Raw genomic sequence first — 121,896 nt, forward strand, 5'->3', positions numbered from 1 at the left:
CTGAAGTACTCCTGAGCCCATGTGGCTATATTTAACACCGCCGCATAACGGTTTCTAATGCAATGACGTCTGAGAGTTCAAAAGTCAAGCACATTCAACTGAGGTTTCCTGCTTTGCCCTATATGTACTGTAATTTCTCTGGATTCCCTGAATCTTTTCACAATATTATGTATGGTACTTGGTGAAAGACCTAAATTCTTTGCAATTTTGCATTGCGAAATGTGATTTTTGATTTGTTTGACACTTCTCTCGTGAAATTTGCCACAAAGTGATGAGCCATGATACAGCTTTGTTTGCAAAGACTGAAATACTCCTTTTATACCCAAACATGATACCTTGACCTATTACCATTTCACCTGCTTACTGTGAACTGTTTCAAAACAGTTTAACGTGGATATTCTATAACCTTTTCACTTTTATTTTGCCTCTGTCCCAAGTTTTTTTGGAATGTGTTGCAGCCATCAAAAACAAAATGTGTTCATATTTACAAAATACATTTACGTTGGTCAGTGAAAACTTTGGAAATCTTTTCTTTGTACATTTGTCAATTAAATAGACAACATATTCTTTATTTTATTTTATTTTTTATTTTTTGCATTTTACTAAATGTCCCAACTTCCCTGGAATTGGTGTTGTAATTTAACATCCCAGTTTGGTCGTTTTTTATTTGGCAGACACTTGTTATGGGTTCCTATGATTAAGGCTAGTCATGGGTTTAATTAATAAAAAGCATGCATCCTCAAAACATGCACACTGAATGTGCTGTATAGTAAGTTACTCTAAGTGAGTATGCCAAGTTACTTAACTGAATGTATATGCATTTGTCCACAGTCAAAAAATACATTTTTATATAGTATGTGTTTGCTCATTAATTTCATTACCCACCATGCTTACTTAAGATTAATGTATGTATAACAGAATATAGGTGACAATTTCTATTGACACCACTTTACAGGATTTACTCATGTACTAGTTTCAATCCATGCAATTGTGAGTTTCTCATGCACATAACAGTTTTGTGAGATCTGTTGCACCAAGGCAGTGCAGACCAGCTGACACACTGTTCAATCAGATGCAAATAACAAGATGAGGCAGGGAGCAGGTGGCATACCGGCTGATGTCAAAGCTGTGCGTATTTATGGTTGAGTTAGCAGAATATGATCCTTTAAATCATGCTGTCATAATAAAATCGACACTCTCTGTTGCATTACGGCTTCAGGACTATTCATGCTGATTCCACACAAGTTTGGCATTCATCCACAGCAGATCATTCACAGCTGAGTGAGGATTTTGGGACACTGCTGGTTTTAAGTGGTTTTAAAAATGCATTGTTTTTTTATATTTTTAATATTCAATCTAGTTTAATGTGAAAGGATTCAGAAGGGAAAAAAGTGTGACTAATGATGACAAATAATGGTGGTTGTCACTTCATCTGGACTCCAAGGTGGCCACAAAAAATCTGTTTGGAAATTCTGCAAATAGACTGACTTTATCATAAATGTTTTGTCAATCATAAAAAAAGCTCATGAATTATTTAGCACACTATACTAGAATGGCTCTCATTTGGCATTCTATATTTCTCAGACTCTGATGTGTCTTTTAGAGAGTTGTTAGTTTGAAAAGACAAAAGAGACAGATAAGGATGAGATTGGATTCCGTTATTTGTGATTTCTTGCATTGTAGTCACAACAATAAAGAACATTGACCTCGTTCTCTATTCACACCCCACTTCAGCTTAAAAACACAGAAAGTCAGTGCATTACACTCTTTCAGCATGACAGATAATATACATAAGCATAATATACATATATTTTGCATGCTCAAAATAAGTCTGTAAAGCAGACTGACATTTCTAACTATACAAATGATTACAGAAGACATTTGTGGTTCTGTTTGGATTGCATTAATAAATGCTTAATAAACTTCATTAGGTATTCATCAGTCACCAGGGGCGAATCAGTGTTGAGGCTATACTGTAGTGAGGGGCAAAGGTGAATGAAAGTAGTCATCATCAATCACAAGCATCAAATAAAGCATGCAGGAAAACAAATACAAAGCACATAAAACCACAAAGAGACTCTACAAGCTATTGTGAATTATCTTCAATCAGTGGAATAACCTCACAGTTTCCCAACATGCTTTCTTTTCTAGAACTGTTGAGGATTTCTCCTTTTTTTCCATTATTGGAGCATCAAGCCTAAATATCCAAGAATCGATAACAAGTGGGGGAGGTGCAAGAGTCTGCCAAGCGAAATCCGGCCCGGTTCACATTAATGGCCCCAGAGAGCAGAGCATGTGACGTATAAATCAAGGTCCAGCACAGCCCTGTTTCTCCTCCAGTAGCTGCCTTTATACACAGTTAAATGTGCACACATCAGCACATGCACATCTTAACTTTTACACCACAACTTTTGCAACACAAAATTCGGCACCACCATTAAGGAACCAATCATATATTTCACCTCTAATGATCTTGATGATGGTCAAATGCATCAACAGAAACTCAGTATCTCTACTAAATAAATATTTAGGCCTAAATTTAAGATTTATGCATTGAATTTCATATAAAATTTCAGTAACACTTTATTTTGAGGACTAGTTCTCACTATTATCTAGTTGCTTATTAGCATGTGTATTACTAGCATATTGGCTGTTTATTAGTACTTATAAAGCACATATTACTGCCTTATTCTGCATGACCATATTCTAGATCCCTTAATCCACCCCATACCTAAACATAACTACCTAAACTATTAACAAGCAGCAAATTAAAAGTTTATTGAGGCAATAATAGTTAGTTAATAGTGAGAATTGGACCTTAAAATAAATGTCCATCCATTTGGATAACGCAGTTTTACTATAAATAAACTAATAATCCTAATATTTGTCAGTCACACATAAATGAAACAGGTGAGATTTGTTTTTATGTATATTTATGTATATTTACATTTTATTTAAATAATCATATTTTCAAAATGTACATTGCATAGAATCAGCATAAATCTGTTCATTGTGAAATATTTGTTTTTTTAGATTTAATAAAAAAAAAGTGCATGTTATTGGTAATCTGCCATCGTTACCTTACCTTGATTCATATTAAAATATAATTTTGACTTGAAAAAAAAACACACACACAAAAAACAGTTAACTTAGACGTTACCACTTCAGGTTGTCATTTCTTTGCTGCATTCAACAGAAGAAAAAAAAATCATACAGGTTTGGAACAGCATAAGGGTGAATAAGAGATTTATTTATTATTTATTTATTTTTTTGCGGGGGTGGTTACTGTCCCTATAAATTTAGGCCTAAATATTTATTTAAAGTGTTGCTGGATGTTTGGGTCACACTTTATATTAGGTGGCCTTAACTACTATGTACTTACATAAAAAAAAAAAAAATACTTAGTGTTCATATTGTATTGCTAAACACTTGCTGCTATTGAGGTGGGATATGGGTAAGGTTGGGGACAGGTTTGGTGGTATGGGTAAGTTTAAGGGTGGGTTAAGGTGTAAGTGATGGGTCAACAGTGTAATTATAAATGTAATTACAGAAATTACAGATGTAATTACATATAGGTATTTAAAAAATATGTATGTACACAATAAGTGCATTGTACTAAATTATTAATTTAAATGTAAGTACATATTAGTTAAGGCCACCTAATATAAAGTGGGACCGATGTTTGATGCAATGTTTTCATCACAATGCTCACTAGTTTTCAACCTTGACATCCATCGTTCTGTATGGACAGAGGACTAATTGATTAAAGTGACACAGAACGTTAGATACACTGTCAGGACAGACAGCATGTAGACATCTTTGAATAAGTTTGGAGAATTGTGCTTGTTCAACATCAGTGACGGACAGAGCTAGAATGTCTATGGATGACATCCTGCAGATCAATGAGCACAATGCACTCAGGGGCATTACAATTATTCACAACCCCCAACATGAGGGTGTCATTTGTTATCTTTAAATAGATTCAAAAATACTAATGGTTCTCCTCTGGTCAGGCGAACCAGCAGTTTGAGCAGAGGACTCTGGTTCCTGAGGTCTTGTCCCAATGGCCATCTAGGAGACAAGGTCTTCACTGGGGATCTGTCTCTGGGGCTCATCTAGTGTCCTGATCTCCGCTGACGTTCAGGGCTGTAGAGGTCATCTCTAGGTGCTGATCCACCATCTGGGCTGGATACGGACAGGATCCGGGTGACTGCAGTGACCATCTGATCTGGATACAGACTGGATCTGGTGGCTACGGTGACCTCGGAAGAATAAAGAAACAGACTAATATTAGTGTAGATACCATTCTTCTTACGATGTAACAAGTACATTGTGTGTTATGGGAAGTGTTCCCGGTTCCGGTTGACCTAGTTAATGCAGCCTAACAATCCTTTAATGGATTTGAATAATATAAATGTGTTAGTGTGTTATTGTCACACCCATGGACGTTCTGTCTTTGTGTTTTCATTTACCATATGCCCTGTGTGACCTAGTTTTCCGTCATTGTCGGATTGTGTCATTGACTTCAGCTGTGTTCCTCATTAGTTTATCCTCCTCACCTGTCTGTCCCTCATTAGCACCCCTACTTAGTTCTAGGCTGTATCCGAAATCGCCCCCTATACCCTCAAATAGAGCACTATTTGAGGGGACAGCCATTTTAAGTGGTGTTCAAAACCATAGTGGATGTTCTCGAGTGCACTCATTCAATCCCACAATGCACCGCGTAAACGAGTGTACAACCGATGTACACTCCACCTCTAGCGATAACCCAGAATGCACTGTGAGAGTCGCGCGCCGAGTGAATTCCCGCGTCTCGCCAGAAGATGGCTTCCGCAGCTGAATCCTCCATTCATTCATTTTTGAAGCGCTCGTCCACGGCGTAATACAGCGTAATACAACACAGGTACAAATTAATTGTAAATTGACTATTAGGGTTTATAAATAATTTCCATGACAGAGTTCAGGATAAATCCTTCAATCTTACTACTGGAGCTGCTCGTTTCAAATGATTATTAAACAGCAAGCAAACTATGCAAAAGCGGCAGTCCTTCCGGTGAATTCAGTGTCCGAATTCACTCACTCGTTTTCATTCACTCCTTCAAATGAACTGTATGAGTGGACTAATGTAGGGAATAGTGAATGAGGGTATAGGGGGCGATTTCGGATACAGCCCTAGTCTGTTCAGGTTGTCTTTGTCCGATATTGTTGATGTTATGTCTTCTGCCTGCCTGCTGTGTATTACCCCTGTTTGGATTAATTAAAGACTGTTTGACCTAATCTTCCTCTTCGTGCATGTTTGATAGACCATGATCCTGTGACAGTTATGTGTAAATCAGGTTAAAGAGATGGGTTTTAATCTACATTTAAACTGACAGAGTGTGTCTGCCTCCCGGACAGTGTTAGGTAGATTATTTCTGAATTTGGGCGCTAAATAGAAAAAGGATCTGTCGCCCACAGTTGATATTCTAGGTATAATCAAATTGCCAGAGTTTTAAGCAGCGAAGCGAACGTGGAGGACTATTATGCGATAACAGCTCTCTCAAGTACTGAGGTGCTAAACCATTCAAGGCTTTATAAGTAATTGTTTTTTGAAATTTTAAAATCTATACAAAGTTTAATAGGGAGCCAGTGCAGTGTTGACAGAACTGGGCTAATGTGGTCATACTTCCTGGTTCTAGTAAGAACTCTAGCTGCTGCATTTTGAACCAGCGGGAGTTTGTTTATTAAGCGTGCAGAACAACCACCCAATAAAACATTGAAATAAACTAGTCTCAATGTCATGAATGCATGAATTAACGTTTCTGCATTTGCCATTGATAGCATAGGTCGCAATTTAGATATAGTTTTGAGATGGAAAAATGCAGTACTACAAATGCTAGAAACGTGGCTTTCGAAGGAGAGATTGCTATCAAATAGCACTCATAGGTTCCTAACTGATGACGAAGAATTGACATAGCAGCCATCAAGTATTAGACAGTGTTCTAGATTATTACATGCAGAGGTTTTAGGTCCGATGATTAACACCTCTGTTGTTTCAGAATTTAGCAGTAAGAAGTTACTCGTCATCCAGTTTTTTATATCGACCATGCATTCCGTTTTTCAAATTGGTATGTTTTGTCGGGCGTGAAGAAATATAGAGCTAAGTATCATCAGCATAACAGTGAAAGCTAACACCATGATCCTTGATGATATCTCCCAAGAGTAACATGTAAAGCGTGAAAAGTAACGGCTCTAGCACTGAGCCTTTAGGTACTCCATACTGCACTTGTGATCGATATGATACCTCTTCATTCACTGCTACGAATTGATGGCGGTCAGATAAGTACGATTTGAACCATGCTAATGCACTTCCACTAATGCCAACATAATTTTCTAGTCTATTCAAAAGAATGTTGTGGTCGATAGTGTCGAACGCAGCGCTAAGATCCAGTAGCACTAATAGAGAGATACAACCACGATCAGATGATAAGAGCAGGTCATTTGTAACTCTAATGAGAGCAGCCTCAGTACTATGATATGGTCTAAATTTTTTAATGAGAGGGTTAACAACAGCCAGTCTGAAGGTTTTGGGGACATATCCTAATGACAATGACAAATTACTAATAGTCAGAAGAGGATCTATGACTTCTGGAATCACCTCTTTTAGGAGCTTCGATGGAATAGGATCTAACATACATGTTGTTTGTTTAGATGATTTAACAAGTTTATACAATTCTTCCTTTCCTATAGTAGAGAATGAATGGAATTGTTCCTCAGGGGATCTACAGGGCACTATCTGATGTGATACTGTAGCTGACGGCTGCATGGTTACAATTTTATCTCTAATAGTATCGATCTTGGAATTAAAGTAGTTCATAAAGTTATTACTGTTGTGCTGTTGTGAAATATAAATGTTGATACTTTATTTTATGTCTCTCTGAACCAAAGAAATAAAAGCAAACTATATGTAACATACTGAATTGTATTGCATAATTTTTTATGTTTTTTCACCATTGCATCGTATTGCATTGAATCACATTGTGCTGAATCAAATCAGAATCGGACCACACTGCATCGTAAAAATTGTATCGCATTGCATCGGTAGCTGCTTCACTTGTAGCCTGCATTTAAGTGAAGTGAAGTGACATACTGCCAAGTATGGTGACCCATACTCAGAATTCGTGCTCTGCATTTAACCCATCCAACGTGCACACACACAGCAGTGAACACACACACACCGTGAACACACACCCGGACCAGTGGGCAGCCATTTATGCTGCGGCGCCCGGGGAGCAGTCAGGGGTTCGGTGCCTTGCTCAAGGGCACCTCAGTCGTGGTTTTGAGGGTGGAGAGAGCGCTGGACATTCACCACCCCCCACCTACAATCCCTGCCGGCCCAAGACTCGAACCCGCAACCTTTGGATTACGAGTCCGACTCTCTAACCATTAGGCCACGACTTGGGTATTGTATTGTTGACTATGCATTGAGATGAGCATCGTATTGGCCTCAGTTATGGAGACGCACATCCCTAGTTCTAGACAAAATACAATGTTTGTTTGTTTTTGCTTGTTTTTTACTTTTTTTTTACTGTTTTCAAAGCTCCCCATGTGTCTTGGTTCCTCTCATTATCTTCTGTCTTCCATTTCTTGGTCTTATTTACAGGCTATTTCTGGGGTAACACTTTATTTCGACAGTCATTATACTAACAGTAAGTAACTTTGTAACTACATGTCGACTAGTATAGTCATTAGAATATTAGTAGACTGTCTGCTTAACGTGTTATTGTGACAAACTTGAACACGTTTAGTTGGGTTTTCCCCAAACGACAACATGATGAATGCTACGCATCTAAGAATGTTTAGAAGAATGTTTAATATTCACAAATATATTTAATAGCGTGCTACACAATAATAATTAATTTCTCAGATATAAAATATCCTTTTTTTATAGTACAAAGTACATCCTTTTGTGGAACAAAGCATGCGTGAGTCTAGCTACAGAATCATAACAGCTACTATAAAATCATACATACTAGGCTATATGACTACAAAATCATAGTTGTTTTTTTCTAAACAATAATAATTAGTTTCTCAGATATAAAATATATATTTTTTGTTTACGATAGAACAAAGCGTGCGTGAGTCTATAAAACATATATACTGTATATATATATATGTATATATATATATATATATATATATATATATATATATATATATATATATATATATATATACTCCTGATATTAACATGCTCACAAATGTTTTTGGTTGTTTGTATTTTATTGAATCAGGTACCTGCACCACAGATGAATCCTGATGACTTTCTTCAAACTGTTTTCCTCTGAGAGCGCTGTACCAACATGAGATGTTCAACTACACTGATATTCTATGGTAAAACAAGATCCTTGACTACTGATTATGTTTTTTTCTTCTTGAATCCATGGAAATAAGCAGAAGGAATTAAATAACACACGCATATATCAGGTATGATTTGCTTGTTTCACTTGTTGAACAGAATCTTTTGCAGGAATGACTCAAAGTCTGTTCACATCTCTGTGGTTAGATCAGTGTTCACAATAATGTGTCTTTGACCTTCATTATGTATGTTTTGATTATACTGTGTTGTAAATAAAATACAAATAATAATAAAAAATAACATTTCAATCTCCTCACATTCTCTCTTACCTGCCTCAAAGTCACAGTCACAATGATGGGCCATTATGGACCATTAGGGGAGAGCCCTTTGTCTCTAGGGTGAGAATCAATTAATATTCAAGGCATATAATATAAAGGAAATATATATACACTCCTAAAAAATAAAGGTTCTTTATTAGCATTGATGGTTCCATGAAGAATCTTGAACATCCATGGAACCTTTCAAATACAGAAAAGTTTTTTTAGATTTTTTAAATGTTCTTCAAAATGGTTCATTTGAGAACTGTTCACTGAAAGGTTCTTCAGGGAACCAAAAATGGCTCTTCTATATGGCATCACTGCAAAAACACCCTTTTGGAGCACTTATTTCTGAGAGTGTGTATATTCATACATACATACATACACAAACATATATATATATATATATATATATATATATATATATATATATATATATATATATTTCCCTCAATAAACTCCTAATTTGTGGCTTATAGAAAGCAAGTAAGGTAGTTGTTGTAGTAGTTATTTTTAGGTCCTCAAACTCCTCGCACTGATGCGTATTTACATGTAATTTCATTATTTTCAGACTGCATATTCATACGTCCTGCAGAGAGCACCAGACCTCACTGAGCTATTCATCTCCATGGTAACCTGCCCTAAGCTTCAAACCCCGTGGTTAAATTCCGCCAGGTTACCCAAACATGCTGACAATGTGTGGAGCGGGACAAATTAGAAAGTACACAGCTAGTTAATGTTTGTTCACCCCAGTTACTGCGGTTGAGGAAATCTAGCAGGGTCAAGAAATCTGGTGTTTGCACAGGATGCTGTTTTGCTCTGTTTACAGCTCACATAGACACAACTAACTGCTAGTGTTGACTCTGAGCAGAGAGTAAGTTTGATTACGAGTGTAAGGGGAACTGCTATTGTTGATTGTGAAGAGGAATACAGCATTTTAGTTTAAGTTTTATAATGTTAGATTTAGATTATTCTAATAAAGCATTATTTCAGTTGAACTGCTTTTTATCTTTGTTGTGTTAATACAGTAAAACATGACTGTCATGAAAAACAGAAGGGCAACAAGAAACTAAAGCACCAGTTATGAATTCTGAATATCTGAAATATGTGTGAATATTATATTATATTATATTTATAATAATATAAAAGGATTTACAGGACAAACACCTATTATAATTTGATTTGTGTTCATGTCAGTTGATGTTAAATGACAAAACCTGCATTTTTATAATAGATAATTACATATGTACAGTAATGTGTACACTTCCAATATACCTACAGTACCACAAAGGTACTACAGATTCTATTGCTTTTTAATTGTTAGTATGTCTTATAAATATTTGTTCATTTATACCTTGTTTGTATATAATGCATGGTTATGCATTACAAATGTCCCTGAAATGTTTGATCGTTATCCAAAGTAAACCTTCAAATTCGTCTTTATTTTCGGTTGCAGGACGTGTCACCTGTGGCATTATGTTGGTTACAAAACAACATTTCTTGTGCCTTTCACATGCCTTATTTTGCCTCAATAAACAACTTCAACATGATTAGCACAAATAGTGCAAGAAAATAACTTGGGGTTACATTGGTGAAGAATAATTAGAAATTCAGTACCATAGTGAAAAGTAAATTTACTAAAATGTATTTGAAATTCATTTATTTCATGCTAAGTATACTACAAACACATCTACATATTTATGTACCTAATAAAAATACCCTGCAATTGAACTTTTAGTATACTAAGTTGGTATACTTTAAGTCTTCTAAATTGGAACCACTACTTTTGTGCTTAATGCACTTTAATTGGGAAGAAGTCCAACTAAAGATATACTAAATTATATTTGATTGTGCTAAAGTGGAACTATTGCAGTATACTTCAGGTACACTTTAAATATCTTCCAATTAAAGACTGATAATATTCAAAGATCATACTATCCTCATCAACAGTGACATTAAAACACATTTTAGGGTTAATATTAAGAAATGTGCATTGTGCACAAGTAGTACTCCAAATAAAGTTTAATCATATTTTTTTAAAAGTCACGGGTGATATGTCAGTAAATATGTTAATAGATTTGAACTATATTTACTTAGTATGAAATAAATGTACGTATTTGAAAAATACTACATTTTTACTAGGGTGTAAAAAAACAACAACTTGTAAATAAATAAAAATATATGAACCTTTTTTAAGAATTTATGCACATAATTGAAAGCTTCATGTTTCTGATTTTAAACCCACAAGACTGTAAAAAAGTGGGACGTGTCCAAATTATTTTATGTGGTAATCGACAGTATGTCACACATGTATTCGATAGAGCTTAACCTATATTAAACTCTGAACATTCCATTAACACATGCTCTTCCATCAGTATGCATGGAATCTTGGGAACAGAGGCAGATATGAAGGCCATGGTCACATGAGAAATCTATTCTGACAGTGTTCAGTGCATGGTAGAGAGTGTCTGCACACATTTATCCAGCAGATATTGCTGCTTTCCTTTCAGCTCCTTTCCTTTTGACCTCAAGAGTGACTGCATTTTACCACCCTGCAACCACAACAAAGGGGGATCCCCCACAATTCCCTGCGTCACTGGTAGGAGCGGCCTGAGAAGGAATGTAGTGATGTCCCAATGTTCTGACATCCTCATTGTTCTGCACCCCCACCCCCATCACTTGTAAACCAGAGCTGAGCTTTTGTGCTGCAGGAGTTGTAGATTTACAGCGATCCACGCTTCACAAAAGAGCCTGCACTCTGTCACAACACTGGGTGATCAGGAAGCTCTCACTGAGATTAAACTCAGCACTTTACCAAGCCACTGATGCAAGGAAAACGTCTTTTCCCTGGGATTAAATCATAGGCCGCATGCTTTACAGATGTGTCTGCCTACACCAGCAGTAAACATGCAAGTGCTAGTCATTATATTGCTGTCATTTTCTACTGTATGTGGTTAATTCCATCTGGATGTTATGCAGATTCTGTCTTTGCTGATTTCAAGCTTTTGTCGGAACTGTGAACTGGTTTGGATGTTTCTGCATCAGCATGGATGTATTTTGTCATTTTTTTGGCTGTGTCTGGTTTGTGACTGTACTGATTGTAAGGAAAGTGTTTTGTTACCAAGATGCATTCAGGCTTCAGACAAGGCTTTTTAACTAACTATAGGCTTGTTCTTTTAAAATTCAATCAAAGCAATTGTAGCCAAAAAAGCATAGCAAAAAACAAACCCCAAAAAAACTCTCATGCCTCTCATAATTTTGTCTCACATTCAGTTGTGTAATTTCTCCATAACATAAATATGGCAGCTATACAGTTCTGAATAGAAATAACCATTTTTACAGGAATTATTTAGGGAATTATTGGGTTACACTTTATATTATAAAGTGCCCTTGTTACAGTGTAAATATAAATTTAGGTACTGAGTAACATTAATTAACTACATGTACTTACTATATAGTTAGGGTTAGGATTAGGGTTACTTGCATGTAATTATGCATAATTTATTGTTATTATAGTAAGTACATGTAACGTGTAACAATGCCACCTTAAAATAAAGTGTTACCTTACACTGATTTAATTTCTCTATGCTTTGTGAATTACAGTAATGTAGTTCGTTTGATAAACTGATATACACTTGTGTTGAGAGTCAAAAGATCACTTTAAAGTTATAATAATATCAAATATAAAAGTCTGTTATTATTTTCTCACCTTCATGTTGCTCCAAAACTGTATGACTTTCTTTATTCTGTGGAACACATCGCACACGGTTTGGACCCCAATGACTTTCATTGTATGAATAAAAACAAATTCCTCCAAAAAAATAAAAAAAAATTAGTCTGAGTAAATGATGACAGGATTTTTATTTCTGGGGGAACTGTGCCTTTAAGTCTGAGGTTAGGTGTCACTCTTCAGGTTCAGAGGCCCAGTTAAAAGTATTTTTCATGGCTCATATTTCCCACAAACTGTTGTTACACAGTTGGTACACAGACATAATTCAAGTGTTTTTAGTGATGTTAATAAATCTTTATTTGTTCGGTTGAACTGGTTAAGTGGTGAACACACAGATACAGTGAAAATATAGCCTGCATGATCCATAGAAGAAGAATGCAGCTGTTGAATGATGCTGTTGCTGACTTTCCTTTTGTCTCCTCACAGTCACTTCAACAAATATTTCCCAAAATAAACTGTCAGCACAATTCAGACATGACGTAAAGCAGACATCATCACAAAAATAAGTAGATTAATGAGCAACTGATAAAGGGTTTTCATTGGCTGAAATTGATATGAATAACAAGATAGAGAGCAGTGTGACTGGTTTATATGATATATTTCCCCATAGATGAGATGCACAAAAATACTGAAATTAGATTTAATTTTTTAGATTATATTTACAGAAGAATTTCATTTTTAACTTCTTTTTTATTTCTTTATTTATTTACAAAATATTTATTGTGTTTAATATTGAAATATTTGAAAACAGAAAATGTGCATTACTTTTTAGTAAACCTAAAAGACACAATGAAGAATTAACACTTCTTTTAATCAGCGACAGTTACTGACTAATACCAAGAGTTTCTAAACATCAGCTAATAAACTGCCTGGTTGGTGTGAATTTATCAATCTATTACCAGGAGGAGCTTTTCTGGTATGGAAATGTTTGCTTACTTCTCTAAAACGAAGTATAAAACGTTAAATAATTGTTAGATTTCTAATATTTGAGAATACATGGGAATGCAAAACTAGTTTTAGTTTTAATTAAATTACCCACGAGCACCTATAGTTTTACATATACTTTTAAAACCAGCAGGTGAATTCAAGTCAAGTCAAGTCAATATTATTTGTATAGCGCTTTTAACAATGCAAATTGTGTCAAAGCAGCTTTACATCGGCTTGATATAAAGCTGGGTGGCTTTATATCAGCTTTACAGTATTTAGACGGGGAAATAGTTTGTCGAAATAGTGTCATTCTCCTCTGGCCAGACAAACTCAGCAGTTTAAATCTAGGCTAAAGCAGAATCAGATTGTGCAAAGGACTCATCTGGTTCTTGTGGTCTTGTCCCGATGGCCGTCTTGGAGACAGGGTCTTCACTGGGGATCAGTCTCTGGGGCTCGTCTAGGTGTCCTGGCTGTAGAGGTCATCTCTAGGTGCTGATCCACCATCTGATCTGGACACAGTCTGGATCTGGGTGGCTACGGTGACCTCGGAATAAGAAAGAAACAGACTAATATTAGCGTAGATGCCATTCTTCTAACAATGTAACAAGTACATCAGGTGTTTTGGGAAGTGTTCCCGGTTCCGGTTGACCTAATTAATGCAGCCTAACAATCCTTTGAATTTGAATTGTAGAAATGCGATAGTGTATTATGTGTAAGCCAGGTTAAAGAGATGGGTCTTTAATCTAGATTTAAACTGACAGAGTGTGTCTGCGTCCCGAACAGTGTTAGGTAGATTGTTCCAGAGTTTGAGTGCTAAATAGGAAAATGATCTCCCGCCTGATTTTGATATTCTAGGTATTATCAAATGGCCAGAGTTTTGAGATCGCTGCGGACGTGAAGGACTATAATGCGATAAGAGCTCACTCAAATACTGAGGTGCCAAACCATTCAGGGCTTTATAGGTAATTAGCAAGATCTTAAAATGTATACGATGTTTACTAGGGAGCCAGTGCAGTGTTGACAGAACTGGGCTAATGTGGTCATACTTCCTGGTTCTAGTAAGAACTATAGCTGCTACATTTTGAACAAGCTAGAGTTTGTTTATTAAACGTGCAGAGCAACCACCCAATACAATAATCTAGCCTCTAGGTCATGAATGCATGAATTAATGTTTCTGCATTTGACATTGAGAGCATAGGTCATAATTTAGATATATTTTTAAGATGGAAAAATGCAGTTTTACAAATGCTAGAAACATGTTTTTCGAAGGAAAGATTGCTGTCAAAAAGTCATCTAGGTTCCTAACTGATGACGAAGAATTTACAGAGCAGCCATCAAGTATTAGACAGTGATCTAGGTTATTACATGCAAAAGTTTTTGGTCCAATAATCCTCTGTTTTTTCAGAATATAGCAGTAAGAAATTGTTAGTCATTCAGTTTTTGATATCAACTATACATTCGGTTAGTTTTGAAAATTGGTAAGTTTCATCAGGTCGTGAAGAAATATAGAGCTGGGTATCATCAGCATAACAGTGAAAGCTAACACCATGTTTCCTAATGATATCTCCCAAGGGTAACATGTAAAGCGTGAAAAGTAAGGGGCCAAGTACTGAGCCTTGAGGTACTCCATACTGCACTTGTGATTGGTATGATACCTCTTCATTTACTGCACAAATTGATGGCGGTCAGATAAGTACGATTTGAACCATGCCAGTGCACTTCCTCTAATGCCAACATAATTTTCTAGTCTATTTAAAAGAATGTTGTGGTCGATAGTGTCAAACGCGGCGCTAAGATCCAGTAGCACTAATAGAGAGATACAACCACGATCAGATGATCAAAGTAGGTCGTTTGTAATTCTAATGAGAGCAGTCTCATTACTATAATATGGTCTAAAACCTGACTGGAAATCCTCACATATATAATTTTTCTCTAAGAAGGAACATAGTTGTGATGGTACTACCTTTTCTAATATCTTTGACAGAAAGGGAGATTCGAGATCGGCCATTAATTAATTATTTGGGGTCAAATTGTGTTTTTTTAATGAGAGGCTTATTAATTCTTAATAACAATTCTTCATTTCCAATAGAAGAGAATGAGTGGAATTTTTCCTCAGGGGATCTATAGTGCACTCTGATGCGATACTGTGGCTGACTAATAGTTTCGATCTTGGAAGTAAAGTAGTTCATAAAGTCATTACAACTGTGTTGCTGGGTAATGTTAACACCTGTTGATGTTATATTTTTTGTTAATTTAGCCACTGTATTAAATAAATACTTGGGGTTGTGTTTGTTTTCTTATAAAAGAGACGTAAAGTAATCAGATCTAGCAGCTTTTAATGCTTTTCTGTAGGATAGGGTACTTTCACGCCAAGCAATAAGAAATACCTCTAATTTAGTTTTTCTCCAGCTGCGCTCCATTTTCCAGGCTGCTCTCTTTAGGGCCCGAATGTGCTCATTATACCACGGTGTTGGACTCTTTTCCATAATCTTCCTTAAGCGTAAAGGAGCAAACCGTATCTAAAGCGCAAGCAAAGTGAGAATCAATAGTTTCTGTTACATCATCAAGTTGTTCTAAGCTATTGGATATGCTGAGGAAATAAATCAGGAAGATTATTTATAAAGCAGTCTTTTGTGATGGTTCTACCATATTTGTAACAAGGAGTTGGCTTTACAGCTTTAGCTATATGGAATATACATGAAACTAGATAATGATCTGAGATATCATCGCTCTGCTGCAATATTTCAACGCGACTGACATAAATTTCATATGACAGTATTAAATCTAGAGTATGATTTCGACAGTGAGTAGGTCCTAAAATGTGTTGTTTAACACAAATGGAGTTTAGAATGTCTAAAAATGCTGATCCCAACGAATCTCTTTCATTATCAACATGGTTTCCTCATCCTGATCTGATACATATGGACATGACTCAAGACTGTGTGCATCACAATGATGAAATCAATATGGTGACCGCATACCACATGGTCCTTATGGAGATGAAACCCTAATTTCCTCATCCTCATTTCTTATTACCCTAAAAGACTAGTCAAAGTGAATGAGGGAAAGAGCAAGAGAGTGAAACTATAGACCTCTAAAAGCTCGTTAGTCATGCAACTCATAACATCTAAAAGCATTTAAAGAGGAATATGTTAGTTTTTGTTTCTGATGGACGGATTGGCATTACAGAAACATTATTAAATCTATTGGCTATTTGATTACTATTTGATTACTTCAGATGTTCCTCAGTGTGACAGTGTGTTATTTCTATATACATTATAGATTCACAGTTTTGACACAGAAACCCCCAAAGTGAGTGTTTAACTGTCAACAGCTGACACCTGCTAGATGACAGGTGTATCGATGGGGGTTTTAAAGACAGCAGTGACTGATGTACACACTGATGTACCATTCATCAGTTGTACTGAGATAGATATACCTGACTATACCAAATACATTTACATAATTATATACTTAATAAAAATACCCTGCAATTGTACTTTTAGTATACTATACAGATTAAATTCAGCTAAATGGAACAACTAATTTTGTGCTTAATGCACTTTAATCGTGTGGAAGTAGTGTTGAAGTCCAACTAAAGATAAGCTGAAGTATATTTGATTTTGCTAAAGTGGAACTATTGCAACTATACTTCAGATACACTTTAAATATCTTGCATTTAAAGACTGATATTATTCAAAGATCATACAATCCTCATCAATAGTGACATTAAAACACATTTTAAGTTTAATATTAAATGTGCATCGTGCACAAGTAGTACTCCAAATAAAGTTTAATTATAATTTTTATATCAGTAAGTCTCTAGTGATATGTCAGTAAATATGTATTATAAAATATATGCTATAATTACAATTTTTTTCAACTGCTTACACACATTTTGAAAACTTTGCCTCTTTTTTTCAAAGCTTTACACACAAATCCAAGAATTGCACACACAAAATGCAAAATGTCTCACATCTCTTGCAAAATGAAGCACTGCATTCAAAATATCACAGACAAGCAAACACCTTTGCCATAATATTAATTCCTGTTAGATTTTGTGTGTTACATAGAGAATTGTGTGTTGTGTTTTGCAAATATTATATTGAAATTGAAAAATCTGAGAATTAGTGAATGGTTTTGCAGATTTGGTTCTGGTGTTTGAGTGTCAGCTTTCAGAAATTGAGTGACTAGTAAAGATTTTGTGTGTAAGCAGTTGAAAAAAACTGTTGTATGAAATAAATGTCTTTTAAATATATAGCTTTTTTACTAGGGTGTTTATCATGAAAAATGTTTATCTTAAACTTCATATTTCAATTTATAAATAAATCACACAAGATTTATAACTGTGTCCCCAATGGCCTCACACAGCATGGGTTAACAAACCAACTATAATGTTTTTAATAATTATCTCCAAGTTAAAGTTCAAGGTTTAGTTAATGTAGATAATCATAAATAATGTCTAATCTTCTTTAGAAAGAGGATTCGTAATTAATGATTATGGACATTTTGTGTTAACATGTACCAACAGTTCTTGTACAGCAAGCATTATTTGATGCTATATCAAGACAGATATATAGAAAACAAACCTTATGATTATCAGTCAGTTCATGACTGAATATTTCTTCTTGTATTGAGCAGTTTCCCTGTGATCTGTTGTGAGTGCACTGTGTTTGCTGAACCAAGTTCACAATGCACAATACATTGATGATCGTGTCACATCCACTGGCAGGGTCAAATTCTCTGCATAGGTCACACTGGTGGTCTCCAGTCTTTTGTCATGGTGAGAGACTGTAAGTGGCCATGCAGTTAATCAGCAGTGCTCACACAACAGTGTCATTCACATTCTTCCTGCTTCCTGAGCTTTCAGACCAGAGTGTGAGCTGATGAGTCTCCATGCCGCTCAAGACTTAGATAACTCTGCTATGACTTTCATCTGCATGACTTTCCCTTTTTCTGCTGTGAGATTCACGATGCATCAGATCATTTGGCATTCCGTAAAGCAGTGTGTTTCAGACAGATACGGGCTGGCAGTGAATTGTTTTTCCACTTTAAGGTCGTGCCAAGGCACAAAAATGTCACGATCTGAGAACAGGAAGGATGCAAAATCCTTCCACCCTTAACAGAACAGATCATAATTCACACCCTTTCTTTACTGACAGTTTTGACTTTGATCATTATTTTACAAATGGCTAATAAATGATTCCGATATTTACATTCGACATTCCTGTACCTCAGAGATTGCCAGTATATTTTAGCAAAGGGGTTAATGCAAAGAGGATCACACAGGCCACACTTCAACTCTTCCATCATCCAGCATGTAATTAACCGCAGGAGGATCCTAACATATTGATTAGCAGAGGTGAATCCATTGTTTTTCTGTCTTGGATGATGGTTATTAATTTTCTGAAAGAGACCATTTACGGTAATACTCTTTGTGGTACAATGATGATGATGATGCACTTTATGCATCAGCCCAGATGAGAACTGATGACTGCATACAGTGTGTGTGTGTGTGTGTGTGTGTGTGCATGATCTCATGTTGTTTCATTTCCAGGAAGAGTTTTTCCAAAAAAAAAAATATTCTAATCTGCACAGGTTAAGTGCAGCATCACAGACTAATGGGATTTTAGTGGTGGACAAGCAAATTCACTGAAACAATAATTAAGTTAGTATGTACCTCCCTGGGTTTATAGATTTAAAGCAAATTTGGGGGTTTAAACAGCATTTACATACTGCATCCATAATGGTCTGCCTATATGTGATTAATTATTTTAGATAAAATGTTCTGAGTGCATAAATCATAAATCAGTGAGATTTATTAATATTTATTTATATATATTTGAAGGAAGTTTCTTGTACTGACCAAGGCTGCATTTATTTGATCAAAAATACCATAAAAACAGTAATATTATTAAATATTAATACAATTAAAACAACTGTTTTCTATGTGAATATGTTAAAATGTAATTTATTGCTGTGATCAAAGCTGAATTATCAGCATCATTACTCCAGTATTCAATGTCACATGATCCTTCAGAAATCAATCTAATATGCTGATTTGCTGTTCAAGAAACATTTCTGATTATTATCAATGTTGAAAACAGTTGTGGTGCTTAATATTTTTGTGGGAATCATGTATATTAGTTTTTCAGGATCCTTTAAAGTGAATAAAAAAGCATTTATTTGAAATATAATGTTTTATTTTAAAATCTTTACTGTCATTTTGATCAATTTAATGTATCCCTGCTCAATAAAAATATCAATTACTTTCACAAAATAAAAAGAAAAAAGAAAAAGACCTGTTGTGTAGCCTATATGCAAATGTTTTAAGTATTAGGTAAATTATAATATGTTAATTATTTATCCACTATTTTATTGCAAGTGGATATATCATTAAAGTTGCATTTTGTCCAGTGTATGTCACTAATGTCACAGTTCTTGACCATCAGCTGTGTGCTGGTTTATCAGGATCACACTTCATCGACTGACCGTCCATATGGACAGCACGGGATCAATGCTTCTCTCGGCCTGACACAAGCGCATCTTACATTTCAGCCATATCAGTGTTTCCTTAAATCTAAACATCATTCGGATGTGGTAAACTAACAGCCTGCTGCAGTGAACAACTCAGCGTAACAAACCGAGAATGTTCTCATTAGCCTATCGACACATGCACACCATGCAGTCGCGTAGTAAAAAGATTAATCGGTTTTAATTGATTACATTTTAAGGTTGTTGCATCGCTGTCAGAGAGTACTCCTTTTTCTCCAGCAACTTTATTTCCATCAGAGAAATGACTTAAACAGATCTTATTTAACAGATTAAAGAAAGATGGTTGTGTAACGTAGCCTATGCACAGTAAGGCCTACTTACAAATCTTTTTGTTGAAGTTTTTCATTATTTTATAATTCAATTATAATCTTTTTTACTTACTTTTTTAAGACCAATCAAAATCTTAAACTTTGTAGCATTCAGAATTGCACATTTTACAGATTCAAGTCATGAAAAACTAGAACGATACTGATGATTTTGCTGTATGCCACTATAATAAACTGGCCCTGTCCCAAATGGTAGCTTTAGGCCTTGTAGTCCTCTTCCAAGTCCAGACTTTCATGGCATAATGGCAAATAGGCCCCGTCCTAAATGGCACACTAAGCCTTTTCGGTCTTCCTCCAACTTTGAGCTTTAGTGATGTTATGCCGCTTTGACTATCAATTAGAGATGCTGCTTCAGTTTGGGCTTGAGAGAACTGCACATTGAGGGCACAAAATGGATGTTCAAAAGCACTCTTCTAAAAACTAAAATGACAAATGGGACACTCTACAGCCTAGAGGACTTCTTGACACACAAGTGACCACTGCAAGTCTGCAAGGCCACAAGTGGAAATTGGAAAAGGGTCACTCAAGATCTATAGGGGATTTGTTGCATATAAGGTTTAGACTAGTCCTACAAGTTAATCATCTCTTTTTTAAAAGACTGGTCATATATTTTAATTTGATTATATAAAGACATAGATAAGTTGAATCCCTTGCCTTAATAACTGTTAGTTGGTCAGACTAGTTTTTAAGACACTGTCTTCTTAACATAGAGGTTTATGCAACTGGCTTCAGGTATTCCAGAGACCATATCATAGGGTAGACTGAGTACAGTAGAGACACTTTCTGCTTTTCACTACACAAAAACTAGATGCTGAAATGAAGTGATTTTTCACATATTTCTTTTGCTTGTGTACTAAAATATCATAAATTGATAATAGCCATAAGTAGTTCATATTTTCCACAATTAGCACATAAACATGAGGTGCATTTTTGTGCATTAGTTGAGACACCCATTCTTAATGCTCTAAAGCTGGCTAACCATTTATAGCAAATGTAATAAATTACAAAATGACAGTTTTAAATAAATACAGTTTAAAAATAAATTTATTTATTTGCTTTATTTAATTCAGATTCAGTTAAACAAAACAGGAACACATATTTAACACTACAAAAATATATGGCAAACAGTACAAATGTAAACATAACAGTAAAAAATAACTAAATACATACCCGTATAATTCTATAACCCTACCCCTAAACCTAAGCATCACTCGAATCTTTCTGCATTTTTACATTTTCAATCATTCTGTATGATTTATAAGCTTGTTTCATCATGGGGACCTAAACAATATTCATACATTTACTGTTATTACTATATGTGTGGGGACATTTGGTCCCCATAATGTAGGTAAGAACAGTACACAAACACACACAGCCCTCTGTATGCATTTTATTTTCTATGATTGGACTGTTACTGTATACAGTACAGCAACCTAAAGGGTGTCTCAACTGTACCCACTTCACCACCTTGTATATTTCTTAAAATGCTATGTAATCCTTTTAACATTCATGTTAGAAAATGTCCATTAATAGTAGACAGTTGAAATATCACAAATATATATTTTTTAGCAGAGTTTGCGTAGCATGTGTGTAAATGTGACTTTTACCCTATTATCATAATACTTTACAACTAAACAGCATGTGAAGCAATAGGACACCAATCCAGGTACAGTTGATACACTGTGTCTCAACCGTACCCCACTGACATGCTCGCCCATTTCTCTAGATTATGAAAAGACCTTGCATGGCACAATATTATAAAATATGTCTATTTTTAGAGCACAGAGTAATGTTTGCAATGATATATGTTAAGTTTAACAATCATAAAAGAATAATAAGCTATATTGTGGAAGGGATATAGTGAAATGTAAATCTCACCTTGGAAAAAAAAAAACTTTTGCCAATATCTTTGGAGTGGAAAGATGCACACATTTCAAATTTCCCATGATCATAAAGAACACTAATACACACGTGGAGCAAAAATCATGGCTTGGGGTTCTTGTGTACGCAAGTTATTTAAGGCGTTTCAACTGTACACATGTCTCAAATGTACTCAGTCTACTCTACACATTTTTAAATGATAATTATATGCATGCATTATTATATTTTTAATTTCATAATGTAATTTTGTAATTAAGTTATCTTAAGATGTAATTAGTCTAAGTTTTCGAGATCATGAATACCTGTGTAAGTGCACACATTTCACTTATGAATATCATATTGGAAATAAATTCAAGCACCTTGAGGACTGTGTGTTCATAAATCGTGTGGATGGGGTGAGACCGGGTGAGACTCATCCATCCCTCAGTAGTGACGTAGAGCGCTGAGGGGACATGAGAGAGAGAGAGGAGGGGCGACGGGTGTCTCTCTCTCTCTCTCTTACTGAGCGCAGTGCAGTGCGGATTACTGTCCTCTCAGTGCAGCTGGAGCTACCGCAAAACAAGGGCTATATTCAACCACATTAATTACAGGCAATGGGGCTCTTTGAGGAGGGGCTTTCTCTGAACCTGTGCATTTTTTCTTTGCTCTTATGGACTTCTACAAGTGCATTTAACCTGGACGCGCAAAACGTCCTTAGGAAGAATGGTCAACCAGGCAGCCTCTTTGGATTCTCTCTCGCCTTGCACCGGCAGCTCCAGCCTTATGATAAAAGAATGTGAGTAGAATCAGATGTTGTATATCGTTGCTGTTAATCGATATCATTGACTGATCTGGAGTCTGAGCAGATGCGCGCTTTTAGACGCTCCAGACCCCCTTCATCTTCCGTTCATCCTGCACCTGTGCACCGTTCATTTTTAAACAGTTGTGTTACTTCTATCTCTTCTAGGCACAAGAAACGATGCGTTTAATAGTCTAATAGTTCGTAAATAAATAAACTCTTTATGAATGGTGAAATGTTAGTGATTGTGTGTCGGAATGGTGATTTGTGCATCAGTCGTCCAGCGCTCATCGGCAATGAGCTGCGGCATGTGGGGGAAGGCAAGCTGCTGCTTACAGACAACTTAACAATGCCCAACGTGATGCGACAAGTCACCAGTGGACAATGGCTTTCCATACTGAAGGAATTCAAAGTGCAATATCACAAAGTCTGATCTTAAAAGTAAATGTTCTTCAGTGGTTATTTCCAGCATTTAAGATTAAGCAACGAATCACTACTTTTTTTGGCTGAATATGGCTTTTGAGTTGATTATATGGTTATTTGGAGATTTAAAAAGTTGTAAAAAGTTACAAACACCTATTTTGAAAATTGCAGTTGGTGCTGTTTTGTCTAAACCACATCCAGTGGTTCCATAGAAGAACCATTTTGGGTTCCTCAAAGAACGTGTCCGAGATCAGTTCTTAAAAGAACCAGTTTTTTTATTTTCCTTAGTATGAAGACATTTTAGTAATTTGAAGAACATTTTTCCATTCTAAAGAACCTTATGTGGAATGGAAAGATTCCATGGATGTTAAAGGTTCCTCATGGAACCATTGATGCCAATAAAGAATCATTATTTTAAAGAGTGTATCTGCCAGAAGTAGTTTATAATATTGATTTATTATGCATATACAAGCTTGTCTTTTAACTTTGTTTTGTTTTTAATAGTCAGGTTGATCATTTGGTTTTAAACTCAGTTCTTTAAACCTTTCTCTCAGATCTCTTCTCTTGGTTCAGTTAAGGTTTGGATGCTATGGTCTAAGGCTGTAAAACATCTGTCATGATGGGGCACTAAAATAATAACTCAGGCCTCCTTTTTGGACAAGTTTGAAATGTAAAGACAAGTCAACACTCAGTTTGTAGCTCTTTTACTGGCAACTTGGTGGCTATGTCATATGATTTTGTATCATCTCCTTACGCCCCACTGATGGTTCTGGAGTGGACTTTCATTCCCATTTTATTTTTTTTTATTTTTTTTTGTGCATTTCTGTACAAACCACATTGTACAAATTCATACACAATGGCCACCTTGTAAAATAGTTGTTTTCTTTGATCTATTCAACATCAAATAGCAACCTCCTTATCTGTGACCAAGTCCGGTAATACATTATAAAACTTAAGATGGAGGAAATCACATACTTGCAGAAACCATTTCTCTGTACGGCTGAAAAGATGTGAGATTTGTAGTTAACAAAAAGGCTGAATGATTTACTTAGAGTCTGAGTGTGAGGGGGGTCACTCAGGCATTTCTGTATGTGTCTGTTTGTTCATTTGTGAGTGTGTTTAAACAGTTGTGTGAAATGAACAAGTGTGAGTTTTCTTGTGTGTGTGGTGAAAGACACCTGTTTACAGCATCTATGGTGCCATGAAAATGTGTAGCACCTGTGACCAGGCTTGTCTTTCTGTCTGTTTGCCTCCCTATTGATGTGTATGTCTAGGCCTTTTCATATTTATTTCCCATCTCATGTGGATTTCGTTTATTCTTGTGGGGTTTGTTGATTGTGTGAATAATGCATGTGAATCATTATATGCTGGGGCTCAATCTTTGGGTGTTTGCCAGGCTGCTGCTACCAGCACAATGGTTCACACAGGTCGTTTACAGGGTGAAAGCAGTATCTGATACACTTCATATACTGTTCTTCTCAAATCCCTACACATTAACACTCATGTGAGACTGAGAGTGTAATGAGACTGTTAGAAGTAAAATTGAAGTTGGTGCTGTTTTGTATATATCATATCCAGTGAGAAGAATTTTGGGTTCCTCATAGAACGTTTCAGTGATCAGTTCTTAAAATAACCATTGTTTCCTTAGTATGAAGACATTTTATAATCTGAAAATCCTTTTGCCACTATAAAGAACCTTTTGCGGAATGGAAAGTTTCTATGGAACCATCAAAGTTCTACACATTAATACCCATGTGAAACTGAGCGTGTCGTTAGACTGTAAGAAGTAGTCAGCTGTAGCAATATGTTGCATTTCTGTTTGTGTATTCACACATGTACATCTCTTAAGTGCGGAAACCTAATGTTTCACCTAAATGGTTGTAGATGGATAAATTGTGGGTTACTTTTGACATGAGCTGAGAGTTTCCATACTTCTTTTAGCTTTTGTAGTTTAGTGTTTTGATCAACACATCGGCTGCTTGGGACTCTTCAGCAGTTTGCTGATATTTTCTCTGTTTACACCGAAAGAGGATCAGTACTGTGGGGTTAAGGTTAGGTACATAGAAGAGTCTACCGAGGAAAGGAAATGAGGAGATATGTTTCAGACAGTCTCATTGATTCAGTTTCGAGAATCCCACTATTACTATGACAATTTTTTTTGCAATGTACAACATTTTGAGCTGTGCCTCATTCTCATAAGTGTGTGAACAGAGCTCAACTCTGGTGGTACGAGCGCAGTGGGCTCTGGGTGTTGAAAGCCCATTTGTGCTGCATGACTGCATTTCTCTTAGTCAGTGCTGAAGCAGTTTTCACATTGAGATCTGCCTTAAAAGTTACACTTCTTTAATAGCAAAATGATTTCGACACAACGATGACTGTGAATATCGAGCTTTGCATAGTTGCTATCCTAAGTATGTTCCTGTGTGAAAAAAAATGCAGACTACAAGTAAACTTGTTAAAGCACTTGTTTAAGTACTTGTGTCTCTTCAACTCCTAGAAGATGCTGTTAGTAGCTTCTCTTTAGTGCCACACAAAAGGTCTTCCTTCCTGCCATTCATGCAGTTTCCTGTGGTGTGAAAATGACCACTGCTCATCTACTCTTATAATCTATTAGAAGGAAGCCAATTTCCAAAACAAAACTAATGAAAGAAAAAAAAAACATCTTTGATGCTGTGAGTATCCAGAGCAGTGGATGAACAGGTTGGCATTTGTTTACACTGGAACAGGAGAAATCAGGGAACATGTACACCAGGCCATCTGTGCTCATGTAACTTGAGAGATAGATCGCTAGAGGCCCCTTTTCTTTCTTTTCTTTTTGTAAGAATCATGGTTGTGTGAATGTGTTGGTCTCCTCAGGTGTGTGTAGATTTGCAGTCCAAGATATTTTAGTGATTTTTATTTTTGCAACAGTACACAACTGTTTCATGGTTTACACTACTCTACAGATTAATAAACAAGCTTTTGCTTTTTATTTGTGGTTGCAACAAAATTAAAATGTTGGGCTAAAACTGAAGCTAGTTCAGCGAGGCTATGAACTTAAAATAGGTGATTTTTTTTCATAATGCAAACACATATGTAGTTTAAAATGACGGGATGCTAATTAGTCTCTCAATGAAAGACAAGTGCATCTATGCAAGAATGGGAAAATATACTGAACATATAAAATTAGGAAAACCAAATGTAGCCTGAACTTGTAAACATGATTGAATTTTGGCTTACAAAAAAAGAGAAGTGATTTCTCCACTTGTCTTAGATCACACATCAGAGCTGCATGTGTCTCATCAATGACAAACATGTGCAAGATTGGTCTGAAAGATCAGGCTAGTTACCACAGTTTTGATATTGCATTAAATATCATTCAATCAAAAATAGCATATATATGAAACGATTTTAAGGTAAATTTCTCCAAGTGTCTTGAGAGATGTTAACATTTGAGAAATGTTTTATCTGTCTCCTTCATTTTTCTGCGTCTTCGTGTAATCCCAGATGGACTTGATGATCATGAGATCATATCTCTGTGGACCATACCATCTGGTGTCGACTGCATATAAAAATGACAGTAGATTATTACAATTAAAACGTTTACATTTATATTTAGTCATTTAGCAGACACTTTTATCCAAAGCTACTTACAAATGAGGAACATGGAATCAATCAAAATCAATAAAAGAGCAATATGCAAGTACTACTACATGTCTCAGTTAGCCTAATATAGCCTAATAATAATAGCCTAAATGTATAAACTGAGGTTTCCTACTGGCAGACTAAAGCAAAGGATAAATGTCTTAATTCTTTGGTGAACAAATTTGGTTCTAGGTTATATATAGTATAATGTATTGTAGACAAATTATTTCACTATTCAATTAAGGGCTGCACGATTAAAGAAAAAATCTAATTGCGATTAAAATTGTGATTGTTACTTAAATGCGATTAAAAAAAATCCAGGTGTGCTGTGATTGTTTCTAGGGCTGTACAATGAAAGAACACAGTACTTCACTCTGAAACACCCAGTGCATATATTTATTTAATTAAATCACAGCCTTTGTGATGTTGTATTTGCACTGATTTAATTTATTTTTTTATTTTTTATTTGTTGCACAGCCCTAAGTCAACTAGTTAGTTGTTGCCTAGTCAATTAACTGAGTATAGTTGTCAAGATCTCCAACTGGAGTGCCCATGAGCTCCTCTAGAGGGCACTCCATCACATACCTTTGCCACTCATTCTGGACTCAATTTCCCATAACCCCTGCCTAGGAACTGATTACCCACACCTGTTTCCAATCAGGGGGACTATTTAAGTTGGACACTTTCTCACACTCATTGCTGAGTATTGTTTGTATGTCTATTGTTAGCCTGTAATGTTTTCTGGTCTTCCCTTCCCTTCCCTTCCCTTCCCTTCCCTTCCCTTCCCTTCCCTTCCCTTCCCTTCCCTTCCCTTGCCTTGCCTTGCCTTGCCTTGCCTTGTCTTGCCTTGCCTTGCCTTGCCTGCACTGCCTTTAAGGTTTATTTTTTTTTATCTTGGACTGTTTACCTGGTTTTTGTGATTGTTTTGCTGCCTGTCCTGACCCTTGCCTGTTTATGGATTACTCTTTTGTCTTTGCCTAGATATTACTGCTTGCTGATACTGGACCCTGCCTGTCTGACCACGTTTACCAATAAAGCCCATATTTGGATCCACAATTGCGTTGTCCCGCTTGACATTCTTCGACATTACAATAGTGACCCATCCCTACCAAAAATAAGAAGCCTGGCTCAGTCAAGCTTTGTCAGTGTAGATCATCTCAGACAACTGCAGCGATTGCACTGCTAGATCATTTTGAAAAAGACAAATTTGTAAAACAGTTGCGCAGCTCCTGATTGTGAACTGTCTATGAGCAGTGTTTGGGACACACAGCAGCTGCTGCAGCTTTGGCACGGATGCTTTTGGACTGTGTAACACTTTGAGAATTAGTGAAAGGTTATGGCTGTGGTATATTTTCTAACAGAAAGATGGAACGGTCTGCATGACTAAAGTGATGAGCAGAAACAGCTGAGTCTGGGCATTTCTCCCCTTCAGTGATGAAGCAGCAATCTGAAACAGGTATTAGCTGAATCACTGGATAAGTGTGGGAGGGATAAATATATTTACAGTGAGACTGTAGAAATGTGACAGCTGGTAGAGGTTCTACAGCAGTATATCCATGACACGGTTCTAAAAAATTAATTTAATTTTTTTCAGTTGATTAATTTCAATCTGTTTTTACACTGATGTCAAAACATACTCATTTGTTATGCATAATCTTTTGTACATGCATCCATGAAGTTAAAAAAACAAATGAGATCGGTTATATAAACCAAACATTATTCAGACACCAGATATCATTTTTGATATTTTTTTACTAGGTGCAGGACAGTATAGTTCATTTATGTAAGTGAGGATAGCAAACTGTGTGATAAGTAAACTGTGACATATTTTACCAAAACAATTCTTCATACAGAGGACTACCAGTAAAACTGATAAAAGATTGGGGCCAAAAATTATTCAGACACTTTGACCTGACCATGTTTTGCTTAAGTGTTTTTTCTTTAATTGCTAATGCGAACTTTTTACACCACAGACTGAACAAAATTTAGCATTGCTTGGTAATTGGTTGACCTAAATTGGTATTATCTAATTGTGTACTTAAATCTAACAGCTGACAGCTATTCAACCGAATTCATAACCTACCTTTCTATCAAAGTTTTCTGACATTATCAAGATGAATTTGTTCTGACACAGTTTAACTCTTGAGTTCTTGTCATATATTATTACCATGTTGAAGGTGTCTAAATAAATTTAGTTTTGACTGTATATACATATTTGGAAAATTGTCCATTTTATATAATATTACTGTGGTATATAGTTGTTCATGCTGTGCTTGCTATAAATAACTTTGGTCAAACACTCCATCCTTACACTAGAGTGTGAGCAAGTTTAGTGCAAAAAACATTTCCTGCAGAGGTGAAGCAACTGTACAGTGTGTAAGCGACAGATTGCAGCCAGCTGCAACCAGCTGTGGGTATAAATAATAAAACAGGCACACTGGCCACTGTCAGTTTACTCTTGATAATTATAACTGCTGCAGTTTGTATATGTTAACTCAAACACAAAGACAGAGGTTAAGTCAAATTACATCTACTGAAAAAAAAAAAAAAAAAAAAAAACAACAAAGAACTTTATAAAACAATAAAGTAAAATAAAATAAGAAAGAAGAATGCTTATGTTTAATTATATTATTGCCTAGTTTAACAACTGCATGAATTTAAAATGCAGATTTGGAATTAGTATTTATGTTTTCTATACAAATAAACCTGTTTAGATGATGGAATAAAGATAATCATAGATGTGCATTTTGGACATTCAAAGAAAGCTATCGAGAAGTCATTGTTTGTAATGGAATTTTGCTCAATCAGACTATAAACTTGGTGACCCTAATTAAATGAACCCTCTTACTGTCAACAATGACATGCTTAGACTAATCAAACTCTATTTTTTCTCAGAACAATGAAGACAGGGCAACATTATGTGGCTTTTTAAGTTAAATTCTGTTCTCCCATCTGTCCTTCCTTATGTTGGTTGGAAACAGGGAGTGTCAGCTTGACTGGCCACATTCTCCACATTCATCTTTAATGATTTGTCTCAGTCAGTAGTCGTTCAGTCCAATGATCACCCCAAGGCCAGTCTCCTCAACCCTTTCTGTGATTTTGAAGACTAAGTGACAGATACCTAATGACAATAGCAAAACAATAGCATGCTGACTTCATTAACTCCCTCAGCCATGCATAAACACAACAAAGGAACGATCCTACAAAATCCCAAGAAATAACCTTTTACCATGGTTACCACAGTTTCTGTAAATAAATTTCCAGTATAATTAGTTATTTTATTTATTTTTTTACTCCTGTAAAACCGTAATTGACAAACACGCATGTTAAAGCTAAAATATTGTAAAGGACAACATGCATCATCTTCATGGATGCACATGAATGAAGGCCACAAGTCTCAAGTCCACATTAAGTGTGCAACTTGTGCCATTTTTTATTTTTTGTCATTTCTTTTTTACGTGATGGTGGGCAGTGTTGGGGAAAGTTACTTTTAAAAGTAATGCATTACAATATTGCACTCCCTAAAAAGAAACTAATCATGTACAAATTACAAAATAATGTGTTACATTACTTTCATGTTACTTTTGCATTTTGGCTAATGTAAAAGCCTATACCAAAACTGAAATGAAGAAGCCACAGGATAAAGGAAATGTAAATTCAAATGTTTATTGTAGAGGGGACAAGGGTTACTTTTATTTGAAAAGTTAAGATGTTTTCTTGTAAATTAAAAAGTAATGCGTTACTTTACTAGTTACTTGAAAAAGTAATCTGATCATGTAACTCGCGTAATTTGTAATGCGTTACTCCCAACACTGATGGTGGATAAAACCATAGTTTTATTGTGGTAAATTTTAAACAATGTTAAGTTTTCATGTCAAGTTTTTCATCTTAATTCTCATCGGTGGTTGTGGATATTCATAATAGAAAAATATGAGTGACAATGCCTATTATCCTGTGATTACAATGAAACATTTCATTCGTCTGTATGGTCGAGTGTCCCAGTATATAAGCCACTGGTGGTCTCCTGTGTTCCCACAGCCGGCCTACACGCTGATCTGAATAGACTCACCATGGAAAGTAGATTAAGGGGCACTGGGTGCACAGATGAAATGCTGATGAAACCTCTCAACACCATAATAGCTGGCCTGTTTCCCATCGAGAGAGCATAGTGTTGAGAACTAAAACTCCAGCGTGTCATTCCTAGTGTTGTCCATCAGATATGTGTTGAATTTCCCAACCATGATTGAGGGATGCTCTGGTCCTGGAGCTTTCCAAACATTACTCTCCACCTGCCACATCTTCGTGGGAATGGACTCCAACTATATGCTGTAATGTTTTATCATTGTAAGGCTTACAAGTAAGCTTTATGGGCCTAAACTAACAAAATAATTTATTTATTCAATATTTTATGTTCATTTATGCAACATAGCCCCTTTGGAAAATGTGCCTCTACCTAATTGTTTTTTTACAAAACTCCAAAAAATGTACCTGTACATTTAAATCACTGCAGTTTCCAGTTGAAATTAACACTAGTGGCAGTAAAACACATAAAAACTTTTATTCCTTTTCACATAAATAATAATAATAATAATAATATGTAGCAGTTTATAGCACAACAAAATGTTATTATCTCAAAACACTTTTTTAGAGCAAGATTTGTAAACTAATGCATTAAGTGCATTAAATAAATACATAAAGTGACCAGATTTCTGAAACGGAAAAGGGGGATATTTCCTAGTTCAGTGGTCAAAATATCATTGAAATCTCACAGATTATCAAAAAAAAAAAGGGACAATATGTTTTTTTACAATATATGTTTGTTTTAACTCTATGTATATATATAGAGTATATACTATATATAGTATATACTCTCTCTCTCTCTCTCTCTCTATATATATATATATATATATATATATATATACTATATATGAAAAAAACAAAAACAAGATGACGCCGCTGTGTTCGGACGCCGTCCAGGTGGCTCCGCTTAGATTTTGCTTTTATTTACTTTTTTACTTACCTTTACTATCTCTTTTTACACATTTCACATCGGCACTCATCACCTATAACAAAGAAACACTTTTGGATATTGGAAACCGCTACACTAACATGTTCCAGGACAGTTTATCCACGAATCCATCGTGGCCATTCTTCGGAAAGTGGAAAGTGGAGATAAACAATAACCCCCTGAGGCGACGGATGAAGAAACACCGCGGGAAACGCGCTGGGATTCGAGACAGACTTAGGAAAAGGGCTCACAGTCCTCCTCTTCCGAGCATTCTGCTCGCAAATGTCCAATCCTTGGTGAATAAGATGGACGATCTTAGAGCCAGGATTAGTTTCCAATGGGACATAAGGGACTGTAACATCCTTTGTTTGTCTGAAACATGGCTTTCGTCCTCGGTCCCGGACACTGCTGTAATGCCAAGTGATAACTTCTCTGTTTTTCGGATGGACAGAACAGCAGATGCTGGTAAATCCAGGGGTGGAGGAGTGTGTTTCATGATTAACAAGAAATGGTGTGATCCCAGGAATATCTCCATTCTGTCGCGTTCCTGCTCGCCTCATCTGGAACATCTTTCCATTACTTGCCGCTCGTTTTATCTGCCCCGGGAGTTTTCATCGATCATTGTTACTGCTGTGTACATTCCACCACAGGCAGAATGGGCTGGGCTTTGTCTAAGCTTCACGATGTGCTCAGCGGCTACATTAACAAACATCCTGGCGCTGCCTTTATCATCGCGGGAGACTTTAACAAAGCTAGCCTCAGGCAGGTCATGCCGAACTTTCATCAACATGTATCCTGTCCAACTAGAGGACCAAATACACTGGATCACTGCTACTCTCAAGTTTAAGAATGCCTACAAAGCCCGCTCACTACCGGCTTTTGGCAAATCGGACCATGCCGCCATTTTCCTCACACCGGAATATAAACAAAGGCTCGTTCAGGATCCCCCGGTGCAGAGAGTAGTGACGTGCTGGTCTTCCCACTCAGAAGCTATGCTACAGTCGGCTCTTGATGACGTCGACTGCGACATGTTCCGGGCGAGTTCTTCTGACGTCAGCAAGTTCACGGATGTAGCATTAAGCTTTGTAAACACGCTAACCGAGCAAGCTACTGAAACAATAACTATAAGGACATTCTCCAATCAGAAACCGTGGGTGGAGAGAACAATCCGTGCTGCGGTTAACACATGCACTGCCGCTTACAATGAGGCTCTTCTGACCGGGAATATGAGCGAGTACAAAGCATCGTGCTATGCTCTCCGACGCGCAGTAAGAGCCGCCAAACACCAATACAGAGAGAGAATTGAGTCTCATTTCCAGCTCAATGACGCTCGACGGATGTGGCAGGGACTGAGGACCATCTGTGCCTTCGGAAACAAATCCTCCGCAGAGGTGAGAGCAGATCCGTTGCTGGCCGACGAGTTAAACATCTTCTATGGCTGCTTCAATTGCAACGGCGGCGCCGCGACTCTGCCGTCCAGCGCGTCAGGAAGCAGCAGGCAGAGCAGCGACAATCCTGTAATCACCATGTCGGAGGATGAGGTTCGGAGGGCGCTAAAGAAAGTGAACGTCAGGAAAGCAGCCAGACCTGATGGGATAACCGGCCGTGTTCTGAGGTTCTGCGCCGATCAGCTCGTTGGTTTGTTCACTTGTATCTTTAATGAGTCCCTTGCTACCGCCGTGGTTCCCACCTCATTTAAAAAATCTGTCGTTATTCCTGTGCCTAAGAACAATAAACCCTCTTGCCTGAATGACTATCGCCCAGTTGCCCTCACATCTATAGTCATGAAGGTTTTTGAGAGACTTGTAAAGAGCCACATTTGCTCCTCCATCCGTTACTTTGGACCCTCTTCATCGCCCAAACAGATCTACTGACGATGCCATCTCTCACGTCCTCCACTCTTCTCTCACACACATGGACAGTAACAATGGGAATTATGTAAGGCTGCTATTCATTAACTATAGCTCAGCTTTCGATACTATAGTCCCCATCAAACTGGCTTCTAAACTCACAGACCTCGGCCTAAACTCCTCACTCTGTGACTGGATTCAAGACTTCCTCACCGGCAGACCTCAAGTGGTGAAAATTGGCCAGTTCACCTCAAACTCCATCAGTCTGAACGTGGGAGCCCCACAGGGCTGTGTCCTGAGTCCCCTGCTTTACTCTCTCTACACGAATGACTGCGTGTCCTCTCACAGCTCCACATCTATTATCAAATTTGCTGATGATACTGTGGTTCTGGGCCTCATCTCCAACAATGATGAGACCGCATACTTGGATGAGGTAAAGAGACTCACATCATTGTGCCAGGACAACTGTCTCTCTCTGAATGTGAGCAAAACTAAAGAGCTGATCATGGACTTTAGGAAGAGACAGCAGCGGCCCTACACTCCTCTTATGATCAGTGGGACCCCTGTGGAGAGGGTGAGTAGCTTCAAGTACCTCGGTGTAAACATCTCCGAGAACCTGACTTGGACTACACACATCCAAACACAGGTTAAGAAAGCCAGGCAAAGACTGTACCACCTGTGACAGCTGAGGAAATTTAGGGTATCACCAGCAATCCTGAGAACTTTCTATTCAGGGACCATAGAAAGTGTATTGACTCAGTGCATCTCAGTGTGGTATGGAAACAGCTCCAATCAGGACTGCAAAGCACTACAGAGAGTTGTGCGCTTAGCTGAGCACATCTCAGGGTCTGCTCTCCCCTCTATGCAGAACATCTACCTCAAACGCTGCAAAAGTAGAGCTGTCAAAATCATGAAGGACTCAAATCACCCTGGTAACCGTCTATTCACTTTGCTGCCATCTGGTAAGCGCTTCCGTAGCCTGATGGCAAAAACTGAGAGACTTAGGAGGAGCTTCTTCCCCCAGGCCATCAGGCTCCTAAACTCTAACTCTGTGTCATAACATCACTTGACTCCATGTAAATATCACTATATCAATAAGCTAGTCATAATTTTTTCTACCTCATATTGCTCCTATTTAAATACCCTACACAACTTTTTTGCGCATTCTTTTGCACATTCCTCTTATATTACTATTTAAGTCAACAGCATACTGACCTGCACATTTATATTTATATTTTTTATCTTTTATTTTATTTTATTCTTTTATTTTTTCTACTTTTCTTTTTCTAAATATTTGTATACTATACAATTGCACTGTCCTTGGAGCGGACCTGACTTATATCTGTATAATTGTGTATGTGACGAATAAAAATCTTGAATCTTGAAGTACTAATATTGTAATGAATAATTATGTTTTAGGATTAAACTGGCCCTAGTTTTTCAATACAATTCACCAAAATTCACACTATGAAAAATAAATAAGCATTGCAAATAGCAAACAGATCAAAACAGTATAACAACAAAAGTATGACTTTACAAAAACAGGACAAAAATAAAACAAGAAATATGAGAACATATGATAAATAAAACTATTTAACAAATATTTTTAACATTTAAACTGTATTTAACATTTTAACAAACTGTGAGAACAGTAATTACCTTTCAGATGATAATTTACATTTATGCTTTTGGAAACGGATCGTTAAGGTACACACAAACAGTATTTAACAGTATTTTAATATGAATAGCTAGTATGACTACCTAGAAACTGATAACAGTGTCCCTTTTGATAATGATAATAGTGCTCTGCTCTAGTCCCGGTTTGGTTCTTTGTGGCTAAAGAAGCAGTGCGAGACCAAATTATCTGTGTAGCTTGCAGCTCTCTCTGCTGGTGAAAATAATCACCAACTCTATAGGTTGTGCTTTTTAAAGTGTAGTTGCAGGTTGTTTTGAACGTGCTGTAAAAACATTTCCGGGGACAGCTCCAGTCAGGGACAGAACACCAAAAACCAGGACTCTCCACAGAAAACAGGGATGTCTGGTCACCCTATTTTGACATGAACATCAATTAAAGGTGGGGTAAGCAATTTCTGGTAGCCAATGTTGATATTTGAAATCACCAAAACAAACACGCCCCTATCCCAAAAGGGTTTCGCCCCTATTTTGATAGCTCCGCCCCACACACACGTATGCAACCCAGGCAACCATTAGTTATGTGAAACAAAACAAAACCAATATTACACCGTGTCTACACTGGATGCTGTGTGGTGCGACAAATCTCCGACAGAAAACTGTTGCCACGTTCGATTTATGACGTGCTGACACAAATTTCAAATGATTTTCAACGGTCGCTTTATCGCGTCCAGTGTAGGCAGACCTTAGCTGTTGCGGCGCAGTGCATCCGGTGTAGACACGGTGATACTCAGATACTCACCTATCCAGAAAAAAACAAAGCAACCTCAGTGTCCGATCGCAGGCCTTCTGCTCCTTGAGTTCTCTCCAGCGCTGGAAAGCTGATCCGATATTTACACGGGTCCTACTTCTTGCCTTATCATTCCGCAGACGTTTTCCACTTTTGTTTTTTTATCCACCATCTCTATCTTTCACTCGCTCAGCTAATGTCCGTCCTGTGCACTGAAAGCTCTCTCCTCCACATCATGAGTAGACACGCCCCTTACTGCTGATTGGCTACAAGTTTGTTTTGGTACTCGGCCCCGACTCAGTTTTCTAAAGGGTTTCGGTAGCTCACCTGGTACAACACTGCACTTGTAGTGCAGAGCACTTCATCAAGTCAGAATAAAAGAGCTCATAGACTTATGTAAGCAATCTAAAATGGCATGGTTGTTAAGAATGTGTGTTTATTGTACGTTTGTTTTGTTAATACTATCAGTAAGGTACCAAGATACAAACAGCAGCCAAAGTAATAAAATGTTGTTCACTGGCCATTTAACTTTGAATGTGTCACCAAACAGGCAAGAGGCAGCAATATCATTTTGCAGAAAGTTTATATAATGAACCACTGATTCCTGCGTGAAAAAAAAAATTGATGTCCACATTTTTTTTTTTTTTCTTACAATATGTTACCTGTGTTGACTGCGAGTCTGACAGAGTCAGAAGTTTTTCATGTATTTTTTTCTATTCACTGAAGTGCCCAGAATAGTTGATTCATAAGAGCTGTCAAATAAGGTGAATGTTCTGGAAACGTTTCATCAGAATAACAGTTGCCGAGTCAGCTGTTCTGCACCGCTGTGTGTGAAGTGAAGTTAAGCAAACGGCCACTGTGTGCCTCAGTGCTGATTTATGTCTAGTAAATAAAAAATAAAAAAACAAGAAAATTCTATGAAAAACTCAAACCACTATAGTTGTGGTAGTAGCAGTGAAATAATTTTCCTTCTCTTAGGAAAGGTGTGTCTGGAATGAATTGTGGAAAAAGGGATTGGTTACGCAGCAGATGGCTATATGGTCATAAATCTGAGGTTTACTTATGTAGTGTGAAACAATGCAGTTCCCCTTCAAGAACTCGAGCTGCCTTCGAAAACGCTAGGGGAATTCCTCCAGCGTGACCGCGCTCTGAATCACATGTGTAATCTGTCCAATGGAAGGGCGAGACGTCACGGGTGGGTGATGTAATCGACCAGGAACCATAAAAGCACGTGCCGCGGAGCCGGCATCAGCTTTTTGTCATTCAGCAACCGCTACTCTGTGTGTGTCTGTCGATCTGTGTTGTGAGTCTTATTTAGTGTTGTTTGTCCCTAAGCACAATCACTTGAAATAAGCTCTACAATGTGTGCATGCACTTGGGCGAGAGCAGACCGCATTACAGGCTGTATGTTCCTCCCTGCAAAGGTTATATCACTGCTGGCTATACACACAGTCCGTGTGTGGTCTGCTTGAGAGCAGAGCACGCATAGTCAGCTCTCGAGGGAGCTGTCAGCTCTAAAGATAAAGGGCTGATTGTGCTTCTCCCCGCCGTAAGGTTCCAGTCCGGCACTGCTGAGGCATGGCGGCGAGTGAGATCACGGGGATCGCAACATGGATCTGGCGGACGGGTTGGAGACGGGTTCGCCCTATCTCCACCTGCATTCCCCAGATCTAGCACTCTCGCTCGGGGCTGGAAGCCCGCGGTGCGGTTCTTCCCCTTTTGAGTGAGAGCTCGCTGTTGCAGCGCGCGTTGCCGAGGCGTGCATTATGTTATTCTCATTCTTATTATGAATCCTTTTCATATCAGACCGTGTTCACTCGTCTGGTTGTCTTTCTGCATTTAATTTTGAGGAATTAAATTATGTATGTCATCTAACTAGGAGAAGTTAGATGTGTATATATGTATACATATACATATATCGAGTTCTTCCCTTTGGCCTAACACTCTCACCCTGTACTTGTGTGGATGCGGCACTGGCCCCGCTGCGGCATCAGGGCATTTGCATACTGAATTATATCGACGATTGGTTGATCCTAGCTCAATCAGAGCAAACGGCGGCTCGACATTGAGATGTCGTTCTCGCCCACATGAAAGACCTGGAGTTAAGACTAAACGCCAAGAAAAGTGTGCTTTCTCCATTACAGAGGACCACTTATCTGGGCGTGGTGTGGGATTCGACCACGATGCAGGCACGTCTGTCCCCTGCTCGTATCGAGTCGATCCTCAAAGTCAAGAGAGTGAAAGAAGGCCAGTCACTCACTGTCAAGCAATTTCAGAGACTGCTGGGTCTGAGGGCAGCTGCGTCCAACGTGATACCTTCTGGCCTGCTGAACATGAGACCCCTACAGTGGTGGCTCAAGACCAAGGGGTTCTCCCCGAGGGGAAAACCACTCCGCACTTTCAAGGTCACGAGACGATGCATACGTTCCTTAGACATGTGGAGGAAACCTTGGTTCTTGTCCCAGGGCCCAGTGTTGGGAGCTCTTTGTCGCCGTGTAACACTAGCGACGGACGCGTCCCTCACCGGTTGGGGAGCGGTCATGAGTGTCCACTAGGGGTGTAACGATTCATCAACTACATCGATGTATCAATTTATATTCATATGATCCAACTACATCGATCTGTGCTCGTCAAGTTGGCCTTCCGGACGACATATATCGATCTAACATCGTTTTAAATGGTAATCAATCGATTGTATCGATACTAGGAAATAACGCATTGGATTTAAGCACGTCAGACTTTATATGGATGTTTTTTCTTAGCACTTTTAATGATAAAGGCGTTAAACGTTACTCGATTCAGTCTGCCTATCTGTGACGTCATCGCCACCCGCCAGCAGCAGTGCAAAGACAACAAAACATAGCATGGCGGATAGCAGAGGAGAAATCGACGAGCACAAAATTATCAAGCCGCAATTGCGGTCCAGTGTGTGGAAACACTTTGGCTTTTGCAAAGACGGATTAAGACAGGTTAATTCAACCTAAAGTGTTTGTTGCACTTTATTCAAATAAAATATGAATGAATTTGCCATTAATTGTTGATTACTTGTTTGTTTATATCCATAATTAATTGATACCTGATTCCCTTACAAGAAACAACAGGAATCTAGGAAACTTCACCTGCACTGTCCAGTATCCAGGTATTTATTTCAGTCACACTGGTTGAATTTTTGGCTAAAAAGTTACTTTGAAAGTAATCGATTTCAAGTTACTGAATCGTTTCGGTTCGTATCGTTCTAAATGAACCAATATCGTCCTTGTATCGCATCGACAACCACGAATCGTGATACGAATCGAATCGTTGTTAAAACGAATCGTTACACCCCTAGTGTTCACCCTGCCGAGGAATTAAATGACTGCCATCTGACATGGCATATCAATTGGCTGGAGATACTGGCCGTGTTTCGAGCACTCAAACACTTCCTCCCAGACCTAAGAGACCACCACGTGTTGGTGCGCACCGACAGCATGTCGGTGGTCTCGTACATAAACCACCAGGGAGGTCTGCAGTCGTGACCCTTGTACAAGCTGGCGCACCAGATCCTTGTGTGGTCCCAGGGCAAACTCCTCTCATTAAGAGCAGTGCACATTCGTGGGCATCTCAATGTGGGAGCAGACGTTCTGTCGAGACAGGGGCCGAGGCCCGGGGAATAGATGCTTCACCCCGAGGTGGTGAAGCAGATATGGAGAGTGTTTGGCCAGGCACAGGTGGACCTGTTTGCGACTATAGAGTCAGCTCAATGTCCCCTCTGGTTCTCTCTGACTCCTCCAGCTCCTCTGGGACTGGATGCTATGGTGCAGACTTGGCTGAAGCTTCGTCTGTACACTTTTCCCCCTATCGCTCTGCTCCTGGGAGTTCTGGCGAGAGTGTGCCGGGACGAGGTCAGTCTACTACTGGTAGCACCGTTCTGGCCGGGCCAAGTATGGTTCTCGGACCTGAGTTCTCCCCTCGATGGCACTACAAGGGAGATTCCCGTCAGGAGAGATCTCCTCTCACAGGCGTGGGGCACTATCGTTCACCCTCGCCCGGAGTTGTGGAAGCTGTGGGTGTGGCCTCTGAGGAGACACAGCTCCTAGCTTCCGGTCTCTCAACCGAGGTTGCTGAGACCATCCTCCAATCCAGAGCTCCCTTTACGAGGAAACTGTACGCCCTGAAGTGGAAGCTCTTCACTTCATGGTGCGGAGGTTGCCAGCTCGACCCAGCTAACTGCCCGATTGGTACAATTCTGGGGTTCGTACAGGCCTCTTCCTCCGCAGGGTTAACCCACTCCACCCTGAGGGTCTACGTGGCGGCTATATCGGCCTACCACGCCCTTCTCTGTGGCCTTTCAGTGGGTAGACACCCCCAAGTACATGTTTCTTCTAGAGGCTGAGGCCTCCGGCCAGAGAGCTTATGCTATGTGGTGGATCAGGATGCTATTCCATAGCCTCGAGTCCTCTGCTCTCCCCTTTCCTGGGGATCAAGACTCACTTCTTAGAAGTTGGCCTTTGGGATGCAGGCCCCGCCGACTTTAGCCACTCGTGGCCCTTTTTCTCTCGCCCTCGTTGTGCTCCCGAGGGATACACACAGGGCAGGGACTTGGAAGTCTGGCGGAGTGGGCATCTTGTTCCCCTAGCGTTTTCAACGCAGCTTGAGTTCCTGAAGGGGAACGTCTCAGGTTACGTATGTAACCATGGTTCCCCGAAGGGAACGAGACGCTGCGTCTCGAGGCCACAGTTCCGGCATCCCTGCCAGTGCTTGCTTCATTCCTAGAAGCTGATGCCGGCTCCGCTGCACGTGCTTTTATGCTTCCTGGTCGATTACATCACCCGCCCGTGACGTCTCGCCCTTCCATTGGACAGATTACACATGTGATTCAGAGCACGGTCACGTTCGAGTCGTTCCCCTAGCATTTTCGACGCAGCGTTTCGTTCCCTTCGGGGAACCATGGTTACATGCATAACCTGAGACGATTTTTGGGTAAGTCGGTTATTGATTTCATGTATATTCAGGTTTTCCTTCTCTTCAGACTGCACAAGCACTAGTTATGCTTTGATAAGCAGTCATTAAAAATGCAACATCACTTGTGCGACTCATGAGATCTCAGAAACCCTGTGGTAGTCATTGCTTAATTTATTAGCATCTCCTATTAAATTATTTTCAACATTTATTAAAAAAAGACACATGATTGGGGTTTCCCATCTACACCTATGTGTCTTTTGTTCTGGTGTGATGACAGCAGTGTGTATGTAAATAATTGATTTGGTGCAGCTGGCTGATGGGTGTTGGAAATAGGAAGACACCCGCTGATGAAATAATCTGTCAGATCCTCTTCATCAGAAAGCACCAATCTCATTTATGAAGGACTGATAATTACAGTATGTCATAATTACAAGGTTTTTCCTGTGTTGTGTCCTCCTAAAATATGGCTCTGTTCCAAATAGTGCAGTAGCAAATAGTGCTTGTCATCAGGGACGGATCATGACTCAGAGGTGCCCTGGGCACGGACTGATTATAGGCCCCCCTCAGTTGAAATCGCAGTAATTTTCAAAGTTCAAATAGCAATGGATTCTATCTACACTAAGTGAAAACAGCAGTATTTTTAGCGATATGTTATTTACACTAAGTGCAAATAACTAGGGATGAGCGAGTACAGCATTATCTGTATCTGTATCTGTATCTGTTAACCATATGAATTATCTGTATCTGTATCTGTACTCGGACTGGGCGGGGCCTAACCCGGAAATGGGCGGGATTTAACCTGGAAGTGGGTCGGGTTGTCTTGAAATAGGCGGGGCTTTAACCGGTATGTTATTGGGTTGCTTAATTTGTAATATTATACCACAACTACCTTTATTTTTTTTTTATAAAATACAGCAAGAAAGTGTCACTCAGTGCGTGAAGTCAAAAAACTGGTTAGAGCCAGCAGACAGTTAAAAAAAAAAAAAAAACTGATGACCGGCAGAGAGAGGGAGAGAGTGCGTGTGTGTGTGTGTGTAGCTAATAAATTTGTAATATAGTTTTTTTTATACCACTACTTCGAACCAGCAGACGGTTTAAAAAAAAAAAAAAACTCAGATGACCGGCAGAGAGAGGGAGAGAGTGCGTGTGTGTGTGTAGCTAATTAATTTGTAATATAGTTTTATACCACTACTTCCTTTATTTTTTTTTATGAAATGCAGCAAGAAAGTGTCAGACACTCAGAACGTGAAGTAAAAAAAAACTGGTTAGAGCCAGCTGACGGTTTAAAAAAGAAAAAAAAATCTCCGACAGGCAGAGACGCGAGTCGCATTCTACCAAGCACCACGTCTGAACAAACCCCACGTTTACCAAAACTCTACTGGTTAATAAGTAAGTACTACAAACCAAAGTAAAAAACAAACCTGAAGAAACCCTAAACGTTAACGGAAAAAACCCGCGAACCTGAGTGACTGAGGGAGAGACAGAGAGAGAGAGCGCGCTGTTCTCTTCTCAGTGTCAGGGGCGCTGTGACTAGCCTATCACAGAACGCAGACACAGTCAGCTACCCAATGATAATTTTTATTCAATCCGAGCACAGATATTGACTCGTATTACTCGTATGATACTTGTACTCGGCAAAAGTGCTTTATCCGTACCGGATACTCGTTTCAGCCGAGTATCCGGCTCAACTCTACAAATAACTATAGATTATATTTACACTATGTTAAAATAGCAGGATTTTCTGCTATTTATACTATTTGTTGCAAAATAGTGGCAATTGTCTGCACTTCAGTATTGTATTACTTTATAAAACAGTATGCTATAATAATGTATTGCGTGTAAATTATAATTTTAATTCAGATTATTAAATGCATGCCACCTTATTGATATAAAGCCCTCCCTACACCTACCCTAACCCTACCCGATACTTTATTTTCAACTTTTTGGTTATTTCTTTCATTTTCATTAAAAATAAATGCCTTTACGATGTGATATGAGATTTGAAAAGACCAATCAATTTTCATGTCATAGTTCAGACGGGGGCCGGTCCACGGGCCTGTTTTAGGTTTCTCCTTATTTTTATATTTTAGACATCCATCAATTAGTGATGAAAAACATCGCTGCGCTGGTGGAAACAACACGAGACCGAGCCGCGACTGAGAGCGACTCGACGGTGTTTAGTGTCCTGCAGCAGCAGCAGGTGTGCAAGTGACTTCAGCGCAGCTGAATAGTTCTGTGTTCAAATGCACGCAATAGGCTAAAGCTTGCTGCAAAGCCCCAGCAAACATAACCATGGATGTGTCCGCGCGAAATATTAAGGGGATATTTGAATTATTTACTAATATACTAGGTTTTCTGAGTCCATGTCGCAAGGATGAAGTTGCTGATCCTGACTCGCCGTCTCCTCATTAGAAGCGCCTTTAGAGAGAAATGCATCTTTATTGATTATGATCAAGATTATAATAAAAGAGTTTTTGTTTTCAATTATTTTTTATTTCGTTAAGTGATAATTTAAAGGTTTCTATAGATATATTTATCATGTCTGTGAGGCATGTATTCGCTCAGCTTCGGTTAATTATTGTGAAGCGCTCTAGTTCAAGACGCCAGAAAGCACATCATGTTTGTTTTATTTGTTTTATAAAAGCACGTTTTGTTGATATTGTGAGTTCCCACAAATAAAAGTAGACCCTTTACAGTTCCGAATGATGTATTACTCTTACCTTTATGTCGTAGGCTATTTTAATGTGTTTCCACTGAAAACAATGCAAGTGTTTGCGCTGGTGCCTCCATGTCCTGCAGAGCGCGCTTTAGCTTCTTCCACTCTCCGCACAAACTTAGATAATAGGCTAGCGCACATTATTATTATAGCGCAGGTTTAACATTTAAAAATTGTTATAAGCTTGAACTGTTTTAGTATATCTATAGATTTTATTTTAGGCAAGTCATGATGATTTGAGAAGGCCAAATTGATTAAACGTAGGCTATGATCAGCTGTATGCTGCTGGCCGCTTGGTCGTTTACAACTTTAAAAAACATAAACTTAGGACTTATTACTATATTTAACGAACAAAAATGTTCCAAACGTTTCTCTAAATTAACTGAATTTAAAAATGAAACGAAATATAATCATTTTGCCATTACACACAAAACTTAACTATTTTAATAGCCGAAACAGTAGTATAAACTGTTTTGGGAGAAGGGGGGAAAAAAAGACGGACTCGGGTCGGTAATTCTGATAAACTGTCGGACGAGGGCCGGGCTAGAGCCTGAGCGTCTCGGGCCAGGGCCGGGCTAGGGCCTAAATTTGAGGCCCGTGCAGGGCTCTAGTCTCTGGCTGCCATCATTTAGCAGCTGATGATGTGCCGCACTGAATGATCTAATCACACTGGTGTGATCGTTTATTAAATATAAAAAATATTATTCGGCTATTTATTATTATTTTTTTGTCTTTTGGAAGCTGCATTCAAAATCCACTTGCCTCAAAAATCTGAGGGGGCACGGTTGAAATCGCATTCTGGGAGTAACTGTATTTTGGGCTGGCCCCCCCTCTGGTTCAGTGCCCTGGGCAGGTGCCCATTAGGCCCGTGCGTTAATCCGTCCCTGCTTGTCATGTGCGGGAGACTCAACTAAAGCAGGTGGTCATACCACATTTTTCCATTGACTTCCATTCATGCAAATGCTGGAGACTGGAAGCACAAGCTCATGCGAATTTCACTGCATTCCAAAGTTAAAGTTTGGTGAACTCTGTCCTGTGAATTTGTATCACGTGAAGACGTCTGACCGAAAGAAGAAAAACGACTTATGACTTCTTAGCTAAATTAAAAGAACGCAAACTTTAAATCTGCAGGATTGCAGCTATGCAATAACATGGAGTAGATTGCATATTTTTACAAAAAGGTGCCAGAAAGAACCAAAATGGGGGTTTTCGCAGCGATGCCATAGAGCAGAGGTCCCCAACCACTGGGTCGCGACCCACTATCGGGCCGTGGAAGAATTGTGTGACTTTAAATGCAGACCTTGAGCCGAAAACTCATCACCAAACACCAATGATTTGTACATAGACTATATGGACAAAAGTATCGGGACACCCCCTTCTTTGGAACAGAAGAAGGCACTTCCAAAACTGTGGCAACAAAGATGGAATTCAGCATAATTCACGTATTTAAAAACTGTTGCAACAGTTTTGAAAGTGTCTAAAATGACTGTACCCATATACAAGTCATTGGTGTTTGGTGATGAGTTTTCGGCTCAAGGTCTGCATTTAAAGTCACACCAGAGGTGTTCAGCTAAGATTAGGACTTTGCTTTATGCAGACCAGTCAAGTTCTTCCACACTGACTGAATCAATCATTTCTATTTGAACCTTGCCTTATACACAGAGGCACTGGCCCTGTCCAAACTGTTGCAATAAAATTAGAAGCACACAATTCCCTAGAATATCATTATATGCTTAAACATTAAGATTTGTACTCACGGAAAGTACTAAAGTAGTCAAACCTGTTCATTAGAAGGGGGTGACCCAATACTTTTGGCAATATAGTGTATGGTCCAGATCAGTCATTAGTCAGGTGGCGACAGCATTTGACCACTGGATTTACTAAAATCATTTCAGGTTTAAGAAGGGTTTCTACATTGCATCAACTACTATTTTTTTATTTATTATTATTAATTGTCAGCTTTTCATTTAACTCACAACCCCCCTGCAGTTCCTTTACGAACCCTAGTTTGGGAAACCTTGATGTAATATAATGTTTAATGCACTTCATGTTGTAAATTACGATGAATGGAACAAGCTTTCTTACTCTTTGCATTTTTTGCATCATTATGGTACAAGATAATGCTATCAATGTGATAAACGAGTTAAATCAAAAGTAATAAAAGTAATCTAAAAGTAATACAAAAGTAACGGATTACGTTACTGACTACAATTTTTGTCATGTAGCCTAATCTGGGATCAGTAACGGATTACAATTATCTACCCAACTAGTTTGTTAGTTTTGTTTTATGATGACTGGCAATAACCGGCAAAGTGCAATGCCGCCATCATGTTGGAGGGTCAACCAGATAACTGGCACTGGATTAGTGAAGTGACATACTGCCAAGTATAGTGACCCATACTCGGAATTCGTGCTCTGCATTTAACCCATCCAAAGTGCACACACACAGCAGTGAACACACACACACCGTGAACACACACCCGGAGCAGTGGGCAGCCATTTATGCTGCGGCGCCCGGGGAGCAGTTGGGGGTTCGGTGCCTTGCTCGAGGGCACCTAAGTCGTGGTATTGGAGAGATATATGGAGAGAGCGCTGTACATTCACTCCCCCCACCTACAATCCCTGCCGGCCCGAGACTTGAACCCGCAACCTTTGGATTACGAGTCCGACTCTCTAACCATTAGGCCACAACTTCCCTATATCGATTATATATAATAATTGTATATATATATAATTATATATATAATTATATTAAATAATATTTATTATTTGTGATATTAGAATATGTGTAGTATCAACATGAAATATCAACATGATAGTCTCATTTAGTAGGCTAATACAGAGCAGACATGGGCACTCGAGTTATTGACTCGGATTCGAGTCGCACTCGAGTCACATTTTTATAGACTTGACTTCAGACTCGACCTGAAATGACTCCAGACTTGACTCGCACCGAGGAAAAGGACTCGTGAATATTTTAAAAGCAACTCGAGTCTTTTATCCTTAAATATAACTGATATTCAAAAGGCGGACCGCATCCGCACCCCGGCATCCATCCGGACCGCGAGCCATTTTGTAATATCTGTGTCACATATTTCCCTATGTGTCATGGTAGATCCGACTCTTATTAGGCTATAGAATTTGATTACAGAAAAACTGTTTTGAACATGGTAATGGATTAAAACATAACAGGCTGGATGTATATTAACTTTTATTTAGATTTTTTTTACAAAGCAGATCATAGATCATTTTGTCTATAGCCTATAAAACAGCTTCACAATAGGAATATTTCAAGACATGAGGATTCTGAATGGGATTTTTTTAGCGAGCTACTAAATGACTTGAGTCTCGACTCAGACTCGTGACCAAAGACTCGAGACTTGACTCGACTCCAGCGACAAAGACTTGTGAACATCTCTGATACAGAGTGTTTTTATGGGTGTTGTCAATATTTTTTATTTTTTACTGCAACACAGGATGCATGCATTGCTGGTTGAAAATTGGCCATTGTTGGAAGTTACTGAAAAAAAAGGATTCATTTATTTTTTATTAATTTCTTCGCACAGATTGTTGATCGGTGCTCCCAAAGCCAGTGCTTTATCCAATCAGGGAGCAAACATCACAGGTGGGCTGTACAGCTGTGACATCACCACCCATCCTGATGACTGCACTCGAGTGGACTTTGACAATGATGGTACGCAGAAAAACTGACAAAATACATACATACATCAATGGAATACATATATTATTAAATTATATTAAATACATACATCAATGGAAAGCTTATTTATTCAGCTTTCAGATGATGTATAAATTTAAAAAAATTGACCCGTATGACTGGTTTTGTGGTCCGGGGTCACATATATAAATGCAAGCATGTACAGTAGATGTCTACCGACTGCTGTTTTGTTGTTTCATTAGTTTGAATGCTCAGCAGTGTCAGCATACCTTGAATTGTAATCATGACTTGGTTTCTGTTCATGGTGACTCTCACAGTTGATGCTCGTGTGGAGAATAAGGAGAACCAGTGGATGGGTGTAACTGTTCAGAGTCAAGGACCTGGAGGCAAGATTGTGGTATGTGTTACCATTAACTGACATCCAGTTACAGTGTCATTACTTTGCCATTTTATATTTATTATTTATCACACAATGTCAATATCAGGCAGAACTAGCTTCTTTCTTTGTGTCTCAGACATGTGCCCATCGCTACCAGCGCCTGTTGTTCCCCAACACCCCCCAAGAGGCGCGTGACATCACTGGACGCTGCTACATGCTCAGCCAGGACCTGAGCATCGACAGCCAGTCAGACGAGGATGGAGGGAACTGGAAATTCTGCGATGGTCGCCCCAGGGGTCATGAGAGATTTGGGGCATGTCAGCAAGGCTTGGCTGCCACCTTCACTAAAGACTACCATTATGTCATCTTTGGAGCACCAGGGGCATACAACTGGAAAGGTAGAAAGACTTTTGATGTGAAAAATAACACACACACACACACTTATTGGATACGATTCTGTGGTAAATAGGTGTAGAAGATCACAAGTTATGGCATGTGTTTATTTAACTTTTATGTCAAAGTTTTATGTCAATGTGTTTAGACTTCATAACCACAATTTCTGTCCATCACAAAGTTAAAAGGTATAGGTTATTAACAGAAAACTCATCAGATCAGAAAATGCATCAGATGGACTGTGTGTGGTCTGGGTGTGTCCTCTGAGGCTGAGAGCAGAGCAGAAGTGACTCACAGGCCACTGTTTTGACCTTTGGCAAGGACGTACCTCATAGACACCTTGTGCTGCTATCATTTATTTATTATGATGGATTAATCCATAAAAATAGCTAGTGTTTTTACTTACGTGTTTTATATGCATGGTGGCCCCCACTGGTAAGGAGGAGCACTGCAACATCTCTTATTCATTATATTATTAATTCACACAATTGCATTCCCTTGTGGAAAAAAAGTACATAGTTTTTAAAGCATACTTTAAAAAAAATACTTATTACAGAAATTATTAACTTAATATAAATATACTATTTTTGATGTAAATTTGATGTAACATTTTCAGACACTTAATTGTGTGTTAATTTCAATTAAATTAAAAAGTATTATAGTTTAAATTTATATTAAATTTAGAGTGCTCACTTAGACACACTTAAGTAGGACTTATGTTCATCTTTATATGTAATTTCATAATTACTTCTATTGTCTTTGAAATATGTTTAAAGTGTACTGCTGAATGCACTGACAAGCATTTATGGTAAACAAAAATTTACTTAACGTAATTTCTATTGAAATGTCTATGTCATGTATTTAAATATATTCATAATTAAATATTTCTCATGATAAAGCTGCAATTAAGCACAATTAAAAATATAATATAGATTCATGTAATTAAAATTACATTCAAGAACGCAACATGCATTTTAGCATAACACATCAAAATAAGTGTACTTCTTTAAAGCATGACAAAATATTGTTAAATATGATTTAAAATGTACTTTAAAGTAAAACTTTTTATTCAACACTTTTCAAAAGTGTACTTAAGTGTGTTAAGAAGCAGTCATGAAAGTGTGCTCTCTTTAGTGGCCTTTTATTTAATTAATATTATATAATCCGAAAATGCAATTTTAAAAATATACTGTATACTTTAAAGGTTTGAAGAACAAGTGCACATTCAAAACAATTAAATACACTTCTTTTTTGCACAAATAACCATTACTCGATCATATGTTTTCCTGTACCACCATAATCTAGTTGGGTAACACTTTATAATAACGTCCAGTTATAAGTCATTTATAAGTGATTAGTTAATGATTAACTAATCATTTACAAAACATTTATAAGCAATTAATAAGTGATATGCTAACAATTTGTGTATGTTTTGTTAATTCATTTAAAAGTCATTTACAAGTAATTAGCTAATGATGAACTAATCATTTACAAAACATAACTATACATTCACAAATGATTAAGTAATATGCTAACGATTTATAAATCTGTCATAAGTTATCTTTAAATATAGCATCATGAAATAATTAAACACATCCTTAATGGTTAATAGTTACTAGTTAATATATTATTAATCACTTATAAATCATTGAAATGTCAACATTGTACTATTATCTCAATAAACATTATAAATCATTTACAAAGCTTTCTGCATCCCCTAATCTAAAGTGTAAACTACTCATCAGTTGTAAATGTTTTACAAACCTTCCAGGTTACAGGTTGTTTGTGAATATATATATATATATATATATATATATATATATATATATATTTACGCACACACGACTGGAAACCATAAGGTTTGTAAAACATTTACAATTGATGAGTAGTTTACACTTTAGATTAGGGGATGCAGAAAGCTTTGTAAATGATTTATAATGTTTATTGAGATAATAGTACAATGTTGACATTTCAATGATTTATAAGTGATTAATAATATATTAACTAGTAACTATTAACCATTAAGGATGTGTTTAATTATTTCATGATGCTATATTTAAAGATAACTTATGACAGATTTATAAATCGTTAGCATATTACTTAATCATTTGTGAATGTATAGTTATGTTTTGTAAATGATTAGTTCATCATTAGCTAATTACTTGTAAATGACTTTTAAATGAATTAACAAAACATACACAAATTGTTAGCATATCACTTATTAATCGCTTATGAATGTTTTGTAAACGATTAGTTAATCATTAACTAATCGCTTATAAATTACTTATAACTGGACGTTATTATAAAGTGTTACCTCTAGTTGTTTAGCACTCACCCCATCACTTCTGTTGTCTAGGTATAGTGCGTGTGGAGCAGAAGAACAACACTCTTCTGGAAATGGGCCTGTTTGATGACGGCCCTTATGAGGTCGGGGATGAAAACCGCCTGGATCCAAATCTAGTGCCAGTCCCAGCCAACAGTTACTTAGGTGAGCGTGAGAACCATGTACGTCTGTGTTTGTGTGTGCTCTGGTCATCAATTGCATTGTGCCGTTCATGTGTTTGTGATGCTGAATCTCGCGCATGTACAGGATTCTCTCTAGATTCTGGCCACAGCATCACAGAGAAAGGCAGACTCATCATAGTGTCAGGAGCGCCGCGAGCCAATCACAGCGGTGCAGTGGTGTTTCTGCGGACGGAGGGCGAGGTGTCCACCACACTCACACCTGAACACATTCTGGAAGGACCAGGACTAGCATCCTCCTTTGGATATGATGTCACTGTAGTGGACCTGAATGGAGATGGGTGGGTGACACAGTGTTGGGAAGTAACTAGTTACATGTAACTAAATTACGTAATTTAATTACAAAAAAAGGTAACACCTTATTTTAAGGTGTTCTTGTTACACATTACATGCACTTGCTATTATAATAACAATTAATTATGCATAATTACATGCAAGTAACCGTAAAAAAGTATGAGACATAAAAATTTCAGGAGTTTAGGACACAGAATAGGACACATGCTTATTCGATAATTGTTTTATTTCCTATTTGGGTTTATGTATATGCTTTTTTTTTTAAGATTAACTGTTTTTTTTTTCAAGCCATTGTTAGATGCCAGTGTTTCCTGTCATGGCTATGCAAAGATTTGATTTCAAAAACAGTATCATAGCTACTAAACTATTACTTGTTATGGTTTTAAATCAGCATTTAACCTCTGAATGTTTTGAAAGTAAGTCTGATTTTGTGGTGGCTGTGCTTTAAAATTAAATTAGTATAATCTTAATTCAAGGGATAAAGGATTATGAAAGTGATAGTAATCAGTGCTGAGTTCTACTGTAAGGCTTACCCTACCTGGTTTACATGTTTGAAAATGTTTAATAGTTGAAAACATTATAAATGTAGAAAAGTAATCAAGTAGAAACGTAATCAAATGTAATCAGTTACATTAATAAAGTAATTGAAATAGTTACACTTCTTATTACATTGGAAATGTAAAAGGTTACAGATTACAAGTTACCCTATCTAAAGTAACCTTCCCAACACTGGTGACACATGGTCTGTAGAAAATAAAGGAACTCTTGAAAATGAGTAGGTGGATTGTGAATGGGCAGCTGAATTGTGCTGATTGTCCCTCCAGCTGGCAGGACGTTGTGGTTGGTGCACCTCAGTTCTTCCAGAGAGATGAGGAAGTAGGTGGAGCTGTGTATGTTTACATCAATAAGGCTGGAAGGTGGAAGGACGTCACTCCTACTCGCCTTAATGGAACGAAAGACTCCATGTTTGGACTGGCTGTGGAGAACATTGGAGACATCAATCTGGATTCTTTTGAAGGTTGAATGCAGAAGTTGGTTTTTAATTTTGGATGCAAAATAATTCTTTCAGATTGTTTAATTTTCTTCCTGCTTGTTTCTCAGATATTGCAGTAGGTGCTCCATATGCAGACTCAGGTTTTGGTAGCGTGTACATCTACCATGGATCTGCTGACGGCATCAATACCACACCAGCTCAGGTTAGACACTATCCACTGTCTGTCTGTCTGTTCTGTCTGCAGTTTTAATGGAACGTAACAGTGAAAAATTACATAAATCAAATATTGGTGGAACTAAAATGAATAAATGGCACTATGAGACTCATTTTCCAATGTTATCCAGTTTAAAAGGTTTTCCATTTTCAGCATGAAACACTGGCGAAAAAATAGATACTTGGTTTTATGCATTAGATATTTCATTGTATATCTAAATCTAAATTGGTTTTGATTCTACTTTGCTTTCGTCTGATTTAACTTTGTACTCTTTCTGTTGTGAATATATACATATACATATACATATATATATATATATACACACACACACACACACATATACATACAGAGTTCTGATCTGATCATCATCCAGTCTGTCTGGAATGACATGAAGAAACAGAACAAACTGAGACAGACTAAATTCAGAAGAACTGTGGCAACGTCTCCAAGACACCTCAAGAAACCTACCTGCAAAGCTACAATACTGTTAAAAGTTTTATTTAAAAAGCTGTAAAATGAGAATGCTGTCAAAATAATGTAATAAATAGATTTTCTTTATCAATTAACTTATATTAACTAAATTAAATCAACATTTTGTGTGACCATCCTTTGCGTTTAAAGCAGCGTTTGCCCTCGGTGCAGGTAGGTTTCTTGAAGCAACATGGAGACGTTGCCACAGTTCTTCTGGATTTAGTCTATATATATTATATATATATATTAATATATATATATATTATATATATGTATATTAATATATATATATATATATATATATATATATATATATATATATATATATACACACACACATATACATACATATACACACATACATATATGACCCTGGCCCACAAACTAGTCAAAAGGGTAAATTTTGAGATTTATACATCATCTGAAATCTGAATAAATAAGCTTTCCATTGATGTAGGTTTGTTAGGATAGGGCAATATTTGGCTTAGATACAACTATTTGAAAATCTGCAAAAAAATAAAAATTTTGAGAAAATCACCTTTAAAGTTGTCCAAATGAAGTTCATAGCAATGCATATTACTAATCAAAAATTAAGTTTTGGCATATTTCCAGTAGGACATTTACTAAATATCTTCATGGAACATGGTGTTTACTTAATATCCTAATGATTTTTGGCATAAAAGAAAAATCGATCATTTTGACCCATACGGTGTATTGCTGGCTATTGCTACAAATATACCCACAGGTACTTATGACTGGTTTTGTGCTCCAGGGTCACATATACATACATCCATACATACATACACATACATACATATATATATATATATGGGGAAGTTGTGGCCTAATGGTTAGAGAGTCGGACTCGTAATCCAAAGGTTGCGGGTTCGAGTCTCGGGCCAGCAGGGATTGTAGGTGGGGGGAGTGAATGTCCAGCGCTCTCTCCACCCTCATTACCACGACTGAGGTGCCCTTGAGCAAGGCACCGAACCCCCAACTGCAGTTTGCATATGTGCCTCCCACTTGTTAAGGGACCAAAAGTAATGGGACAATTGGCTTCTCAGCTGTTCCATGACCAGGTGTGTGTTATTCCCTCATTATCCCAATTACAATGAGCAGATAAAAGGTCCAGAGTTCAGTTCAAGTGTGCTATTTGCATTTGGAATCTGTTGCTGTCAACTGTCAAGATGAGATCCAAAGAGCTGTCACTATCAGTGAAGCAAGCCATCATTAGGCTGACCCATCAAACAAACCCATCAGAGAGATAGCAAAAACATTAGGCGTGGCCAAAACAACTGTTTGGAACATTCTTAAAAAGAAGGAAAGCACCGGTGAGCTCAGCAACACCAAAAGACCCGGAAGACCACGGAAAACAACTGTGGTGGATGACCGAAGAATTCTTTCCCTGGTGAAGAAAACACCCTTCACAACAGTTGGCCAGATCAAGAACACTCTCCAGGAGGTAGGTGTATGTGTGTCAAAGTCAACAATCAAGAGAAGACTTCACCAGAGTGAATACAGAGGGTTCACCACAAGATGTAAACCATTGGTGAGCCTCAAAAACAGGAAAGCCAGATTAGAGTTTGCCAAACGACATCTAAAAAAGCCTTCACAGTTCTGGAACAACATCCTATGGACAGATGAGACCAAGCTCAACTTGTACCAGAGTGATGGGAAGAGAAGAGTATGGAGAAGGAAAGGAACTGCTCATGATCCTAAGCATACCACCTCATCAGTGAAGCATGGTGGTGGTAGTGTCATGGCGTGGGCATGTATGGCTGCCAGTGGAACTGGTTCTCTTGTATTTATTGATGATGTGACTGCTGACAAAAGCAGCAGGATGAATTCTGAAGTGTTTCGGGCAATATTATCTGCTCATATTCAGCCAAATGCTTCAGAACTCACTGGACGGCGCTTCACAGTGCAGATGGACAATGACCCAAAGCATACTGCAAAAGCAACCAAAGAGTTTTTGAAGGGAAAGTTTCAAATGTCCCTGGCCGGTGGAGTCGCATTAAACTCCGTATTAAAAAGTGAAAGTTTGATTTATGATTATTATTCTGTCCCATTACTTTTGGTCCCTTAACAAGTGGGAGGCACATATGCAAACTGTAAATACCCTCAAATTAAAGCTGACAGTCTGCAGTTAAAGCACATCTTGTTCGTTTCATCTGAAATCCATTGTGGTGGTGTATAGAGCCAAAAATGTTAGAATTGTGTCGATGTCCCAATATTTATGGACCTGACTGTATATATATTATTATATATATAGTATTATATATATATATATATAATACTCTTGGAGGGCACTGTATATGTATATATATATATATATATATATATATATATATATATATATATATATATATATATATATATATATATATATATACAGTGCCCTCCAAAAGTATTGGAACAGTAAGGCAAATTCCTTTATTTTTGCTGTAGACTGAAAACATTTGGGTTTGACATCAAAAGATGAATATGAGATGAGAGATTAACATTTCAGCTTTTATTTACAGGTATTGTCATCTGGATCTGATACACAACTTAGAAGATAGCACCTTTTGTTTGAACCCACCCATTTTTCATGTTACCAAAACTATTGGAACAGATATAATTAACATAGATTAAAATGAAAAACACTTCATATTTAGTTGCAAATCCTTTGCTTTCAAAAACTGCATCAAGCCTGTGACCCACTGACATCACCAAACTTTTGCATTCTTCTTTTGTGATGCTTTTCCAGGCTTTCACCGCAGCCTCTTTCAGTTTTGGGGGGTTTCCCCCTTCAGTCTCTTCTTTAGCAGGTAAAATGCATACTCTACAGGGTTTAAGTGTGGCGATTGACTTGGCCAGTCTAAAACCTTCTACTTCTTGCCCCTGATGAACTCCTTTGTTGTTTTGGCACTATGTTTTGGGTCATTATCTTGCTGCATGATGAAGGATCTCCCAATCAGTTTGGTTGCATCTTTCTGTAAATTGTCAGACAAGATATTTCGGTAGACTTCTGAGTTAATTTTGCTGCTGCCATCATGTGTAACATCATTAATGAAGATTAATGACCCTGTCCCAGAAGAAGCGATGAAAGCCCAAGCCATTACATTACTTGTGTAATATGTACTATAATATACACCTGTGTACACTGTGTTTCAGATGAGCTTGTATGTTTGGGATCATGAGCAGATCCTTTCTTTCTCCACACTTTAGCCTTTCCATCACTTTGGTCCATAAAATCAGTCAATAAAACCTTGTCCCAGAATTTTTTAGGCTTGTCTCCTATTCTTCTTGCTAATGAGTGGTTTGCATCTTCTGGTGTAGCCTCTGTACTTTTGTTCATGAAGTCTTCTGCGAACAGTAGATTGTGATACCTTCACTCCTGCCCTCTGGAGGTTGTTGCTGATGTCACTAACAGTTGTTTTAGGGTCTTTCTTTACAGCTGTCACAATGTTTCTGTCATCACCTGCAGCTGTTTTCCTTGATCTACCCGTTTGAGGTGTGTTACTTAGTACACCAGTGGTTTCTTTCTTCCTCAGGAGATTCCAAATGGTTGAACTTGCTATTGCCAGTGTTTGTGCAATGGTCTGATTGATTTTTCATCTTCTCTTAGATTCACAATTGCTCGTTTTTCACCCATAGACACTTCTCTGGTTTTCATATTGGTTACACGTCTAACTAACTATAAATGCAGTTTGCACAAATCTGAAACTGAGTGCAGACATTCAGTGCTATTTATTGTTTGAATAATCAATTAATAGGACACTCCAGGGCAACAAAACACACCTGTCAGTCACATGTTCCAATACTTTTGGTAACATGAAAAATGGGTGGGTTCAAACAAAAGGTGTTATCTTCTAAGTTGTGTATCAGACCCAGATGAAAATACCTGTAAATAAAAGCTGAAATGTTAGTTTCTCATCTCATATTCATCTTTTGATTTCAAACCCAAATGTTTACAGTCTTAATAAAGGAAATAAAGGAATTGGCCTTACTGTTCCAATACTTTTGGAGGGCACTGTATATATATATATATATATAATTCTTCTTTTTGTAGTCTTTGCTCTTAAACAATTAATACAGCCTTACCTTTATCTACGAACACTAATACTTCTGATTTGATCTTACTAAATGATCTTGTATCTTGATCTTGTAGATTCTGGAGGGTAAACAGCACAATATTAAGATGTTTGGCTATTCTCTGGCTGGAAATATGGACCTGGATCAGAACTCATACCCTGATCTCGCCGTGGGCTCACTCTCTGACACGGTTTTCATATACAGGTGCTGGTAGCTCACTTCTCATGTCAAAGTCATTACCTGGAGATGTTTTGAGATGCTATAGCATGATATAACATCCCTCTCATGTGCAGGTCCAAAACTGTTATTAGCATCAAGAAAGACATCAAGGTGACACCAAAGGAGATTGACTTGGTGAAGAAAACATGTGGCAACAGCGTATGGTGAGATACTAGCATTTACAAATATGCTTGATATTTTGAACTCTAATATTTATGGGTATTTAATCTTGCATCCTTCATAGCTTGACTGTGGAAGCATGTTTCTCATATAAAGCAAAGCCCTCCACCTACAACCCTAAACTCAGTAAGTCTGTTTATGCTTTTATATTGACAAACAATCATTATCTATTATAATTATAATTATCTTTTTTTTAGTCTGAAAGCCCGACTTTAAAGAGATTGAGGGTTTTAAGCGTAAAACGACATATATGCTACATAAGTTTATAATAAACAGAATACTATAATACGTTGGAGTGGATGCTAATATAGTTATCGTTATTGCTGTTGTTATCGTTACAGTTGTTCTTAATGTGCACATTAAGATTAACATTAAGATTAAGTTCATGAACCGTGCTTAAGATGTAGTCCAAATGTATTCTGTGTTATTAATGCTGACAGAAGACAGGATACTACATGCTAGATGTTCAGTAAAGTAAATAAGTGCATTTCTTTGTTCTGAGGTCTGAAGCTCACATATTCTAAATGTTTTGTTTGTTTGCCAGCTATCTCCTGTACACTTGAGGCAGAGTGGTACCGCAGGAAGCTGGGTCTTCCATCTAGGGTTGTGTTTCTGGAGAAGAGCACGATGGATCAGGATTTCCAGTCGACCGGCACCCTGGAGCTACGAGGACAGAACAAGAAAGCCTGTTACAAGACCAAACTCAGATTACAAGTAAATAATGCGTTAAAGTTGTGATGAAACAGAAGTAGCGACAGATCTTTTCTTCCATATTGTGACGCACATCTGATTGTAATTGATTATCGAAAAAGAAAACATGCAGGGTGAGAACTTGGTTCAATTAATCTGTTTTTGATTGGCTTGTGAGATGTGGGCGTGGCACTCAGGTATGGACGCAGATGAACGTGAGCTCGCAGGGGTGAGGTTTAAGTGGATTAAATGATTGGAAAAGTCCTGCATACAGTTACCAGAGAAAACTGTATGCAGTAAAAAAACTGTAATTTTTACCAGAAGATTGAGTTATGACATTTTGTTTAAACATTATTATGTCCAACGGATTGTTAAAAAATGAAACCTATGCATGGATTAGTTGTTCACAATAAGAACAATAGCATGCATTTACAAAATATATGGCTATTGGTGGGGAAAGGACCAACATGAAGATCTTCTCCTCCAGTGAATTGTCTTAGTCACTTTATGACTTTTAACATTATCAGTTAGTCAGTTTTTGTTTACAAGAATCATTCATCTACTGTTGCAATATACAGTGAATTGGTGAGATATTTGGTAACACTTTAGAATACTGTTTCTTACTTACTGCATAACTAATAAGGAATTACTGAAGAACTAACAGGTAATGATTCATTAACACTTAGCGCACTACTGTTAACTACTAAGGAAGATGTGTTAACTAATCAGTATGTAATACAATTTTATGATTGTGTTAAGTAACAGTTAGCTAAACAATAACTAATGTATTCTGTCACACCTCCTGAAGAACTACTATTAATTATCTACTAGTTAAGGTTCAATAAAAATAATTATGAAGTAACTACTAATGAACAGTCATACACAATTACATTGAGTTGTGACCCTTTCATATAAATGTTATTAGCAGTAGTAGCAGTATGAAAATGCAATATTAATAAATGCAATACATTTTGGTTTTGCCTATATAGTGAATTGTTTTGAGTTTGTTTTGTAAGAAATCAGGGTCCCACTTTATATTAGGTGGCCTTAACTACTGTGTACTTACATTTAAATTAATCATTTGATACAATGCACTTATTGTGTACATACATGTTTTTACATTGTACTTATATTTTTAAAAATACCTATTTGTAATTACATCTGTAATTAATTTCTGTAATTACATTTCTAATTACTCTGTTGACCCATCCCTTACACCTTAACCCACCCTTAAACCTACCCATACCACCAAACCTGTCCTTAACCTTACCCGTATCCCACCTCAACAGCAGCAAAAGTGTTTTAAAATACAATATGACCACAATAAGTACATTGTACTTATTTTCTGATGTAAGTACATGTAGTTAAGGCCACCTAATATAAAGTGTGACCGAAATCAGCTTCCGATAGGAACCCCACCACCTCTCCAGTGCCATGCGATAACTTACCTTAGTTTTTATATTTTATATACAGTACTGTATGTGTGCCTCCTCAGCATATACCATATTACTATTAATTTAATTTCTGTATGTAAGGCAAGGACTGAGGGAGAGTGAAAATACAGGTAACCCATTAGTAATTAATAAAGGATTATTAGATAATTCCGCAAGAATTACTTAGAACCTGAAACAGTATTCTAAAGTGAAAACATAGGGAGCCCATTAGTAATTAATAAATAATTATCAAATAATTATGCAGGACTTATTTTGAACCTGCAAGAGTAGGCCTATTCTAAAGTGAAAATATAGTGAAACCTTTAGTAATTAATAAGTAATTATTAGATAGTTCTTCAAGAATTACTTAGAACCTGAAACAGTATTCTAAAGTGAAAACATAGGGAGCCCATTAGTAATTAATAAATAATTATCAAATAATTATGCAGGACTTATTTTGAACCTGCAAGAGTAGGCCTATTCTAAAGTGAAAATATAGTGAAACCTTTAGTAATTAATAAGTAATTATTAGATAGTTCTTCAAGAATTACTTAGAACCTGAAACAGTATTCTAAAGTGAAAACATAGGGAGCCCATTAGTAATTAATAAATAATTATCAAATAATTATGCAGGACTTATTTTGAACCTGCAAGAGTAGGCCTATTCTAAAGTGAAAATATAGTGAAACCTTTAGTAATTAATAAGTAATTATTAGATAGTTCTTCAAGAATTACTTAGAACCTGAAACAGTATTCTAAAGTGAAAACATAGGGAGCCCATTAGTAATTAATAAATAATTATCAAATAATTATGCAGGACTTATTTTGAACCTGCAAGAGTAGGCCTATTCTAAAGTGAAAATATAGTGAAACCTTTAGTAATTAATAAAGGAATTAATTACTTATACGGGAGCTGGGCTCACGGAAACTGCCGTTAACTAGGCATTAACACAACACAAAAACAAAGACTAAAAAACAAATATGACCCAACAGCTTCATCCCAGTGTTTCAGAAAATAAATTAATTAATTAATTGATTAATTAACAAACTACCATTTTACAGAGTGTACTGTATCTGTAGTAAGTTGGATAGTTATGGCAAGACGGTTGAGTTGCGGTTCTTTTCCGAAGCAGATTTCCTACAGAACAAGGAAATTATTTACCATACAGGCAAAAACATAAGGGATGAGAACCAGAAAGGCTTAAGTGACATTTCACTAACTTTACAGGAGGGCCAAAATAAAAACTTACCATAGGTTGATCTGACTTTGTGCACTTACGCCCTTCTGGTTCTCACCCCTCGTTATGTACAATTATAGTAATGAGTCCTTTTGGGTGTGCAGCAAACAAAATGCATATTTCATTTCCATTATAGGCTAATAATAGTAGTAGTGGACTGTAAAAAAGTTGGTACTATAGTGTCCTTTTACTCAAGTAATTTTAAAAATTAATAGGCCTACTTATAATTTTACTGGAGTAATATTTTATTGAGTATCTGTACTTTTGCTCAAGTACTTGATTTGTGGGCCACAACCTGATTATTATAGTGACTATTTGCGTATAATTGTTCATTAGTAGTTATTTCATAGTTATTTTTATTGAACCTTAACTAGTAGATAATTAATAGTAGTTCTTCAGGAGGTGTGACAGAATACAATAGTTATTGTTTAGCTAACTGTTACTTAACACAATCATAAAATTGTATTACATACTGATTAGTTAACACATCTTCCTTAGTAGTTAACAGTAGTGCGCTAAGTGTTAATGAATCATTACCTGTTAGTTCTTCAGTAATTCCTTATTAGTTATGCAGTAAGTAAGAAACAGTATTCTAAAGTGTTACCAGATATTTATTTCTCTGTGCACTATTCCTATGATTCTCATTTTGGAATTAGGAACTGTGGAATTATTATTATTACATTTCAACAGCCTCTGTTTAACCTCTGTTTTCAATACATGTTGACTGAGTTGGATCTGTGATGTGCTGGTTTTCAGGAAGGCATCAGGGATAAGCTCAGGTCGATTCCTATCGAGGTGTCTGTGGCCATTCAGAGCGCTAAGAGAGGCAAACGGCAGAGCTCTCTGCCACAACTAACGCCAATACTGGACTCCACTGTGCCCAACAAGACCATTACTGAGGTATACTCACAACTTACTGCATGTTATGTAGGAAATCTTATGAACAGTCAATACATCTTTAGATGAATAGTCAATACATCTTAAGCTTTACTTTAATCTTTAGATTTAGAATGTAATTGATGTAACTTAGACTGTAAATGTCATTAATGTAAAAATTATTGATTGTCTTATACAACTTAAGTTAAGGAACTCAATTAAACTGTATATTATCCTACATCTATGGGCTGATTAATGAAGCAATATATACAAAAAAAATAACAACACAGACTTAAGATTTGATTTGCTATCTTTCCTGGCCTAGGTGAACTTTCTGAAGGAGGGATGTGGCACAGACAACATCTGTCAGAGTAACCTACACCTGCAGTACAGGTTCTGCTACAGGGAGTCCAAACAAGATGTGTTTCCTCCTCTACCGCTGTGTGTATCAACAATACATCACAAACTACTAGAACCATGCAACACACACCAGCTCGCAGACACTCATTTAGCTCTGTTTACACCTGCTGTTAACAGTTAATATATATGACCTGATCGCCAGTGAAAAATGATGCATTATTATAGCTGATGATCTTTTATATGTGACCCTGGACCACAAAACCAGTCTTAAGTGTCAATGTTTCGAAATTGAGATTTATACACCATCTGAAAACTTTCCATTGATGTATGGTTTGTTAGGATCGGACAATATTTGGCCAAGTTACAACTATTTGAAAATCTGGAATCTGAGGGTGCAAAAAAATCCAAATATTGAGAAAATTGCCTTTAAAGTTGTCCAAATGAAGTTCTTAGCAATGCATATTACTAATCAAAAATGAAGTTTTGATATATTTACAGTAAGAAATTTACAAAATATATTCATGGAACATGATCTTTACTTAATATCCACATATATTACTATTAAACACTCAACAAAAATCTTTGTATGCCCTGATACTCTTTTGGATGATAGCTTGGATGTTTAAATTGTGTTTATTTACACTAAGTGCAAATAGCCCGCCTTGTTGACAAAGGCTATTTACACTAACTTCACCCACCAATGTGTGATTGGGTTAGTCAACACACAAAAAAAGATGCTTATTCAGCATCTATTTCAGTGGCATAAATGTTAAGGCGTGAGCTTTTTGACACGATCGACCTGAGTTCAAACCTGCCTTTTACCAAACTTTTTTTCACCTTTTTCAAATCTCAAGGCATTTATTTTCAATAAAAATGAAGGAAATAATAAAAAAGTTGAAAATAAAAGTATCGGGTAGGGTTAGGGTAGGTGCAGGGAGGGCTTTATTGTCCCAGTAAGGTGGCATCCATTTAATAATTTGAATTAAAACTATCATTTACACTCAATACATTATTACATACTGTTTTATAATGTACTACAATACTGAGGTGCAGATAATTGCCACTATTTGCAATAAGTAGCAGAAACTATTGCTATTTTAACAGTATAAATAGAATCGATAGCTATTTGCACTTAGTTTAAATAGTATCTAGCGCTAAGAAAATATGCTATTTGCACTTAGTGCAAATAGCCGCTGCCTTAAATTTGCATGTAAATAGGTTTCTTTGCTGGTGCTAAATTTTCAAATCGATCTCTCAGGGAGAATGGTGTGCCGGTGATTTCTCTGAGTGATCAGAAAGACATCGCTCTGGAGGTCACAGTCAGGAACAGGAATGGAGATGATGCTCATGAAGCCAAATTGGTTGGGCATTTTGATGAATCCCTCTCATATTCAGGATTTAGATCTATTGTAAGTGAATCACAAGTCTAATTCTTCTCTATTTCATTTGATAACTTTTTATGTTTGCATTCCTTATTTCACCAAATATTACTGTTTCTACAGTTGGTTCAGTCAAGGATTCAGTATGGCTCGGTTTCACATTATGTTTTTTGTTAATTCAATCAGTCATCCATGATCCATACTTTACAGTGAAGTCCTCACAATAAAGGAATAGCAAACTGTAAAGCCTTAAATACAACTATTATCTGTGCTATGATGTTGTGTAAACAAACCCCTGTTGTCCTGTAGGATAAACATGTGATCTGTGCTGCCAATCAGAATGGCTCCCTGGCAGACTGCGAGCTGGGAAACCCTTTTAAACGGGATGCAGCGGTCAGTAATACTTCAAAGATGCAATATTACTCTATTTCATGAATTACCATTTTAATACAAATGTTTTTTTTTGTAGGTAACATTCTATATCATATTGAGCACAGGCAAGATATCACTCGACACCAAAGAAGTTGAGATCGACCTTCAGCTGGAAACGTATGTCTGAAATATCAGAATCACTGCTGATTTAAACGTTTGATATATGAACTAAAATGGTACTGCAATTTTATGATGACTGTATACTGATATTTCTGTTCTCATACAGAACGAGTTTACAGGAAGGCCTGGGCAAAATGAAGGTCAAAGCCAAAGTGGTGATTAAACTACTTCTTTCTGTACAAGGGTACGTATTATAACTTTATTTAAGCATGTATGTGCTCTCCATTGAAAACCATTGCTGTCTAGGAGAGAAAATTCAGAATTTTATAATACAGTAAATTAATATTATACAAGCTGCACTATTATATAGCAGTAGGGTTGGGGGGACTCTTACGCTTAAGTGTCAAAGCTTCTAAAGCAAAGGCTGCAAAGACTTAAGCAGGGTTTACCATGAAGTTGTAGGAATACTTAAATCAATATACTGCTGTCGCCTCTGTACTCTTGACTAAAGCACTTAACCTTAGGTTAAAAGCAACTGTTAATAACTACTAATGTACTGTATCTCTGCCATCACATACTTACCAGAATGACTCCCCTTGTGAAAAAGAAGTACACTTAAGCATACTTTAGAGTACTTATTGCTGAAACAATACACCTTAAGTGTGAATTGAATGTTTTTGGAAACATGATGATTGCAATTAAATGAAAATATGTTATAGCTTAAATGTATATTGTATTCAATTAGCTGAACTGAGTGCTTTTGACCCACTACATATTTATATATAATTTCATATTTGTTTGTATTGTCTTTGAAATATAGTTAATGCGCAGTGCCAAATGTACTGACAAGCATACAGTGCCCTTCAAGAGTATTGGAACAGTAAGGCCAATTCCTTTATTTTTGCTGTAGACTGAAAAGTCTGCACGGATCTGAAACTGAGCGCAGACATTCAGTGCTATTTATTGTTTGAATAATCAATTAATAGGACACACCAGGGCAACAAAACACACCTGTCAGTCACATGTTCCAATACTTTTGGTAACATGAAAAATGGGTGGGTTCAAACAAAAGGTGCTATGTTCTAAGTTGTGTATCAGATCCAGATGAAAATACCTGTAAATAAAAGCTGAAATGTTAATCTCTCATCTCATATTCATCTTTTGATTTCAAACCCAAATGTTTACAGTCTACAGCAAAAATAAAGGAATTGGCCTTACTGTTCCAATACTTTTGGAGGGCACTGTAAATGGTAAACTAAAATATACTTTAATGTCATTTCAAATTAAAGCGGTATGTCATGTTTTTAAATATATTTGTTATTACACATTTGGAATGAAGTTGAAATTTAGTATATTTAAAACATATGAACTTATTAAATAACACACTAAAGTTAAAATTATAATCAAGTAGTCTACTTTAAAACAAAAGTTTATTAAAACAGTGATTTTAAAATGTACTTTAAAATGTACACTTTTTAATTTCATATTATAAAGTGCATAAGTGTTCTTAATGTGTTAAACATTTACAAAAGTGTACTCTCTTCAAATACACACAAGTTGCCTTTTATGTCATCAATATTACATTATCTGAAAGTACTGTTTTTTTTCTTACATATAGTTTTAAGATTATATATGCAATCATTTATATCATCTCTACAAATGCACTTTCAATATACAGTTAAGTGCACTTCTTTTTTCTTTTTTTTTTACAATGATCTATGTACACTTACTTGTGCTTTGTCCAGTCGCATTGTCAGCAAGCATGTTGTATCAGATGGTGGTTTTCTCTTGTGGATTATCAGGGTTGCCAAGCCGTCTCAGGTCTATTTTGGAGGTGAAGTTAGAGGCATGAGCGCTATGAAGACAGAGGAAGAAGTCGGCAGCTTGGTCGAATATGAATTCAGAGTAAATGCAAAAGAAGTTTTAAAGAATCTACCTTTTTATATATCACTTCAGGTATCTTTGAAAAGCTCTGTTTTAAACTTAAGATTTTATTTTTTGCAGGTGATTAATTTGGGAAAGCCTCTGAAGTCTTTTGGAACTGCATCGCTGAACATCCAGTGGCCTAAAGAAAGCTCTGTGGGGAAATGGCTGCTGTATCTGATGAAGATCAACACCAAGGACCTGCAGTTAGTCACCTGTTCACCTGAGAGAGAGATAAACCCTCTCAGACTGAGTGAGGTACAAAATCCTCTTAGTTCACATCTGAATGAATGCTGTCGAAACTGCTCGAAATATTATTCTAGATCGAGAAAACATTTGTAAGAATTGATCATAAACCAAATAACACTATGGACAAAAAGTCAACACATCTATCATACTTTTAGGAGTCAACATCAACCAGGATAAAGCGTGAGCTAGAGGAGCGGAAACCATCTGAAGGCAGTAAAACATCCCTCTTCTCTGAAAAACGCAAGCACAAGATTCTGGTAATGAGGCTGAATTATTTATATTTGTGATTTCATTTTTAGCAATGCAATAGGTCCAAAACAACTTCTTGAAATGAACATTGTTTTTCTCGTAGTCTTGCAGTGGGGATGCCAGATGTGTGGAGATCAAATGCCCCCTACAGGGCTTGGACAGCACTGCGGTCATCATTCTGAAATCCCGGCTGTGGAATTCCACTTTCCTTGAAGTAAAGACAATAAAGAGTGCTTATTTTGTTCCTTTGAAAGAATGTCTTGGTTTGTTAAAGCATTCTGTTTTGTTTCCTCTCTAAAACAGGACTATGCTTCCTACAATTACCTTGATATAATAGTGAAAGCCTCCATAAGTCTGGATGTTTCTGCCAAGAACATTGTCCTTAAAAATCCTGAGACCCAGGTAACAGTTTCCTATTCAAGCATAACACAGTTAAATCTGTGACATTTAAGACATTAATAGATGTAGATGAAATATTGTGAGTCAACAAAACAGCTAGACTAACTGTAGATGTGATGGCCAGGTGAGGCTGACCGTGTTCCCAGAGATGACCGTGACTCCGTTCGGAGGCGTTCCCTGGTGGATCATTCTGGTGGCTGTTTTAGCTGGAATACTAATGCTAGCTCTTCTAGTTCTGTTACTCTGGAAGGTAATAAAACACCCACATGCACATACATAGAGTAAATTAGCCACATGGTGTAGAGTTCTTTAAAGGTGCTGTATGTAGAATTGACACCTAGCTGTTGAACTAGGTATTGCAGTCCAAATTCAAAATATTGGACAAAACAAGTCTGTCTCCTCAGACTTGATGCACAAGCAGGTTGCCAGATTAATGACACCAACAGGAACGAGCGCACATGACGATGAATGACATGAAATATGCTGTGTTTTCCACCAGCTGGCAAACCTGGGTGCCAAAATACAATTGGGTAAACTGGTAGTAGTGGGCGGGTTTCACAAACCAAAACAGAGACCAACATTCCGGCCCGGAATGCACATTTTAAAAGGATAATAACTGACTGTAGCATTGTTTTTCAGATAAACAAGTATGTTAACTTGGCATGTTTCTTAAATATCTGCAAACATAATATGGTATTTTTATGCTTTAGTAGAGTCAAAAACACACAGCACCTTTAAGAAGTATTCCTGGTTAAAAGCTTCTATTTGGATTTTTTCCAATTCTAATTTCTCTTCAGATCTTTATTTATCCTGATTTACACTTTTAAAAGTCCTAAAATAGTATTTGGAGACTTGCACTACTCGGAATGTCATTTCATTAAACAAATCAAAAATCAAACAAAGTGTCAGTTTAAAAAAAAGAAAAGAAAAACACCATGAATATACTTTTTACTTAATAAAATAATATTTATAAAATGGATAGTTCCAGTCCTTGATTCTGATTGATTCTCGTTGAGAAACGGCTCTGCAAACATACACGGCAACCACTCTAAGCATCTTTGAAAAATAAATTACTAAAATGTCCTAATTTAACTATGGCCTAATCCTGGCTTAGTCTAAGCCCTGTCTGTGAAACCGGGCCGTTATGTGCAAGTACAGTTTTTAAAAAAATATACTTTTAGGATTTGAAGTGCGCTACAAGTGCACATTCAATACAATTGCACACACTTCACAAGAGGTTAGTGGATAGCGTTGACAGTTACTGTGATTCTCTACACCTGTGGTTCCTCTGCTAGACCGTGAGGAGAACCTACTTCATAAATCCACTGAAAATCACCACCTAATTAAAAGCCATTAAGCAAAAATGCAGCAAAGTGAAGCAAAATTATCCTGTAGCATTTGAGTGCAGATGACATTGCCTTTAATATTTGAATGCATTGATTTTCACACATTTTTATTCAGGTTATACTGCTCAAATTGTTTTTGTGACCAGCAGATTAATCATATGAAAAGATGTGTTAGTGGAATTCCACTGTCTTTAGTACAAATGTTTGCAATGACCCCTGAATTTGCCCCCTCTGTAGTGCGGTTTCTTCAAGAGGGCCCAGAAGGACGAGTATGATGCCGCTTTTCACAAAGCTGAGATTCACACTCAGCCCTCAGACAAACAGTCCACTGAGACCTAGCTCTTCTTACCAGGGTAAACCACGATCGCTGCAGCAGATTGGCGTCTGCATGACGAGTGGCCTAACTCACTAACTCATCCTGTGCTTTGTCAAAAGGAAGGGAAAGACACATGCTGCACAACGTGCTTCGCTCTTTCTGTGTGAAACTCGGTTTTGTTTTGTACTGTGCTTCTTCATGTCCTGTTTTGTCAAGCATGTCCCATCTCTGTGTTCTCCAAAGCACATAAACGCAGAATGATTTTGAAATTGAGTTTTGAAATGATGCTTAATGCGCTTCTGTTCTTTCTCTGTCAGTGTGGATTTTTCAAACGCTCCAAATATGAGGACAGCGTTCCAAAATATCACGCGGTTAGGATTCGTAAGGAGACGCGTCTCTTGAAAGATGGAAAGGACATGTTAGATCCTTTGGAGATGAAGCAATGGATGACCACATGGAATGAGAACGAGAGCTACTCATGAGACTGTCTCTGCATTTTCTGTGGACAATTTGCTGCCATCAGGTATCTCTAGTTGTGAAAGTTTCAGAGGAAGTCCACCTCTGCACAGTCTGTGAGCCCACTGTTATAGAGAGACATGGAGATGCCTTTACATAGCCATATGTTTCTGGTAACTAAAGGGTAAAGACTGACTCTCTGATATCTCTGGGCTTTTTGTTTGCAATGCCACCCCTTAAAAGGTGTTTGTATATTTTTGGAAGATGCATGAGATGCCAAGACTGAATTGTCTTGATTTTCTTTGTAAATATTTTACAATGCAGTTTATTTATTTTGTCTTGTAATTTTGTACTAAGATGCTTATTGTGCATGAACAGCCCAAAGATTATTTTTCATGTTTTTTGGTAACTGTAAATTAGATTGAATGTTTTGAGGCCTGTCAGGTGAAGCTAAAGCGAGTGTCAGAAGAAAAAAAAAATAAACGAGTCAATGAGTTACTACTGAAAAATGTTGTTTGACCCAAAACGCTTTGACAACACATCTGTATAATATGATGTATTTTTAACATGCCACATCACTAGAATGCTCAAAAAATATCAAATGTTCTTGCTAATCATCATATTTTAACTTTGCTGCCAACTGTTGGTTGGTGATGAAGTTAGACTACCATTAAAGGGGCATTCTGCAGTTCTTTAGTAATTCTGCTATCCATCGATGTGGATCAGCATGATTGTTTCAAGTTTCCTTATGTACAGGGTCTCCAACCCTACAGACTTCAGTTCCGACCCTGCTCCAACACACATGCCTGTAATTAACAGCCCTGAGCACTTTGATTAGCTGGTTGAGGTGTGTTCGATTGTGGTTGGAGCTGAAATCTGCAGGATTTCCAGGAGGAAGGTTGGAGACCCCTGTCTTATGCCCTTACCTGTCTAACAAAAAGAAGCTAATTGGGCATCAGGATTTTATCCGTCACCAAATCTCTTCTCATTGTACGAATGTTTATGCTAGGTTTTTTTGGTCTTCGTCAATCTGTCTTCTGGCTTAAGGACTCTTCTGCTTCTTTGACCACACAGGTTCTGATTCTTTGCTGGTAAAGCACGATAATAAGTTCAAAGTGTAATTTTGACTTTTTGTCACCAAACTACACTATGCTACTAGCTTACACAGGCAGCTGCCAATGAGCCAGTGAGGATTCTCTTCGACGTTCGAAAAACTACAGGTCACGTCATTTCAACTGGCCATAATAATATACATTGAGGAGGGTGCCCCTCACCTAATTATATACAAAAGTGTGAATACAGCCTTCATCTCACAAGTGTACACCATTCAGATGATTCTTAAAAACATCTTAATGTCTAAAGCTTTTACTACAATAGTTTTCTACAAACTATTAAATGCAATTTTAAAATACTCTTCATATACATTCAAACACATCAGTATCATATGGGCCCAAGGAAACTGTCTTGATAAAATATGAATAAAATAGCCCTGAGCAAAAAAAAAAGGCCAAAAATCTTACCTTTAGGGGTACAACAGCTTGTCAATGGCAGTACTTCTTTACTCCTAAAGCATGCGCATTAGTACCCCAAGAGCACATATTACTACAGAAAAGGTACATATTACTACTCTAAGGTACTAATATGAACCCTCTGAGGGTAAAGAAGGTACAAAGTTGTCCATTTGAGGGTACTGACGTAATTGCTGCATAGATCTTGTACAAACAAGTTTATTTCTACATAGCCATTTCTTTGTAGCCAGCTCTGTGCTGTCTTAAATGACACATGGATAAAATATTATCAGAGACCCACATAAAATAGCTTACTATTTTAAAGTCCTTTGTTACTCATTCATAAAGTTCACTGCCTGTAGTTCTCTGTCAGGAGATGTGGGCAGAAGGACGGTGGCTCTCCATAGAGAAGTTCTCACCTGACTTAAGCCCTGAGAAGGTGTGAAGCTTTCACAACAGAGAGAAATGTGGTATATTGATGGTATTTTTATTTTTATTTTTTTTTATTAAGTTCTAATGGTATTAGGCACACCCTTCTTTTTCTAGGTTGCTGTGATGAACCACTGATGTAGATGAATGCATCTCTCCAGTGAAGAATGTCACGAGGCAAACAATGCTGTCTGCGAGGGAAAGTACAGCTATAGTCAGGCATTAAATTGTCAAAAAAGACTTCAGAAACTGGTATACAAATAAATGTTCTGGTGTTTGATGCCCAAGATGACCATGATGAATCGAGGAGGTTGGATGAGCCGGTGGCAGCTGGAGGAGCCACAGAAGGATCTTCACTAAGCTGATGAGCTTTAAATGTGTTTCCTTTCCTTCAACCAGCCGCTGTTCAGCTGCAAAACAACAGTGATTTACTACAACTGAACTGAGCACTGAACATTATAGCCCTAGTATTGTGGTACTATTTACCTCTTCACGTAGAAGAGCATGTAGCCATTTTTCCTGATGTTACGTGACGCCTTTGGCCAGCAGGATTTTCTGATGCTGGTGTCCAGCCATTCAGAGCCGCTGACTTCACGGATGTCACCAATGTAGTGCCATAAAAAAACAGAGAAACTTCAGTGTGATGCTTTATGATGAATGAGACAAAAATGAAATGTAGAACAAACTCATATCACAAAATATGACACGACACCAGCTAGTTTGTGTGCTGCTGTATGATGCTTCCACCTGTTAAACACAAACATAGATTATTTCAAATTAATTTCATTTCAAATGTTTCTTAACATCCTCCCATTTTTCTCTTAATCTGTCTATCTATCTATCTGTCTATTAAATACAGTCTATAGCTTTCCTGTGCTCTTGCAGGCTCTGCTCTATAGAGTCTGGGAATGTGTTGTCACAGCGGCAATGCATTCTGGGAATTTAGGTCACGGGAGCTACAGCGGAGACTGGATAATATAGTGAATATAGACGTTGATATCATTTAATGTTTCTATTATTCTACTTAAGATCGCGTTGGAGTGGTTAAGGCTCACTTTACATCATTTGCCATAGCCCTATACACGGCCGGTGTGAAAAACTTGCTTTTTTCAGCCTTAGAAAGCTGAAAAAGCAGAGGTATTTCCTGCAGACATTAATAGATGCCATAGCCCTTATCGATGTCCGCATGAAATACCTCTGCTTTTGATTAACGCAATGTTGATACAGTAAGCGTTACTCATTCCAACGCGATCTTAAGTTGAATCATATAAACATAAAATAATATAAAATGTCTACATTCACTACGGAACTCGGATGAAAGTTAAACTGAAACTCTGTAACAACTCAAATAAGATATGGCTTAATTTATCTCTGTAGATTCAATACAGTGATTTGCATTAAACTGTTCGCCCTCACACCACAAATAAAAGAAAATCATATATGGAAATATTACCTGTGGAAGCTCTTTGATCCCAGGCCACTTGTTTGTAAGGATTAAGTTTCATTCATTCATTTATTTGATCGCTTGCATCATTGTTCGGCATCTCATATAGCAAGGAATCTTCAACTTGGTTCATTATTTATTTGCATAGCATCCACAATACACACGGGCTCTGGACACTTCCGTCAAGCCGCCTTTCAAAATAAAAATCTATATCGGTTAAATAACTTAAAGAGTGCAAAGTATCGTTCCAAGATATAATAAACACAACTAATATTAAGAAAGGACAGAATTAAATAATGTAAGAATAGTATATAAATCCTGGAAACTAATTCTAAAAACTGAGGGTTATTTACACTCCCACCAATCATGAGTGACTATAAATTTCAAACTTCAGTCACAAATGATTTCTAAAGTAAAATAGCAATGTTTAAGGCAAGATGTAAAAGTAAAACTGAAACATATTCTACTATGAACTGCTTAAATCAAAGGATATCATTAAGCTCAGGCTGCCGGCCTCCAGCAGCAGGACCAGCTTCTGCAGTGGACGCTCGACTACTGATGGTTTGTTCAGACGTTTACCATCCTTCCCCAGATTTCTGTCTCCAAAACGTATCTTCACTATTCTCACCAAACAATTTTTGTCAACAACAGTCTTGATAACTTCTGCCAAGCCCCACTCATTCCTGGGCAGATCGTCTGCCTTCTCCAAGACTATATCTCCAGCTTGCATATTCCTTCTTGGTGTAAACCAGCAATGTCTTGTCGCAATGTTAGACACATACTTCTTGCGCCAACGTCAAGTCAAGTCACCTTTATTTATATAGCACTTTTAACAATGTAAATTGTGTCAAAGCAACTGCACAATATCAAAAAAGGAAAATAGTGTCAATCATGTAAAATGAAAAGATTAAAAAAATCAAATGATCCGTCGGACCTGAGTAGGTATCAGTCTTTGCTTTCATCTTTCTCTACTGAAGTCCACACTGCCAAATCTTCACTTTTCCACAACAAGATCAACAGCGCTCCAGACATGCATAATCTCTTCAGAACATTTAATTCTATCCTCTGTCCCCCTCCTCCACCTCCCACCATTTCAATAACCGCTGACGACTTTGCCTCTTTTTTCACAGACAAAACTAGAACAATCAGTAACCAGTTCTCAACTCCACAGGACCTCCAATCAACCACATCCACTGCTCTAACTCCCATCTTCTCCTTCTGTCCCCTCACCGAGTCAGAAGTATCCAAACTTCTCCTCTCCAGCCATCCTACAACATGTCCTCTCGACCCAATCCCCTCACACCTTCTCCAAACAATCTCTCCCATACTCTTACTGGCACTCACACACATTATCAACACATCTCTCCTCACAGGCATCTTCCCCACAGCATTCAAGCAGGCTCGGGTAACCCCATTGATCCAAAAAACCTACATTAAACACTTCTCTTTTAGAAAACTACAGACCTGTCTCCCTCCTTCCATTCGTAGGGAAAACACTCGAACGAGTTGTCTTCAACCAGCTCTCACGGTTTCTTTCACAGTACAACAAACTGGATGCTAAACAGTCAGGTTTCAGGAGTGGCCATTCAACAGAGACTGCGCTACTCTCAGTCACTGAAGCATCACTGGGTCCCATCATACATGCACATGGCTTCTGCTATCACTGCTACGCCGATGACACACAGCTCTATCTCTCTTTTCAACCAGATGACCCAACGGTAGCTGCACAAATCTCAGGCTGCCTGGCAGACATCTCGGCATGGATGAAAGAACATCACCTACAGCTCAACCTGGCAAAGACAGAGCTTCTTGTCTTCCCTGCCACTCCGACTCTATAGCATGACTTCACGATTCAGTTAGGCTCATCAATGATTACCCCATCAACTTCGGTCAGAAATCTTGGTGTAATCTTTGATGACCAGCTGACCTTCAAAGAGCACATTGCAAAGACTGCTCGATCCTGCAGGTTTGCACTACACAACATCAGAAAGATCAGGCCCTTTCTGACAAAACATGCTGCACAACTTCTTGTCCAGGCCCTTGTCGTTTCTAGACTGGACTACTGCAATGCTCTTCTGGCTGGTCTGCCATCAAACACAATCAAACCTCTACAAATGATTCAGAATGCAGCAGCACGACTGATCTTCAATGAGCCCAAAAGAGCGCATGTTACACCTCTCTTCATCTCCTTGCAATGGCTACCAGTGGCAGCTCGCAGCAAGTTCAAGACACTGATGCTTGCATACAGAACGACCACAGGCTCAGCACCCTACTTCCACTCACTTTTACAAACCTACATCCCCTCCAGAAGTCTGAGATCTGCTAGTAAGCGACGCCTTGTGGTACCATCACAGAGTGGCTCAAAATCACTCTCCAGAACATTCTCGTTCACCATTCCTGGCTGGTGGAATAATCTTCCCACCCCTATTCGAAATGCTGGATCCCTGTCAATCTTCAAGCAACAACTGAAAACTCATCTCTTTCGGCAGTACTTGACTTCATCCTAAACTCAAAAAAAAAGTTAATCCCTCTATCTTTCTCTCCCTCCCTTACTAGCTTGTACTTATTTGAACAATGACTGAGACTTGGTGTTACGAGCACTTCCTCTGTCTGATTGCCTCTTCAAGATGAATCGCTTTTTGTATTCCCCAATTGTAAGTCGCTTTGGATAAAAGCGTCTGCCAAATGACTAAATGTAAAAAAAGATTTTCAGTTAAAGGCATTTCATTATTGAATTCAGTGATGTCATCATCCAGCTCAGTTCAGTTTAAATAGTGTCTTTGCAATCAGGTCGACAATATCGCTGGAAATGAAGTGTCCCCAACTGAGCAAGCCAGAGGCAACAGCGGCAAGGAACCAAAACTCCATCGGTGACAGAATGGAGAAAAATACCTTGGGAGAAACCAGGCTCAGTCGGGGGGCCAGTTCTCCTCTGGCCAAACGAACCAGCAGTTCAATTCCAACTGCAGCAAAGTCAGATTTTAAGGGCTCAACTGGTTCCAGTGGTCTTTCCCAATGGCTGTCTAAGTGGCGGGGTCCTCACTGGGGATCTGTCTCTGGCGCTCATCTCGGTGTCCTAGTCTCCGCTGACGTTCAGGGCTGTAGAGGTTGTCTCTGGGTGCTGATCCACCATCTGATCTGGATACGGACTGAATCTGGTGACTGCAGTGACCATCTGGGCTGGATACAGACCGGATCAGGTGGCTACGGTGACTGGGGATATGTCCCCGGGGCTCATCCAGGTGTCCGGCCACCGCCGACGATCAGGGCCACATACATCATCTCCTGGCGCCGATCCACCATCTGATCCAGACATGGACTGAGAAACAGAATAGAAACAGACAAATATTAGCGTAGATGCCATTCTTCTTTTGATGTAACGAGTACATCATGTGTTATGGCAGTGTTCCCGGTTCCGGTTGATCTAATTAATGCAGCCTAACAATCCTTTAACGGATTTGAATAATAGAAGTGTATTAGTGTGTTATGTGTAAGCCAGGTTAAAGAAATGTGTCTTTAATCTAGATTTAAACTGACAGAGTGTGTCTGCCTCCCGAACAGTATTAGGTAGATTGTTCCAGAGTTTGGGTGCTAAATAGGAAAAGGATCTGCCGCTCGTAGTCGATTTTGATATTCTAGGTATTATCAAATGGCCAGAGTTTTGAGAACGCAGCAGATGTGGAGGACTATAATGTGACAAGAGCTCGCTCAAGTACTGAGGAGCTAAGCCATTCAGGGCTTTATAAGTAATTAACAAGATTTTAAAATCTATACGATGTTTGATAGGGAGCCAATGCAGTGTTGACAGAACCGGGCTAATATGGCCGTACTTCCTGGTTCTAGTAAGAACTCTAGCTGCTGCATTTTGGACCAACTGTAATTTGTTGATCAAGCGTGCAGAACAACCACCCAATAAAGCATTACAATAGTCTAACCTTGAGGTCATAAACGCATGAATTAGTATTTCTGCATTTGACGTTGAGAGCATAGGTCGTAATTTTGATATGTTTTTGAGATGGAAAAACGCAGTTTTACAGATGCTAGAAACATGGCTTTCAAATGAAAGATTGCTATCAAACAGCACACCTAGGTTCCTAACTGATGAAGAAGAAATGACAGAGCATGCCGTCAAGTGTTAGATAGTGTTCTAGGTTATTATATGTGGGGTTTTTAGGTCTGATAATTAACACCTCTGTTTTTTCTGAATTTAGCAGTAAGAAGTTACTCGTCATCCAGTTTTTCATATTATATTATTTGAGGCAAATAATAATAAATAAAAAAAACATGCCCCAAACACTGCACAACTTTAGAGAAAATGTACTAATGGAGTGATATTGCATGGATTAAAAAGCAATTAAAAATGAACTTTATTGTCTACTGATATTAAAATTGTGGGTTACATGTTCATCACCTTTTTCAAACCTGACCTGATTAGTTTACATCCCTGATAATACAAATAACTTAGTTTTAATTGCAAAGTTTTAATTTCTATATTAGTCTAATATAGAAGCTTTGTATACAGAAGGTTTGTATGCTCTAAACATGTATTTGTAACTGTATATTTTGTATAAATAAATAAATTATGACAATGTGATGTGTGTTTAATAAATTATTACTAATGTATCTATTATTAAGTATGTGAGATTTTTAAAACAAGCAGGAAATCAACATTGTTTTGATGCCACGAAAAACATAGATTCTATGCTGATTCTATGTCAGTTTGCAATCTGGGTGGTCTCTGACCAGCTTAAACCAGCCAAGACCAGATAAAACCAGCCAAGACCAGCTAAGACCAGCCAGTCTGACCAGCTAAAACCAGCCAACCCGACCAGCTGAAACCAGCTAAAAATGTGGTCAAAACCCCTCTAAAACCAGCCTGATAAACCAGCTATGACCAGGCTGGGAGGCCAGCTAAAACCGGTCAGTTTTTTTCATAGACCGAGAGATTTACATTCAAAGTAGTAGTTTTGAAAACTCCGCCTACTTTGCTCTGGCCAGCATAGCGCAAATCGCTTTGTATCTGAAGGGCTACGCTGAACTCGGCGGCCAGCGCAGCGCATGCCACGTCCTGTGTGAAAGGTCCATGAGGCTGAGACTACTATATACCATACAACCACAAATTAAACATGGTTTTGCTACACTAACCATATTTTAACCAAGGTAATTGTAGTAAAACTGTGGTTATACAAATGATAGTAAATACAACAAAAAAACTACACTTACTACATTTTTAATGTAACAAAACCATGGTTAACTTTTGTAAGGGAAGTTAAATTAATAGAATACTAGACTATTAGATGTTAAAACTTATATTCTGTACTTGTTTCTGTTTGCAGATCTTTAGAATTGTCATTCTTAATTATACTCACTCTGACACAACTCACTAAAGACTAAATATCAGTCTGGGAGAAGCCAAAATAAGCATTGTGAAGCTTTATTTATATTTATAATAATTGTTTATATTTCAATTGTGTTCAGGGCAGTTCGTGAAGACAAAGATGTGACAAACTCTGGACAGAAGTTAGTTCCAGTTCCACCTGCCACACCAGACTCTTTGCTGTATATCGATGCCCTTTTGTGTGTTCTTTTCATTATTGTGCATGCAGATACTATTCAGGTACGCAAACGTTGAAAATACGTCCACAATGACTACATCTGAAATAAAATTTGTAACCTTCTAGAGAAGTTATGTGGACATCAATATTTTACAAAATATACAAGCGTGGGATGGGATCGGGACATGTGAGCGTGCTAGTTAGCCAGTTTGTGTTAATGGCTCTCATATAATTTCAGGCATATGCAAAGAGCACGCTTAAGCAGAACTGCCAGCGCGGGACTATTTAATGGACGTTTTGCATTCTTCTTTCATGTTGTCGAACTGTGGTAAGTGATTTACTTTGAAAGTCTTGCAATATGTAAAGAAATTTTAAATTTTCATGTAATTGTCATGTTTGAAGTGTCCATTAAATTAGTCCCAAAATGTCCACATCTCCTTCTGAGGGTGTTCACTAACAATAACAATGTCAATAATTCCAGATGTACTTGTTATATCATAAGAAGTAAGGCATATGCTAATATTAGTCTGTCTCATTTTTATTCTGAGGTCACCGTAGCCACTAGGATCCGGTCTGTATCCAGACCAGATGGTGAATTAGCACCTAGAGAGGACCTCGACAACCCTGGATGTTAGTGGAGACCATGTCAACTAGATGAGCCCTAGAGACAGATTCCCTGTGAAGACTGAGTAAACTAGACCGCCATCGGCACAAAACCTCAGCAAAGACCACGATGAACCACAACATGGGCCAGTTGCATAAACATAGCCACTATGTTAAGACTGTGTCTTAAGAACTAGTTTGACCACCTAATAGTTAGTCAAGAAGTAATCAGACTTATTTTTGTATTCAAATTAGACCATTCTCTCTTTTTATAACTGACTTTTATGACAGTTTTATGACATTTATAACTAACATTTATGACCAGTCTTAGCCCCAAAAAAAAATTAGGTGACAAATTTTTTAAGACTTGTCTAAGTGGTTTATGCAACCAGCCCCATGTTGGTTCCTCTGGCAAGAGGAGAACTGGCCCCTCGATTGTGCCTGGTTTCTCCCAAGGTTTTTTCTCCATTTCTGTTGCCTTTGCCTTGCTTAGTTGGGGACACTTAATTTTTGGGAATATTATTGACTTGATTTCACAGACACTATCTGAGTAGAACTGAACTAAGCTGGATGATGATGACATCACTGAATCAACAATGAACTGACTTTACTGAAATATTGACTGTTTACTTTTGTTCTCTTTTTAGAGCTGCTTTACATCAGAACTGAATTTTATTTGCATTATCAACACACTATTTTCCTGTCTAGCAATGTAAAGCTGCTTTGACAATCTTTATTGTATAAAGCACTACATAGAAATAAATGTGAGTTGACTTGGTTTGACAATTCTTGATACCTGTCAATCATCTCAGCATTTAAATGATAATTTTGCTACCGTTTTTGCTTGGACATGTTAAACATATCTAATCAATTTGGGTAATATATTTTAATTTTGCAAAATTAAAATATGTTTTTAATTTGCATATTAAAACTAGTGTAGAAAATGGCTAATTTAAATTATATAATTGAATTTTCATTTTGCATTAAATGTTGCACATATGTATGGGGAAATGTCAATTTAAATACAGAAATACATAGCCATTTTACATATTGCATTGCCATTTTGCATATTACATTTCAAATTGAATTTAGCTACACATCTGCTTCCATAGTATTAACTTGTTAGTTTTAAGTTGATTCACACTTTTAAGTAATCACAATTGAATAAAGTTAGTCCAACTTAAAATAAAAAGTGACCACAACACATTTTCTTTTGTTTCAATAACTTTTATTTGTCAAAAATTTCAGAATCGTCGTTCACTTAAATTATTTTTTACAATACGCATGAAGTTTATTTAATTTTAAGGCAACGGGTTTCCTCACTTTTTTTAAGTTATGTCAACTGATTGCATTTTACAGTGTAGGCAACAGCAGCTTGTAAGTGAATTTAAAAATCTAGTTTGCAAACTACTGTTCATTAGCCTATACGTGTATATATCTTAGCCTCAATGTTAGCTGAACAATGTTCTGGATGTCAGTAAGTGCCCAGACGAGCCATTGACAACTATGTATAACACAACACAACACTGAAACGATCAGACCTCTGCTGTCTGGGACTGGAAGATATTTTTGAGGGAACGGTATACAGTTTAAAGGCATTAAATCTGAATATGGAAAGTATTAAAGCATTAATAATACAGTATCTCACAGAAGTGAGTACATCCCTCACATTTTTGTAAATATTTTATTATATCTTTTCATGTGACAACACTGAAGAAATTACACTTTGCTACAATGTAAAGTAGTGAGTGTACAGCTTGTATAACAGTGTAAATTTGCTGTCCCCTCAAAATAACTCAACACACAGCCATTAATGTCTAAACCGCTGGCCACAAAAGTGAGTACACCCTAAGTGAAAATGACCAAATTGGGCCCAATTAGACATTTTCGTTCCCCGGTGTCATGTGATGGGGAGCAGGTGTGTTAAATTTGGTGTTATCGCTCTCACTCTCTCATACTGGTCACTGGAAATTCAACATGGCACATCATGGCAAAGAACTCTCTTAGGATTTGAAAAAAAGAATTGTTGCTCTACATAAAGATGGCGTAGGCAATAAGAAGATTGCCAAACCCTGAAACTGAGCGGTTTAACAGAACAGGTTCCACTCAGAACAGGTCTCCACATGGTCGACCAAAGAAGTTGAGTGCACGTATTCAGCATCATATCCAGAGGTTGTGTTTGGGAAATAGATGTATGAGTGCTGCAGAGGTTGAAGGGGTCAGGGGTCAGCCTGTCAGTGCTCAGACCATACACAACTGCATCAAATTGGTCTGCATGGCTGTCGTCCTAGAAGGAAGCCTCTTCTAAAGATGATGCACAAGGAAGCCAGCAAATAGTTTGCTGAAGACAAGCAGACTAAGGACATGGATTACTGGAACCATGTCCTGTGGTCTGATGAGACCAAGATAAACTTATTTGGTTCAGATGGTGTCAAGCGTGTGTGATGGCAACCAGGTGAGGAGTACAAAGACAATTGTGTCTTGCCAACAGTCAAGCATGGTGGTGGGAGTGTCATGGTCTGGGGCTGCACGAGTGCTGCCGGCACTGGGGAGCTACAGTTCATTGAGAGAACCATGAATGCCAACATGTACTGTGACATACTGAAGCAGAGACTGGGCCGCAGGGCAGTATTCCAACATGATAACGACCCCAAACACACCTCCAAGACAACCACTGCCTTTCTAAATAAGCTGAGGGTAAAGGTGATGGACTGGCCAAGCATGTCTCCAGACCTAAACCCTATTAAGCATCTGTGGGGCATCCTCAAACGGAAGGTGGAGGAGTGCAAGGTCTCTAACATCCACCAGCTCCGTGATGTCGTCATGGAGGAGTGGAAGAGGACTCCAGAGGAAGAGGAACCTGTGAAGCTCTGGTGAACTCCATACCCAAGAGGGTTAAGGCAGCGCTGCAAAATAATGGTGGCCACACAAAATATTGACACTTTGGGCCCAATTTGGACATTTGTACTCAATTTTGTGGCCAGCGGTTTAGACATTAATGGCTGTGTGTTGAGTAATTTTGAGGGGACAGCAAATTTACACTGTTATACAAGCTGTACACTCACTGCTTTACATTGTAGCAAAGTGTCATTTCTTCAATGTTGTCACATGAAAAGGTATAATAAAATATTTACAAAAATGTGAGGGGTGTACTCACTTCTGTGAGATACTGTATATATATATATATATATAGGGTGCGATTTGTGAAAAAATTGTAGGTGGGGATACTTTTTAAAACTTTTAGTAGGCGTATAAAACGCTAAGGCGGAGGTTGACCCAACTACACTGTTTTTAATACAACGGAAAGTGTTTTAACGTGATCACAGTTTAATTAAAAAAAATTATTGTAAATCAGGCCTATTAATTGTAATCATTTCATTTCCACGATTATTCAAACAACGAATAAATTATATAGCGAAAGAACACAGGGACTTCAAAGCACATATCGCGAATCATTTGATTTAGATCGGAACGTCGGAGCAGGTGGATAAAAAATAATTCAGCAGAGGCAGGGATGCATAGATCAGAGGGGGGGAAATCCCCCCATCCCCTCCTACAAATCGCACCCTGTATATATATAAAAAACATGAAGTAATACACTCCCCCAAAAAATCTTTGGTTTAACATTGATCCTCCCTTTTCCTATCGCCCCGTTCGATGTAATACATTTTTATTTTAAAAACTACATTTCAACAAAATGATACTATATACCACAGGACTGTCACTGAAGCATTTATCATAAAGTTTGCTAATAAAGTTAGTTCATATTTCATATTCTTTTAATTTCCGCCTAGGCTTTAAGCGGATCAAAGAGGACATTAGCAAAATGTTTTGTACATATTTACCTGGTCAATCATCCAACCATTCTTTTGGCGTTCTAAAGTAGGTACAAAACAATTGTTCCCTTTCGATACTCCACTCGTACTGCGTCTTGCTAAAGACGCTATGGGAAAAATACCTTTTTTCCCATAGCGAAAAAAGGTCCTGAACTGAAACCTTATTCAGTCACGCAGTGTAACTGCACGGCAATCAGTTCGTGCAATGTATTAAAGATGGACCAATGGCTCGGCAGCGATGCTGCACGAACCTATGGCTGCAAAGCCCGCCAAAATTGCCGGGGCCATCTGGCTATATAAGCGCCCACTTCGCCACAGGATTCAGATTTCTTCTCCTTCAGCGACGACAATGTTCTTTGTTGATCTCCGCTGACTGAAGAGCCTGCTCGCCGTTGACACACCTCGCAGTGGAACGCGATCTCCTGCTCGGCTGATTGGCCGCTTTTCCAAACTGCCTTCAGCAAAGCACAGCAGTGATCCTGCTTCCCCTGCTGCCATCCGACAAGCAATATTAGAGCATCCCATGCGGAATCTGCGCTCACAGAGATGGAATGTTCTCATTGTGAGAATATGAGTCTCGCCTTTCCGAAAGCGAGTCCGCCCCACGCGCCCTCCCGTATTCAGAGGATCATAGCGTTCGGATGCGAGCGAGTTTACGTCAGCTCAGGCCCCGTGTACCTCGCTCTCTCCACACAGAGAGGTTTCTCACATCCTCTTCACCCAGCCTGACCAGCGTCCCTCTGCCATCGCGAGCAATCTGTTCTCATTTGGGGGAGTGACGATGAGCTGCTGGATGACAGCATGTCATTAGCAGCCACGGACGCTGAGGAGCTGTCGGGCTAGCCTAGATGTCGGGCTAGCCGGATTATAACCTAGATGTCCCTGCCTTACAGGCGAGGGTTCTTTCTGTATAATGGGCACGTTCCTGCTTCTGCAGTACCATTTTGAGTGGAAGTTTGGATATAACATGTTCAAACCCATCAGAAGATCTAATTGTATGCTCTCGGCCCCATGGGTGCTGAGGCTGTGCAAGTCTTTTTGAACGATCACCCAAAGTCGGGTGTAACCTCTGTAAGCTTAATCCACTGCCTAGGTGTTTGCTGTTCTTGTTCCCTTGGACCCTGAGACGTCAAGGACAAGATTACACATGTGGTTGTTCCTCTACCTTAGCACAGCGTGATTGCACTGTGTTCCCATAGCGTCTTTAGCAAGATGCAGCACGAGTGAAGTATCGAAAGGGAATGTACTCGGTTACGAACATAACCTCGGTTCCCTGAGATACGAGAACGAGTACTGCGTTGCTAGCCATGCCAGGTAGCTGCACGACTCAGTCATCGCTTCAGTCGAAGCAACCTGAATCCTGTGACGAAGCGGCTGCATATATTGCCAGATGGTCCCGCCCATTCTGGCGGGGTTTGGCGGGCTTCGCAGCCATAGGTTCATGCAGCATCGCTGCCGAGCCATTGGTTCGTCTTTAATACACTGCACGAACCGATGGCCGCGCAGTTACACTGCGTGATTGAATAAGGCTTCAGTTCAGGAGAAAAAAGGACTTTTTCCCATAGCATCTTTAGCAAGACGCAGTACTTGTTCCCGTATCTCAGGGAACCAAGGTTACGTTCGTAACCGAGTACGTTTTATTGTATGAGGTTAACCTAACATTGCCATTTCATAAGAAAAAAAACAATCCACAAATATGCTAAAATATTTAATGATCTTGAGCATTTCATACAAAAATCATCCGTCAAATTATAAATAATTTTGTCAGATCTTGGTTTTGATAAGTTCCAACAGATATACAAAATGTTATAGTAAGTTTTACTTGTTTTTATGTCCCTAATAGCATATTGCTATCATAACAAAACTGAAAACATTTAAATACAATCTTGTGTATTTAAAAAGTGTTTAAAAAGTGTTTATCACAAAAGTGTTTAAAATTAACAAACTGATTAATCAGGAGTAATATAAACACTTTATGACTGTAATAATGCAGTATAATGTCACTAAACTTACAGTGTGTTAAATGTTATAATAGTGCAAATACTTTAAAATATCTAAAAAAATTAAAATAAAAACAGCAAGGAGGGACATATATAACATATATGACAATAATACAGCGCAAATACAGCTGTCAGTTTAAAATGCCCTTGACAGCAGAAATTTCAGCATTGACATACCTAGGCAATACCTAGTGTGAAGTTGTTTTGAATAACTTTCAAAATAACAAACAGTTTGGAATGAAGCTTCTGTTTTCTTTGAGATTAAATGAACTAAAATCCACAAACTTGTTTCAAAACTGTGTTTATCCAGACTCTTCTGCTTTTCCGTTGCGTCTGCGTGTCTCGAGGCTGGATTCTTGGTCTGTTCTTGAGGTCATGGCAGTGCCCACTTTGATGTCTTCTGGGCTTGAGCTGTTATTGCTCACGGTTTGTGCAATTTCTTCTTTTGGCCTCTTCCAAGAGGGGCGAGTAGCAATCCAGAGAACAAGACCGCCAAATGCAACAATGAGCAACCCAAGAACATTTACCAACATGGCTTCCGGTGGAGAGTCTTTATAAGCAGGGCTCTTACTGTAAGACATTAGAAACAACATTAAGAATCTCCTCTACTAAGTGCAAATTTGCTTTGACTTTCAAAGCGCACATGACAGAAACTGATTACATGTCCAAGACTCGGTGCATTTGTATGGTTTGTGTTATCTGAAGCTGAACTTACAGGCTAAATATGAGTTTCTCTGTGATGCCCATGAGAGCTGTGGCTATTCCAGTGGTGAAGATGAACAGGCCGCTGTAGATGTGTACAGGCATAAGAGCAGCACGCACATACGCTGGAGTTGCAGGAATCAGATAGACGGCAATGCCCATAACTATCTAATAAATAATGAGAGAGAACAACACATCACACCTGAAGGGCTCTAACATACTGTAAATGTAACAAATTTTAATAAAAAAAATATCAGGGGTAGACAATAAGGGAAATTTGCCACTGGCCCTCCGGGCCAGTGTCTTTTGAAGTTCACTGGCCCAGGTCAAAGCGTCGGGTATTGATCCCAATAATCACGAAAAAGAACAGTTTGCTTGAACAACATGAATAACATTAATTTTTTTTAAGGTAGGTTTAGTGCAAAGTGCAGCAAAACTGTGCAAAAACATGAAACAAGTGCAAATAAACCTATTGCATAGGATTCATTCTCCGTAGTCACACAGCAATTCATTATATTATGTTCATACCATAGGTTTCATACACGTTAACTTTTCTCTAACTTACTTGTCTGCATATGTGGGCATTGATCTGCAGAGCTCACAGTAAACCTCTTTTTTTCTTGATCGTAGCCCAGCTAGGGGTGGGCGATATGGGGAAAAATATCATATCACGATTTTTTTTTAGAAATATCACGATTCACGATTTTATCACGATTCTTTGTCATGTTGGTTTTACAAGCTGTCTGAGCATTACAGCCAAACTAGAAAGACAAAGCCTTTCAAGGTAACAAAAAACAAAAAAAAAGACATGGCAGATATTTAGGTCAAAGTGGGCGAAGATAAAAATCTTTGTCATCATTCTATCTTTCTTATTAAAAAATAAGAACAAAGATACACATTACAAATACACATAATATACAAATAAAACAAACTTCTTCATTTTCAGGTACAATAGGTGTATTTAGCAGAGCATTCAATGAAATTGAATGAACAAATATAAAAATAAAACTCTACATAGACTGATTCCTAAAGCAACTGTATTAAAGTTTTTCAGTCAAGAATAGAGTGATTTTTCTCTTTGTGTTTTGTTGTTTTGTTAACGTTAAATGAATAGTTCCCCCACAAATTAATATTCTGTCATCTGTCTGTCAATTCTGTCATAATGTTTTATTTTTATACCATCATTTACTCAAAAGTTGTTTTAAACCTGAATGAGTTTCTTTCTTCTGCTGAACATAAATGCTATTTTGAAGAAGGTGGAAAACCAATCAGTTGCTGGTCCTCAGTCACTTCCATAGGATTTTTCTTTCATATCAAAGTCAATGTGGACCAGCAACTGTTTGGTTACCCTCATTCTTCAAAATATCTTCTTTTGGGTTCAGCACAAGAAATTAATAGAGGTTTGGGACAACATGTGAGTGAGTAAATGATGACAGAAATTAAATTTTAGGGTGAACTATCCCTTTAATGACAAGCGGCAGCATGTTTAGTGTCCTGTCCCTTTAAGAGCTGCACGCATCTAATATACAGGCACGCATCCATTTCTCTCTTAACTATTCACTTTCATTTTAGAGATAACCAACTGAGTCTGTATGTAAACCTTGTGTGTTTTGACAGTATTAGCGCAGAAGATAAGTTAGTTGAGTAATCAGGCGCTGTTAGACAGGCTTTTTAGCGCGCGTGCTTCAGGTGTATGAGCGCACGTCAGACCAGCGCGTGAATTAAACATTTAACCAGCAAGGCTTGTGTGCAAATAATGTACTTTTGCGATCGCGAATAAGTGCAGTGTCCTGTCAGAGTAACTCTACTGCTGTATGTCGTGTTGTACAGTATATAGAGACCGCGGCGCCAGAACTGTATTTGACATAATGTGTGCGCTGTAGCACGATACTACCATATTTCTTCAAAAGCAGATCGTGGAGACATTTTTATCGCACACCCCTAAGCCCAGCCAATTCCAGCGGTCTCGCCACTGGGGCTGAAACTTTCTCTGCCTTTTCTTTTCTTATTCCCTTTCGCTTTCCCTCAATTCCTCTGGTGATTTTCTCTTCCTTGCCTTCTCTTTTTTACCCGGTGTTTGGCCGGGTGATGGGGGTTTCAGAAACATGTAGCCTAGCTTAATAGTAGCTATAGGTAGGTGCTGAGCAGCAGTGTGCAGTTTGCGCGCGTAACCGCGGGAGCGAGCATAAACCCGCTGCATCTGTAAGGCTGTCGGGATCACGTAACCTGCTAGCGGTGGTTACCGAGACGATTTAACAGAAATCAAAACACAGAACCACAGGTAATTAATGTGAAATTAGACTTTTTTTTTAATCGAGGCATTATTTTTACTGGCCCCACCGGGCTAGTGGTTGGAGCGATCTGGTGGCCCTGACGGTTTTAAAAGGTTTTAAAAGTACGTCCGGGCCACCGGGCCAATTATATTGTCGACCCCAGCATATATTATATGTTTTTAAAGAAGTCTCTTATGCTCAAAGTTATTTGATAAAAAACTGTAATATTATGAAAAATTACTGCAATTTAAAATAATGGTTTACTATTTTAAAATACTTTTGTAGGATATCAGAGCGAATCAGACAATTTAAAAATCGATAAGATTGGTGTTAGAACCACCAAAAGAGTAAATTCCACAAAGAGGCGCCGGAACAAGACAACATCATAAATCTGGCCACGATACCCTGGTGCCATGAGTCTGGAGCAAGCCTAACCAACAAGCCTCTTTCACAGCGCAGCTTAAAACATTAACATAAAAAAGGAACACTTATTGATAATTCCAACTCAGGAAGGAGATTGTCAAATTTGGGGCAAGTAACTAAGATTAATGGTCAAAGAGATGCACAGCATGACTGTCACATGTAAACCCATGATAGAAATCATGTGCTTCCTCTGATTGGTTTCCCCCACCTAGAAGACAAAGACCAGACTGAAATTCCTTCTTAACGCCTTTTTACCTTTTTCTTCTACACAGAACTACAGAGAGACTGTCTTTTCCATATGCACCTAAAAAAAGGACTTATGAGCAACTAATCATTTCTATGCATAACTCCATATTATGTATGTAACACACACACTTGACTATCATATTCTAATCACTCATTGTGTATGTCTTTTTTAGTGTGTGACAATTCTAGCTTGAAACGCTTCTTCCAATCAATACTTTGTCAAATGTATCATATTCTGGTTATAGCGGGAAAGTTCGGACCATGTGGCTGACCAGATAACATGTTGATTTATGGATTGGGAGGAGAAACAGAGCAACACCCCGAGCTAAGATAATATCTAATTGGTCAAGACACCATTATGGGATGTGTCCAAAAACCAAGTTTAAAACTCAGGACACCATCAAACACTCTCTTTTTTGCACTTTGGCTTTTCTTGCCTTTTGCCACCGCGTTTTGACGCTGCATTTTAGCGCTCTTTGAGCGCGCTCTGGCTTACATGCCAGCTGCTACCAAACCATGATGAAAAGAAAAACCACCTAGTCTTGTTACATCCTTTTATTCTTTTACTTTAGTTTCTTTTCTTTCCGTTGAGTTTCGTATTCTAAGTGTGCCGCAAAGTCCAGTTCGACTGCACCCGCTTCAAACTTCAACTAGGAACTGACTCCGAAACCATTCGTCAGCCAACGGCCAACCATTGGCTTCCCAAGACTTCACTACGAACGACCACTGAACTTTCAGCCAATCAGCAACCTTGGGAAAACAAAAGTGAATCCCATAACAAAAAGGCAATGCAAGTACAAACTCCAGATTCTTGCTGAGCTGATGCGTTTAATATAAAATTTAGACTCATTGAGAAACTCAATGCGAAGGGTTAAGTGATTGATGCTTGTTCAGGTCTATGCAATTGCACATATTGCTATAAACTAGGGATTTCACATTTTCATTCTGTTAAACTGTTAAACAGTGTGTGCACTTGCTTGGCCATTTGTAGTTGATAAACAGGAAAGTGGGTCCAGCTGAATTGAAATGATCATTTGTTGGTTTGGTATAATAAAGGTTATTATACCGCGGCAGCGGTCGCGGCAGTCGTCGTGTGAAGCCCTCTTAGTGTGAAGACCAAAGAGTGTAAAGACCATCGACTCTACCGTGCGACTCCACCGGGCAGGGACACCGGCAAGGGATAGTAGTAGCTTTTTATTAAATTTTTTCATTGATATGTTTATTATTGAAATGTTGTTGTTATATGCATGTGTTAATTTTATTTAATTTCTTTATTTTCTTAAATATGTGGGTAGATAGTATTTATAGAGTTGTAACTTTTTAGTTTTAGTTACTTTTTCTTATTTGTAAGTCGCTTTGGACAAAAGCGTCTGCTAAATGACAAAAGTAAAAAAGTAAAGAGTGTAAAGACCATCGACTCTACCGTGCGACTCCACCGGGCAGGGACACCGGCAAGGGATAGTAGTAGCTTTTTATTTAATTTTTTCATTGATATGTTTATTATTGAAATGTTGTTGTTATATGCATGTGTTAATTTTATTTAATTTCTTTATTTTCTTAAATATGTGGGTAGATAGTATTTATAGAGTTGTAACTTTTTAGTTTTAGTTACTTTTTCTTATTTGTAAGTCGCTTTGGACAAAAGCGTCTGCTAAATGACAAAAGTAAAGTAAAGTAAAGTAAACTCATCCTTTCCTCACATTCTTTCTGCAACTTGTGTGAATATGTGAATGTGTTCATGTGTTAGATTAGTTTACACATCTTAGATTTATCCAATAAAGCCTAATCTATATTGAAAAGAGAAGTATCTTGTGTTTTGTTAATGTCTTAAACTGCCAATCTTGTTACTGTGATATTTAATAGTGTTGTCACTATATTTTGGATTTTAATATCCAGTGCAACACCGACTCAGTGATCAGCCGTAAACAGTGATTCTGTTCAAATTCCCTATGAAATCATAAATGATTCCCTTTGAGCTAAATTGACCTGATTCCCTTACATTTTAAAACATCATTTATTCCTGTGATGCCAAGCTGAATTTTCAGCATCATTACTCCAGTCTTCATTGTCACATGATCCTTCAGAAATCATTCTAATATGCTGATTTACCGGTATATTAAATTTTGGAAACATTTTTGCAGCTTTATATTTTGTTCGGAACTTGAGAAACTTTTTCAGGAATCTTTGAAAAATAATGTAAAAAACAACAGCATTTATTTATAAAAAAAAGCAAACAAACAAAAAAACTTTTGTAATAATATACACTACCGTTCAAATATTTGGAGTCAGTCATTTTTTTATTTTATTGTTTGAAAATAAATAAATATTTTTTTTTTTTTCAGCAAGGATGTGTTAAATTAAATTAATATTAAATTGTTAGATAAGATTTATATTTTGAATAAATGTTTTTTTTTTTTTTTACTTTTTATTCATTAATGAATCCTGAAAAAAGTATCAGAGGTTCCCAAAAAATATTAAGCAGCAAAAAATGTTTCCAACATTGATTATAAATCAGCATATTAGAATGATTTCTGAAGAATCATGTGACACTGAACACTGAGGACTAGAGTAATGGATGAAGAAAATTCAACTTTGCATCACATGAATAAATTATATTTTACAGTATATTAAAACAGATAAAAACAACATTATTTTAAACTGTAATAATATTTCACAAGATTACTGTTCTTTCTGTATTTTTGATGAAACAAACGCAGCCTTGATGAGCATAAGAAACGTCTTTAAAAAACCTTACTGATCTCAAACTTTTGAACAGCAGTTTATAAGCATACATACAAACACACAAACACACTCTACTGTTCAAAGGTTTGGAATAATTAACATTTTTAAAATGTTTCCGTATGTTCTAATAAGCTGATTTGCCCAGTAGCCCCTCACTGCAGAACAAAGATCCAGGGGGCGGGGTTGGATCCACACCTAGGGGGTGGAGATGGTAGGTTTAGGGGTGGAGATGGTTGGGCTTAGGGATCAGGGGGTGGAGATGGGTAAGTTTAGGTATATGTAAGGGGGGAGGAGTTGGATCTAGATCCAACCACACCCTCTGGATCTTATGTTCTGCAGTGAGGACCATCTTGATTTGCTGCTCAAGAATTAATAAATACTTACTTTTGAACAAGAGCGTATTCAACTGATCAAAAGCGACAGTATATATATGAGATAAAAGATTTATTTAAAAAAATATATAAATTCTGCTCATTGAACTTCCTATTCAAAGAATCCTGAAATGTACGTACCATCAAGGTTTCCACAAAGATCTTAATATAGCAAAAACTGTTTTCAACATTGATAATAATAATAATACAAAACATTATTGAAGATAACTGAGCAACAATAATAATTGATAAAACCTGAGCAGCAAATCAGCATATTACAATGATTTCTACATGTGATGCTGAAGGGTAACTGCTGCTAAAATTTTATTTTGCCATCACAGAATGCCATAGTTTAATTTAAAAATGTATATTTAAGAAATACATCTTTAAATATATTAAAATAGAAAACAGATCATTTAAATTATAACAGATAATAATTAATAATATTTCACAATATTACTGTTTTTGTAAAAAAAATTACAATTGATTTAAAAAAATGCAGCCTTCGTGAGCATAAAAGACTTATTTAAAAAAAACTTAATTATTCCAGTAATTTGACTAGTGTATACACTGAAAAAAATTATACCATTTTTTTTTTAAGGTAAGTGGTTGCAAACAATTTATTTTAGCTACATTAAAAAAATAAAATAAAAAAGTTGAAAGTTAGTCAACTAAAACTGTTTATTTAAATGTAGCTAAAATAAATTGATTGCAACCACTTACCTTAATTTTTTTTTTAGCAAATTCAATAAATATTTTTTTTCAGTGATAGGGTAGATAATGGATATCATTTAAAAACGTATCTCAAATACACTGTAACAGCATGTATTATTACCATTTGCTAGTCAGAAAGAGAGTGGGAAATGCTCTGGACTAAATTAAATTGGGTAATTATTGTGGTGTAAGTGGACTGAATATGGCAAACGTGTAGGATAATGGCTCCCTTTGGTTGAAGTGGCAGATGTAGTGTGTCTGTGAAAGCTTACCTGTGCAGGGTAGAGTATGACAGCAGCCAGGCCAATCCAGCTGTGCAGACTGTACATATTGGGAATGTTCTTTGCATTGTGGAAATCAAACACAGCCACCACAGAAATGACAGCCACGATGAAGGCGAGAACATTCAGCCCTGCGTGGATAAGCTTCATCATCTGCTTGCTGCACTTCCAGGTCCATGGCAGCCTGTACACTACAATTGCTGAGGAAAAAAATAAATAAATTAAATATTTTTTTTTTTTTACAATACAATCTAGATTAATTATTTAATAGTAAATAAATAAAACCTGGGAGACAAAAAAAAAAAAAAAAAAATCAGCCAATGAATGGTAATTTTTTTTTTTTAAATTAATTAAACTCCTAGGCTGTAATATTGTTATGTCACTGCTTTCTAGGTAGGCAGCTCAGCACGGTTTGATACACGGCCATCTTTAACTCAAACTGTGTCCGAAAAGTCTCGCTTCATTTTTTAAACACGTAATAGACTAAATTGTTACGAGAAGTCGAAAATATAACATTACTTTCCATTTTAAGTTAAATTACGAGCTTTCTCACAACAAATTTTGGTGATAAATTTATTGCATAACTAAAATGATTACTTTATTTCTTTTTGGAGATTAACACTGTATATGACTAGCACAGGACTAACAAGTCCCCAACACGTGAGCATGACTTAGTTTAAATCGTGATTAAAGACTCAGGAATGCGAAACCTCTGGTTGCTGAATGAAATGTAAACATTCAAGCTCCTCACCGATTCCCTGAAGAAAAATAAACCCGATCACCATTAATAGCGGGTGCCAGTTAAACTCAGCGGCTCCTCCGTCCCAGCCGAGCCCCTCTCTGTAATGCAAAACCCACGTTAAAACAAACGCGATCGACACAATCCCGAGCGCCAATGCCAGAATGAAGAAAATGAGAAACTGCTTGTAGTTCTCCATTCTCGTAGTCAGCTGTAAACTCCTCTGACAACAGCAAAGCAACTACACAAGACACGTCGGATGGGGGCTGGGTCACTTCTGCACTTTCTCACCCAAACAAGAGGCGCTGTCTTAAACCCTAATATTCAGCCTATCTGGGCAGCATTGCTAGGAGGAAAAATGCAGTGTAGGATGATGCCTGTTATACCCAAAAATGCAATCTAGGTAGGAAGCACACTAGATTTTGACCTTAGGTATAGATGATGGCCAGAAATATTTTCCAGGTTTTGAACTTCGTTAAAAATTTACGATGTCCACAAATTCTGTCTAGACAGGCAGCTCACTAGATTTTAACCTGAAGTATGATCCATACCCAAAATGCTACCTGTGAAGCGTATAATGCTTAGTAACACTTAATATTTTGTGGGCTGTTTACACTTATGATGCTCCATAATGCTGTCTAGGTAGGCAGCTCACTAGGTTTTGGGACAGAGACTTCTTTCTTTTCCTTTTTTTATTCCAACACGATTTTGTAAGGAACCACATTAAACTTATGCAACATCACTAGTTTCACAATGATGACAAGAGTGTATTTGTCACAAACTAGTCTTTATTAGTAAAGTTACGATTAAATAAAACAACTAGGTACATCTCAGAAAATTAGAACATCATGAAAAAGGTCAATATTTTTGTCACTCATTTCAGAAAGTGAAACCCATATATTATATATTCATTACACACAGAGTGAAATATTTCAAGCCTTTATTTCTTGAAATTTTGATGATTATGACTTACAGATAATGAAAACCCAAAATTCAGTGTCTCAGAAAATTTGAATATTACATAAAATAAATAAAAAAGGATATTTTAAACAGAAATGTCAGGCTTCTGAAAAGTATGTTCATATATATGAATTACTGCATCAATGCGGTGTGGCATGGAGACAATCAGCCTGTGGCACTGCTCAGGTGTAATGGAAGCCCAGGTTGCTTTGATAGCGGCCTTCGGGTCATCTGCATTGTTGGGTCTGGTTTGTCTCATCTTCCTCTTGACAATACCCCATAGATTCTCTATGGGGTTCAGGTCAGGCGAGTTTGCTGGCCAATCAAGCACAGTAACACCATGGTCATTGAACCAGCTTTTGGTACCTTTGGCAGTGTGGGCAGGTGCCAAGTCCTGCTGGAAAATGAAATCAGCATCTCCATAAAGCTTGTCAGCAGAAGGAAGCACGAAGTGCTCTAAAATTTCCTGGTAGATGGCTGTGTTGACTGTGGACTTCAGAAAACACAGTGGACCAACACCAGCAGATGACATGGCAGCCCAAATCATCACTGACTGTGGAAACTTCTCACTGGACTTCAAGCAACATGGATTCTGTGCCTCTCCACTCTTCCTCCAGACTCTGGGACATTGATTTCCAAATGAAATGCAAAATTTACTTTAATCTGAAAAGAGAACTTTGGACAGTCCAGTCCAGTTCTTTTTCTCCACAGCCCAGGTAAGACGCTTCTGACGTTGTCTCTGGTTCAGGAGTAGCTTGACACGAGGAATGTGACATTTGTAGCTCATGTCTAGGATTCGTCTGTGCGTAGTGGCTCTTGATGCGCTGACTCCAGCCGCAGTCCACTCCTTGTGAAGCTCCCCCAAATTCTTGAATTAATTTTGCCTGACAATCCTACCACACTTTTTCCTTCCACTCAACTTTCTGTGAATATGCTTGGATACAACACTCTGTGAACAACCAGCTTCTTTAGCAATGACCTTTTGTGGCTTACCCTCCTTGTGGAGGGTGTCAATGACCGGCTTCTGGACATCTGTCAAGTCAGCAGTCTTCCCCATGATTGTGTAGCCTACTGACCCAGGCTGAGAGACCATTTACAGGCTCAGGAAACCTTTGCAGGTGTTTTGAGGTAATTAGCTGATTAGGGTGTGACACCATGACTTTCCAATATTTAACTTTTTCACAATATTCTAATTTTCTAAGACACATAATTTTGGGTTTTCATTATCTGTAAGCCATAATCATCAAAATTTCAAGAAATAAAGGCTTGAAATATTTCAGTCTATGTGTAATGAATCTATATAATATATGGCTTTCACTTTCTGAAATGAGTGACAAAAACAATTGATCTTTTTCATGATATTCTAATTTTTTGAGATGTACCTGTATATAGAAAATTATTTCAAGTTAAAATCCATCAACACATATGTGTTTGTCCAGGGCCTTTATTTTTCAATCCAAATGACAGTGTGAATGATTCATCTATTTAAAAACAAATATCTTTTGCTTACGAGTTAATAAAAATCCACATTGAAAAATCAGAAACGCACTATAGTTCATTGCTAATCATCACATCCAGGAATATGAATTGTGCTCATGGTTCATCCGAAGCTCGTCTCTTCAATTTATAAACATGGCAGCAGAATGAGTTATTTTTCTCCTGGACAGTGTGAATAATCGTGTCTCTATCAAAGTAAACCTCATGACTGTAGGTCTGGAAAACAAAGCACAGTTGATGTTGGGTTATGACAGAGTGAATGATATCTAAAAACAGAGACATTCGTTTAAATGTCATACCACATCCCATGGCTCTTTTAGAGGAACTCTCTTCATTAAAACCCCCGTCTTATTGTCATGTAGCTGTAGATGAGCCTGTCCTTCATCTTCAGTGTGAGTGATGTCTACCACAGCCAATAGATCAAGTTCATCTTCATACTTCACCATTCTGAATGTCTAGATAAGACCGTCAAGTTACTACATGTAAACATCAAAGTATAAAACATAACAGACCTGCTCAGAGATGCGCGTTAACTCAATAGAGTGAGTTAACTCAATCAGCCACCTCTGTGTTTGACCCTATGCATTATTCCACTACATTATTTAAAAATTAAAGTTCCAGTTAGAATCTAAGGTTGCTTTTACCACAGTTTGCCACATAAGAATATTTTTAAAGTGATAGATCAGGTAAAATTAACATTTTGTCATCATTTACTCACCATCATGTTCCTATATTGCATGCATGCAGGTAAAGTTGGACATACTACATATCCAGCTTCATGCAGGCATCAGGGAGCCACTATTAATATGCGGGGCATTGAAACTGCTTTCGAATGCACGATCGCTTTTTACTTTCACTTTCGAGATTTGCGATCGCACGTGCTCTGTGTAAACTACAGCGCGCAGTACTTAAAACACATTTTCACAAGATCAGATGCTTGTCAGTAGTGCTCAGGATCTGTACTACATTTGCCATCATCCTCAGTCATCTTTCCTTACTCTGTTTATGTGGGAAGTGAAATCTTATGTACTGTATTGTAACAGGCTATCGCTAGCAAGAAGCTAACCATGTCCCTTTAGTGGCTCGCGTTATTTCATTAGAACGCATTATTTGTTGTCCGTGCCTTTCTGAATACAGACACCAACCCATCCCTGCACTTCACATCCCCTGCACAGCCTGGAACATAACATTTATTTCCATGATCTGCCATTTTCGCTATTATCCTCGCTTGTTTCTTCACAATACCTGCAGAACTTTTGATGGTTCGGCTGGCCTAGAGCATGGGCAGGCATATGCAAATGTCGGGGGCGTACATATTAGTGATCCCGACTGTAACGTCACAGTCGATGTTATGTTCTGATTCGCCTATTTTTCAGTGGTCTTTTGCTTGCACGAGATTTACATAAGGAGGAGGAAACAATGGTGTTTGAGGATCACGGTAAGGCTGCACAATATATTGCATGCGATAGTCATGTGTATCTCATCAGTAAAGCCGGTTCTGTGATTAGTAATAAATCTCCATCATGTGCATTCAGATGGAGTGGCATTTAATACACAGAGCTGTAGTTCTCTGACAAGCTACGCAATTTGCGCTCATAATCCCAGATGAATCGCCTGCGATAATGAACGTGATTTTGAGTAGCTTCTCAGAGATGTGGGGTAAAAGGCCCCTCTTGCCACCTCATACATTTATAAGATTTTATAAAATTTTATAAATTTTTTCTTAAGATTTATTTTCACACAAAATCTGTTGCTCCATTAATGTCCAAAACAACGTATATATATTTTTTTTCTGCAATTATAAATTTTAGGCGCAGTGAATAGTGCATTTTTCTTAAGGTGGGCCTTTAGCCCCGTTGGACCCTATACTTAAACTTAGTGTAATTTATTTGTTATTTTATATTAGGCATATAACATGGTGTGTCTTTATTCGTTTTGTTAATAAAAGGTCAATGTTCTACGTTTTTTGTTCGTATGTATTTTGTTGGTGCTTGAATTCAATTCAACTAACACCGAATTGTCGCTAATTTAAAAGTGAAAGTAAAATGCGCACGGTGCTTTTAAAATTGGGAAAACTCAAATGAACTAAATAACTAACAACTGGTTGACGCCGAATTGCCACTTCTTTGTACACCTATATGATCCACTCAACTTTGTGTAAAGTGCAGCATGAACATTTTTCTTTTTGTGTTTTTTTTGTTATAAAAGATTGGAACAATATTAGGGTGAGTAAATGTTTTCATTTTTGGGTGAACTATTCCTTTGAGTGCCACAATAAACTCATTAAGTTCCTTAGAATTCCAAATATGCTCTGGTGGTTTAAAAAAAAGATCAGCAGTTCCTGATAAGAAGAGGAATCTTCTCTGCACCAATTTTCTAACAAAGAACTATTGAAGAACCGTGATTTGCAGTACCTCCTGCGCAGGGTCATCATCTAACAACTGGAATCTCCTTTTCACTGCCCGGCCAGAAGACGTCACAATCACCTGAGGGGCCTGTGGGAAAGAACCACTGCTTACAAACCACCCTCCTATGCAGTAATGTTCTTTTAGTAATATATATCAGCTGGTATTTCTGCTGAGTTTAAAAATGCAAAAGCTGTAGTATTGATATTTTTATAATATCCCATTGCTACTACAGTTGATAATGAACCCATAGACAACGTTTACTCTATTGTCACGAGCTGCGGTGATGGCGAAGTCTGTGACTATCTCATACTTCCAGTCACATCCTGTTTCAGCCATGATCTTCAGAACACTGTAAAAGTGAAAATTGAAAAATTGGAGAAAAGTTGTTTATTTACATGGTTTCTATGGTACATAACTAAAAACAATACTCTCATTGGTAAGGTCATGGTTTCTCATGCACTTATTTATCCTTGTTCAAGGACATTGTTTGTAATAAGATTCCTTTTATAAAGGAATATTCAATGTGCAGCTTTGTCTCTAGCCATATATAATAAGTATTATGCTCACTTTATTGTGCTGGGCCCAGCATGCACAATTCGACCAGAGTCATCTGGGTGAAAAAAGATCCAGTCTGCTTCCAGAGAGTCACATTTCATGTCCTGGACGCCGTTCTTAGCCTGATGTACAGATGACAGATTACTGTATTAGACATACTTGCATATACACCTTAATATAAAGAGCTGGGTAATAATATAGTCACATTTTGCAATGAAATGCAATGAAAAAAAAAATCTGCCAGTTGAAGTTTGCTATATAGTATATATCTCTTTATGTGAGTGTACTGTATGTACATATACAGTGGTGTGAAAAAGTGTTGGCCCCCTTCCTGATTTTTTTTTTTTTGCATGTTTGTCACACTTTAATATTTCAGATCATCAAACAAATTTAAATATTAATCAAAGATAACACAAGTAAACACAACATGTAGTTTTTAAATGAAGGTTTTTTTTTTTTATGAAGGGCAAACAAAATCCAAACCCACATGGCCCTGTGTGAAAAAGTGTTTGCAACCTTCCCAGGAGTGTCCGGCCAACAAAAATTACCCCAAGAGCGCAGCGACGACTCATCCAAGAGGTCACAAAAGACCCCACAACAACATCTAAAGAACTGCAGGCCTCACTTGCCTCAGTTAAGGTCAGTGTTTATGACTCCACCATAAGAAAGAGACTGGGCAAAAATGGCCTGCATGGCAGAGTTCCAAGACGAAAACTGCTGCTGCTTCCCCACTTTCCATCCTCTCCCCTCCTTGCTGAATGCGATCGATTTTGAAAGCGAAAGTACCGCTAAAACAGCACACATAAGAAAGCAATTGAACGCTTTAGCGAGCGTCAGCAACTGCATGCGATCACAGATTGCACGCTCTTCACGAATACACCCCCCCCCCCCCCCCCCCCCCCACACACACACACACACACACACACAACGTGATTTGTGCCCCCTCTAGAAATTTAAATGCCCCCCGATGGAGGTGCCCTGGCGCCGGCTCTGGCGCACAGATATATTTGCTGAGAGTGACGAATGGCTGTTCAGTTGCTTTTAAATAACACATTTTTTCTGGCATTTTTTCAGCAATACCTCACGTTCATTATCGCTAAAGTTATTTTTCTTTGTCTTTTGTTTCGATGCCATAATTGTCTTTCTCTAGACGAGTGCCGCTTTGCGGAAAGCCCTTATATGGAGCTTGTTTGGGCGTGTATTATGCTAATCACTAACCTCGTGCACGCGGGCGCTCTTTTAGAAGACTCCAGATCCACTAACAGAAGAACGAGTTTAAGAACAAGCTCATGTGCGTACGCACGTGTTGTGAATTAGGAGGAAAGTTTTCGTGAGAAGTTCAAATGTACGTATAAATACGAAAAACGTACGCACTTATTAGTGAATGAGACCCAATGTCCGGCCATCTGTTCATGACCTCAAGCTGAAGCGAACTTGGGTTCTGCAGCAGGACAATGATCCAAAACACACCAGCAAATCCACCTCTGAATGGCTGAAGAAAAACAAAATGAAGGCTTTGGAGTGGCCTAGTCAAAGTCCTGACCTGAATCCTATTGAGATGCTGTGGCATGACCTTAAAAAGGCGGTTCGTGCTCGAATGTGGCTGAATTACAACAATTCTGCCAAGATGAGTCGGCCAAAATTCCTCCACAGCGCTGTAACAGACTCATTGCAAGTTATCCCAAACGCTTGATTGCAGTTGTTGCTGCTAAGGGTGGCCCAACCAGTTATTAGGTTTAGGGGCAAACACTTTTTACACAGGGCTATGTGGGTTTGGATTTTGTTTTCCCTTCATAATAAAAAACTTCATTCAAAAACTGCATGTTGTGTTTACGTGTGTTATCTTTGATTAATATTTACATTTGTTTGATGATCTGAAACATTAAAGTGTGACAAACATGCAAAAAAAAAAAAAAAAAAAAAAAATCAGGAAGGGGGCCAACACTTTTTCACACCACTGTATAAAGTTGAATATAATACACACCCAAGTTTATGTTCAGAGCTGTGTGATAATGGTTTAGATTTCTGCAATGATATAACTTAAATTAAATGCCACTTATTTCAATTGAAGATGAGTATAGAACCAATGGTTATTTTAGTACTCAAAACGTTCATCGATTTACTTTGTAATTTTATAAGCAACATAAGAGATAAACCTAATATAATTTGTCTAGTCTCGCCTCAAGAGTTTGATATTATATCTACCAAAACAGATAATAATTTTAACTAAAATGCAACATGTAGGTAACAGACACACATTAACTCTCACTGCATGTCAACACTCTGAATATATTGCAGCTTGGCTTTTTTTGTAGGACTGATTTTCCAAAGAATATCTGCGGGAATGAGAGTATTCACCAGTGCCCCGTCTGTGATAGAGCAGATATGATGGGTTCCAATGTGTCTCTTGTGGTTGGGGGTGTAGATGTAGTGCCAGGGATGACCTCCGATCTGAACCCCGTTCTCAAAGTATGACATCTCAAACAATGCGGGTGGACACTCTGTAGAGAGAAGTATCGACAACTCACATGAAAACATTACGATTTTTTTCTGTAACTGTCACACCATCTACACAATGCCGAAACACTCTACAAAATCTTCTCATACTTAAAGGTAATACGTGTAATTTTTAAAAACAAATTCTTAACTTACTCATAAAGAGTCAATTACAAGTAAGCCATTCTTCATTTGATTCCCTTTAGAAAATGTAAACATTAGGAAGCACATCATGCATATATATTTTGACATTGTTCAAAGATGAATAGTTTTTGGGAAGTTAATTTGTCTACTATTACTAGTATCTTTGCTCTCCATATTCCTAAGTCATTTGAAGTTCTATATTTGGTGGATATCCCAGATGAGGTTGAAGAGGACAGATATCTATGTAAGAGACCATTGTTAACTCGGAAATGGTACAAAGAGGATCTGCCTATGAGAGAAGAGTGGTTTCAAATAGTAGCAGAGTTCAAACAAATGGAAAGACTCATATATTTACAAAAACAAATCTCTGAGAACAAATGGGGGAAATGGCCAGCTTTCTCCTCTGTAGAATTTCGAGTTTGTATTTAAAAACTTACACAAGTGTGTATGGATAAAATGTAAAATGTGTGTATGGATGAATGTTAGATTCATTACACACAACTGAAGTAGTTCAAGACTTTTATTGTTTTAATATTGATGATTTTGGCATACAGCTCATGAAAACACAAAATTCCTATCTCAAAAAATTAGCATATCATGAAAAGGTTCTCTAAACGAGCTATTAACCTAATCATCTGAATCAACTAATTAACTCTAAACACCTGCAAAAGATTCCTGAGGCTTTTAAAAACTCCCAGCCTGGTTCATTACTCAAAACCGCAATCATGGGTAAGACTGCCGACCTGACTGCTGTCCAGAAGGCCATCATTGACACCCTCAAGCAAGAGGGTAAGACACAGAAAGAAATTTCTGAACGAATAGGCTGTTCCCAAAGTGCTGTATCAAGGCACCTCAGTGGGAAGTCTGTGGGAAGGAAAAAGTGTGGCAGAAAACGCAGCACAACGAGAAGAGGTGACCGGACCCTGACGAAGATTGTGGAGAAGGACCGATTCCAGACCTTGGGGGACCTGCGGAAGCAGTGGACTGAGTCTGGAGTAGAAACATCCAGAGCCACCGTGTACAGGCATGTGCAGGAAATGGGCTACAGGTGCCGCATTCCCCAGGTCAAGCCACTTTTGAACCAGAAACAGCGGCAGAAGCGCCTGACCTGGGCTACAGAGAAGCAGCACTGGACTGTTGCTCCGTGGTCCAAAGTACTTTTTTCGGATGAAAGCAAATTTTGCATGTCATTCGGAAATCAAGGTGCCAGAGTCTGGAGGAAGACTGGGGAGAGGGAAATGCCAAAATGCCTGAAGTCCAGTGTCAAGTACCCACAGTCAGTGATGCTGGTGTTGGTCCACTGTGTTTTATCAAGGGCAGGGTCAATGCAGCTAGCTATCAGGAGATTTTGGAGCACTTCATGCTTCCATCTGCTGAAAAGCTTTATGGAGATGATTTCATTTTTCAGCACGACCTGGCACCTGCTCACAGTGCCAAAACCACTGGTAAATGGTTTACTGACCATGGTATTACTGTGCTCAATTGGCCTGCCAACTCTCCTGACCTGAACCCCATAGAGAATCTGTGGGATATTGTGAAGAGAAAGTTGAGAGACGCAAGACCCAACACTCTGGATGAGCTTAAGGCTGCTATCGAAGCATCCTGGGCCTCCATAACACCTCAGCAGTGCCACAGGCTGATTGCCTCCATGCCACGCCGCATTGAAGCAGTCATTTCTGCAAAAGGATTCCCGACCAAGTATTGAGTGCATAACTGAACATAATTATTTGAAGGTTGACTTTTTTTTTTTTTGTATTAAAAACACTTTTCTTTTATTGGTCGGATGAAATATGCTAATTTTTTGAGATAGGAATTTTGGGTTTTCATGAGCCGTATGCCAAAATCATCAATTTTAAAACAATAAAAGGCTTGAACTACTTCAGTTGTGTGTCATGAATCTAAAATATATGAAAGTCTAATGTTTATCAGTACATTACAGAAAATAATGAACTTTATCACAATATGCTAATTTTTTGAGAAGGACCTGTATATGTATTTTTCTTCGTAATCTTCTCTATTGCGCCAAACAAAAGTAACAAAATAGAAAGTGGAAACAATATAGCACTGTTGTACTATCTAACCATTGTCAGTTCTTCACCATCAATTACACACTTCATCTCTACACCTGCCTGCAAATTTCTTCAGCAAAGTTTCATAGTACACACAGAGGTGACTAATAAAAGTAGTAGGGAAATAATTGCATATTCTAAAAACTGAAGAGCAGCCTTTTCAAGCAGAATTTATAAGTCACTGGAATAGCCAAAAATGGTCATCAAAAATCCAAAGAGAAAGTAACGTGGCCTACAATTATATTTCATAGATAAATGTCACCTAAAGTGATGTTTTTACAGGCTCAGTTTTGTACAAGGATTTTAAGAGGTATCATATAGTGTTTGTAATCATGAACTCAGTGGTATTAAAATGAGTTTGCAGGCTCATGTTATGGCCTTGGACTGTCAGAGTGAGAGATTGCTCTGTTCTCAACACAATGGGAATAAAATACATGAGGCATGGGCTTCTGAATGTAAAATAAATTATGCTGAAAACTGCACAAGTTTGATGCTTTCAGCTAAATATGAGTTACAAACAGATTGTGATTTTAAATGTCACATTTATAAACATTTGGCTGATTCTCACAAAACCTGTCAAGAATATTTCACTTTAAATTCTTTTGCATGAACAGAAATCACCCGGTTAAAGGTTTGACACTTTATATTTTCAGCTTTATTTTATAAAGAGTGGAGGTTACTACAGTTTTACTGTTTTCTTTCTTTTTTAACTGTATATAAGATACCAGACACCCACCATGAATGTGAATGTTGACCGGAATACCATATGGAGCTTCTCCCACAATTCCTTTCAGCTCCAACTGCTGTCCCAAAGCCAACTCCTCATTTCTAAACTGAAGTGAAAAGAACACATATGATATAATTACCGAACAACATGGCCAATAAATCAAGCAATCATAAAAAAAAAACAATGACGCTTCCATTACCTTATTAACAATGTACTCAAAACTGTATAGTTTGACGTGTTTTGAGCTGTGTGATACAGCTAACACTCCCTGTGACAGCAGCACATCCACAGCAGTCTTACCAAACACCTGAACACAACACAGGCCACTCATTCAAATGAAAATGCTCCAATTATTTAAAGAATAAAAATTATCATTTATTGAAACTAAGCTACAAGAAATACCTGTTCTGAACATAATTATCATTATAATGTAAGTGAAGAGAAATTGAAATAAATGGAAAAATACAAAAACAAAAAAATGAATGTGGTAATACAGATATTACTTTTTTATTTATCTCCAGCATTCCTACAAGCTCCAGTGGAAAGACTTGAAAAACAGCCACACGCATGAGGATGTTATTATCAACACCAGCCTGAGAGAGAGAGAAAGAGAGAGAGAGAGAATTGTTTTTATATTTTCAAGCATTTAACAAAAAGATTACTCACATGAAATCATTTTTCACAAATTTTAAACCGTTTTATAAAGAGAGTGCAAAATGAAGTTCATTTTCAATAACAGAACACAAAGCTCCTCTATGACACCATATTCTTTCAAAAATATTTAAAGAGTCCATAGCTTTGTAAGAACGAAAATCAATTAAAAGCCTTGATTTGATCATCAGAGAGAGATACCCAACTGCATGTGGTGCAAATACAATGCAGATATAAGCCCCAGGCCCCAGTAAAGTCTGACCTGTCGTTCCAGGGTCGTCTGTTTGCTCTGGACGGATTTGACAGAAAATGTCTCCTGTGAGGAGTCCCAACCTAAAGATCTGTTAACAAACTCATATTAGTACGACAAAAACACATCCCAGCATACAATTTGTCAAAAGTCATTTCAGATACGTTGATGAGATTACTGCTTTTGTCGAAAATTAACCTATCATGACACGAAATGCAGCTTGTTATATATTAAAGTTATTACCACTACTTCATTTTGTTACTACAGTTAAATCTAGACAGACAGACAGATAACCTGAATTTGAAATGCGAGGAGAGGTAGACCCGCTCTAGTGTTTTTCCTGTGTCAGCTGAGAGCCGATATAACCAGTTATGAGCTGTCAGGACCAGCAGACATGATTTCTGGTCTGAAGCGTTTGGCAGAACTTTGTCCTGCAAAATTATCAGTTACATACGAAGTTAAAAGGGAAAATTATTTTGCATATGCAAATGTGAATGATGTGCAGCAGCTGATCAAACTCACTAGAGGACACTGGCATAATAAAGCATCTTCAATCTTCTCCGTTTTGGGAGCTTTGGGAAGCTCATACAGCTGTTCTGGCTCAGGCAAAAGGCTGTGATTTTTTATAAATGAGAACCATATTAATAGATGTCATACTGTAGCATCACACAAAATTACCATTAACACTTTACAATAAGGTGTAATTTGTTAACGTTATTTAATGTATTAATTAACATGAACTAACAATGAACAGTATACTTTTCAAGAATTTAATAACCTTTGTTAATGTTCAGTTCGCAGCGCATTAACTGATATTAAAAGACACAACTTTTGATCTTAAATATGTATTAGTAAATGCAAACATTGACCAAGATTAATAAATGCTGTAGAAGTATTGCACATAGTTAGTTCATGTAATGAAACCTTATTGTAAAGTGTTACCAATTTCTAAAAATGTCTATCAGAATCCAAAAAAAAAGTAATATCAGATTATATAGTTTACCTGCTGTAACAACACCTGTAATTATCAAAATATATCCGTCCACTTTCATAGGAGATGAGGGACTTGGAAGTCTTGCTCCAAACCTTGATGAATTCTGCACCATCCTATAAAGTCATGACATAAATGTGACCCTGGAGCACAAAACCAGTCATAAGTAGCACGGGTATATTTGTAGCAATAGCCAACAATACATTATTCAGCTTTCAGACAGTGTATAAATCTCAATCATTAAAATTTACTCTGATGACTGGTTTTGTGGTCCAGGGTCACAAATATGCATCACGTTTTTCGTGAGATTTTTTTGAGATTTATATACATCTTCTGAAAGCTGAATAAATTATAGCTTTCCATTGATGTATGTTTTTTTTTTTTTACTATAGGACAATATTTGGCTGAGAAACAACTATTTGATAATCTGGAATCTGATGGTGCAAAAAAATCTAAATATTGAGAAAATCACCTTTAAATTTGTCCAAATGAAGTACTTAGCAGTAGTTCATTACTAATCAAAAATTAACAAAACATCTCCATGGAACATGATCTTTACTTAATAACCTAATGATTTTTGGCATAAAAGAAAAATCGATAATTCAGAAACATTCAATGTATTTTTGGTTATTGCTACAAATTTGTGCTCCAGGGTCACACACACAAGTCAAGTCACCTTTATTTCTATAGTGCTTTTAACAATATAGATTGTGTCAAAGCAGCTTTACAGTATCAAATAGGAAAATAGTGTGTCAGTAATGCAAAAGGACAATATTAAACACAGCAATACTTACTTGGAGAATGATGTTTCTCAGGATCTTAAGATTTGCTCCCAATAATCTGCCAGTGTCATTGGCGAAGGATCCATTGGATCTTGAAGCCAGGAGATCACAGCTGTTTTTACTGGTGCGCGTGCACGCACATGGAGACGGGAGCGCGCACATAGGGGAAGAAACGTCTCGCGCCATTCACATAAAACATACAGACTAACACAAAACTAAGCGGAATAATCTTCGGAAATAGCATCTAAGTAAGTGCTGGGTGAAGTCAACTCTCTGTCTTTTTATATTCAGACTCTGCAATCATTTTAGCGTCGCTCAAATTCATATCGGTAGTGTTATCCAAACCACAACAGTTAACATTAACTAATATACTGGAGAACATCTGCGTCTTATGACTTACATGAGTCAGATATAAGCAGATGCATTCATTCATCTGGCTCTTATTATAATTAAACGTGTGTTTAATTATAATAAGAGTAAAATTGTAAATATTTGCTACTAAGCTAACTGTTAACTGCTAACATTTCCATTGTTTACATAAGTCATCAATATCAAGCATTTCCAAAACGTGTTAAAACCATAAAATATAGTCGCATGAAAATCTTACAATTGTCTCCCTCTAGTAGTAATTTTTATGCTTGCTTTGAAATACTTTGCTGCTCACATGTGTTTACAAAAACTTCCGTATGCGTCATCTGAAGGCGCGCGATCGCTGTTTCCGGCTGGGATATGTAGTTCAATACGTCACAGTAGTATGTAGCGTTGTGTTAACAAGTTTGTAATGATCATAATGAATAACTGACGTTGTCAGATGAGTGTGGAGAGATGAGGGGCTTCTTGAGGCTGACTGTCTGTGCTGTGAGCTGCAGGCCTTGCAGTGGAGGAGGAAGACCACCCGCGCCGTTAGGAGGAAGAATCCTCTCCAACCCTGATCACATCTTCCAGCATAACATGTGGTACAGATCATTGAGTTTCGTTAGAAAACGTGAAATACATTGTATATACTTACAATTATATATTATATCGCAGGCTATTTTTTTCAACATTTCTCACATTATCACAGTTTATTCGCTATAGTTTAGAAAACGGTAATAAAATATGACAAGAACTCAGAGTTAAACTGTGTCAGAACAAATTCATCTTGATAATGTCAGATAACTTTGATAGAAAGGTATGTTATGAATTCGGTCAATTGCTTGGTAAAAATAAAGAAGCCTTTTATTGTAGACCATTCACATTTATATGCATAGTAAATAAAATGTTTATTTATTTTATTAGATTTATTAATTTCTGTTGATTTTTACAATAGACATTGTTCCAACACAGCTTTACAAAAATGTAAAAAAATAAATAAATAATAAGTCTCCTATTGAAAATGTATGGCTCATCATGAAAAGGAGGATCAGACAATAACGACTACAGACGGACTGATGAGCATCTGAAGCAAGACTGGAGACAAATTATGCATGCAGAACTTTGACAATTAGTATCCTCATTTCTCAAACAATTTACAGATTGTAAATGAAAGGACAGTTGATGTGACAGTGTTAAACATGCCTCTGTCCCAACTTTTTTGGAGTGTGTTGCAGCCATCAAAATATTTTTTTTTATATATATTTACAAAATACAATTAAGTTGGTCAGTGAAAACATTGATTTCCATAGTATTTTTCATTGTACTTTTGTTAATAATATTAAGGTTAAAAAGAATGAACAAATCACAGATTCTTTTAGACTTTTATTGCATTTTACAAAATGTCCAAAATGTTTTGTTTTTTTTGGAATTGGGATTGTAAAGAAAGAAGAAGAAAAAAAATCAGCTCTCAGACAGGAAACAACTCCCATTGTTCACTTAAAGGAGTCGGCTCATAGAGACACATCACTATCAGTGAGTTAGAAAAAAATAAAATAAACCTGTGCTGTGCTCCAGGGATCATGTGCAATGGACAGAGGAGGAGACAGAGAACGCTCGGCAAAAAGCAGAGGAGAACTCTAAAGAGAAGATTCCTGTAGAAGAGCAATGTAAGGATTCAAAACCCTACACTCAGTTACAGTGCCCTCCATAAGTATTGGAACAGTAAAGACAAAATTGCTCTGTTGGTTGTGGAGTCAAGACATTTACAAATATGATTAAAAGATGAATATAAGACAAAACTACAGAATGTCACATTTTATTATTGGGTGATTCAACACATAGTTGTTTTACCAGCTAAGAAGTTCAGCACTTTTAGAGTTTCATCCCTCTATCTGATGTGAGCATAAGTATTGGAACAGTTGCCTCACAGGTCTAAGCGATCAGCTGTGTCCTGTTGCATTAATTCTTCAGATATTACAAGCAGAGAATGTGTCGTATCAGTTATATCCATTACTTCTGTATTCTGAATCTTGCATTCGATGATGACACACAAACCAGGATGAAGACGAGGGAGCTGACTTTGAGAGAAAGCAAGCAATTTGGATCTAAAAGACAAGAGGAAGTCAATTAGAGCTCTAGCAAGAACAAAGGGCATGGAGAAATCAAGAGTTTGGAAACCACCAGCGACACCAGCAACCAACAATGACCTGATCGGCTGAGAAAACAACAGTAGTTGATGACAGACAAATCATAAAAGCTGTGAAAATGAACCCTAAAAGACGTGTCTGTAAAATCACCAACAACTTCCAGAAAGCTGTGGTGATGCTCTGACAATATACTGTCCTCAGGAGACTTTGACACAGAATTACAGATGCTACACAGCAAGATGCAAACCTCTGACCAGCACCAAAAATAGAAAGGCAAGATTACAGTTTGCAAAAAAGCACAAAGGTGAGCCAGAAGAGTTTTGGAACTGTGTTTATGGACCGATGAGACAAAGATGAACCTTTAACTAAGTGATGGGAAAGCAAAAATGTGGAGAAAAAAAGGGAACTGCAATGATCCCAAGCATACAGCCTCATCTGTAAAGCATGGTGGAGTTGGAGTCATGGCATGGGCATGCATTTAAGGGCTTTTAATCTTTTATATCTGTCTTATGTTCAACTGTCCCAATACTTATGCTCACATCAATGAGTGGGATGAACTCTAAAAGTGCTGTTCTTTTTATTTGGTAAAACATATGTGTTGAAATGGCTAAAAATAAAATGTGACATTCTGTAGTTTTGTCTCATATTCATCTTTTAATCATATTTGCAGATGTCTTGACTCCACAGCCAACAGAGCAATTTTGTCTTTACTGTTCCAATACTTATGGAGGGCACTGTATGTCAAAACATGCCACCTTTCCAGCTTGTTTTCTAGTTTTGATGCCTCTTTGTTTTCTCTCCCATCAGCTAAATATGACAGAGAAAGTCATAAGTATTGGGACCGATTTTATGAGATGCACCAGAGGAAGTTCTTCAAAAACCGAAATTGGCTCTTGATTGAATTCCCAGAGCTTCTCCCTCCAGACGTCGCAGGGATGTGCAGCCCGGAACAGGAGCATGGCAGTGGGGTGGACTCATGCTCAGAGCAGCAGCCCTGCGCTTCCAGTACATTAACCAGTCATATGAACGCATTCCCTGGACAGCATGCTGCTTTCAGGATACTAGAGGTATTACAGCCTCCATTCAGTCACTATTGTTCAGAACAATTTATTTATTGCCACAATCATTTGTGTGGTGTTAAATAATTTAGGTTTTGCACTGATTTTGATTAGTTTTTTTGCAGGTGGGCTGTGGTGCAGGTAACAGCGTGTTTCCCATTATCAGCACCATCAGGTAAGAGCGTCATCTTCACAGTGTGGTAAACAAAACCTTGTTTCCTCAGAAGAAAAATCTCATTTTTATTACTAATAGAAGTCATGTAGAAGTTTGTCTATCAGTTACCCTAGCAAATGACTAAAAGCAGCATAAAGTACACTGTTCAAATTGTGTGAGGTCAGTAAAATTTGAGAAACGTGTTTTGAAAGAAATCCCTGCTTGCTAAGGGATCAAAAATACAGTAAAAACAGTAATATTGTTTTCTATTTGAATGTACATTCATCATCATTACTCCAGTCTTCAGTGTCACATGATCCTTCAGAAATCATTCTTATATGCTGATTTACTGCTCAAGAAACATTTTTAATATTATTATCAATATTTAAAACAGTTGAGTAAATTTTTTCAGGATTCTTTGATGAATAGAAAGATCCAAAGATCAGGGCCCGTATTCCTAAAGATTATTTAAATTATTTAAAAGTATTGCTTTAAATTGATCAATGGTGATTAAATGTACAGACATTTACAATATTACACAAGATTTCTATTTCTGATAGATGCTGTTCCTCTGAACTTTCTATTCATCAAAGAAACCTGAAAAACATCTACTCAGCTGTTTTCAACATAATAACAAAGATTTTTGAGCAGCAAATCAGAACATTTGAATGATTTCTGAAGGATCATGTGACTGGAATAATGATGCTAAAAATTCAGCTTCGAAATCACAGGACTAAATTAGATTTTAAAATATATTCAAATAGAAAACAGTTATTTTAAATAGTAAAAATATTTCAGAATTTGACTTTGTTGTACTTTGTATCAAATAAATGCAGGCTTGGTGAGAAGAAGAGACTTCAAAAAACATAAAAAATCTTACTGTTCAAAAACTTTTGACTGGTGGCGTTTTAGGTAAATATGTGCGTAATAAACAGGATATTGTACAGTCAGTAATGTTCAGGTCATTATCATTCGCAAAACAGACTGTAACAGAATGATCAGGACACAAAGCGGGAGCTGATTCTATATTATCCCATTCATATTAAATTCTGAGATAAGGAGATGAAAATCAGAAAGTTGTAATATAAACTGTTATTGGGAGTAACAAGTAAGCAGGTGTATTTGTGTATTTCTAGGGGCAGTAAGGCGTTTCTGTACTGCTGTGACTTCTCATCTCGAGCTATTGAGCTCATCCAGGTAAATGACAGTCACATGTCTCTGCTCCTCAGTGCATAATTATACGTGCCACCTTTACATCAAACAGAGCCCACACACATCCCAGATTTACATGTGTGTAGTGAAAGCCTTTGAGAATGGATAAAGATTGGGAGGGCAACATATCCTCCTCTCCATTCATATTAATGACGGCTGATCAGTCGTGTGGGAGTTTGGCTCTGTCTCCTGGTGCTTTTTGGTATGCAGAGACCTATATCAAATGCCACCAGCAGAACATATTGAAAGGACAGTTGTGCATGTTTTCCCCTTGCAGGAGCACCCAGACTATGACCCTGCAGTGTGTCACGCATTCGTGCAGGACATTTGTGACACAACGTCCCCGTTTCCCTTCCCCCCTGAGAGTCTGGACATTATTCTAGTGGTCTTTGTGCTCTCTGCCATCCACCCAGCACGGTAATAAAGGTCATATACTCTCACACACACATTCATTATGTTAACACTGTAACACACTTGCCCTGTCTGTTTATTTGACCAGTATCTGTAGGCTGCAACTGTTACAGTGTGGCCAGCATTGTAGCTCCAGAAGTTATCTAAGATATCCTCAAACATAAACATGATATTGACAGCTCTTTAGCAGTGTTATGGAAAATTGTGTGTTTGAGAGGGTCAGTTTACATACTTTACCACCGCTCTGGGGTATTTGATTTTTTTTTTCCCAAGTGAAATAAGTGCAAACATGAACCCTTAGAATAAGCTCAAATTGTCTGCACTTGTACTCATAGACTAGCTTCTCTTCTCTTCTGTTTGCATTAACAAAATGTCTCTAGCCTCTCTTCGTACTCTGAGATTTGTTGAACTAATGTTTCCTCATCAGATTCACAGATAAATCATAGTTTTATACATCAAATGTTCAGTATTGAATCTGGAGGCCTTGTTTGAGTTATTTGTACAGTGTACTTTTTACAGGTTCAGTCCTCTGATCTCTGTTTTTTGCATGAATATCTGCAGTGTTAAAACTTAAAAACTAGAACCATTAAAAAGGTGATAATTGAATAAAATAAACTTTAACTGAAATAAAATAAAATATAAAAATGACCTTAAACGTATTTTATTTCAGCTAGTCGCCAACAATTCTCATTTACATTTAGTTTAAACTGATGTATTAAAATAACTAAAGCTAAAACTGAAATAAAATTATAGATTCAATATATAGATTCAAAAAATGATAAAAACTCAAAATTATTAAAACCGTAACTAAAATGAAAATAAAATATACGAATTAAAACATCTATAATTGTATCTTAGTTGTGTTAAATCATACAAATTATATGGATAAATTGTTGTTATATTCAAACTCATCTGATATCACATGATAGCTTTATAACCTCTCTGTTATTAATAAAAGATTAACCTGCTTAAAACACTTCTAACCCTTCTGGTTTCCTTCAGCAGAGCTCAAGATGTGGTGAAGGGTTTGGCTGGATTCCTGAAGCAGGGAGGAATCATGCTGTTCAAAGACTACGGCAGATACGATCTGTCACAACTAAGATTTAAAAAAGGTGATTGTCTCTGGATTCATTACAGGGATAGCTCACCCAAAAATAACAATTCTGTCATCATTTACTCACCCTCAAGTAGTTCCAAACCTGTATGAATTTCTTTGTTCTGCTGAACACAAAGGAAGATATTCTGAAGAAAGTTTGTAACCAGGCTGTTTTGGGGCACCATTGACTTCCATAGTAGGAAAAAAAATACTATGGAAGTCAATGGTGCCCCAGAACTGCTCTGTTTCCCTCATTCTTCAGAATATCTTCCTTTGTGTTGGGCAGAACAAAGACATTCATACAGGTTTGGAACTACTTGAGGGTGAGTAAATGATGACAATTTTCATTTTTGGGTGAACTATCCCTGCTCTGGGGCAGTCTTTTCACTTAGATTGTATATGTCAGCTGTGAAAACCTAGATACAGAGATCTTTCTTCGTGTATTCTATTTAAAATGCACGTTCAACAAATTACATTGTATAAAGGTGTACAATACATACTCAGAATTGTCACATTAGCATTACCTCTTCAGCTACAACATCGTTTAACTCACACTGGGTATCATTTAGCATTGTAATTCATATTTTTACAAAACATTATTATAGTGATTCAGTTTTTTAATTGATGTCCAAACCATCAATACCATCAATATACAGTATGACACATTATTTTTGTTTTCTTTACGTAAATATTAAATGGATGTGTTAAGCCTCTCATTACAGAAATCAAAACAAAACATTTATTATTTTTATTATTTGAATCCTTTAATCCATTCCTATACCTAATATTCTATTCTCGTAATACTGAAACTTGTTTGATCGATTCTTGTATAACCATGCATGACCACTTTCTGCAGGTCAGTGTTTGTCTGAAAACTTCTATACGCGCCAGGATGGAACCTGTGTGTATTTCTTCACAAAAGGTAGAACCTTTTCAGCCGATTTTTAGATATTGTTAAACTCCTTACATATTATTTTTGGATTCCATCCAGTTTTTGGCTTGTGTATACACCAAGTATTCATGCTGAATGTCCTGATCTCTACACAGATGAGGTTCATCATTTGTTTTCTAATGCTGGTTTGGAGGAGCTTCAGAATCTGGAGGACAGAAGACTGCAAGTAAACAGAGGAAAGAAGGTGGTAATGCACAGAGTGTGGATACAAAGCAAATACAGGAAGCCTTATCTGATTTCAGCAGCAGACTGAGATCTGAAAGAACTGGGCAAAGGGCCTTGAACACAAAGACCTATCAAGATTTCAAAGGACATTTTGTTTGTGATAGACTTAAAGTATAGTAAATGTAATATTATATTAAGTATAGGCAATATAATATTACAAAAACCTCAAGAAAGCAATCAATTTTTATGTTTCTTTTAACTTCCCATGTGCCACTATTTGCCTTTGTTAGATTTCAATAAATTGTAATGAATGCATCGCCTTGTAGTAAATTATTAGTTAATCAAGTGAATTAACATTACTGGAGTCTTGAAAGTTAACAGTAGTTCTTTTAAAAGTTACTTTAATTAAATACATAATTCATCACTAAAATTATGTTTGATTTTTTTCATAATATTATTTTGTGTACTGCTATATTCATTTTATATTTATTAAAACACAATATGCAAAGTATCCCTTCTCATGAAAATGCCAGTTCACTCCTTGAAACTTGACTGTGTCACAAAAGATTTGATTTGATTTGTTCTTTAAATATGTATTTGTTCAGGCTTTAATTGAATGGTTTGGAATATGGCATATTTATGTTTTTATTTGTAATGTTTTACATGTTTGCAGTGGCAAATTGATTTTCAAAGAAATACATTTGTTTAAAAAAAATGTTATTTGACATTTATTTCACAAACATACTTCATAGTCATAATTATTAGATGTGTATCTTATATTCACAATATGCAGTGTTGGGAAGCTTTGGAAATGTAATGGGTTACAGATTACAAATTACTCTATTTAAAATGTAATAAGTAGTGTAACTATTACAATTACATTATTAATGTACCTGATTACATTTGAATACGTTTCTACATTTCTAACAATTTTTTTAAAACTGTTAATCATTTTGAAACATTTAAAGTAGGGTTAACCTTACAGTAGTGCTCAACACTGATTACTGTCAGACTTTCAAAATCCTTCATCACTTGAATTAAGATTATAATCATTTAATTTTAGAGGACAGTCACTCCAAAATCAGACTTCAGCACCTCTTTTTACTTTGAGATCGTTTTGAAGTAAAATACAAATTTACAAATCATAAGATATAGTTTAATTTCTATACTGTTTTGGAAATCAAATCTTTGCATAGCTACGACAGGAAAACCGGCATCTAATAATACTTTAGAAAAAACTAAATAAAGCATACAAACCCAAATAGAAAATATGATAGCAACTTGATATCGCATTTGAAGATTACGTTACATTGGAAACATTGGTGTCTCATATTGCAGTCAATGCAACTTGGGAAAGAAATTAATTAAATCTGTTTGTGTGAAAATATTCAGATGTAACCCCCTTTGTAATACGTAACATTTTCATAAGTAACTAATGTAATTACACTTTTTTTTTCTCAGTAACTGTTACAGATTACAGTTACATTTGTTTTGGGTGACACTGTTAAGGTGCCTTTTTACATGTTACATGTACTTCCTATTATAATAACAATACATTATGCATAATTGCATGCAAGTAACCCTAATTCTAACCCTAACCATATAGTAAGTACATGTAGTTAATTAATATTACTCAGTACATGTATAATTGCACTGTAACAAGGACACCTTAAAATAAAGTGTAACCTTATTATTTTGTAATTAAATTCCGTAACTAGTTACTCCCCAACACTGAGTATGTTATTGTCTGCAGGGTTGGGGAACGTTTTAAAAGTAATGAAATAAAATATTGCATTACCCCCTAAAAAATTTACTAATTATGTTACTTAGATACTGTTTATGGAAAGCAATGCATTGCGTTACTTCTTAAATCTGGGCAGGGCTTGCTTATTTGTTTTAATATAAAAAAAGTTTATATTATAGCCCTTTCACAACAAACGTGAAATTAAGGCTACGTCCACACGAAGATGGGTTTCTCCGTATCCGATCTTTTTTTTTTTGCCTCAAATTCTGTAAACACGGAGTCGTCTCAGGAAATATCTGCGTCCACACGGAATCACTGAAAACGATGTAGTACACATGCCAGACCAATATGTGGCGCTGTAATTCTGCCACAGAGATACACAAAAAAACAGAGAAGAAGACTTGGACCATGTGCGTAAACCTTGCGCGCTGAATATAAACTAACACACAAAGCAGAAGATTTTGCTTTAATAAAACTAATGAGCTCAGTAGGTTCTGCAGCACGAACACAGGCACATGGGCTGTATCCGAAATCGCCCCCTATACCCTCAAATAGTGCACTATTTGAGTGGACGGCCATTTTAAGTGGTGTTCGAAACCTTAGTGGATGTTCTCGAGTGCACTCATTCAATCCCACAATGCATCGCAAAAACGAGTGTACAACCGATGTACACTCAACGGCTAGAGAATCCCCAGAATGCACTGCGAGAGTCGCGCCGAGTCAATTCCCACGTCTCACCAGAAGATGGCGCCCGCAGCTGAATCATCCATTCATTGATTTTAGAAGCGCTCGTCCACGGCGTAATACAGTGGAATACAACAAAGGTACAAAATTAATTGTAAATGGACTATTAGGGTTTATACATAATTTCCGTGACAGAGTTAAAGATAAATCCTTCAATCTTACTATTGGAGCTGCCCGTTTCAAATGATTATTTAACAGGAAGCAAACTATGCAAAAGCGGCAGTTCTTCCGGTGCATTCAGTGTCCGAATTCACTCACTCGTTTTCATTCACTCCTTCAAGTGAACTGTATGAGTGGACTAATGTAGGGAATAGTGAATGAGGGTATAGGGGGCGATTTCGGATACAGCCATAGTCTGACATTGTTGTTGTTGTTGTCGCTGTTATGTGACGTAGCGGTGTCTGATTAGGGGCGAGACGTGGGCTGATGACGTCATCGTTTCAGAAAATATACGGATTCGCCGTCCACACGAAAACGGCGTTTTCAAATTTATCCACCCTGGGACCCGGTTTCAAAAATGATCGGTTTCACTCTTCGAAAACGCCGGTTTCGTGTGGACGAAACGCCTATACGCCGTCTTCGTGTGTACGGGGCCTAATACGCCTCAATCTGAAGGAAATGCAAATTCACGTCTGTACAGTAGAGGGCGCAGCTCAAAGTCAACAAATTAAATTGCATGAAGAATATGACCGCTTTGATATGTTTCAGGAGAAGAAAGTTCAACACTATTCAGCAATAACAAAAATGAAACACAAATGTCGTTTTTTGCTTATGATTGAATTGGATCATCGAAGGTCAGTAGCAAAGACGTTGGTTAATAAAATGGGATTAAATACATAAATGATATTGTGAAGTGTGAAGTGACATTCAGCCAAGTATGGTGACCCATACTCGGAATTCGTGCTCTGCATTTAACCCATCCAACGTGCACACACACAGCAGTGAACACACACACAGCAGTGAACACACACCCGGAGCAGAGGGCAGCCATTTTATGCTGCAGCGCCCGGGGAGCAGTTGGGGGTTCGGTGCCTTGCTCAAGGGCACCTCAGTCGTGGTATTGAGGGTGGAGCGAGTGCTGGACATTCACTCCCCCCACCTACAATTCCTGCCGGCCGGAGACTCGAACCCGCAACCTTCAGATTACAAGTCCGACTCTCTAACCATTAGGCCACGACTTCCCCCACGATATTTGTCTTAACATTTAATTAGGCTATTGCAGGTTTGTATTTGTTTTGAGCTTCAGAACTTCCTATAAGGGAACATAGTGAGCATTGATGCTTCCTGGTTTTCACAGCTTTTATAGGGAGCAAACTAAATTTTGTGATTGAGACAGCCCTTAAACACTGACTACTGAGCAAGGGACCTGAGTGATTCACACCCAGAGTTTAGATCCACACCTGTTTGTGACTTTATATTTAGTAAAAATGAAGAACTTGATTAGTTCGTTCATGTGCACTTCACTAGGTTGGAGCAAAACTCTGCATGTAAGTGGACCTTGAGAGACAATGTTGAGATCTCCTAACATGACAATTCAGAGAGGCAGGATGACTTCTAGATTGATGACTTACAACACTGGTGTCCAGTCCTGGGCATGGAGGACCAACGTTCTGCAGAGTTTCTGGTGATACTTGATCAACTGCTCAGGTCTGCTTAATTGGGATTGGAGCTAAACCAAACTAAAAAAAAGAGAAAGACAAAATAAAGTTAAAAATTATGATTCATAAATATGCACAACATCTGAAAATGCGCAAAGATGAGAAGAAAGCAATGTGTTTAATGAGAACTTTCAACCCACTGAAAAATAAGAAATATTAAGTCACAGATCCATTTTTATTTATTCTTGTTATTCTTATTATTATTCTTCAAATAAATTATAATTACCTTTTGGTTAATTGATGATTTTCAGTCTCTGAAATAGAAACATTCTATCAATTATGGATGGCATCATACATCATATGTAACGATATTTAATAGGAGATCTAACACCATGTCTACACCGGATGGCGCAACAAAATACAATAGAACCTATAATTAAATGATGTCTACACTGGATGCGGCGCAGTGCAACAACAAATCCCTGACCGTAAACTGATGCTTCGTTCTATTTATGACGTACTGACACAAAGTTCAAATGATTTTCAATGTTCCTTTTGTCGCATCCAGTGTAGACACGGTTTGAGAGTGTCTAGCTTGGATTGTGAGTGTCATTGTGCATTGCATTCTGGGTATACAATACAAATCACCAGAGAAAAAGATGACTATTTACGTTAATATTTTTAAGAGCTTCTGGCATTTTATTAGAATAAATGAATGAATATTCGAATCCCTTGTGTTATTAAAGATTGTGGTCAGTTATGTTTTTGAAATAAGTCTCTTTATGTTCACCAAGAAAACTGCATTTATTTGATCATAAATAAAAACAGTAATGTTGTGAAATATTATTATTATTTAAAATAATTTTTCTATGTAAATATATTGTAAAATGTAATTTATTCTTGTTTTCGCAAAGCATGATTTCTGAAGGATCATGTGACACTGAAGACAGGCATAATGATGCTAAAATACAGCTTTGATCACTTTTTAAAATATACTGAAATAGAAAATAGTTATTAAAAAAATGGTAATTTCACAATATTACTTTTACTGTATTTTAATCAAATAAATGCAGCAGTGGTGAGCATAAAAGACTTCTTTCAAATACATGACAAATCTGACCCTTAAACTTTAGGCAGTGTATGTTTGAGGTATTACTTACTATATGGTTCATAATGTCTAGAGATGTTCTTCGACAGGAGATACGCTCCAACTCTAGTGCACGGCCGTCAGCGTGGAAGAATCTAGGAACATAAACAATCTGTCACAGAGCCAACCATATTTATTATACAATGAAATGGTTTAAATCAGGAACTTCTCCTGTGTCATAGAGGGTTTTTCCTGACACTTCTGAAAATCACAGAACAAGTATCAATATGTGTTTAAAGATCAAAACCTGTTTAAGTTTCAGCCCATTTTCACGCTCTGTGTAAGTGATGTAAGTTATCCGATTAACTGTACAGTAACGTTACATACTTTTAGGTTAGTAGTTTATGCTGAAATGACAGCACGCTCCCTGCCTGGACAGCTCCAAAAGCAGACTGGACTAACGGGACATCCGCTGACATACCCATTGTTGTTACCAAGGGTGCAAGTGAAGGGGGAAAAGTCATTGTACACCTCTGATACTCTCAACATGGCAAGATCTGGCAGTTCCCCATCCAGTGCCTTGTAGAGAGAACTTCTGAAAAATATTACCAGTAAAAAAAAAAGGATTAAAGTAAAAATCACTACACCAAATTTCTGCCACAACATACATAAAATGGGTTACATGCAAAAACCACACCGAGATACAAAGTAAAGAATCTCACCTTACACAGTCTGTTGTTGAATTTCTGGGTTTTCGAAACTCCATTTCTCCAACTGGGCCTGGCCTAACACCCTAACATCAGAGTCACATTCAACATGGCATCACAATAGCTAAATATATGCACAGTAATAGTACAGTTCACATGTTACATGACTTACCAGTGTCCTTGGTTTATGCCAGATCTGCTCTGTGTCTGTGCAGCTGTGCACCGGGGGAACAGCAGGAATGTTTAGCTGCAAATAGTGGGCAGTCTGATAAAGTAGTGCAACCAAATGATTACATAAGGCACAGCCCGCCACACAGGAACAATGGCTGCTCACTAAAACAACAGGTGTTGAGTGCTTTAACATCATCTAGGGAGAAATAGAAGCTTAGATGAGATATTGCTTGGCAGATAAAGCATTAACAAGAAAAATAATGCTGCATTCTGAGGCTCACAGACAAAATATGAAAATGTATAAATTTTTAACAATATAATACAGGCCTATTTTGCTTAGATAATGTTACTTTTATTAAGCGGACAGGCAATTTATCAGCTTGCCTAACCATTTCCCTAACAATAACCCTACTCTCAAGTCGTGTGGCTTTTCACTTTTCTTCATGGATCTATGACAGACTGCCCTCACGCTGACCTCTCCTGTCACCTTGTCTTTCACTGACACTGTGAGGAAGGATGACGAAGACACAATTTGAGACTGTAACGTTACATTTTTACACAGTATCTTGACAGTATCTCTATAAAATAAAACACACAAACTCACAAAAGAAAATTTGCTGACAAGTCTGTCAGTCATAGTCGAACAAAACAACTAACTTTAACGTCAGCCATCTAATCATTCAGTTAACGCTAACAGTAGCTGCTACAATAACATTTAAACGTAACGACTTAAGTTACCCTCGTAGTTATCGATGTAGCTGGCTATATACATCTTAAATCCCCTTTCCCGTTTGCTGGAGGGAGTGGGGCATGGCTTCTTGACAAGTCGGTCCACATCATTGATAGTCAGACGAGGTAGGTGTCAGCGAGTGTAAAAATGAGCCATGTTTACCAGCTGTCGGTCAAGAAAGCTAGAATTTCGCGGTCAGTGTAACCGGAAGTTTGTCAGCCGGTATAAACCAATCCGGAATTGTGACGCGCATAGAGCCTATATATAATATAATAGCTTTAGAAATGGTAAACGTGGTGTAGAAATAACAATGAAAAAACATTGATTAAACTAAGGCGTATAAATAGCAATATATTTTTTCGTACACATTAATACATGCATCATGAACAATTTTTAAAATATATCGTTCAATCTTGTGTCTGAAGTTTAATTAAATAGCATTATGGTAATCAGAGAGCATATAAAGAATGTACACAGATTACGTGCATACAAGCAGTTACGTTGTCAGTAAGTCGTGAAGTTACCAAAATATTAGATTAGAGTAGGGACGTTCTTGGTTATCTACGTTAGGAGGACGTACTGAAGACCGACGACGTTGTGAATTGGTAATATTGTATAAATAAAACTGAATTTGAGAAAAATATAAAACGTTATTTCATAGGGCCTAAAAAAATGTCAGTCTTGTTAAACTTTTAATAAACTGCTGTTAAATTGTGTACATTTCATGATTTTAATTATGCATGCTGTTTGATTAATAAAATTTAATTTAACTATTAAAACAGAGTCTAGAAAGAAAAAACAGGATTCAGAAAAATAAAACGGAATTTGGGAAAAATTAAAACTGATTTCATAGGGCCCTACATCTGTTGCATGCTTCCCATAAGTAATAAATTACATTTTAGATTGCATAAACAGGATTTATCCACCCAAACTTTATAGTCAGGGTAGACATCGTGCGTAATTTGATGGAAAGGGAAAAAAAGACACACAATCCGTTCAGTATGTTATTGTTGAACCTTCAAGATGATCATGTTCATTCAGCCAAAAAACATTCAAATATATCTTTCCAAAAAATTAGACATTTGTTGTAAAACGACATTAACAATGCAGTTCATTTAAAGGACTGTATGTAGCCTTGTTTGGATTCAAATATGCCAATTACCCTGACTGCAAACGAGATCAAGCATAATACACTATGACCTCAAACGCGGTGAACACATTCTCTGCGTTTTACTTTTCATAGCCTCAAATATGTAAAGTTCTTGTTTTTTGTTTGTTTGTTACTTATTGTTTATACACAGGTTGTCTTTTAACCTGTATATGCATTTAGATATGTACTACGTATATATAGTTGTACATATATACAACTTGTTGTGGCCTAATGGTTAGAGAGTCGGACTCGTAATCCAAAGGTTGCGGGTTCGAGTCTCGAGCCGGCAGGGATTGTAGGTGGGAGGAGTGAATGTACAGCGCTCTCTCCACCCTCAATACCACGACTGAGGTGC

At 37.5% G+C, this 121,896-nt stretch overlaps 4 protein-coding genes across 6 annotated transcripts; 2 read left to right on the forward strand and 2 right to left on the reverse strand.

The window, feature by feature from the left end:
• The first annotated feature begins 22,583 nt into the window (after positions 1 to 22,583).
• On the forward strand, positions 22,584 to 69,169 carry LOC306876875 (integrin alpha-6-like). The gene is made up of 26 exons (XM_079428316.1): positions 22,584 to 22,849; positions 47,403 to 47,530; positions 47,833 to 47,912; positions 48,031 to 48,292; positions 50,644 to 50,775; positions 50,878 to 51,091; positions 51,929 to 52,122; positions 52,206 to 52,300; positions 56,937 to 57,064; positions 57,154 to 57,243; positions 57,324 to 57,385; positions 57,804 to 57,973; positions 61,377 to 61,520; positions 61,822 to 61,937; positions 63,115 to 63,265; positions 63,545 to 63,628; positions 63,705 to 63,784; positions 63,894 to 63,971; positions 65,530 to 65,632; positions 65,732 to 65,908; positions 66,055 to 66,156; positions 66,252 to 66,362; positions 66,452 to 66,550; positions 66,672 to 66,797; positions 68,131 to 68,246; positions 68,527 to 69,169. Exons 1-25 carry the CDS (start codon positions 22,668 to 22,670, stop codon positions 68,230 to 68,232), a joined length of 3,210 nt encoding a protein of 1,069 aa, XP_079284442.1. The 5' UTR covers positions 22,584 to 22,667; the 3' UTR covers positions 68,233 to 68,246; positions 68,527 to 69,169.
• Positions 69,170 to 75,249: 6,080 nt separating this feature from the next.
• On the reverse strand, positions 75,250 to 92,866 carry LOC306876737 (plasma membrane ascorbate-dependent reductase CYBRD1-like). Of its 2 annotated transcripts, XM_079428106.1 has the most exons (5): positions 92,544 to 92,866; positions 91,784 to 91,992; positions 84,756 to 84,910; positions 84,326 to 84,610; positions 75,250 to 75,365 (listed from the first exon to the last, which is right to left on the reverse strand). In XM_079428106.1, the coding sequence occupies exons 1-4, from the start codon at positions 92,728 to 92,730 to the stop codon at positions 84,343 to 84,345; spliced, it is 819 nt and encodes a 272-aa protein (XP_079284232.1). In that variant the 5' UTR covers positions 92,731 to 92,866; the 3' UTR covers positions 75,250 to 75,365; positions 84,326 to 84,342. The 2 variants fall into 2 exon arrangements, with proteins under 2 accessions (XP_079284232.1, XP_079284231.1); XM_079428105.1 differs by lacking the exon at positions 75,250 to 75,365 and having other exon boundaries at positions 81,991 to 84,610.
• A 438-nt stretch (positions 92,867 to 93,304) lies between these two features.
• LOC306876734 (DDB1- and CUL4-associated factor 17-like) lies at positions 93,305 to 120,588 on the reverse strand. Its single transcript, XM_079428102.1, has 21 exons — positions 120,400 to 120,588; positions 119,663 to 119,857; positions 119,506 to 119,576; positions 119,265 to 119,378; positions 118,857 to 118,938; positions 117,983 to 118,010; positions 117,670 to 117,777; positions 106,074 to 106,999; positions 105,292 to 105,395; positions 104,811 to 104,901; positions 104,583 to 104,719; positions 104,301 to 104,379; positions 103,891 to 103,980; positions 103,587 to 103,694; positions 103,397 to 103,493; positions 100,310 to 100,452; positions 97,964 to 98,073; positions 97,658 to 97,745; positions 97,403 to 97,483; positions 95,288 to 95,443; positions 93,305 to 95,204 (listed from the first exon to the last, which is right to left on the reverse strand). The coding sequence occupies exons 8-21, from the start codon at positions 106,245 to 106,247 to the stop codon at positions 95,085 to 95,087; spliced, it is 1,578 nt and encodes a 525-aa protein (XP_079284228.1). The 5' UTR covers positions 106,248 to 106,999; positions 117,670 to 117,777; positions 117,983 to 118,010; positions 118,857 to 118,938; positions 119,265 to 119,378; positions 119,506 to 119,576; positions 119,663 to 119,857; positions 120,400 to 120,588; the 3' UTR covers positions 93,305 to 95,084.
• LOC306876736 (tRNA N(3)-cytidine methyltransferase METTL2-like) lies at positions 106,182 to 114,317 on the forward strand. 2 transcript variants are annotated; one of them, XM_079428103.1, is made up of 10 exons: positions 106,182 to 106,309; positions 106,873 to 107,017; positions 107,991 to 108,082; positions 109,370 to 109,629; positions 109,746 to 109,795; positions 110,911 to 110,971; positions 111,264 to 111,403; positions 112,400 to 112,509; positions 113,350 to 113,415; positions 113,541 to 114,317. In XM_079428103.1, exons 2-10 carry the CDS (start codon positions 106,887 to 106,889, stop codon positions 113,696 to 113,698), a joined length of 1,068 nt encoding a protein of 355 aa, XP_079284229.1. In that variant the 5' UTR covers positions 106,182 to 106,309; positions 106,873 to 106,886; the 3' UTR covers positions 113,699 to 114,317. The 2 variants fall into 2 exon arrangements, with proteins under 2 accessions (XP_079284229.1, XP_079284230.1); XM_079428104.1 differs by having other exon boundaries at positions 112,403 to 112,509.
• Positions 120,589 to 121,896: the final 1,308 nt, after the last annotated feature.

The sequence above is a fragment of the Barbus barbus genome (genome assembly GCF_936440315.1).
Source record: "Barbus barbus genome assembly, chromosome: 11".
NCBI classification, from domain to species: Eukaryota; Metazoa; Chordata; class Actinopteri; order Cypriniformes; family Cyprinidae; genus Barbus; species Barbus barbus.

What these genes read in the sequence shown, in the direction of transcription:
- LOC306876734 (XM_079428102.1), bottom strand. Translation starts at nt 106,247, where the DNA reads ATGGCGCGAGACGTTTCTTCCCCTATGTGCGCGCTCCCGTCTCCATGT. An exon ending in AGACGACCCTGGAACGACAG is followed by an intron (nt 103,981 to 104,300) that starts GTCAGACTTTAC and finishes TCTCTCTCTCAG; the next exon opens with GCTGGTGTTGATAATAACAT. An exon ending in TAAAAGAGCCATGGGATGTG is followed by an intron (nt 95,205 to 95,287) that starts GTATGACATTTA and finishes TTTGTTTTCCAG; the next exon opens with ACCTACAGTCATGAGGTTTA.
- LOC306876875 (XM_079428316.1), top strand. Translation starts at nt 22,668, where the DNA reads ATGGGGCTCTTTGAGGAGGGGCTTTCTCTGAACCTGTGCATTTTTTCT. An exon ending in CAGCCTTATGATAAAAGAAT is followed by an intron (nt 22,850 to 47,402) that starts GTGAGTAGAATC and finishes TTCTTCGCACAG; the next exon opens with ATTGTTGATCGGTGCTCCCA. An exon ending in TCAATACCACACCAGCTCAG is followed by an intron (nt 52,301 to 56,936) that starts GTTAGACACTAT and finishes TTGATCTTGTAG; the next exon opens with ATTCTGGAGGGTAAACAGCA.
- LOC306876736 (XM_079428103.1), top strand. Translation starts at nt 106,887, where the DNA reads ATGAGGGGCTTCTTGAGGCTGACTGTCTGTGCTGTGAGCTGCAGGCCT. An exon ending in ACAACTAAGATTTAAAAAAG is followed by an intron (nt 112,510 to 113,349) that starts GTGATTGTCTCT and finishes CACTTTCTGCAG; the next exon opens with GTCAGTGTTTGTCTGAAAAC. An exon ending in TGTGTATTTCTTCACAAAAG is followed by an intron (nt 113,416 to 113,540) that starts GTAGAACCTTTT and finishes ATCTCTACACAG; the next exon opens with ATGAGGTTCATCATTTGTTT.
- LOC306876737 (XM_079428106.1), bottom strand. Translation starts at nt 92,730, where the DNA reads ATGGAGAACTACAAGCAGTTTCTCATTTTCTTCATTCTGGCATTGGCG. An exon ending in TATTTTTCTTCAGGGAATCG is followed by an intron (nt 91,993 to 92,543) that starts GTGAGGAGCTTG and finishes TTTTTTCCTCAG; the next exon opens with CAATTGTAGTGTACAGGCTG. An exon ending in TCATACTCTACCCTGCACAG is followed by an intron (nt 84,911 to 91,783) that starts GTAAGCTTTCAC and finishes ATTATTTATTAG; the next exon opens with ATAGTTATGGGCATTGCCGT.